The 144,179-nt window shown below is 48.0% G+C and overlaps 1 protein-coding gene across 2 annotated transcripts; it reads right to left on the bottom strand.

Moving 5' to 3' along the window:
* Positions 1-79,605: 79,605 nt before the first annotated feature.
* Positions 79,606-139,444, bottom strand: ICE1 (interactor of little elongation complex ELL subunit 1). 2 transcript variants are annotated; one of them, XM_043488600.1, is made up of 20 exons: positions 139,117-139,444; positions 128,015-128,073; positions 127,285-127,319; positions 123,911-123,929; positions 123,029-123,140; positions 121,068-121,144; positions 120,085-120,122; positions 118,036-118,118; positions 117,783-117,822; positions 117,649-117,705; positions 110,775-110,861; positions 108,306-108,679; positions 101,332-105,942; positions 99,976-100,144; positions 94,545-94,705; positions 91,561-91,751; positions 89,658-89,764; positions 83,185-83,283; positions 80,718-80,866; positions 79,606-79,901 (listed from the first exon to the last, which is right to left on the bottom strand). In XM_043488600.1, exons 1-20 carry the CDS (start codon positions 139,198-139,200, stop codon positions 79,887-79,889), a joined length of 6,567 nt encoding a protein of 2,188 aa, XP_043344535.1. In that variant the 5' UTR covers positions 139,201-139,444; the 3' UTR covers positions 79,606-79,886. The 2 variants fall into 2 exon arrangements, with proteins under 2 accessions (XP_043344535.1, XP_043344534.1); XM_043488599.1 differs by having other exon boundaries at positions 79,606-80,866.
* Between the last annotated feature and the right edge of the window lie 4,735 nt (positions 139,445-144,179).

Raw genomic sequence — 144,179 nt, 5'->3', positions numbered from 1 at the left:
TGCATCTCCCAGTCCTCCTTCTGACCTACCCAGCGGCCTGTCCTTACTCTTCACTTCTGACCACGCTTCATAACCTGGACATTCCTGGGTACTGGTGTCTGACAGTTCTCTGGTTTCCTCTCTGCTTCCCTGTTGTGAAATTCTTAGCCTCTGCTCTTTCTTCTTTCCTCCAAGAGTTCATTCATTCATTCATGTGGCTTCAACCATTAAGTCAAAACTTAAATCTGAATACCTTCCCTTGGAATCACTCCTAATCGTTAGTCCTCACCCCAAACTTTCACCTCCGGCGATGTTGCATAACTCAATAGGCTCTGAAAGTTGAACTTAGCACTTCCCCAACTACTTCTACCTCCAAATATTTCTACCTTCTGCTCTTTTTCAGTCTCCTAATTGTAAGAGTTACCTTAATAGCTCCCTCTCATTTTTTTCACCAAACAACTTTTGCATCTCTTATTTTTCTCTCCTACCTGCATTTTGTTTGGATTTTGCGCTGCCATAGCCATTCCTCACACACAGACTTTTGCAATCATATCCATCTCTATCCTCGTTCCCCTCCAGTTCACTTTTTTCTATTAGTACAAAATTCATCATCATAAAACCACACTTTGAACAAGTCACCCCCTGCTGGCAACCGCAATGACTATTCATTGCTTGTCAGATAATGTGTAACCCCTTAGCTTCACATGATATCACCAATGACTCTCCCAACCATTATATTATTTTCTTTTTATTATTCCTTTACTTTATTCCCTCAGTACATACTATGTGCCAGGCACAGGGCTATGTACTGGCCATTTATTGTTTCACTGAATTATCACAACAACCTGCTAAGGTTGATGCTAATATTCCTTTCTGCAGATGAGAAAAATGAGACACAGCAAAATAAAGAAATTGCAGCAGTCTCAAGCATTCAACCCCACAGCTGTGGTCTTAACCTCGTCATCTGTGTCATCAGCAGTTTTGTCCTTATGACTCTATGGACATGGCTAAATAAGGGTTTAATGGTTTAATATATCCAGATTCCCTGCAAACTCCTACTCCACATCATTTTTTTTTCTTTAATTTTTTTATTTTTTTTTAATTTTTTTATTAGTTGGAGGCTAATTACTTCACAACATTTCAGTGGGTTTTGTCATACATTGATATGAATCAGCCATAGATTTACACTTATTCCCCATCCCGATCCCCCTCCCATCTCCCTCTCCACCCGATTCCTCTGGGTCTTCCCAGTGCACCAGGCCGGAGCACTTGTCTCATGCATCCCACCTGGGCTGGTGATCTGTTTCACCATAGATAGTATACATGCTGTTCTTTTGAAATATCCCACCCTCACATTCTCCCACAAAGTTCAAAAGTCTGTTCTGTATTTCTGTGTCTCTTTTTCTGTTTTGCATATAGGGTTATCGTTATCACCTTTCTAAATTCCATATATATGTGTTAGTATGCTGTAATGTTCTTTTCTTTCTGGCTTACTTCACTCTGTATAATGGGCTCCAGCTTCATCCATCTCATTAGGACTGGTTCAAATGAATTCTTTTTAATGGCTGAGTAATATTCCATGGTGTATATGTACCACAGCTTCCTTATCCATTCATCTGCTGATGGGCATCTAGGTTGTTTCCATCTAGGAGCTGTTGGCAAGTGGTACAAGAGAGGTCTTGATGCTTCCAAGAACATGGCATGCCAGATGCCATGAGACTCACTTGCAAAGTTCAGATGTAGTTTCCGGAAATGCCTCTTTTGGTACCTTGATTAACAAGAAGTATTTAGTCATGCAGATGGAAGGGCAAAAAAGAAAAGTGAGTCAGATCTCAGAGATGGGAGCCCACACGGCACGTGCAAAGTAATAGACTGTTTAATTTGACCAGAGCATGAATTAAGCAAAAGGGTGAGATGGCAGAGAAAGGGGCAACCCATCCCACTAAATTAAGCTGTCCTCTGTGGTCAGCTTAGAGGAAAAACATTAGTATTTCTAAACTTTAGATCCCATTCAGACATTGCTTTGTCTTTAAATAAGGAAATACCCTTGAGCACCTTAAACACTGAAAACTGAACTTTGTTTAAAAACAAAAATGCTAATATGGCACTTCCTTTGTGCTCTATGAACCAGGGCCTTAGAACTTGAACTGTGATGCCAAGTGTCTTATTTCTTTTATTCATATCTTTCTATATTATTTGACTTCTCTTAACCACTAAGAAGTTACTGTCAAAGGACAAAAGCTACCCATTATATGGACAGGGGGCATCATGCAGACGGCGCTATGCCTCTAAGCCCCAGAAATGCCGCACTGCCCCCCCTGGGACTGCCGGACCACCACGCAGCCCTAAGCCAGTGGTGCCCCCCATGCACCGTGCGCATGTTCAGTAGAGCAGATTAGGGGCCTGCAGACCAGCTCCTGTCCTCGGTCCCTATGTTGTCCAACACACTTACTCTCCTGCTTTCAACCTGATTCCATCACTAGACACAAACAACAAAGAAAAACTTGAGCTATGTGTTTATAAATAAATACCTGAGTGGTATTCTTTCACCATAAATGGACTTTAGTTTCAATCCCAAACTCCTAATTTCAGAATCTGATGTTGAGTTAAATTAAATAGGTATTATTTTTAAGATCATTGTCTCATTGAAAATTAATATGTGCTTTACCATAGAAAATTTGGAAACCAGTGGCTCAGCTGGTAAGGAATCCACCTGCAGTGTGGGAGACCTGGGTTCGATCCCCAGGTTGGGAAGATCCCCCGGAGAAGGGAAAGGCTACCCACTTCAGCATTCTGGCCTGGAGAGTTCCATGGATTGTATAGTCCATGGGGTCGCAGTGTTGGACATGACTGAGCGACTTTCACTTTCTTTCATAGTAAACACACAGACTAAATTTAAAATCACGTCCATTTCCTATTAGAAGGAATGCTAGCAGTTTAAGTCTTCATATTATATGTATATGTATGTATATATATGTATGTGTATATGTATATATACGTATGTGTATATGTATATATATATGTATATATGTACATGTATGTGTACACGTATATATATGTATATGTGTGTATATGTATATGTATACATATGTATATATGTATGTGTATATGTATATATGTGTATATGTGTGTATATATGTATATGTATATATATGTATGTGTATATGTATATATATGTATATGTGTGTGTATATGTATATGTATATATATGTATGTGTATATGTATATATATGTATATGTGTATATGTATGTGTATATGTGTATATATGTATATGTATGTGTATATGTATATATGTATATGTATGTGTATATGTATATATATGTATATGTGTGTATATATGTATATATATGTATGTGTATATGTGTATATATGTATATATGTATATGCATGTGTATATGTATATATATGTATATATGTGTGTATATGTATATGTATATATATGTATGTGTATATGTATATATATGTATATGTGTATATGTATGTGTATATGTGTATATATGTATATATGTATATGTATGTGTATATGTATATATATGTATATATGTATATGTATGTGTATATGTATATATATGTATATGTGTGTATATATGTATATGTATATATATGTATGTGTATATGTGTATATATGTATATATGTATATGCATGTGTATATGTATATATATGTATATGTGTGTGTATATGTATATGTATATATATGTATGTGTATATGTATATATATGTATGTGTATGTGTATATATATGTATATGTGTATATATGTATATGTATATGTATATATGTATGTGTATGTGTATATGTATGCATATGTATATATGTATGTATACATATGTGTATATTTATATATGTATATGTATGTGTATATATGTATGTGCATGTGTATATGTATATATGTATGTGTATATGTGTATGTGTATATATATGTATGTGTATATGTATATATATGTATATGTATGTGTGTATGTATGTGTATGTGTATATGTATGTATATATGCTGTGCTACTAAGTCACTTCAGTTGTGTCCACTCTTTGCAACCCTATGAACTGTAGCCCACCAGGCTCCTCTGTCCATGGAATTCTCCAGGCAAGAATACTTGAGTAGGTTACCATACCCTTCTCCAGGGGATCTTCCCAACCCAGGGATCAAACCTGGGTCTCCTGCATTACAGGTGGATTCTTTACTATCTGAGCCACCAGGGGAAACCCCATATAAATATATACTATTAAGCTATATAATTATAGTTATATATATAACTATTATATATGAAGATGAAACAATAAAATGTTAGCAGTTGTTCTCTTTATATGTGTAATACATATAGCATAGCTTTGTCTGAAAATAGAATCATGTTTTGCTTATCAAATTACTCTTTTCACTTAAATTGTGAGCACTTTTAAATTCAGCAAAGAGTCAGCGTCCCTTTAATAACCCAGTCTGCAGTCACTCTGTGATGCTCTGTCTAACCAGTCATATCAATAGCAATGATGATGCAGGTCAAACATTGTTCTCAGCACTTCACATGCATCATTTCATCTAAAGCTCAAAGCAACAGTATCAAGTCACAAGTGGGTAAACTGAAGCACAGATGGCCACCGGCCCAGCATTATACAGATAATAAGCACTTGTTCAATCGCTCAGTCATGTCCAATCTTTTGCAACCCCATGGACTGAAGCACACCAGGCTTCCCTGTCTTTCACCATCTCCCAGAGTTTACTCAAACTCATGTGCATTGAGTCAGTGATGCCGTCCAACCATCTCATCCTCTGTCACCCTCTTCTCCTCCCGCCTTCAGTCTTTCCCAGCATCAGGGTCTTTCCTAATGAGTCAGCCCTTAGCATCAGGTGGCCTAAGGATTCAAGCTTCAGCATCAGTCCTTCCACTGAATATTCAGGGTGAATTTCCTTTAGGACTGACTGGTTTGATCTCCTCACTGTCCAAGGCACTCTCAAGAATCTTCTCCAGCACCAGAGTTTCACAGTATTGATTCTTTGACTATTCGATACTGTGACAGATCAGGATATGTGTATTTGGACTTTACCTTCAGTTACCGGCACAGAGCTCCTAAAGCCTTTGCCACTTCATGAGTGGTAGGAGCATCTTTTGTTCTGATGAGATGACCCTGGGTGAGCCCCAGATAGCTTCAGGATACAGGTTGGTCACCAGAAAGATGCAACTTTAGTTGGAAGCCTGACCGCCCCTCCCCTTACCTCTAGGGAGGAGAGAGGGGCTGGAGAGTGAGTTGATAATCAGTCTGCCTTCCTGACGAAACCTCCCCCCAAAATCACTAACTGGTGAGGTTCAGAGAGCTTCTGTGTTGGTGAATTCACATGTGCAGAGGTGCACCCCAACTCTGCACAGATAGAAACTCCTATCCTCAGGGACCTCGCCTAGTGTACCCCCTCATCTGGCTGTTCATTTGTATCTTCAGTTCTACCTTTATAATAAACTGATAGATAGGAGCAAAATCTTTCCCTGAGTTCTGTGAGCCTTTATGGCAAGTTACCAAACCTGAAAAGGGGGTTGGAGAATCCCGATTTACAGCCAGAATACAGATGACAAATTAGGACCTACGACTGCTGTGTGCACTGGGGAGCCTTGCAGGTCTGAGTCCTCCATTTGCGAGGTCTGTGCGAGCTCTGCCTACTTAGCGTCAGAATCACAGTAAATTGTAGGTTGCTGTCCACAGAGATCTGGAGAATTGCTTGGTGTGGAAAACCTATGCATTTGGCAGTTTTTGCTGTAAAAATCCTAAAATTATAGCTGTCTCCAATTTTTTACTAAAACTCATATAATGAGTATCTTTATGGCCAAATATTCATGCATATCTGTGATTATGTCTCTAGGATAATGTTTTTTGTATAAGGGTGATTGCCGTACTTAAGCACATGCTTATTTTAAAGACTTTGGCTGTGTGTGCGCCCCATCCTGTTTTTTAATTTTGTTGGCTGGTGGGGGAGATGTTTCTATTTCTGCTCTAATCCTATCATGCACCATAATAAACCCATTTTTCTTCCAATGCGAGGCTTCTCCCAGAGACACGAGGCTCCTTCTCTCCTTGGGCTTCTCAGGTGAACCAGGAGAACCTCAGCACTGCTGCGGACACCCTATGCACTGCGGCGTAGGGTGCTTCTGTGGGGCTGGGGTGCTGCGCCCCCTGAAATCTGAGCCTGGACCATCAGCAACACCACCCTGGGAGCCTCCACACCATCGAGGTCTGTCAACAGCTTTGCTTGAAGAGCCCTTTGCCCCAGAGCAGCTGCAGATTGCAGAAAGAAGTCTGGATCAATACATAAACTGACACTAAGTCTAATCTTATTCAGGTTCCAGCACAGAAGCACCTTTTCAATTTATAGTTCTGCTCAGCAGCTCTTTTCTCTCATTTCTCATTTACTAGAAGCTTCCCAGCATAATGTGCTCAGCACCGAGTTAAATCAATATCCACATTAACATGCTTTCAAAGGCAGAAGCCCACCAGCAGTGTTCTCACTTCACATGACTTTGCTCTCCACGCAGGCTCAGCACCGCCCTCGGGACGCCCCCGCCAGCACCGGCCAGTGTGATCCCCAGACAATATCCAGGTTAATTAACCTTTAGGTGAAGATGCCCACTCACTTCCTTCTTGCCCATTACATTCAGTCCGAAAGGCAGCAGGGAGCTGTGATGAATGCATTAATTAGGAAAATGATTGAATGCAGTTGCTTTTATTACCTTGGCTGTTAATCTTCTCTGCAAGATGCCTAAAAAGTCGTCCTCATCAGGGGAGCATCTATGCAGGGGAGAGGCAGCCGTTCAAAACCCTGGGTGCCCCCCCCGACTGTCCTGCTAAAAGATGAACTCGAGCTCCCATCAAGTAAATGCCACAAAAACCCAGCCAGGTGCCCAAAGGGAGTGTGCTCCCATCTTCCCCAAGCCGCCCAGCTGAGGGAGCTTTTAGAAGAAGGCAGTGCAGCAGGAAGGACCAACCGCATCTCAGAGGCTGGAACGCTCTGTGGCTGCCTAGCATCTCATGATGCTTGCATGAAGTGCCACGTGTGACTTGAATGGAAATTAATAACAATATTCAAGGCCAATCAGGTGGAGCAACATTTTGAAGAGGTGATTCACTGACACGCCCCTTTATCAAGGATGAAAGAAAGTGGAAGTGTTAGTCGCTTAGTGGTGTCCAACTCTTTGTGACCCCACGGACTGTAGCCCACCAGGCTCCTCTGTCCATGGAGTTCTCCAGGCAAGAATGCTGGAGTGCATTGCCATTCCCTTTTCCAGGGACTCTTCCTGACCCAGGGATCGAACCTGGGTCTCCAGCATGGTAGGCAGATTCTTTACCACTGAGCCACCAGGGAAGGCCATCAAGGATATGTGATCAGAACTCAAAGGGTGACTCCTTATATTTCTGACCCCAGATGGGTGCCTTGGAACCTGAATGGGTGTATTCATCTTGCTGAGTTAGGAACATTGTTGGGGGTCGAGTTAACCTGCACCCACTGGATAAATGTCCAAGGCACTTGTGCCCTCGCCTCTGATCCAGGCAACCCTAGTGAGTCCCAGGATGCTCTGTCTCCCTTTATTCCCCATTAAACCCCAACTCAGGCATCATTCACTGTTCTTTCATTCCAATATTCATTGACTCATTTGGCTGCACCAGGTCTGGGATCTTTGATCCTCTTTGCGGCATGAGGGATCTTTAGTTGCAGCAGGTGGGATCTGGCTCCCTGGTCAGGGATGGAACCTGGGCCCTCTGCATTGGGAGCTCAGAGTCTTAGTCACTGGACCACCAGGGAAGTCCCATCCACTCTTCCTGCTCACCCTGCCAAGCTCCCTGCTCACCCACGGGCATCATTCTCGTCTCTGCTGTGTCCTACTGACCTGCCTACGGATCACGCTGCTACACTCAGCCCAATAAATCTAAGTCCATCACATTCATGCCCACATCCTCACACTCTAGGAAGTCGCCTACCACACAGCGGGAGCTCGCGCATGTGTAGAGAATCTGATTTAGAAGCACGTATATGATATCTTCTGTAGAGATTTAAGGAGTGAAAACCAGGTATGCTACAGATCCAATGTGCAATGTTAACTAAAATGACTGGAGGCTCTCTGACCACCTGGTGTAGGACAGAGGAGAGAAAGCAGACGAGGAACCAAGACCTGCTGGACAGCAAAGGGGCAGGATGCTTCAGGGAGGGTCTTGAGCTCTAGCTCAATGCCAGCAAACTTCCTGAGATAATAACCCTCTCTCCTGCCCTCTGCAGGGCCCCTCAGCGCTCTGATTTTCTGTCCTAGCATTTGTGTGCCTTATTGAAAACACAACCAAAGCTCATTGAAAGTGAAATCTGTGAGTCCAGGATTTTGACATTTCCCATTTTCTATGAGGAAAACAGTCATCAAATTGCTACGACTTAAAATATTACCTACAGTCACTGAAAATCTCACTTCCCCAATCAGTTCTCAACCTTTGCCTTTGACAAAAGCATTATGAGCCCTTGTGTCTGTCTGACACCTCCCCACACTCAGGGCATCTGTCATGTGGGGCTGGGCTATGCCTAGGCTGAACAGTTAAAAGTGATTTTTCAGGAAATTCCACAAGGGAACTCCACTTCTCAAGACTGGCCATCCCTTTAACCTGACTGAGGAAGTTGCTGACATACTTAGCTCCTTTCAGAGGAACTTGCTATATCCTATTTGGAGAATAGCGCGAGGTCCCAGAGTCCTCCACCAGCTCCTTAAAACCTGAAGCTATTTCACTCCCAGGAAGCTCCAGGAAGCCAGGGACCACACTTTTACTCTTTTTTTTTCACACTTTTACTCTTAATGGGAATTAAAAGTGATGCCATTTCTCTCTCTGCCCAGGCCAGTCCAACCCTTACACTTGAGAGCAGGAAACTCCAGCCCCCAGAGCTGGCCTTGGCCTGTGATGGGTTGAGTCGTGTGCACATGCTCAGTCTCTCACTCGTGTCCGACTCTTTGAAGCCCCAGGGACTGTAGCTGCCAGGCTCCTCTGTCCCTGGGATTCTCCAGGCAAGAATCCTTGAGTGGGTTGTCATTTCCTCCTCCAGGAGACCTTCCCCACCCAGGGACTGAACCCACATCTCCTGGGTCTCATGCACTGCAGGTGGACTCTTTAACACTGAGCAAGGAAGCCCTGTGGGTTGAGTCGTGTTCCTACAAATTCACTGATGTCATCACACCAGAGTCTCAGAGTGTGATCTCACGGGGAGTAGAGTCCTCGTAGACGTGGTCAGAGTGTGACCTCATGGGGAATAGAGTCCTCATAGACGTAGTCAGAGTGTGACCTCACAGGGAATAGGACCCTCGTAGACGTGGTCAGAGTGTGACCTCACGGGGAATAGGACCCTCGTGGACGTGGTCAGAGTGTGACCTCACGGGGAATAGGACCCTCGTAGACGTGGTCAGAGTGTGACCTCACGGGGAATAGGACCCTCGAAGACGTGGTCAGAGTGTGACCTCACGGGGAATAGGGCCCTCGTAGACGTGGTCAGAGTGTGGCTTCATGGGGAATAGGGCCCTCGTAGACGTGGTCAGAGTGTGACCTCATGGGGAATAGAGTCCTCATAGACGTAGTCAGAGTGTGACCTCACAGGGAATAGGACCCTCGTTGACGTGGTCAGAGTGTGACCTCACGGGGAATAGGACCCTCGTAGACTTGGTCAGAGTGTGACCTCACGGGGAATAGGGCCCTCGTAGACTTGGTCAGAGTGTGACCTCATGGGGAATAGAGTCCTCATAGACGTAGTCAGAGTGTGACCTCACAGGGAATAGGACCCTCGTAGACGTGGTCAGAGTGTGACCTCACGGGGAATAGGGCCCTCGTAGACGTGGTCAGAGTGTGACCTCACGGGGAATAGGGCCCTCGTAGACGTGGTCAGAGTGTGGCCTCATGGGGAATAGGGCCCTCGTAGACGTGGTCAGAGTGTGACCTCATGGGGAATAGAGTCCTCATAGACGTAGTCAGAGTGACCTCATAGGGCCCTCGTAGACGTGGTCAGAGTGTGGCAGAATAGGGCCCTCGTAGACGTGGTCAGAGTGTGCCCTCACCTCATAGGTAGAGAGTACCTCACAGGGAATAGGGCCCTCGTAGACTTGGTCAGAGTGTGGCCTCACGGGGAATAGGGCCCTCGTAGACTTGGTCAGAGTGTGACCTCATGGGGAATAGAGTCCTCATAGACGTAGTCAGAGTGTGACCTCACAGGGAATAGGACCCTCGTTGACGTGGTCAGAGTGTGACCTCACGGGGAATAGGACCCTCGTGGACGTGGTCAGAGTGTGACCTCACGGGGAATAGGACCCTCGTAGACGTGGTCAGAGTGTGACCTCACGGGGAATAGGACCCTCGAAGACGTGGTCAGAGTGTGACCTCACGGGGAATAGGGCCCTCGTAGACGTGGTCAGAGTGTGGGGAATAGGCCCTTAGACGTGGTCAGAGTGTGACCTCACGGGGAATAGGGCCCTCGTAGACGTGGTCAGAGTGTGACCTCACGGGGAATAGGGCCCTCATAGACGTGGTCAGAGTGTGACCTCATGGGGAAGAGAGTCCTCATAGACGTAGTCAGAGTGTGACCTCACAGGGAATAGGACCCTCGTAGACGTGGTCAGAGTGTGACCTCACGGGGAATAGGGCCCTCGTAGACTTGGTCAGAGTGTGGCCTCACGGGGAATAGGGCCCTCGTAGACTTGGTCAGAGTGTGACCTCACGGGGAATAGGGCCCTCGTAGACTTGGTCAGAGTGTGACCTCACGGGGAATAGGGCCCTCATAGACGTGGTCAGAGTGTGGCCTCACGGGGAATAGGGCCCTCATAGACGTGGTCAGAGTGTGACCTCATGGGGAATAGAGTCCTTGTAGACGTGGTGAGTTAAATTTATAAGGCGTTGCAGTAGAGTAAGATAGGGCCCTTGATCCAGTATGACTGATGTCCTTATAAAAAGAGGGATTTGGGACATGGAGACTTTCACTCAGGGAGAGCACTGTGTGAACGCGAGGGCAGAGAGCAGGATGATGTTTCTACAGCCAAGAAACATCAAAGATTGTCAATAAGCCCCCAGAATCTCGGGAGGAACCTGGAGTAGATGCTCTGCAGGGCCTCAGGAGGAACCAGCCCTGCCAACACCTTGGTCGTGCACTTCCAGCCCCCAGACGGTGAGACAATACAGTTGTGTTGTCTAAGCTGCCCTTCCTGGATGCTTTGACCCAGCAGCTCCAGCCCTTCATGAGATCCCTAAGCCCCTAAGCCTGGCTTCTCCTCTCTGTCCTACATCCAGGTAGGCGTCCCCAAGATGGTAGGAAGCAGTCCTTCTGTGAGTTTGCTGGGTCACTGGGGCTGACTTGTGACCCTGTCCCGAAGCTGCCCTGCAGGTTTAGCCAGAAAGTGCAGTGAGGGCTCAGAGCAGGAACACGACATTCTCACGCCACCCCCTCCACAGAGACTGGGGACTGAACCCAGGGCAAGGGAGCAGGCTGGGCTGCGTCCTGGCTGTTACAGGCGGAGTGGCTGGTGGGGTGGGCCCTGGAGTCACTGGCCTCACCTGAACTAAGGCCCACCCTCCCAGCTCGTTCCACTCCACTGTGCCTGCAACTCCAAGGCCCATGAGCCCCTGAGACTCCCTTCTAGCCATGCTCAAGCTCCTCTCAGCTCTGGCTGGTGGAGACCTGGCGGCTCCCAGCCCTTTGGGCAGTTCAAGTGCCCAGGATAAGCAGCAGCTGGGGTCCCAATGCACCCACCACCCAGCGCCTGCCGAGTGTGAGGTGGGGCATTGCTACTGAAAAGGCCAGAGGTGAGCATGGCCACCTGGGCCCACCGTGGATCCCCACAGACACCAAGAGTGGCTTGGAGGATCTGTCATCAAGGAGAGCAGCAGGGACACCTCCCGGCCCCATCAGACCAGCCAGCTGAGCGGCGGCTACATCCAGTCCAGTCTCCCCTTTTTCCAAGACTGTCCACCGCCCAGTCCCGAAGCGGCCTTGTCTTTACTCCAGAACCACCTCACTGGCAACCAGAGACTGTCGGGATCGTGTTCTCTGTAAATCCATGTTGAGAGTCAGGTGGAAGCTCCGTGAGATGGAGCGTGAGAGTGTGAGGGAGAGGAGGAGCTGACGTCTGCTCTCCCTGCTGGGAGCTGTCCTCTGACGGCCCTGTGCAGCCAGCCTCCTGTTGCCTGGCCCACCAGGGCTCAAGGCCAGGGGCCAGGAGTGCTTCTGCCTTTGGTCTTCACGTTCCTGGCCCAAAATCTCCCTCCTCGGACATCCTCTCAGGAAATCTCTCCACCCAGGAATGGACCATGGTGGGAACATCCCTGGCCCCAGCTCCCACAGCTCTGAGCCAATGAAGGTATCTCAAAGGAGTGTTATTTCTGGACACACAGGAAATGGTCAGAGTCCACTTCAGCAGCCTTGGAGTGATCGTGTAGGTATCTATAGGATCTGGGAGGGAGCCCCCATGGGGCCATGGAGCTGTCATACCTGAGCTCAGAGAAATGGATGGAGACCTCTCAGCCCCTCTCCAGGGCACTGGCTTCACCCCCCTGCTATCTGGGCTCAGACACCCCCGTGAAGTCTCCCCACCTCAGCTGGAGGACAGGTGGGCTGCAAGGCATGGAAACAAATGAGCTCCCTTCCTCCGTCATCAGCGCCAATGTCACCGCCACGCTGCTCTGACGTCCCCACACCGAGTTAACCTTGACAGCAAACAGTCTGCCCATCAGCTACCCTCTCCGCATCCTGGCTCCTTCTGCATCCTGGCAGTCAGTCTGTCTGCAGCAGATGCGCCCGAAGCAAGCACCACTTCCTCCTGATGCTCACCCCATGCATCTCTGACATCCTAATGACTCTTAAATCTGCCTGACCATTTCCAGGGAAAGCATTCCACACTTTTTAATCACTTGCATAAACCAACCGATTCTGAGAGCTCGCCCCTGGAAAGGGGCGCCCGCGAGCTGTAAATTTAATTTGCTCTCACGTCTGCTGTCGTGACGGCAGGGCCCCCTGGGTTCAGAGACTGTCCGGGACTCATGTCCTGACGCCTCAGTTTTGTTGCGATTGTTTTTAATTAAAAGCGCTTCCACCAAAATGAATCACCATTCAGAATTCCAGCCGAGGAAGCCATTTTTTTTTTTTCCCCATTTAGCTAAAGTGAACCAAAGCACATTTGGGCAAGAAATGAGGAGGCTCAGAACAAATCCATTTCCAGAGCAGTCACTGTCTGATACTGTCAGTGTCTGTGCGCGGATCCCAGAATCCTGTGTGCGCTCTGGGTCTCTGACCAGCATTTCCAAAACTGTCCCAGAAAAAGAAAAAGGCTCTCAAAGCTCTAGGTACAAGTCCATTTCAGAGATCCAAACGCCCCCTAACGTTACACAGAACCACTTCTTTGCTTGGAGGTCACCTCTTTGATCCAAGCCTTTCCCTGCATTATTCTGCAGTTAGTTAACATCAAGGAGTCAGAAGGCGAGACCGTGGATGCAAATCGGGCAGCATGGCTTGTTCCTGAGCCCTCTCTGTTCCATCCCAGACAAACCGCAGGTGGGGTGATGCTACATGGCTACGGTCCATCAGGAGAGAAACAGGCTGTGTGGCTCCAGGGACACTAATGCCCAGCCCTCCCAACGCGGATTGTTGTTCAGTCACTCGATCGTGTCTGACTCTGCGACCCCATGGACTGCAGCCCGCCAGGCTTCCCTGTCCTTCACCATCTCCCAGAGTTTGCTCAAACTCATGTCGATTGAGTGGGTGATGCCATGTAACCATCTCATCCTCTGCTGCCCCCTTCTCACCCTCCCCTCAATCTTTCCCAGCATCAGAGTCTTTCCCAATGAGTCAGTTCTTCACATCAGGTGGCCAAAGGATGGAGCTTCAGCTTCAGCACCAGTCTTTCCAGTGTTCCCCACGGTAGATGCTCCAGGGGAAATCCAGGTGGAGGTGACTTTAGAGAGAGGATGAAAATGGAGGTGGGTGACAGAGGGGTGGACGGAGCAATGAGAAGAATCATGAAATCAAATCATCCCTGATATTAGAACTCTGCCACAAAAAGTAGTCCATGCAGCCATTTCATTCACCCAACAAAAACTGGGCTTTTGATGGGTGCTGGCAGAATGGGTCTCAGCAGAGACACAGAGGACTTGACACAGCGTCCACTCCTGCCCAGGTGTCGAGTGTGTATTTTTGTGTCCTGGACAGACTCTGTGAGTTGACTTTTTCTCCTAGAAGCCAATCAAAAGCAAGAAGAATAGCCCTGCGTGTCCCATGAGGGTGAACTTGAACCCTCCTCTAACTTGAGAGGCAGGAACCATGAATATCCTCTGGGGTCAGACAAGGAGCCTTGTCTCCTAGAGGGCTTTGTCCCCCAGGGACGCCACCTGTGACCCCTCAGTGACAAAACCTTTCTGACATCTCAGTCCCAGATCTTAAGCTTTCTGAGCATCAGTACAGAGTTTGCAAGGCAACCCCATGCCACAGGAGATGTTCTGAGCATCTGAGTTTAGTGGGGCTCTGCGGGTTTCCCAGGAACTTCCCCAGGTCCCAGGGCTACTGGATGCTGGCCATTTGGCACTGGATCCTGACTTCACCTGCCAATGCAAGAGCCAGTGGAGATTAGAGTTCGATCCCTGGGTGGGGAAGATCCCTTGGAGGTGGAAATGGCAACCCACTCCAGTATTCTTGCCTGAGAAATACCGTGGACAGAGGAGCCTGGTGGGCTACAGTCCATGGGGTCCCAAAGAGTCGGACATGACTGCGCACTCGCACCAGCACCTGATTCAGTTCTCTTAACTGCCCACCCCCCAACTGGGATTGCTCTTTTAAATCACAAGACCCAGACAGACATGGCCCAGATGCAGCCCAGCAATCACAACCGGAACTCAGGACAAGAAAGTAGGTCTCTCACCACCAGCTACAATGCTCAGGCCTCCGGGGCATGCTCGGGGCAACGGGAGGACACGCATGCTCTGAGGGATGCTCAGCTGCATCGCTGGCGGCTTGAGGCAACTCCAGCCCCTGACTCGGAGTCAGAGAGCCCTGGAGCCGGCACACAGCCCAGCTTGAAGGGGCCCCGGTGTTCTGTATGGTGAAAGGGGGTGATATTTTTCTCTCAGAACTCTGCTTCAAGGGTTAGTAAAGAGAAGTGCCTTCTGACTTTTAGAGGAGCATCCGATGCTCCCGCAGAGCCAGAATCCTGACAGAAAGCAGCAGCCCATCTCTGTTTACAGTTACAGCCCCTCACTCATGCTTCCTGCCCTGCAGGGGCCCTGGAGGCTCAAGGAGAGGTTGTGAGATGGCGGGAGCAGCAGCAGCTCTGGTTGGCCACGAGGCCTCCAGCAGAGGAAAGAGTTGGGATGGGTTTTGGAAGCATGGAGCCTGGCCGTGTGAGTGGAAAGTGAGAAGGCCTCACAGAGGCAGCTCTGGGTAGTAAAGTATGAGAGGATGGAGGAGGCAGGAAGTGACTGAAGGCTTTGAACCCACGCTGTCATGGATAAATGTGGGGTAGACTGGAAGCGTTGACACGGGCAGATCCAGAGGGCCCTGGAGACCCCGAGGGTTTTGTACTCTCTGAGGCTGTGGAGCAAGGCACATATGGGGGTGGCATTTTCTACATAATACACCCTTGCCACCCCCGTCCTCTTTACAGGGCATTGCTGATGAGGGGCTGAGGTGCTGAAGTGGGAGAAGCCAACAAGGTGGGGTGCCCCATGTGCAAGGGGCCAGGAGTCCATGGCGGGCATGCCCTTCAAGCGTGGCATTTACCTCCTCCTCACAGAAACTCCATAACAGGTGCTAGATTCCCACACAGAGATGAGGATGCAGACACTGATCGAAGTCAAGTAGTGTGCCAGGAAAGGCACAGGTAGCATACCAGGATTTGCGCTTGGGTCTGACTCTAAAAACCGTGTCTATCGATTACTTCATAGGGAAGTTGTAGGAATTACACACACACACACAAACACATAAATACAACTTGGTGATTGATTAACTGAGGAGCAAAGAAAGAAAATAAAAATGTATTAAGATGGAATAATCACTCAGTGTATAAAGCCCGGGAAAGTCAGGGTGGGCATTTATTTGGGGAGAAGGCCATGGCTTGGATAGTAAGCGCGTGGGCTTCATGACAGAAGAACAGCATTTATCCGAGATGGCCTGACCAGGATGAAGGTGAGGGCATGTCTCAGCAGCTTAGGAATAAATCACGTCAGGTCAGGGGTGCACTTTGGAGAGGAGGACACAGAGGTTAGGTTCACAGATCTGTGCATAACAGGTCCTCCAGGGTCAAGGTCACAGGGGAGTTTCTGAAAAGAGGACCTGGTGCATTGTATCAAATGTCTCAGAGTTCAGGAAGATTTTAAAAGAATGTCCTTAACTGATGATTTTTCCTCTTTCTGAGTAGAAAGAATTCATGACCACCCAAAGTATTTATCTTAAAACAGATTTGTGGACCACAGAGAAAATCAACAAAGCCAATGTGGGTTCCCAAAATTCTACCTGCAGATATTCCTCCTCCAGGAGTGAGTCTCAGCCCTGCCACCCCAAATTGCCTTCCTGAGTGTGGGCTGCACCTCCAAAGACAGAGGATGGACAGGGAGAAATCAGGCATGATGGGTCCCCTCCATGCCTTTGTCTTTGGGGAGGCCTCTGTTCCATAGACGATGCAGCAGTGGCCAGGTTTGGTGGGTGGGCTGAGGCCCCGTGGCTGTTTTGCGTGGAACCCCTTTATTACAGTAACTCATTGCTTCCCTCAACCCAAGGTCTCTGGATTACCTCCTTGGGCTGGGTGTCTCCAGGTGTCTGATTGACACACAGAACAACCCCAGTTTCACTGAGCTACGATCAACCCAACAAGTACCTTCCGATAAAAACATGGATGACCAGAAAGTGATGCTCGGCTCTGGAGCCTTTCTGATCCCTGAGACAGTGAAAGCAGGTACGTCTCGGCAGCATCCCCATTGTGCAAAGAAATCCCATCTCTTGATGGACCAGAACTTCATTTCACCTGAATCCTGCCAAGGTCCGCTGCGATGATATTAGGAAATGACAATAAATGTGCCCCTCACCTCCACTTCCATTCTGTCTCCAGCTTTTTAATTTGACTTACACTGAATTCAACTCTACAAATTCCAGGGATCCTTGAATAAATGGCTATAACACACTTAATCCACAACTGAGGTGAAGCCTTCCTTTCTGAGTGCTCCACATCATCCGAGCATCCTACATGTGGAGTCACAAACTGATCCCAGCCTGATTTCTCAGACCTCTGTTTCTCTCTGCATGGAAAAGGGGACTTGTGGGGTGGATATGTTTCCATCAGGTAGAGTGAGCTGGAGAAGAATCAGCGGACTTCTCAGGGTGGAGGTCTTGGGTGGGCGTGTTTGCCCGTGTCTATGTAGGAAATGACACCCTGAAGACACCCTTTCCGATGCCATTTCTTCACCAAAGAAGAGATCAAAGAAAGTGATGTTTTGAGTTCTTCCAGCTTCTCCACTTCTTTGGGGGTGCAGCAGAGTCCACAAGAGGCATGGCTGGAAACCAAATCTTTAGTCCAAGGGGTCCCGAAAAGGAAGGATCTGGAGAAAGCTGAGACAGAAGATGATGCTTCAGTAGGTTCCTTACCCACCACAGGATTCCTCTGGAAGCAGCAGCTTCTAAGGTTCTAAAACAGTTTGCTACTACACTGTCCATTTAAGGAAACTTTTCCTAGACTGGTCTGATCATGAAAGTCTCCTGGGAAAGTTTACAAATTCAGAATCCCAGGCTGTCTCATGAAAGATGCTGATTCAGTCTTTAGTCACCTTGAGAAGCCATGTGGTCACAAGAGGCTGGAAATTTAAGTCATGGCCCTCGTGTTTACAGGGACAGAGCTCAGACTAAAGATTCTGCTTTGGGTTATTTTCCATATTCTGCCTGATATCGAGTATATACTGTCAAACTTAAAAAATAGCCACAACCTGATGGTTGAGAGTTATGTTTTATTCGGTGGGAATTTTTAGGATCTCATGCCTGGGATGCCTAGGGTCACATCTAAGAGAACTGCTCCAAAGCGGCTGGGGGAGGAATCAGGTTATCTAGAAGTTTTGCAACAAGGGGCAGGTAGTCTGAACATCAAACGATTATTGTTGATTAAGGAAAACCAGATATTTCAAGTTATGGAATTTAGCGTTTTTCTGGGTAGGGGATGATGCAGGAGTCTGGGTTCACTGAAACCATTCCTTTAGTGTGCATCTCAGCTATCCTCAGCCAGTATCCCGAGTTTTTTTACATCCTGAGCTCCTCAGTGCCCAGTGTAGTGGGTGGTTGTAGCCTGATGGCTCTAAGATCGCAGATATCATTCTTCGTGGTTGCCCTGGGGGTCTGGAACCACCGATGACTGTGACATCTTCGTTTACTGATATGACAGGAAATACTCCACCTCTCAATACAAAGCAATAACGGAAAAGGCAGAATCACATCCCTTCCTGCCATTCTGTCTGTGTGAAGGACCCTGCCTGACGATGTACAGGCATCCCGGCGGGCTTGGGGGGATGTCCGCTGGGAAAGCAGGGGCTGAGAAAGCAGGGACGCACAAACAGCCAGAGCGGAGAGAAGAGGTGGACAAAAGCATAGAAGCATCAGAAAAGGGGCCCGTGGTCCCTGAAAGGGCTGTGGGGTCCCCTGCCTGCCCACCCACAGCACCACCCTGACCCACCACCTGCTGAAATTCTCAGGTCTTCTTTGTGAGGGATGGTCTAAGAGCATCGGTGACTCGGAAGCCTGTTGCCTAGCAATGGTTACCTAACTAGCTCCATCTCATCCTCCTCCTTCATTCAGATGTGACTATCCACTGCTCCTCTGCGCTGAGCCAGAAACTGGGGGAAAACTGTGAACAACTTGTCCGTTGAGCTTGAGCGCATGGAGCTTCTATTTCAACACAGGACCATTCATTGAGCAAAATACAGTATCTGTTTGAGCAAACCCCAGGAGATAGTGAAGGACAGGGAAGCTTGACGTCCTGCAGCCCATGGGGGTCACAAGAGTCGGACATGACTGAGCAACTGAACAACAACGATATATAACTAAGACCATAATGAAAGCTGAGAGGGTCAGTGTTCCAGGGGCCCTAACTAAGGAGACTTCAACATGCCAGCAAGGGCACTTCACTTGCGGTCCCGTTACTGAGACTCTGTGCTCCCAATGCAGCGGGCCCGGGTTTGATCCCTGGTCAGGGAACTAGATCCCACGTGCCGCAATGAAGAGTTCTCGTGTGGCAACTAAAAAGACTCCACACGCCACACCAAGATCAAAGATCCCAAGTGCCACAACTAAGACCCGGTGCAGCCAAATAAATTAATAATTTTTTTAAAAAAGAAATGAATTATTAAAATATCGCAGCATGAACCTGAGGATTGTGGTGGAGCCTTCCAGGCAAGGTAACCCCACTGGAAAGTCTTTATAGCCATTATTTTTTAAGATTTAGCACTAACTGCACATCCACACGAACTCTCATATGTGGTGGGGAGGATTGGTATAAGCCCTGTTTTACGGTTCACTTCCTTGTATCACACCAGCTCAGTTGCCCTTCCCTCATTAAGATCACCCCAGTGCCCCAACTTTGCAGGGCTGAGGGCTCCCAGCAAAACTTGTTGAAGAGACTACTTTTTCCCACAACGAATGGTCTCAGTTGCCTTAGTCGCTCAGCCATGTCTGACACTGGGCAGTCCTATTGACTGCAGCCTGCCAGGCTCCTCTTCATGGGGATTCTCCAGGTAAGAATACTGGAGTGGGTTGCCATGCCCTCCTCCAGGGGAATCTTCCCAACCCAGGGATTAAATCCCAGGTCTCCCGCCTTGCAGGCAGATTCTTTACCATCTGAACCCCCAGGGAAGCCCTGTTGAAAAACCAGTTGGACATAAATGTATGCATTTATTTCAAGATTCTCAAATCTATTCCATTGGTCTATATATCCATCTTTATGCCAGCACCATGACATTTTGATTACTGTATCTGCATATGTTGCTTTTTTAAACTTTAGTTTTACTTAAGAAACACAATAATTTCTGCAATACTAAATATTTTATATAACATCATAATGAGTCAACATTGTCATGTTTACACTGTCCATATTTTTTTATAATCAAGAACACCATAATAATGGTGTTCCCTGGTGGCTCAGTCAGTGAAGAATCTGCCTACAATGCAGGAGAAAGGAGTTCAAACCCTGGGTCAGGAAGATTCCCTGGAGAAGGGCATGCCAACCCACCTCAGTATTCTTGCCTGGAGAATCCCACGGACGGAGGAGCCTGGCGGGCTGCAGCCCATAGGGTCACAAAAAGTCGAACTTGACAGAAGTGACTGAGCATGCATACACACGTACCAGTAGCTTAACGAATGAAGTTGTTGTTTAGTCACTAAGTCCCGTCCCCCTCTTGCAACCTCATGGAATATAGCTGCCAGACTCCTCTGTCCATGGGATTTTTCTAGGCAAGAATACTGGAGTGGGTGCCATTCCCTTCTCCAGGGGATCTTCCCGACCCAGGGATCGAACCCAGGTCTCCTGCATTAGCAGGTGGATTCTTTACCACTGAGCCACCAGGGAAGCCCAACGAATGAAACAACCTACTATTAAACCCTCTAAACCTACTATTAAACCTACTAAAAAGAACTTATTTCTCAGAATAACATACTAGTAGTGGAATCCCTGGGTACAAAGATATGTGAAATTCCCAAACTTTGAGTAGTGATTACCAAATTCCAACTCAGTTTCTGTATTCCACTATCTTTTGGCCCCAAAGAGACCCAAAGGACAGGGACCTCATCTTCCATCTCCAACTTTGTTGAATATCAACTCTCCTTCATCTCAGTTTTAAAATTAATTTCAAATTTCAAAATTAGCACTCCCTTTTTCCTTTTTTGGTCCAGAGATTAAAAAGACAAGCTCCCTTGAAAAAGCCTGGAAACCCCATTCCTCGTGTGATGATCCAGCAAGAAATGACCTGATTGCCTCTTGCCTATTGACTCCACTGAATACAGCTGAGATGATGGTTGGCAACCTTTTGCTCAACTGAACAATCTCATCGCTCAGTTACAGCCTGAGAATAGAGATGATAGATTGGTAATGAACGGTCAAAACTATTCAGCACAAATACAATGACTCATCTCAACTGAATTATGCTGGTAAACAAGACCGTTCAAGACCACAGGGCAGGAAAGGCAGGACAGAGAGGATGAATGCCTCATTGCACACAGGAGCCTGCCCTGTCTCTCTACACTCCGAGAAAAAGCAATTCTGGAAATTCCCGCTCTGTGGCTTCACAGCATCAGAGTCGCATGGGCTGTGAAGTTTTACTGAGATGGAAACAGCTTCCTTTGCCAAAGAACTCAGATCCATGGTTGCTGACAAGCACGTGGAGAAAAAGAAAAGCAACTGGGACAGCGGCTGGGCAGCATGTGAAAGGCAGTCAAACGTCGCAGCTTTAAATATCTCTGATTCTGCGACACATACTGCAGCTCAGAGGATGCCAACAGCGTTTCCTCATCGAGGTCTTTTCACCGACCAGAAACACGTTAAAGTATTCTTTTTAAGCATTAAGGGACAAAAGAATAAACATGCCAGGAAGCTTCTTATGTAATAGAATCATGAACAACTCCAAAGAGGACATTAACCAAGGCTGGCTTGAGTATGGAGGCTAGAATTCCAGCGCACATGCCACCCCTCTCCAGCTCAACACCTGCTCAGACATCACTGATCAGGAAGCAAACGCCTCCTGAGTGAACCGGTGTTTCTCCACAGCGCTCCAGGAAGCCAGAGCCGCCATTCCGAGTGGGTACCGGAGTCCACTTGGCCACGTCAAGGCTAGACGCTGCCCTCTCTGGGCCACACAGGATCGAGTCTCTCCTTTTCTTCCTGTCTTTATCTCTTTCTGCTCATATCCGTTCCCTGTTATCTGTTCACTTACCAATAAGTTGTGTCCAACTTTGTGCAACCCTGTGGACCGTAGCCCACCAGGCTCCTCTGTCCATGGGATTTCCCAGGCAAGAATGCCGAAATGGGTTGCCGTTTCCTTCTCCAGGAGATCTTTCTGCACCAGGTGTTGAACCCATGTCTTCTGCATTGGCAGGCAGATTCTTTACCAGTGAGCCACCAGAGAAACCCGTCCATCCCCTAGAAAAGGAATACAGGAAAATGAGAGCAGAGATTAGGGCAGAGGTGGACAGCTTGGTATATTTTCTCGGTGTGATCATCCTGCCAGGTGTCCAGGTGGCTGTATCTGAAGGGAAGCTTTCCATCCAAAAGAAGGACCATCCATTTGAGTCACATGGACACTTTTGTATTCAAGCCATCAGTACGAGGGCCATCAGTCGGTACCAGGGACATTCCAGGGTTTCTGGAGTTTGCATTTATTTCCATACACCTTAAAGAATGTCACACAGAAGAGAAATAGGAAATAAGCAGAAATGTAAAAGACACCAGAAGCAAGAAAGATAATGAAAAGATGCTCAGTTCAGTTCAGTTCAGTCGCTCAGTCATGTCTGACTCTGTGACCCCATGAATCACAGCATGTCAGGCCTCCCTGTACATCACCAACTCCCGGAGTTTACCCAAACTCATGTCCATTGAGTGGGTGATGCCATCCAACCCTCTCATCCTCTGTCATCCCCTTCTCCTCCCACCTTCAATCTTTCCCAGCTTCAGGGTCTTTTCCAATGAGTCAGTTCTTCACATCAGGTGGCCAAAGCATTGGAGTTTCAGCTTCAGCATCAGTCCTTCCAGTGAATATTCAGGACTGATTTCCTGGACAGAGTAATAGGAGAAGTGGTCTGTAAAGAGCTCAGGGAACAAAGTAAATACAAAGAAATATAGATCGACTCTGCTTTGTACTTTTACTTCACGGAGCACTTTCACAGCCATCTCACATCCTCCCGTGATGCCTCAGAGCAGATAGCCTGCGTCCTCCAGGTCAGCTGAATCAGTGAGGAGGGAGCTACCTGTGGTCTGAGCAGAAGTCACAGAGCTAAGTGGAAGCTGGTCTCTGACTTCTGTCAGCTCATCAGCTAAAAACGCTAAAGTACAAGGAAACACCCAGATTGGAAGCAGAGCAGAAGGGAGTGGGTAGAATGGCTTGGAGGAGAGGCCATGTTTAAACGTGGAAGGAAGCAAAGTGGAAAGGATCTCTGGACAGAGGCGGGGAAAGAGAAGGTTGGGACAGGAGAGGTCTTCGTTCTGTAAGTGAATGACACAGCTACGCCATGGGTGTCAGGAAAATGGCAGCTGGGGGTTGGGAAGAGTTTAGAGTGAGCCGGTTTAAGTCTCAGAAGCCCAAACTCAGAAGGAACATGACAAACTCAACCAGTGATGATGAAACTTTCAAGGGACTCACGAAAAACCTAGCTTTACAGAGGAGAACCATGCTGACTCAACACGGAAAATGAGGCAGAGGTGACACATATCCAGGACTTTGATGACACTTTTTAATACTGTGGGTTAAAAGAGTTTGCTGGTATCCCGTGTTTATCCTCCAAAGACATTTTGAGTCCAGGACATGAAAGTTAATCCAAAGTGAAAGTGAAAGTCACTCAGTCGTGTCCGACTCCGAGGACTTCCCTAAAGAACCAACTGATTGGCCACAACCAACCACTTCTAGTATCTGTATTTTAGGGGTTTGCATTCACAAAACACGGCGATTCGTTTTCCTTGGAGAAATTTCAGAACAGAGTAGCTTTCAGTAGCCATTAATCTTTGTGACCTAATTCACTAGTCTCTTCAAAGAGGGCTGAAAACAGAAACAGCTTTCAAATGGGAGCTGTTGTAATGAGCAGTGACAGAGGGGCAATTTGGGAGCAATGATCCCCGAGTCTGTGATCAGCCATTCCATTAAAAAGTGTCCCCTGATAAGACGGTCCTTGGAACCTAAACAAACATACATCTGCCCTGGTTTGGCTTCCTCTCTCCAGATGACCCTTCCCTTTGCCTGTAATTTCCTGGATCCCTCTCTGTCCCTTCCTTCCCTCCAAGGAAAAGGCCTGGAGGTCTTAGGAATGATGAGTCTGTTTATTTGCTCTGACCCAGTGGTTCTCAAACAGAGCGAGCCTGCCTCCCCGGGAACATTTAGCAATGTCTGGAGACGCTTCTGATGCTCACAATGGCAGAGGCAGCGCAGTGCTATTTGCATCTAATGGGCAGAGGCCGGGACACAGCTGGACATTCTTCAGTACCCAGGCCCTCGGACAACAATCTGGGCCACAAAGCAGGCAGAGCAGAGGCTGAGAAACCATGACTCACTGAAAGACACAGAAAAAACCAGAGCCGTCCTCTGCCACCTCTGAGACAGGAGCTGGTTCACAGTCAAAGCCTGGGGTCTGCCTTCTCTCCCACAAATATTCGTGTGCAAACAGGGGTGTGTGTTGGTGATGCCCTGCTGCTGTCTTCATCTACTGATGAGGCACTGTCTTCATGTTCAAGGCTGTGATTACACAGGGCTGTGAAGCAGGGCAGGCTCCAGAATGTGTGAACAGTAGAGGGTGGGAGGTGGAGACGTTCTGCGGAGAGTTAACTGCAGCAGAGTCTCAAGTGTCCATTTTTCAGCGGGAACCCCAAAGGCTGGCATTCTTACCTACATCCTACATTCTAGAGGCCTAAAGTCTTGCAGGACATCACAGAACCTTCTGGAAGTCTTATCTAGTCCTGACTGTTGAAAAGGAAAATGAAGGCCACTCTTTGTAACTCCAGACACGAGGCTATAGAGAAAGTGGAGTCCAGTATGAATCTAGAATAAGAATGAGTGATGCATTTTTTTAAAAATCTGTGGCAAAAACAACAAAGAAAAAGATCTTTAAAAAAAACTTGCTTTTGCTTACCACATAGCCAAAAAGTGGAAACAACTCAAGAATTCATCAACTAACTGATGGATGGATAAGCTCAGTAAACCCATATAATTTGGCCATAAAAAGGAATGAAGTACTAACATATGCTCCAACATAGAAGAGTTTTGAAAATATTATGCTAAATGAAAGAAACCAGACACAAAAGGGCACATGTTATATATAATTTTACTTATGTGGGATGTCTAGAATAAGCAAATGCATTGAGGTAGAAATATCTTAGTGACTGCCGTTTGCAGTGATGAAAATATGGAACTAGGTAAGGGTGATGACTGCACAACACTTTGAATATACCGTAATGTTTACCTTTAAGTTGTTTAAACCTGAATTTCATATTATATGAATTTTATCACAATATCAAAAAATATTTTGAAGGACTTTCACTTGGGAAATCTGATGAAATGTATTCTTTTGAGTGGAAAGGAAGTTAAGTATGAAAAAACATTCAAAATCTATTGACTACAGAAAAATAAAGCCAAGCAAACAGCAAAAATTATCACTGCGCCAGGTGTCTGCGGATGGTAAATTAAATAGTGCGTTCCCGTGGGTGCTGGGCTGCATGACTCTGGGACAGGATAAATGAATACACGATGCTGAACATAAGTCATTCCCTGCTCATTAGCCAGGTGCATTGTTCTGCCATCCCCATATTTAATTGTTCCATGCAGTTTCATTTCTCTGTGACTCAGAGAGAGTTGAATGCAATTACAGTCAACACCAGCCTTTGGCACAAGCTTCCTGTCCATCAGGGCGCTGAGATCTTCCCTCCAAAGCAGAGCTCCACCACTGGCATCTATGCATCCCCAGCCCTGGAGTCAAACCTTGTCTCTGGATGGTCCTGGGGAGAAGACAGAGATGTCATCTGTGAAGTCTGCATAACACTTAGCAAAGAGAGCAAGATCTGGGATGAGAGACCAGCCGCTGAGTTCCCTAAACGGCAGTGTGCTTCCTACACAGGCTGAAATCACTCTGGGGACCCCTGAAGGTGTGCACAGACAGGACAGGAAGGAGAAAGGCGCAACCACTCTGAAAGGAGGAGATTCTCAACAAAAGAAGGTTGAAGTGGGCTGGGAGGAACTTCCCATGAGGGGTGGTGCAGCTCTGACCGTTGCTTCATTTATTTGATGCGAGCTTAGCTCTCACCCTCCTGTGATTGATTGACCCTGACCTTCACCCACACACTCCAGAATTTCCTTTCTTTTCTGACGTCACCAAGAAAGGCCGACTTCAGCCTTCCAGAATGTTCCAGCAACTTGTCAATCCCATGATCAAATTCATAGGGTCAGAGACACTGCAGGGCTGGAAGCGCCTAGCCCAAGGTACTCTTTGCAAAGGAGGACAGGTGCGTCCAGATGGTCAGACTTTGGACAATGTTGTTCCTGCTCATTTCTGTCCCTCATATTGCCTGTGGACATGCTCTTGGCCTTTGGCAGTGTTAAAAGATGAACTGAAGCATCTTAAAATTTTTGAGAGTTTGAGCAAAAATTGATTTGAATCAGGCAGCCTCCAATCGAGCAGAAAGGCAGGAGCTCTGAGGAGCTGTACAGAATGAGCCACTTTCATAGGTGGAAGGAATGGAAACAGAGATGTTATTCTGGGGAAAAAAGAAAGAGAAAGCAGGCGGGTTGTTGCCAAGTTACTTTCCTTGAGGGGATGTCAGGCTCCACCAGGCAGATTCCCTAACCAGCACTGATCAGGAGACTCCTGGTTTAAGCTTCCATTTCTGGGAGAGACAAAACTGTAATTAAATTGTCTCTGTTTGGGGCTTAGCTTAAGCAACTCCCTTTGGGGCCTGTTGTCTTGTTTTTAACAGCAGACTTGAATGTTTTCTTCCTTGATCTGTATCAGTGTTTAAAATCACCCTGGCCAACTTGAAGCTTTCCAACCATGAAGAAAAAACCAATTTCCATTTTAAGATTGTTTTAGGTGTTGAAATGGGTTTTGTTTTCAGTGTTCAAACAACAGCATAAGGCTTTAATAAATTGAAAACAAAAATAAACTGACTAATTTACAAAGTTCTGAAAACTATGAATTGCTTTCTAGGCTCCCGAGGTGTGGACCCCATACTTGTCTAGAGATACATGGAGGGGATACAGAGGGCCACCTACCCATCCTGGCTGTTCAGTGGTCATACGGTCACATAAACAAAGCTGTGGGCCTTCATTTTATTAAATGCCCAGGCCTCTGTGCTTGAGAGTGAGCCCTTGTCCTACACACGCCCTCTGCTGTCTGTCCACACCCACATGTCCACAGGAAACTTCTCCCCAAGTCTTGCTACTTCCTCCTTAGGAACCTCATCTATTTAGTTTTGTACATTGAATTGTTACTTTATATTGGGGTATAGTTGTTTTACAATGTCATGTTCCAGGTGGCACTAGTGGTAAAGAACCCGCCTGCCAATGCAGGAGACAGAGGAGACACAGGTTCGATCCCTAGGCCAGGAAGCTCCCCTGGAAGAGGGCATGCAAACCTACTCCAGTAATCTTGCCTGGAGAATCCCATGCACAGAGGAGCCTGAAGGGCTATAGTCCATGGAGTTGCAGAGAGCTGGACACGACTGTAGAGACTCAGCACACACAGTTGCTTTCTTTACTATGCTGTGTTAGTTTCAGGGGTACCATGAAATGGTTCATGTGTATGTATTTCAGATTATTTCCCATGTAGGTTATTGTAGAGCATTGAGCAGAGTCTCCTATGCTATACGGTATGTGCTTTTGGCTACCTGTTTTATGTATAATAGTGTGTGTATCTTAATCCCAAACTCCTAATTTGCCCCTCTCCCTACTCCCCTTTTGCTAACCGTAAGTTTGTATCTTTGTCTGTGGTTCTGTTTCTGTTTTGTAAGTAAGTTAGTTCATTTGTGTCATTCCTTAGGTCCCACGTTTCAGTGACATCATAATACTGCCTTTCTGTGTCTGCTTACTTCACTCAGTGTGATGGTATCTAGGCCCATCCACGTTGCTGCAAATGGCACCATTTCATTCTTTTTATGGCTGAGTACTATTACCTTGTGTATATGTACCGCGGCTTCTTTACCCATTCATCCGTCGATGCACGGATGAGATTGTATGTCCTGGCTATCGTGAATAGCTGCAGTAAACACCCACCTCTCTCCTGGCAGAGCTGGAGTCAGAGGATTTCCTCCAGGGAGAGGATAGTGCCCTCAAGGAGGCCCTTGCTGGAGGCATGGTCAGCCCACCAGGGCTCTCATCACACTCGAGTCTGTTGGGAGAGTGCATGCAAGGCAGACGCAGGAAGAGGACAGGGTTTGTGCATAGGCTGGGGCTGCCTAGGAATCCAAGGTTGCTGCTCTGCCTCGGGGAGGGAGAGCAGGAGGACCGCCAGGACTTGGGGTGAAACGGGGACACTCTGGGACCTTCCTATGTGGGAAGACTCCCTCAACATGTCTGCGTGTGTGTGATTCTCATGCATGACATATTTATATACGTATAAACACGTGCATATATAAATTAAAAGACACTTGCTCCTGGGACGAAATGCTATGACAAACCTAGACAACGTAATAAAAAGCAGAAACATCACTTTGCTGACAAAGGATCCTATAGCCAAAGCTATGGTTTTTCCAGTAGTCATGTATGGATGTGAGAGCTGGTCCATAAAGAAGGCTGAGCACTGAAGAGTTGATGCTTTTTTTGTTTGTTTGTTTTGAGTTGATGCTTTTGAACTGCGGTGCTGGAGAAGACTCTTGAGAGTCCCTTAGACTGCAAGGAGACCAAACCAGTCAATCTTAGAGGAAATCAACCCCTGAATATTGATTCAAAGGACTGATGCTGAAGCTGAAGCTCCAATACTTTGACCCCACAATGCAAAAAGCCAACTCATTAGGAAAGGCCTTGATGATGGGAAGGATTGAAGGCAGGAGGAAAAGGGGATGACAGAGAATGAGATGGTTGGATGGCATCACCGACTCGATAGACATGAGTTTGAGCAAGCTCTGGGAGACGGTGAAGGACAGGAAAGCCTGGCGTGCTGCAGTCCACAGGGTCGCCAAGAGTTGGACACGACTTAGCTACTGAACAACAGCAAACACATCCAAAGAGGGATGTGTATATAAAATGCATAGCGTGCCTTCACTAGTCAGCCAGGACTGTCAAGCAGAGAACCACAGGCGGGCAGAGGTGTGTTCTCTCACAGCCTGGAGGCCGAAAGTCCACAATCAAGGTGTCAGGGACGCTGGTTCCTATCTTCTGAGGTTTGGGAGGGAGGATCAGCTCAAGGCCGCTCCTCTGGCTTCTGGGGGTTTGCTGGACATCTTTGTTTTTTCCTGGCTTCTAGAGGCATCTTCCTGATCTCTGCTTTCATCTTCACATGGCCTTCTCCCTGGGGTGCCTGTCTGCATTCAAACAAGGACAGCAGTCATATTGGATTCCAGGCCCACTCACTCCATGGGGACCTTGCCTATGTGCATTAGGCGCTCAGTCATTTCCAACTCTTTGTGACCCCATGGATTGTAGCCTGTCTAGCTCCTCTGTCCATGGAATTCTCCAGGCAAGAATACTGGAGTGGGCAGCCATTCCCTTCTCCAAGAGATCTTCCTGACTACTTCAGGCAGATTCTTTATCATCTGAGCCACGAGGGAACCCCCAGGGGGATCTTATCTTCACTAAATACACCTGCAAGGACCCTTTTTCCAAACAAGCGCACATTCTGAGCTCTGTGGGTTAGGACAGAAGCTTATGAATTCAGAAGGGATGTAATTCAACCCCCTGACTATAGACACAAATGTGAGTGCAATACATACTCAGACATATTCAGCCCACATCCTGCCTACTTTCTTTCTAAAGAGCACATACTAATTCTCACTGGGGGTGCATTTCTCTTCTTGGCCCTGTGGGGTCTCTGTGCCAAGTGGTTACAGATACAAATGTCACAGCGATGACAAAGCTATGCAAATCCAGAACACACAGCTCACTCCTCGCTTTCTTCTTCACTGTCATACGTCTGTGAGTAACACTGCCTGCCTGACTCAACCACCAATCCTGGGGTTTCAGCCACCCCAACAATTCTTTGATTCCATGGTGATGGGGGGGTTAAGAGAGGCAACTTCCAGCATTGGGGGGGCCCAGACACACACTCTAACTCTATTATTAATTAATGTAAAGAGTCACATTCCAATATTGTGCCTTGATTTCTTCACCTATTTATGCATTGAATGGAATTCATTCATTCTGTTACACGCTCAAAAAGCTCTGATGCACTCACTACATGCCAGTTACTGGGCAAAACCCTGGACGACAGAGAAAGGAGAGGCAACCTGGGGGCATCAACCCTCCACGGTTCTCCGTCTTCCGGGTCCAGTAATTCTGAGCTGGTGAAGTGGGAACTATGGGTTTCAAACAGTCCCGTCGTTTGGTGGATGTGGCCACAGGCGTCCTGCAAGCTCTGTTGCTTTAAAGGCTGCAGATGTTTCTTTCTATGGTGGAACTGAGCTCCCAGGCACCTGGCAGAGAGACCGGGTTCATGGGTTGCCAAGAGGAAGAGCAGAAGGACGCGTGTGCCAGGCCTCTGGCCAGCTGGAGTCCAACGGCCACGCCTGTGCTGGTCTCCACTTGCTCCCCCATCACCAGACCCTCTGGGCTGCTTTGATGGGGCTTCCAGGTGGCCCGGCTTCCCCTCTGGGTACAGCCAGCGTGTGGCGCCAGCAGGGGAGTGGAGCGGGCAGAGGGAGAGGGCAAGCTGACTCTTCTCCACTCTCTGTTCTCGGCCACGTGTTCCGGCAGGGACTGCAGTCCTTCCTTCACAGCTCCTGCTCAGATTGGATAAAACCCCTTCCTCCCTTTTATTAAGGAAACATTCATTCAGCACACTGTTAGGCAGACTTTGCTCAGAGGCACTGTGGCAGTAGCAGTAGAAACTCCCCAGAGGGATTTTGCAGAAATGGGGGGTTTGGGGGGTGGGAGGGAGAGGTCAGGGTCAACTCTGAATATGATGAAAAAAAGTGGGAATTTATAGCCAAGGAGTTGTTGCTGTTGCTATTATTGAGTCGTGTCTGACTCTCGTGATGCTGCCAGGCTCCTTTGTCTGTGGGATTTTCCAGGCAAGAATACTGAAATGGCTTGCCATTTCCTTCTCCAGGAGATCTTCCCAACCCAGGGATAGAACCTGTGTCTCCTGCACTGTCAGGCCAATTCTTTACCACTGAGCCGTGGGGGAAATCCCATAGCCGTGGAGGGGTTCTAGCTAACCTGAGCTGATAGGATTCCTGCTGAAGGCAGGCTGGGGGCTCACTCATCGCTTTGGAGTGAGTGAGGAGCCTGATCAGACAGTGGGGTGAGCCATTCTGGATAAACCAACCTAGCAGAATTTCTACTAAACTTGTTCAGGTGGACACGAAGGTTCAAGGGTCAGGGTTCAGTTGGGAAAAGGGCTCTGAGAATTCTAACTAGAGCTTGATGAAAGAGAAACACTCTACCACACTGGTCCTCTGGGTCTGGGAGAGAAACAGTAATCTTCTTTTTCTGTTTCCTTCCTATAAGTCCACACTTGTGAGACCAGACCTTTCCTTAAGGTCTCCTGAACCATCCGAGTCTGATTTTTATCTTCTGTTAAGACCCCGGCAGACACAAGCCTTGAGTCTGGTCCAAGGCTGTGAGCGTCATCAAAATTCTTGCATCTCCCAACACGAGTTAAACTGTTTTGTTTCTGAGGTCACCCTTCGCCAGAGATCTCTCCAAGACCTCTGGACAAGACACAGATCCCACCTCAAACTGGGGCACATGAAAGGCACACGTTCCCCCTGCTCCTCAAGGCGCTTGCAAAGCCTCTCAAATGAGCAGCGTGTCCGCAGGAAGGCTGTGCCACTGTCGGTCCTGCCATGGAAACAAATCTGCACCTCGCGTCAGAGAGCCCCCGAGAACAAAGGCAGATTAAATTGGATCGTGAAGACAGCTGGAAAGGTGGTTCCCAGCCGGGGTGAGGGCTGCATGCGTTCTTCCTCTGATGAATGCTGATTGCTTTCAGAGACGGCCTCTGTTCTACACAGCGGTGCCCACATTCCCATTCCAAGCCTCTTTTTGTCTCTGAGAACAATGCAACATGAGCTCGCTGCAAGCAGTGACCCATCTTTTCCTGCTGAAAGGGCCCATCAGGAGACGCGCGTTAGGCAAATCTGAACTGGGAAAAATGTGAAGTTAGATGCTGGCTGGTTTTATCACACCCAGAAAGTAAAATAACATCTTTCTTCTATTAATCTCTTTCTTCATTGACTCCAACAGCTGAACCAGGTTAAGTACTTTTCATCCTGTGTGTTCAAAAGCCACCAAATGTGCCTGAAATTTCACTATAGTTGTTCAAAAGCCACCTAAGGTGCCACCTGTATTTCACAGCCTGATGTGAACCCTGAAGTTTGCTTTATTTAGGAGGAGCCGATGAGGATCCAGTGTTTTTTGTCTGTCTGGCTGTTCCAACGCCCCTTCCGTCCCGGACACTTATGTCCCCTGGGTGGCCTGCCTCATTTCGCTTCACTTTCTGTAACTCAGAGTCAGGGGTCTCCTTCTCATGATGGCAGCTGCCGTGGTTGCCAGACGAGAAGGCACTTAGCCCACACCTTCTCTCTATGTTGAGTGAGAAGTTATGCTGAGCATCTGAAGGACCAATCACCTTGAAAATAAGGACACTTGGAACCCTACGGAAGTTATTTTGTGTTCTAGAAGTCAAAAGCAAGGCTGAACAAGGTCTCTATCTACTAGAGGAAAAACACGTTTGTTCCAAGGAAGATTTAAGTGAATAAGAGCCTGACACTCTCAAGCCTACGCACGGTGTTGGCTGGATATTAAATATCTTTCGGTATTCTGGAGTTTACCCTGCATTCATGTGTATATAATGTGTATTCCCACAGTCAGGAGATGAAAGCATGGCAGCTCACTTCGACCGTCCTCAAGAATGGGGTGCTGGATCAGGGACCAGCTAATTGTGGCCCCTGAGCTAGATCCATCCCACCCACACCCCACCCCCGTTTTTGCAAACAAAGCTTTATTGGAACACAGCTACTTCCCTGGGTCTGTGTATGCTCTGTGGCTGCCCTCCCACTCCAGCAGTGGTGTTGAATGGTTGCAACAGTTGTATCTGAGCTTCAAGGAAGCTTCAAGGTGGGGACATGGGAGGGGCAGCCGGGGGGTCCACGCTGCGTTATGCTGACTTCACAGACCATTAACACGAAACACAGCTAAGGCGGTGGGACATCCAAGTGCCCTGAACACCTCAGAGCAAAGGGGCTGCAGTGCTGAGAAAGAGCTGTCTTTTTTTTTAACATAATCACAGCAGTGGCGAAGAGGTTGGTGAGAAAGGATATTAGCTTGGTGGGTAGATTTAATTACTTTCTCACACATTGCGTGCAAAATTCCTGTGAAACAGATCTCTCTAATATATGATGAGAATACTGCTCTACAGGCAAGTTCCAGCTCCACTGGAACCAGACTAATCCTTCCCAGTGAAAACCCCCGGAAGAGCTGAGAAAATATTGTTGAGATGTAGTTAAAGATGTCAGGAAATTAATACAGCAATAGAAAAAAATTACAGAACGAGGTTTTATGAAAAAAATCAAAGAGTGAGTCTGGTATCTGTGGCCATTTTACCCTCGATGCTCTTCTTTGGCTGAAAGGAGCTGCGGAGCGGATAGAGGCGGGCAGAACCTTTGCCAGCTGCCCAGCGTGGGGACGGAAGCCAGAACTCAGGGCGGCCCAGCAGGGAGGCGGGGCTGCTAAACTGAGTGCGAATGTTAGAGGGTAAACTGAGGAACAGGGAGGAACCAGAGTAGGTAGACCCTCGGAGATGAGCTGCAGTCAAGATCTGGGCCGTGCCCGTCCCTCAGAGAGACAAGGCAATCCCAGCTCTCTCACCCCCCTGGTCTAGTCACCTTCCAGAAGTAGACCAGCAGCCTGTGTAGGAGGCGAAAAATTATCTCTGAAAGTGAAAGTGTTAGCTGCTCAGTCATGTCAGACTCTCTGCAACCCCACGGACTGTAGCCCCCAGGCTCCTCTGTCCATGGAATTCTCCAGGCAAGAATATTAGAGTGGGCTGCCATTCCCTTCTTTCTCCAGGGGATCTTCCCGACCCAGGGATTGAACCCGTGTCTCCTGCATTGCTGGCAGTTTCTTTACCACTGAGCCACCAGGGAAGTCCTCTGACTTTTCAAATACAACACATGCACCCAGTGAAAAATGACCATTCATGGGGAGTAAAGAAAACATTATTTAAAACAAAGAGGAACAGTTGACTTACAAGAGATTCAGACACAGGCTTTAAAATAACAAGGATTAAGATGTTTAAGGGGAAAAAAAGGCTAGACAGAATTTTTCTAAAGAACTGGGAAAGATTTTGGTCCAGAATCTTGTAAAGAACTAGAAATTATTTTTAAAACCCAGCTGGGCATTCTAGAAGTAGAAAACCACAAAGATGCCATGGTAATGGATTTGACACAAAGTCACCGAAAGTTGAAGATAAAATTAGTAGACTGAAAGGTAGGCCAGAAAGAATCATCCAGACTTACAGTAGAAAGAACATAAGAGATGCAGGGGTGTGGGAATATAGTCTAAATCACCTACAACTGAAATCCCAGGAACACAAGAAAACAGTAAGGGGGCAGAAGAAATGACGGTGATTTTCCAAAACTAATGAAATACCTACAGCTACCTATTCTATAAGCTTTACAGACTTCAAACAGGATAAATGCAGAAACACCACACCTAGGCACAAAATAGAAAAATATTAAAAACAAAGAAAGCAGATAGAGGAAAGACAAATTACTTTCAAAGTGATGTCATAAGAGTTAAAAGATGCCTGCTCCTTGGAAGAAGAACAAGCGGCAAACCTAGACAACATATTAAAAAGCAGAGATATCACTTTGCCAACAAGGGTCCGTATAGTCAAAGTTATGAGTTTTCCAATAGTCATGTATGGATGTGAGAGTTGGACCATAAAGAAAGCTGAGCACTGAAGAATTGATGCTTTCAAACTGTGGTGCTGTAGAAGACTCTTGAGAGTCCCCTGGACAACAAGGAGATCAAATCAGTCAATCCTAGAGGAAATAAACCCTGAGTATTCACTGGAAGAACTGATGCTGAAGTTCCAATCCTTTGGCCACCTGATATGAAGAGTTAACTCATTGGAAAAGACCCTGATGCTGGGAAAGATTGAGGGCAGAAGGAGAAGAGAGTGACAGAGGATGAGATGGTTGGATGGCATCACCAACTCAATGGACATGAGTTTGAGCAAACTCTGGGAGATGGTGAAGGACAGGGAAGTCTGGTGTGTTGCAGTCCATGGGGTTGCAGAGTCAGACACTACCTAGTGGTTGAACAACAGCAAGAATTAAAGCTGACTGCTTGCTAGAAGTTATGAAATCCAGGAGGAAATAAAATTACATCTTCAAATAACAACAAAGCAAATACAAGAACTTAAGTTTCTTTTAATTCTAGAAAAGTGTATCTCAAAAATGAAATCGAAATGGAACCATCTAGATTAAAATGAAGAGAATATTCAACACAAGAACCACAATAGTGGAGATGCTAAGGGCAGTTCTTCAAGTGGAAGGAAGAGGACTCCAGATGAAAACCGAAAGAAGTGAGAGTGCAAGCTTAAACGTGTGAATAAATCTAAGCAGAATAGTCTGTACAAAACAGCAATAATGCAGAATGCAAACCAGTGACGATGATAACTCATCTGGTTTATTGTTGTTTAGTTGCCCAGTCATGTCCGACTCTTTGTGACCCCATAGACTGTAGCCCACCAGGTGCCTCTGCCCATGGAGTTCTCCAGGCAAGAACACTGGAGTGGGTTACATTTCCTTCTCCAGGGGGTTTTCCCAACCCAAGGATCAAACCCGTATCTCCTGGATTGGCAGGAGGATGTTTAACTGCTGAGCCACCAGGAAAGCCCAAACTCACATGGAAACAGGAGACCGCATAGAGTGAAGGCATTCTCAATTTCCTCCGTTGGGTAGAGATAAGTAAAAGGGCTGATTTCTATTAGTCTTTGTAAATCAAGACTGTCTGTTGCATTCCCTAGAGTAATTGCAGGCTTAAAAAGATTACACACCTATGAAGCTAATATGGGCAGGGAATAGAATGATTTATAAATATTTAACCAGTCCAATAAAAAAGACACTCTTAAGAAGAAAAACAAGAAAGGAAACCTTCTCTTCCAGACATCAAGACTTACTGTAAAGTGATCATAATTAAGACACACTGGTACTGACAGAAGGATACACAAATTTTTTTTAAAATAGAATGACTATCTTTCGAAAATTATTTCACATTGGCAGCTAAGTAGGTTCATTTGCTGGATAACAGAATGATACTAAGAGTCGGGGCAGGGAGGAATAATGGTCTTTTCAATAAATGAGTTCATTGGATGGAGACACATGAAAAACAGTGAATTTTAACCCCTGTCTGACACAATACAATAAAATCAATTCCAGGTGATTACAGTCATACCTGTGGAATACAAAATAATAAAGGTTCTGGAAAATAACACAGAAGAAAGTAGGAAAAAATAAAAACAAAAGAGTGATAAAAAGAGATGTTAACTTAAGAAAGTGCTTTCGTCAAAAAAGATACAACTAAGGGGATAATAACGAAACAGGAGGAAAGGGACCAGGGCATAACCTTTAAAAGAATGACATAGCCATGAGACATGACAAAAACTGGTTAGAACTAGCTAGGTCCAAGAATGGCAGAGGATTCAACTTCCAGGGGACCTTGAGCCTCATTGTGGCCTCATTGTAATATATTAGGTACTTGACATACCCATAGGTGCCCAGACAATTCTGAGACCAATCATAAAATGTCAAAAAGTGGGTGGTGGCCCAATTCCCAGAAATCTCTGTCCCTGCCCTCAAATAGTTGGAATAATCCTCCCACTCATCAGCCTATGAATTTACCCAGCCCATGAAAACTAACCACACCACATTTGAGGGCCCTTGCCTTCCGAGGTGGCCCACACTCTGTCTATGGAGTGTGTTTCCCTCTAAATAATTCTACTTCTTATCTTTCACTTTGTCTCTCACTGAATCATTTCTACAATGAGACATGAAAACCTGAGCTTCATGATGTCTTAAAATCAGATGTGTGATCTCAGTTAAAAGGCCATGAGTTTGAGTCCCATTCTGGGTTTTGGCTGGGTTTGAGTCTTCGCACGTGGGTTCAAGCTCCAATCTGAGTTGCATGGTTTCAGTTTCAATAAGGGTAGAGTACTATCTCCGTTGCTGTTGTTCACTCAGTCGTGTCCAACTCTTTGAGAGCCGGTGGACTGCAGGACGCCAGGCTTCCCTGTCCTTCACCATCTTCCAGAGTTCGCTCAAACTCATGTCCATTGAGTCATGATGCCATCCAGCCATCTCATCCTCTGTCGTCCCCTTCTCCTCCTGCTTCAATCTTTCCCAGCATCAAAGTTTTTCCCAGTGAGTTAGTTCTTCAGATCAGGTGGCCAAAGTATTGGAGCTTCAGTTTCAGCATCAGTCCTTCCAATGAATATTCAGGATTTATTTCCTTTAGGACTGACCGGTTTGATCTGTCAATCCTAAAGGAAGTATTATCACATAAGCTCCTCACTGTATTATATCACATATTCTATTTATAGCCTATCTAACTGCTAATGGCCTTCATCCTGCACTCCTAGAGGATAACAAGGAAAACTCCCACAGGAAGAAAAAACAGAGGAGATTTGAACAGCAGGCAATGTCACACACACAACAGCATACCGAAAGTGTTAATAAGCACATGAAAATGCATTTAATCTTATTAGACATCTACAAAAATATGTATTTTAATATTACAATGGAACACCATGATACACCCTCCAGAACAGACAAATTCATGGATTGACAGTAACAAGCATGTTGCTTGGAAATGCTTGCATCTTTTGAACAAATGCTTGTCCTGTGTCCCAGCCACGGTATTCTTTGGTTTGTATCCAAAGACAGGAATGATAAAACTTGTGCAGCCTTCTTCATAAAAGCCCCAAACTGGAAGTAACCATCAATAGCAAAACGTATAAATAAATGGTAGAATATTATACAGTGAAACTTCACAAAGCAATGAAAATGAGCAAATTACATCCACATACCACAACACAGCTGAATCTCGCAAATATAAGTTGAATGGACGGGAAAAGTAATAAAACAATTACACTATGTGATTCCACTTACATAAACTCAAAAACAGGCAAAACTGATCTAAGTTATCAAAGTCTCGTGGTGGTTGGTTGTGATCAAGAGGTAACTTGAATGGTGCTTTTGGATGCCTGGCAGTGTTCTGTATCTTGACCTGGATATTAATAACATATGGGTATTCAACTGGTAACAATTCATTGGCTGCACATCTGTGACTTTTACATTTTATGGACATGTGTTATCTTTTATTTAAAAGGGGGAATTGTGTGTTTTCAAATGTCAAACTTGAAAGCACAAGAACTTTAAAATTTGATAGCTGAAGCTGGCAATATGTTCCTTGGAAGCCTCTAACTTACCCTTTTGATCAGATGTTGATATGTGATTCAAAACAGGTTCTGTTTGCAGTTACCAGTGTTTGGTACTCTAAAAGACACAAAGGTTTATGCCATAAATAAACAGAACCTTGAGCATCTAATGAAAGCAAAAGAGAATATAGCTATTCTTTGGAAGTAGAAGGCAGGTCCACACCAGGGGAGCTTCTGAAAAAACAGGTCCTTTATTCAATCAGCCACTAGGACTAGCACGGAGCAGGACCCTGTGGGGCTCTTGGGCACAAAGGCTTTCTGTGTCCCCCATTTCTTGGTTGCAGGAAATAGGCTTCATTCAGCCTGCATGATCTTCCTTGAGTTTCAGTGCACAGGTTCAGACAGTTGCTAATTAGAGGAGGGAGGGCTGCAGAGACAAAGACACAACAGTTGAGTCCAAAGACACAGCAGTGTACCCTTCGGGTACGGTCCTGGGTCTCCCTCAAGGGACATGTGTGGTAATGTCTTCGAGCTGCTTTGCAGATACTGAAACCTCCACCAGATGAGAAGTTAACCGTGTGCTGCCCACAAACCTGTAGATCCCAGACCAGCTGGAACCTGAAGATTGATGCTGACGCCCACTTACCTCACCACCAACCAATCAGAAGAATGTCCATGAGCTGATCACACCCTCTGAGAACCACCACTATGAAACCTCCCACTACCCCCTCCAGGTGGGGACACAGTTTTGAGGGTATCAGACCACTGTGGCCCCCTGTGTCTGACAAAGCAGAATAGCTATTCTTCTCTACTTCACCCAAAACGCTGTCTCCAAGATTTAACTCAGTGTTGGGGTACAGAAGCCGGATTCAGCTGCAGGACCTTGTAGATTGCAGAACAGGTGTGTCTTATGGCCCAGAGGCCAGCATCTGGTAAGAGGATCCCAGGTCCTCATAAAACTGGACTCTTTATCTTGACCTCTGCTAGAGAAGGGTCATCTTGAACTATGGTATGAATATATATGAGAGGCAGAATTTATTTTCATGGGCTCCAAAATCACTGTGGATGGTGACTGCAGCCATTAAATTAAAAGTCACTTGCTCCTTGGAAGGAAACCTCCAATACTTTGGCCACCTGATGCTAAGAGCTGACTCACTGGAAAAGACTCTGACGCTGGGAAAGATTGAAGGTGGGAGGAGAAGGGGATGACAGAGGATGAGATGGGTGGATGGCATCACTGACTCGATGGACATTAAGTTTGAGCAAACTCTGCGAGAAGGACAGGGAAGCCTGGCATGCTGCAGTCCATGGGGTCACAAAGAGTTGAACACAACCTGGTGACTGAACAAATGTGAATATATTAATTTTTTTCATGAAGTAGACAAAAGAACACAAGATCTGAAATCAAAATACCTGCAGTTTAGACTCAATGCAGCCATTAAACTAAGTTTTTTTAGAAGATCTAGAAAGTAAAATATAGATTATTTTATTATTCTATAAAGTAAGCACGAAACATTACAACTCCAAGGCCTTTTTCATATAGATTTTAAATGAAGTGTAAATGGTTGTTTCATCGGAACTCCCATTGGTGTTGGGAGTGAATGAACCACAGAACTCAAATCTGATAAAGAATCAGGTGGGTCAAATGTCCCTCAGCAGTTGCTTCAGATGAGGCATTTCTGAGATCTAGAGTGATTGAGGGGTCTTCAGAGAGACCATGGGGAGTCCCAGTGCACCTTATAGCTCTAGGCTTCTCAGAGTAAGTATGTAAACCTGGTTTTGCTGGTCTATTCTGGAGAATAAATGCCCTGAGCTTGGACCTCTCTCTGTGGTCTGTCAGGAGAAGCTCTGTCCAATTCAGGCAACATTAAAATCATGATCAGCGATGATTCCTGCATCAGTCCACATCCTCACAATAACTCTGAGCGAGCCCGTCTAATCGTGGATGGCATAAGACACTGTGATATTCTGGTAAAGGCTAGTGTACTAAGCCCTTCTCATCCATCCTCAGCGTCCTCTTAACAGTTTTGTCTTCAGTCTCAGCCTCTGTACCTCACAGGATTAGTGACAGGGGCACATCCTGACTTCAATTCCACACGTGTAAGGATAGGTCCACATGAGGGCCCTTCCAAAACACACATCTTGGCTTTTCCAGGAGAATCATCCCAGACAAGAGGGGTAAGACTTCATTAAGGAGAATTTCCGAGCCAACCAAACCAGGCTAATAATAGGAACTCTACCCTAGAGCCTGAGGCTTAAGTTAGATTAATTTAGACGTAGGTGACTGAAACAGAGTATTCTGTATAAATGATAGGCATCACCACCAGCATCACTGACATCATTGTCCTCATCACCATCGATACCATCACCATTGTCATCAGCATCACTGTTACCATCACCACCATCATCATATTTCCCTCATCATCATCACCACCATCATCCCTACCATTGTCACTGCTGTCGTCCATCAGCGCCCCCATCATCTTCATCACCATCACCATCACTGTTACCATCACCACCATTATCACCATCACCACCATCATCATTATTGCCCTCATCATCACCACCATCATCCCTACCATTGTCACTGCTGTCGTCCATCAGCGCCCCCATCATCTTCATCACCATCACTGTCAGTGTTATCACTGCATCAGCACCATCTTCATCATTGTTATCAGCAGCAGCACCACCGTCATCACCATCATCTTTGCTATCATTGTCGTCAACAATAATACCATCATCCACACCATCAGCTTCATCCCGGAGCTGGTAGATTGCCTCTGCCTTCTTTGTGTCCCACCTCCCATGCTCCTCATGCTCCACTCCAGACCTGTGGATCTAAACGTCCCTGCCTGTGCCCATCACAGAAGCACTGGTAAAGTAGTGTGTTCTCCCTCTCTGACCACACGAAAATGGCAGGGATACATGTCAACAGCCAACTGTGCTCTGTGTGGGACAGAAACCAGGATGCATGGCTTTGAGCTCAATGGACACAGAGCACCAGGGCCCCGGTCCCAGGAGGCAGTGTGACTGGATGGCTGAAAATAAAGATATTAAGAAACTGGCTGCCTGTGATCTTGAAAGAGCAGGGACTTGTGGCCTCAAGGAGCCTTTCTGAGACTCTTCTGCCTTGATGTTCTGAATGAAGCTCATTGTGATGCATGCCTGTTCTGCTTATTTATAGCGATGAGATGAAACCCAGGTGAGTTATTTGGCAGCAGGGAATGCTGCTGCTTTTAATCAAAGCAACTAAAAAGACAATCTCTTTATTGAAAAGATGTATCCTCAAGGCCTTTTACAGATGGCAGATGTGTGCACCTTAATCTAACATTCCTTTGAAAAGAGAACTCTCCTGAAAAGCAATCTATATGTTCCTAATGTCATGATAAAACACTCGAATAGGCCTGTCTTTCTGCATCAGGAAAGAAAAGAAAGAAAAAGAATAATTTCTCTGTGACTCAGGAACCACTGCAAAACACAGGCCCTTGGAGTTGGCGATGCTGGTGTTCAAGAGTCAGAGCTGAACTCTCCAGAGTTTAAGACCACCCAGTCTGACACTGCTAAGAGGCAAATTTGATTTCACAATTTAGACATGAGAAGCCAAGACAATGAACAAAATGTGAGGGCACAAAAAGATGAATAGAGGAGCAGAGCCCAACCTGTCTGAGGAGGTGTAAGTGTCCATTTACTCAATGTCAGGAGACTTCACGCCACAATTAAAGGAGAAGTCGCATGCCAGCTGGTGTACTCCACGCAGCCACAATGGCGAGTCGAGGCAAGGCCTGAAGACCAGTCAGAGACACATCCACCTCTATGATTTCTTAGGGAGAAGCCTGAGAAGACAAACGCCCAGAGAACAGCTCCTTCCCAGGCTGGAGCGGACAGGATCCAGCACGACTTTTCACGCCAACCAGGCGAGAGAGATGATCTGTTTGGTGACATTACCAAAGAAAAACTCTTGTGTTCTTAAAATAATCAGATCGCATGATTTTATAGAAGACAGATAACATAGGCAAAACATACATTGTCTCTGGATTTCTAATAAGGTTTTTTCAGCCAACTATGTGAGGAAAAATAAAACATTTGCAAATTGCTCTTTTTTTTGTTTAAAACAAAGGGTTTTAAAACTCTTTCATTTAACAAGTTTTATAACTCTTTTTTTTTAACAAAGAGTTGTTTTGTTTAAAACTGGTTTGTGTGAGTGCAGACATAACTTTGCCATCTCTTTAATTGTTCTACTACTTTCAAATGACTCATGCCACAAAACCTATTACGATCTCAAGGAAGTATTCATGACAAAAAGAATAAGTCAGTCAGAGAAGAACACAGCTGAGGGGCATCAGAACTCGGGGCCTGAGCTTGAGAAGATAAATATTTATAAGGTATAGACTGGGTAGGAAAATGTCTCCCCAAGACCCCCATCTACCCTGAATCCCCTACTGTGACTTTATTTGAGAAAAGGGGGCTCTGCAGATACAGTGAGCTAAGAAGAAGTCATTCTGGATTAGGCTGGGTTCCAGCCCAATGACTACTGTCCTTGTCAACTAAAAAATCAGTCACAACCTGAAAGAAGAGTTATTTTATTTGGTAAGAATGTTAAGGACTCCGAGTCCTAGAGACAGCATCTCAGTAGCTCTGGGAAAACTGATCCAAAGAGTCAGGGAAGGAAGTCAGATTATATCTTGCAACAAAGGGGGCAGGCAGTCTGAACACCAAAGATTATTATTAAGTAGTAAGGAAAACCGTCAAAGGATGAGATGGTTGGATGGCATCACCAACTCAATGGACATGAGTTTCATCAAGCTCCGGGAGATGACAAGGACAAGGAAGCCTGACATGCTGCAGTCTGTGGGTCACAAAGAGTCAGACATGATTTGGCGACTGAACAACAAGGAAAACCAGAGATCAAGCTAAGGAATTTAGTGAAGATGCAAGACTCTAGCTTCACTGAATTCATTTCTTTCACACGCATCTCAGGATTGACTGGTTTGATCCCCTTGCAGTCCAAGGGACTCTCAAGAGCCTTCTCCATCACCACAGTTTGACAGCATCAATTCCTCAACTCTCAGCCTTCTTTATGGTGCCGCTCTCACATCCGTACATGACCACTGGAGAAACCATGGCTTTGACTAGACGGACCTCGCGAACCCAATGACCTGTATGAACAGGCAAAGCAATAAACTCTGTTTTCTACTCCACCCAAAACTCTGTCTCTGAGATTTAATTCTGTGTTTGTGTTCAGAGACTGGCTGTGGCCCCACACTGGGGTGCTCTTTTCGTCTAGGAAGGGCAGAAGCTCCTGGAGCAGATTAAGCACTGCTGGCCTGCAGCGATCCCTCCAAGGCAACAGAACTCCTCTAAGGAGTTCTGACAGATGCTATTTCCTTCCGTGCGCTCTGTCCATCCTCCGGGCGGGATGCATTCCTTTTACTCTTGAGCAGGCTTAGAGAAAAACACTCTCTTTCATCATCCAACCTGCATTTTCAAAGGCCTGGGACGCCTTTGAAACCTCAGTTGACACTGAGGGTTTTCAGCTGAGAGTCTGGAATTCCCTCCTGGTGTTTGAGGCTGCCCCAGTGTCCTCTGCTCTATGCATCCCCTTCCTCCCCAGCCCTCCTCAGGCTCTGCCTGAGCTTCACCGAGGGTCCTCCCACATACACAAGGCCTCCTTCATCCTCGCCCCTTCCACCGTGAATGTCCATCCTTTGCCTTTTCAGGAGGGTGTGTTGGCTTCCCAGGGCTGCAGTAATGGTGCTGCAGACTTTGCAGCTTAAATCAGCAGGATGGTCTTCCCTTGCAGCTCTGGAGGCCAGAAGTCTGAAACCAGGGGGGTCAGCTGGTCCCTGAAGGCTCAGGGGCAGAGTCCGATGCCTCCCCCTGGTTTCTGGAGTTGCCTACTGTGCCCAGCATCCCTTGGCTTGTAGCTGCATCCTGGTGACCTTTTCCTGTCACCACAGAGGCCTCCTGATTTGCCACTCCATCCCTGTCTCTCTCCTCTCATCAGGCAATGGGTTAGGGCCATCCTGCACCTATGTCTGGACCTCACTCTCCCTTCCACAGGTCCCCTATGACCTGAGCTCCCCACGGACCCCCAGGCCCTCCCTCCTTCTGGTCAGTCACTTGTCTGGGCATTACCTCCAGGGACCATCTCTCCAGACAGAGACCCGCTCACTGCCCACAACTGCTGGGCCTCCAGCGGCTCCTGCAGACTCTACAGAAAGCCCCTGAGTTTCTGAGCCCAGTTGGAAGTATTCTCCCAAACCTGGGCCCTTCCTCCTGGTCGTTTCTCCTACTTTGCTCAGCACCCCAAATTTACATCAGTGATACAGGACAGCTGGGGACCATGGCCCAGAGTGGCATTTTTATTTGGCACTTTTGCTTTTCATTTTTCTTCCCTTCTCACTAGGGGGAGAACACTAGAATTCTTTTTTCTGCCTTATCTCCTGGCTAACTGTTTATACTCTGCAGGGCCCAGTGGGGCTCCCGGACACAAGGGCTTTCTGTCTCCCCCATTTCTTTATTAGGAAACAGTCTTCATTTAGCCTCCATGGCCTTCCCTGGGTTCCAATGGACAGACTCAAGCAGTTGTTAATTAGGGAAGGGAAAGTCAAAGTGTTAGTTGCTCAGTCGTGTCCGACTGTGAACCCATGGACAGTAACCCACCAGGCTCCCTCTGTCCATGGGATTCTCCAGGCAAGAATACTGGAGTTTTCTCCAGGGGATCCCTTCTCAAAAATCCCTTCCTTGTCCTTCATTCCCTTCTCCAGGGGATCTTCCTGACCCAGGGATCAAACCTGGGTTTCCTGTATTGCAGGCAGATTCTTTACTGTCTGAGCCACCAGGGAAGCCCAATTAGGGAAGGGAGGGAAAGTGAAACCAGGGAGGAACAGTCCAGAGCACCCCTGGGGCAGGGTCTTATTTCCCTATCAATGGATACACACAACAACATCTTTGGGCTGTTTTGCAGATACACAAAACCCTTCCAGGTGCGAGATGTCAATGATTAATGATGACATGCTGCCCACAAGCAGGTAGACTCCAGACCAGTTAAACCTGAAGGCTGATGACGCTGACCCCTACTTACCTCACCACCAACCATCAGAAGAATGTTCACGAGCTGATCACGCCCTCGTTTACTGTTAATATAAAACTTATCACTATCTTCCCCAAGTGGGGACGCTTGGTATCGAGGGCATTAGCCCTCTGTGTTCCCCCCTTTGCCTGACATAGTAATAAAGCTCTCCTTTTCTACTTCACCCAAAACTCTGTCTCTGAGATTCGGTTCAGCAGTGGTGCGCAGTGAAGCTGAGCTTTCGGCATCAATTTCATCTTTCTAGACCAAGTGTAAGGCCAGTCTGCAGGAAGCCCTCTTAGCCCTTCCCCCAATACAAACTGGCAGGAGAGCTGTCTCTGGGCTCCCAGAACCCAGTGAGCACGGTCAGCTCTGAATGTCTGCCCGCCCACCCATCTCCCTCCCTCGTCTGGGGTGACTTGTGGTTCCCAGGTGGGCAGACGCAGCCCTTCACGGGGTGTGGGCACTGGGCAAGGCGAGCTGAAGGGCAGCCTGTTTCTCCTCGACCCCCAAACCCTGCCCCCAGGCCAGGGCTGTGCCCTCAGCCTCCTCCGCTTGATGCCAGGCTCAGCTCCTCCTGGGGGCCTCCACTGGTCTTCCAGATGAGGACTGCGGTTATCAGCTCCTTCACGACAGTGGAGAGAACCCAGACCTCCCTCGGCCCCTCAGAAGACACAAGTGCCCGTCTTCATCAGGGGGCCCACCTCCCGGGAGGTCAGAGTTCACCAGAGCCCTCAGCTTAAAGAGAAAGCACAGTGGGGCTTTAACAGGATCGGGCCACAGGCTACACAGACCCAGCTTTAGACTTCTGGGAGCAAATATGCATACCCATAAGCAAAAGTCAGTCGTCTAGAACGCTGACAGCCCCCCGGGACTCCTCTGGGTGACAGCGGTCCCAGACCCCACGTGTCCCCAGCCTGAGCCGGTGGGACCAGGGCAGGGCTGTTACGGCCAGAGTGGGAGCAGAGCTGGGTCAGCAGCCCGGGTCGGAGCCAAGCTGTGGGGACCTTTCCACGTGTTCCACATTCCTTCTTAGAGATCATCCACCTCTCAGTAAGGCATTGGCTGCCCAGGTGGCTCAGTGGTAAAGAATCCGTCGGCAAGTCTAGGAGAAGCAGGCGACATGGGTTGGATCCCTGGGTCAGGAAGATTCCCTGGAGAAGGACATGGCAACCCACTCCAGTATTCCTGCCTGGAGAATCCCATGGACAGAGGAGCCTGGTGGGCTACAGTCCATGGGGTGGCAAAGAGTCAGACATGACCGAGCATGTGCGCACACACACACACACACACACACACATTAAAACAAACACTTAATTATTAGCTTCAAGTGGTGGTGGGGCAGAATGAGGTGTTTCAAACTTAACCTAACCTGAAACTTAATAATGGGTTTTCAAGGAAAAAAAACAAAACCGTTAATTAAGAAAGTAAGATGACAGATGAGAGAAACGCAATCAAGCAAGTCACCCTTCAGAGCCTCTTTTATTACCGTGTCCTCTCCAGATGCAGCCTGGAGCAGAGCCGCTGATGGGTGTGAATGGAAGGCTTGCTCAGCGTTGACCAGCACACAGCCCCCCAGCCCCAGCCTGGTCACTCCCGGGACCCCACCCAGCAACCTGCTGGAAGGGCAGTCAGGTGAGGAAGGGCAGCTGGTTGTCAGAAGTGGAGGGGCGGGGAGGGGAGCCGCCCCGGATGAACGAACAGAGGTGTGTTCACAGGCGTGGGAGAGGGGCAAGCTCTGCGCCCAGGGAGTATTTCTGCTCACTCAGACACCACACTCCCTAAGACAGGTTTATCTCAGGGGCCGTCGGCCGTGCTGAGAAAGATCCTGAGGCTGAATCAAGGCCGAGGACAAAGCGCCGACTGTAAGCAGAGGTTCCAGCCAGAGTGCGGGGTGGGGCGAGCGGCCAGGCAGATGCTGTGTTTGCGCCCTCTCTCAGTACAGAGTGTGCGCAGTGACAGCTATCCCACACACCCCCCGCGTGTCAGGGAACATCAGCGTTTTCTCACTGGTTCCTGAAACAACCTCATGATGTAGGCAGGACAGGCAGCATCAACCCCATTTTTCAGGTGAGGGAGCAGCATTTTAGAAGGTAACAGGATCTGACACATCGCTCCCACTTTTATGCGATTTTCTCGCTGCTGCCAGGAAGACAGTCGAACACCTGGTGACCAGGTTAAAACGTGGGCGATGCAACAATATTTATAACATTGCTCTCGGGAAACACAATCAATGCTCCCTAAAGAATAGCAAGCTATCCTGTCCATTCGTGTTAAGACTTGAGACAAAACATAACTAGAGGGTGAAAATTATGAATGATCATGAATATGAACTTCTTTGCAAATGGAATAGTATTTGAACTTATATACAGATTTTTTTTTTCAGTAAATATGTATTACAGTACTACACAATCCATGGCTGGTTGAATTCACTGACGTAGAACTGTGTATACAAAGGGCCGACTGCAAAGTCATATGTGAATTTTTTTACTGCACTGGGGGCCGATGCCCCTAACCCCCGCATTATTCAAAGGTCAATTGTAGGGCTGATTTATGTTGACGTTTGACAGAAAAAGTCTGTAAAGCAATTACCCTTCAATTAAATAAATAAATAAAGGTCAGCTGTAGCTGATGCCCCAACATAAAAGGAAATGTAAAAGAGATTGAAAATCCTCACTGCTAATTTCTATGCATGCCCAAAAACAAGGCAGGAAAAGAACCGTTTAACTAAATTAAGGGCATATATTTGAGTCACATGCTAAATGCATAGAATATACTAGAATACAATCTAGTATGGGTTAGATTAACGTATGCATGCATATGTGCTAAGTCGCTTCAGTCGTGTCTGACTCTGAGATCCTATGGGCTTCAGCCCGCCAGGTTCCTCTGTCCATAAGATTCAGGCAAGAACACTGGAATGGGTGGCCATTCCCTCCTCCAGGTGATCTTCCCAACCTCGGGATCAAACCTACATCTCCTGTGGCTCCTAAATTGCAGGTGGATTCTTTACCACTGAGCCTCCAGGGAAGCCCATTAGATTAAGGTATAAATAACTAAAATCTAAGACAGGATATGATACTTGCCATTGGAGGGACACAAAGAAAATACAATGGGAGGTCACTGAGTCAGGAAATTTGGATGTAAACGTTCGGCATGATTACGGAAAGAATTTTTATAAGTATATAAAACTTACTTTCAAATTTAAGAAACCAAAAAAAGAGAATCTCTCTCTCAGTTTTAAGGATTAACTCTGACTCTCTGTGGTTTTCTTTTTCCTGGATGAGGAGGTGGGTATGAACAAGTCCAGTCTATAATGTATTCATGCCCATTTCCTGAAACCTTCCTAGGATTATATATAATGAGCATTTGATAATAAACCAATTTAGCTTGGGACTCATGGCGTGGATTTTAATTTCTGCTTATAAATTTTCAAAGGTTAGTAAAACAGCAAATAGAGCTTCTACAAATGAACACAGAAATCAAGAATTTGATGTAATTCCTTCCACCGTTAAATAGAACTGTTTTAAACTATCCAACGGGGACTACGGCCCGTCTTATTCCTTAACTCTCCTGGAAATGAGAGACCCTCTGCTTGTCTGGAGGCCGAACTAGTCCACTCCAGGCAGAGGTGAGGGTCTTCTGCGTTATTAATTCCTAAAGTCTCTGACCATGGACACTCTTAGGAGTGACATCTCCTCCATCTGCTATGCCTTGGTGCTCAGGTCCCTGTGGGCAAAAGGGAAAAGGTCACAACTTGTTTGACTTTCACCCCATCAAGGGACTGAGACTGTGTCCTTTCCTCTCAAGTCAGGGCAGGCTTGCGATGGCTTCGGCCAAGCAGTATGTGGAAGGGACCCTGTGTCTTCTGGAACAAGGTCTTAAAAGCCAAGCTGCTACCATATGGTCCCCCGAAGCCAGTCCCAGTGAGAAGCCCAGGCAGGGGGAGAAGCCACCTGTGGACACACCGCTCAACCGTCCCGGGGAGCCCATCCTTCAAGCCATCAGCCCAGGTAACATTTGTCTGGGTGAGGAAGCAACCAAACAGTTCCAACCCCCAGCCTCGGGCCAGCCCAGATGTTCAAGTCTTTCCGAATGCGACCCCAGGCCTCCTTTCTGTGCTCCATACAGTTTCCTGACCATTTGTGAACATAGGAACGATTGCTGTCTTACCCCCACAAAGCCTGGGGTCGTTTGTTCTGCAGCGTTCAGCCAGAACACGCCCACCATTACTTCTGCCCATGTCGCTCAAACTTGTCCTGAGTCCCACCTCTCAGTCTACTTCTATCCTGACTACAGGCTTCCCAGCTGGCTCAGGGGTAAAGAATCCCCCTGCCAATGCAGGAGACACAGTAAACGTGGGTTCGATTCCTGGGTCAGGGAGATCCCCTGGAGGAGGAAACGGCAACCCCCTCCAGTATTCTTGCCTGGAGAATCCCATGGAGCCTGGAGGGCTACAGTCTGTAGGGCTGCGAAGAGTCAGACATGACTGAGCACGCATGCAAATATATACATACACACAACCCGACTATGAGTTCTCTGCCAATCCCAATACAAACTTTCCATCTTAACACACACCCAACTTTACACTAATGTTATTCTCATCGTAATATTTTCTTGTATTTATTTCCAAAATGTATTTGTAAAACCATTTTACTATCATGGGATATTTCCATTCTTTTCCATTATAAATACGCCATCATAAACATCTTTGTATGTGATTTTATGCTTGAGTTTCAGGTTCGTTTTGAAGGGTAGATTTTCAGAAGTTCAATTACTGGGTTAAAGAGGATTAACGACTTTAGGCTCTGGAGACATACTGGCAAATTTATTTTCAGAGTTATAACAATTTAGGGTGACATCAATAATCTATGAGCATGCCTGTGCTGCTCTGCCCTCTCCAGTTAAATTAAGCTTTATAATTAAGAAAAAACACTAATTTGAAGCGTAAAATTCACGGTTTTGTTTATCTCACAAATTTATGTAGAGGTGGGATGACAAGGACAGCTAGAATCGTAGGTACATCACAGCACGAGATACAAAAACAGACAGAATCTGGTTTAGAAGAGAAAAAGCAAAAGGAAGGATTGTTGAGCCCAAGGTGGGGCAGAGAGAGAGAAAGATGGTACAAAAGGAGATGGAAGAAGGTAGCAGAAGGGACCCTCAGACCATGGCAAGGCCAGATGCATGAAGAAAGAGGAAACCACAAAGAAGGATAAATTCCAAGCAGCTGTGTGGGTCACTGTGCTGAGTAAAACTCTGAGGCTCTGTCAGAGCTCCCCGGGGTCAGGTAGCGGACAGGTCTCCACGGGGTTTTCAGCTGTGTCTGAGAATCAGACCAAGGTATTGGAGAGACCCAAATACAGAGTATTTCAGAGAATAAGAAAAAAAGTTTTGATCAGCAGTGTCGTTATGATAAAATGTCCACCTTGTTTACCACCCCACGGTTTCATCAGAGAGAAGCAAGAGGACAGAACACTAGCTTTAGATAAACAGCAATAGGAAAAATATTTTCAATATTCAAAATATTCCAAATGATATTTGGAATGGGAGTGCATTTGATTCAAATACCCTTACTGTTATTTTCTGAAACAACTAACAATCCATCATCTCTCAGTTAAATGTAGCTCTCCTTGAACTAAGAAATGAATAAGAAAATTCCAAAGTCTTTTCAGACGGTGTATTTTTTGAAATCCTGCTGTTTAACGGTCAGCTTGTTGCACTGTTTTATTTATTTCTTCCCAGATACCAAGGCTGGTGATAAAAACATCTGGTGTGGGTGAGCCTGTTTTTGGCAGCAGGATATTATGTAAATAAATATCTGCTTAAAAATGCATCACACAATTGCAACTGATATCATCAGCTACCCAGTTTTCTACAAACAATATGAGATAAACCACAATTAAGTCTTCTAAACAAGAAGAGAGTGACAGTTAAAACAGTCGGTTTCATTTAAACTCTGCTCTGGACTAGCATCAGGACCCGTGTAACTCTGCAGGCTGTTGGACTTGCAGAAAGAAACAGGCTTCCCCCAGACCACACTCAAGGGCTTGGCACACACACCTCACATGTGCAAGCAGATCAATATTTTATTTCCTGCTGAGCCAGGAAACAGGCAAACTAAACACTCTACTTCATAGTATAAGTGATATTTACACATCAGGTGTGATCACTTACATTTGTACACTGACCTGCAATATGCTAAGGTGATTCCCTTGTTATATCCCATTACATTATCATAGCAATTCTAACAAAAAGCTATTAGCATCCCCATGTTTTTTTCAAAAATAAATCCAACCACTTGCCTACATGTGGGGAGCTCAGTGCTGAGGGGAGAAGCTATACAATTGCCATTTGATGCAACTTAAAACCAATGTTTTCCTATTGTACCTGGACCTCAGACCCCACCACACCTGGGTGTTCAGACCCCACCACACCTGGACCTCAGACCCCCCACCTGGGCCCTCAGACCTCATCACACCTGGGCCCTCAGACCTCATCACACCTCGACCTCAGATCCCACACCTGGACCTCAGACCTCACCACACCTGACTCCCCAGACCCCACTGCACTTGGACCTCAGACCTCATCACACATGGGCCCTCAGACCACCCGCACACGCCGACCTCACCTCCCACCTCAGAGGGGGTCTGGGCCGAGCCTGAGGACCCCCAGGTGCCGGCTGCCCGGCCCTACCCTGCACCACTCGCTCTGCGTGACTCATCTCCAACTCTGCGTGACTGCACGGACTATGACCCGCCAGGCTCCTCTGTCCAGGAGACTCTCCAGGCGCGAATCCTGGAGTGGGCTGCCATTTCCCTCAAGCACGGTCCACAGTTACCAGGCGCTCCGCTCCCCCGTGAACTCTACCACCTGCGTTTCCAGGAGCGGACCTACCACAGGCCAGTGAAGAGCAGAAGGCCCCGTGTCTGCAGGGTCTCCGGGTCCGGGGGCCTCCTGGAACACCACTCTCTGGAGAAGCCCCCCGCCCCCGCTTACACCAGCACTCCACAGGAGCAGCAAGGCCCCTCTCTCATGCCCAGAGGCACTTGGCAGAGAGAACTGCTGTTTTCCAACCTGCTTTCCCTCCATGCGGCTGACACCCCCTCTCGGGAGACGAGGGTTTCTCCTGAGGGCCTTGGGAAAGCCCAGCAGGTGGCTTTTCTCATGCTTCGGGGCGTTGCTTGTAGGGCGGGGGCCCGGGGCGGCCCCCAGGGGACCAGTCTCTGCAGCTCAGTTAAGCTTCACAAACGAGGCTGGAGAATGGGATGCGGCAGGAAGGGGGCAGCCGGACCCAGGCCAGCGGGCAGTGTGGCTCCATCCTGGGGTCTTCGGCTGGGAGCGTGCGGCCTTCAGCGATGCTCCCGGTCAGCAGGGTCCGCAGGAGCAGACCCGAGACGAGGAACAGGGGCCTGTGATGGGACGGGGTGTGGGCGGGAAATGAATGGGGTGAGGTCCTAGCTGGAGGAGAAGCAGGAAGCCACGAGGCGGGCGTGCCTCCAGCCTGATCCCGAGGCCCCCGGGTGTGAGTTACCCCTCAGTGCAGCTCCAGCCCGGAGCCAGGAAGCTCCAGACCCGGAACCTGGCCACGTCTCCAGGGTCATGGTGATTCGGGGGAGGGTTGGCAGGACCTCACCTCTGGGCACTTCCTGTCTGTGCAGGTGAAGGAGGGGTCAAGGTCAGCAGCCCACAGACGAGCCACAGCTCTACTGGGGAGGTGGACGCAAAGGCAGGAGGGGCCTGAGAGCTTTGGAATCAAGCTCCAGCATCGCCCTCCACCGGTAACAGGAGTTTAATTGCTTAATACTTGGGCTTCCCTGGTCGCTCAGGTGGTAAGAATCCACCTGCAATGCAGGACACCTGGGTTCGATCCCTGGGCTGGGAAGATTCCCCTGGAGGAGGGCATGGCAACCCACTCCAGTACTCTTGCCTGGAGAATCCCATGGACAGAGGAGCCTGGAAGGCTAGAGTCCATGAGGTCACAAAGAGTCAGACATGACTGAGTGAACTGCACTCATAGGCAGGAGCAACCATGCACGTTTAACTCCATTGTCTCAGACCTCGGCGTGAGGGCACCCACTCCATCCTATTTCACAGGATGTAACCAACCAGCGCCCACGTTACACTTGTGTGTGTGCGTTAAGTCGCCTCAGTCATGCCCGACTCTGCAACCCTATGGACTATAGCGTGTGCTCTGCACTGGTTTGGCCCAGGAGCCCAGTCCAGCAAGCCCTGGTCCAGGCAGCGAGATCCTCGGTGGCTTGTTTCGTGTTTGAACCCCGGGTTCATGCCGGGTCAGTGCACCTGGGGAAATACGTGGCCAGGGTCCTGAGAGCCTCTCACCAACACGACTTTGTCAGCAGATTGAAACCAGACCTGCATTGTGTGTGCTTCTGTTTAAATATATGGTTGAGTTATTAACATTGAACTCAAGCCACCATCTCTGGAGCTCGTGTCTGAGTGAAGCTCAGCTAACACATGTATTTTCATAACCTCTTGTTCTTAGGATCCTGGGCAGCATTTCAGCATGATGCCTGAGGGAAATTTTAAACAGTAAAGTTATCAACCAGAAGCCTAAAAATGGGGAAAATGTGTCACTAAACAGACTGAAAAGGCCGCTTGTTTAGTGTGACAGCCGAGACCAGGAGGGAGAGTGCCTTTGTTCCCCCTCCGCTGGGACCGTGTGTGTCAGGAACTCATTCCCCACTGCCCTGGGTTACACAGATAAATGCATAAAAGCGCTGAGACTCTTCACCTGGGGCCACAGATAAATGCTAGCACATGGGTGAATGTACAAACACAGAATCTGCAGCTACTGAGGACAGGCTGTGTGTGACGTCGGTCACCAGGTCACCTTCACGACAAGAGATGTCGTATTGGAAAAGCTCCGTGACTGTCACGCTGACATCACCCATGAGAACGGACGCTGGTCCTACAGAACCGATGCTCTGACCCTGAACATCCGCAGGAAACACCTGTGCTTCTACCAGTCGCATGCCAGCTTCCACCCAGAGCAGGGCTGGTGGACGGCTGGTGCTGGCCAGGCCCTGCCCGCACCCTCTGCCGGCGTCGCTGGTGGGGATCCACAGGTCTGCAGACCAGAGGTTTATGACACGGTGCTCAGAGAAACAGCATATAAGTAGCTGTGTCATCCACAGAACTGGGATCCTAAAAGCCCTGCCCAGGCTGGCACCATGACCCGGGTCCATGCAATGCTTGTGAAGCCTGGTGCTGGCCCAGGGCCCAAGGAGGGAACCTCATAAACGTCAACACATTGAGTGACCAAGCCTGGGCCCCTGAAGCCTGGTGTCCTGGGTAAGTGACCGTGGTTCTAGGGTGATGTGACCGTGGGCAGGCTACTTAGCCTCCCTGTGCCTCAATTTCCTGACCTAAGGCACCCACCCCACAGGCAGAAAGGGAGAACCAGAGATCCCCCAGCCTCCAGGCGGTGCGTGGAACACAGGGAGGTGGGAGATGGGAGATGTTGTCTGTCACCTTTTGCTGTTACAGCCCAAGTGCTTCCTCTCTTCCCATTCTGTAAAATCCCGATTAAATGAACTGTGTCTGCCATTCCTGATCTCCATCTTGTTACATTTCACACTCGGAAACCAAACATGGAGCAGTTTGTTCAGTTACGGAACGCAAGCTGAGGAGATGCTGTCCACGACAATACGCGTGCACCCAGAGGACATTGCATTCAATGCACTAAGGCAGACACAGAAAAACAAATATCATGTGGCATCCCTGATATTGAGAACCTAAAGAGGTCAAATTCATGGAGACCGAGAGTAGGTAGCTGGCTGCCAGGGGCTGGGGGAAGCGAGAAATGGGGAGAAATTGATCAAAAGGTACAAAGTTTCAGTTATACAATGAATGAGTCCTAGTGATCCTCTGCATGGCATAGCTGGCTAGAGTTAGCACTACTGTACTATGTACTTAGAAATGTGCCGAGAGGATAGATCTTATGTTAAGTGCTTTTATCACACACAGACAAATTATATTAGGAAGGAGGAGGAGAAGGGTAAGAGGAGAAGAGCAGAGCAGACTTTGGGAGGTGATGGATATCTTTGCGCACAGATGACAGTGATGGTTCCATGGGTGTTTGTACACCCAAACTCATCAAGTTGTGTACACTAAATATGTACAGCTGTTTTCATGTCAATTTTTGTTGTTCAGTTGCTCAGTCGTGTCCGACTCCTCGTGACCCCATCTCTGTCCTCCACTATCTCCCAGAGCTTGCTCAAATTCATGTCGGTGATGCTATCCAGCCATCTCATCCTCTGCCTCCTCATTTTCCTTTTGCCTTCAGTCTTTCCCAGCATCTGGGACTCTGTGATGGGGTTAGTGTCCTTCAAAGAAGAGACCCCAGACCTCGCTTCCTGTCTCTCTCACTTTCTCTGCCACGTGAGGACACAGCAAGAAGACCACCATCTGCAAACCAGGAAGGAAGTGACCCTTGCCCAGTCTGCAGACACCCTGATCTCTGGGACTGGGAGAAATTAAGGTCTGTACCTAAGCTGCCCAGGCTGTGGTTGCAAAGGAGCAAACGACACAGGCAGCCTTGGGGCCTGTGTCCCGTACGGCACCGGCACGTAATCCTTTCCTCAGGCTCTGCCTTCTGGGAACACAGGGTTGCTTTTGAGTATTCAGATGGAGATTAAAAGATCTATCTTGCATGCTGTTGTGAGCACGAAATCAAACATGTGGAGAATGAAATCACACCCACCTGCCTAATCATTTATTGGGCATTAACCATCGACAGATATTGTCCTAAGACTCACAGTCACAACCTCTGGTCCTCAAACAACCTATGAGAGAAGCCCTGTGGACCCCTGTTACCCAGATGAGGAGAGGGCGACAGAGAGATTTGAAGAGGTTTATCCCAGGTCAACATTACAGTGAGGTCAGGAACTGTGGAGGACTTCGTACTTGGAGATCTGGCCTGGGGATGGCACCTCCTTACCCCCTCTGCATGGTAGTGACATTAGGAAGACAGACCAGCACAGGGAAGGGGTTTACAGATAACAGCTGCTCTTGCCCTTCATCTGTCTTTACAATCATCGTGTAACATAAGCTGTCATTATTTCACCATAGTTTTGTAACATGTGGTAACCCCCAAATGCATGTTTCCAGCTGTGGGGAGAATTATTCCTGTGACATCCCCTACAAGCGCTTGGACCACACTGGGAACTGAGGTTTGGAAGGAACAAAATGAATGGGCTATAGAGCATACACCATAACATTATTCTGCAAGATCCTTAAAAATGCATGAGCACCCATCCTGATAATCACTTATCCTTGGAAGTTGGTGGTTGTTTCTGAAACCCTTGCAGCATTTTGATTTGTGTTACAAAACTGAAAAGTTATTCAACTGTGTTGTATTGGGTTCTTTGTGATGGTGATTTTGCAAGCAACTTTCTGATCCCCACCGCCTCCGCAAAAAAGAAAAAAGAAAAACCAGATGAAAGTTGGCTTTGAGGATGGCACCACACTTGAGTTTGGAGCCCCTCACCTGTTTCCCATAAGGTTCATGTGCAGCAGAAGGACCGCACGAAGTGTGCAGTCCACCAACCACTTTCTTGTTCAGCATTAGAGGACGCTATCTTCACCAAAGAAAGCCAGTCATGGGGTGCGTCTTGCAGAAAATTTGGAACTGTTACTGGAGAAAGCGGTGCCCTACTCAGGTCCTGGGCCTCCCCCGGCACACACCTGGGGCACAATCCAGTTGATGCTTCAGGAGAGCAGCAGGTCCGGGAGGGAAGCAGGTGAGGGTCTCCAGGCCAGAGCTGGGGGGCCGAGTGCGGGGTCTGGGGCAGGGCAGGAGACAGCCTCCTCGGGGCAGGGAGAGAAGAAAGCGGCAGAGAGGACACACTTCAGCAGTGGATTGGGAATCTTAGTGCTTGTCCAAGAGACAGAGGGGGAAGGGACTCCCTGGGTGATAAAGCTGGATGGAGCACGCCCAGCAGGGCGTTTAGGACAGGTGAGCGGGGATGGGAGCTGGAAGGACGAGGCTGGAGATGCAATGGGCAAGTGACATAGCCTTCCCTGGGCCCCCCAGTCATCCAGAGTGACAGGTAAACCAGAGCAGGTGATGGAGGAGGCAGACAAATAACACATGCATGATCCAGGTCCAGAATGAGGCTGCGGGCTCCCTGAAGAGCAGCTCTGAGGCTGGGGTGTCAGCCCCACCGGGGGCCCATCTGTGCCTCTGAAGAGGCGGAGGGGGCACAGGGTGGGAGCATGGGCATCCCCGCCCAGCAGTCAGCAGGGTAGGTGGGAGTGGGGAGCGGACATCAGGGTCTGCAGGAAGGCCCTGATGAGGGCAGCCTCCTGCTCAAGCCCCCGCCTCAGGCTTCTGCTCTGCAGCCTGCATCCTCTCCCAGTTTGGAAGCCGTGGATGCAAGACAATCCCACCCCCTCTGATACATTGAGGATCTCAGGCTGCTGCTGAGACCCAAGGTGGGATCCTAGGGTCTGTACCACACACCACATAAGAGACAGAGGGTCCCGTGGTTTCAGACAACCACGTAACTACAGAAAGGGTTAGAGAAGGGACAGAGAAGCAGAAGGCTTAGTACACCCGAGGAAGTGGGGTGGGGGTGGGGCTGCCTCCTTCCAGGATTGTGTGGTCCTACGGGTGTGGTCCAGGAGGGGTGGACAAAGCCCCCTGCTCCCTTCACTCTGGGGTCCCAGTCACACTCAAGCAGTTAATCCCACAGTGACTCTGAGAAGCTGACCTTCACCCACTGCTGAGTTCACACTGGAGCCCTCAACAGCGTAACAGTCAGCAGAAAGAGGCACATTTTGATTAAAAAGCCCACAACCCCCTGGAGAACAGATTGTGGTTTAACAATTTCGCACCTGACCACTATTTTTCACGGGGGAAATAATGAACAGGCACATCAGGAAGAATTATCTGATGAGCACTCAGCGCCCTGTTCTAGGGAATCTGGATTCAGAAATATGAATGTCCTTGTCCCCAAACATGCCAGCTGGCAGACACCCCCATCCATCACTTCAGGAATGTTTCCTTCCAAATAAACGACCTTTCACCCTGGGCCACCTGCTTCCTCTGACTCAGGCTGTGGGGCTGGAGTGGAGGGAAATACAATCGGGGCTTAGTCTGGGTTCTCCAGAGACACACAGCGCAGGACACATTTGTCATGGAACGTGGTTCTGAGTCTCTGGAAGACCATGCTATGCTGATGGATGGACGATGGATGGAGAGATCAGTAGGATTATAAATATGATCTCTCTCTTTTTGTATGTTTATATATATATATATTTCTGGATATATAGATATATGTATAGATCTCTGTATCAAATATCTATATATGCAAGCATGCGTGCTAAGTTGCTTCACTCATGTCTGACTCCTTGCGAACCTTTGAATGTAACCCACCAGGCTCCTCTGTGCATGGGATTCACCTTGCAAGAATAGCGGAGTGGGTTCCCTTGCCGTCCTCCAGGGGCTCTTCCCAAACCAAGGATCGAACCCGTATCTCTTATGTCTCCTGCATTGGCAGGCAGGTTTTGTTTTTTTGTTTTTTTACCACTAGCGCCGCCTGAAGTGACTTAGCAGCAGCAGCAGGGCCGCCTGGGAAGCCCCATCCACACATATCTCTGTATAATCTGTGGGAATCCCTGGTGGCTCAGCGGTAAAGAATCTACCTGCAATGCAAGAGATGCAGGTTTGGTCCCTGGGTCAGGAAGATCCCCTGGAGAAGGAAATGGCAACCCACTCCAGTATCTTGCCTGGAGAATATCGGGGACAGAGGAGACTGACCGGTACAGTCCTTGGGGTTGCAAGAGTCAGACACACCTAGGCGACTAAACCACCACTGTATGTATCCATACCTCTCTGTGTATATTTGATCTTTGCTACTATTCTCTTCATTTCTTTTTCATTTATTCCTGCTCTGATATTTATGGTTCCTTTCCTTCTACTAAATTTGGGTGTTTTTTGTCACTGTTGCTTTTCATTGTTCTTTTTCTAATTGCTTTATGTATAAAGTTAGGTTGTTCATTTGAGAATTCTCTTGTTTCTTGAGGTGGGATTGTATTCCTGCAAACTTTTTTATTAGAACTGCTTTTGCTGTGTCCCATAGATTTGGGTCACCATGTTTTCACTGCCATTTGTTTCCAGGTTTTTTTTATTTCCTCTTTGATTTCTTCAGTGGTCTCTTGGTTATTTAGCCAAGAGAACGGCATTGCTTAGCCTTCATGTCTATGTATTTTTTAGTTTTTTTTTCCTTAATTGATTGATACCTAATCTCTTACTGTTGTGGTCAGAAAAGATGCTTGATATGGGTTCAATTCTCTTCATCTCTGGGTATAGATATAGCTATATAGAGACAAGGATTTATTTTAAGGAGCTGTCTCATGTGATTATGGGGCCAGGAAGTCTGAAGACCACGGAGCAGGCTGGGAGTTCAGGTAAGAGCTAACACTACAATCTCCAGGCTGAATCCCCCAGGGCCACCAGCTGGAACATAAGGAAGAGTTTCTAACACTGTCTTGAGGCAGAATTGCTTCTTGTTTGGGAAATTTCAGGCTTTGGTCTTGGGTTGGACTTTAGGTCTTTCAGACTTTCAGGTCTTGGGAACTTTGACTGATTGGCTGAGGCCTACCCACACTATTAGGTTTTGGATGAGGCCTACCCAGACTATTAAGTGTAATCACCGTAAAGTCAATTAATCACAGATGTTAATCACATCTAGAAAGGACCTTCACAGCAACACGAGGACTGATGCTTGATCAAAGAACAGGGCAGCAGAGCCGGGCCACACCGACACCAAAAGCTAACAGTCCCAGACGACATCAGTCTCCTTCTTCCTGGAACGTCCTTGGGATGAACAGTCATCTTTTCCCAGAGGCCAGCTGTGCTCTTGGATCTTGGACCTGGCTGTCCATGGGCCAGAGAGAACTGGGGTGACGGGAGATCACAGAGGGAGGAGCAGAAGGAGTTGGTTGCTCTGTGATGTTCTCAAGATCAGCTTTTGTCTCCCTCTAGAAATTTCCTTGTGAAGGCAAATTTAGGCACCAGGTCTGTTCTCTCTAGGCATGGCAAAATGCCCCAAATTCACACAGGTAAGATGTTTTTGAATATAATTTACACACATTGATGTGCTCAGGCATCAGGTGAACTATTCGACAAGGTTTCTATGAACATTATGAAGGCACAGAACACCTTCAGCAGCAGCCACACCCCCTTCTCAGCGCCCCTCCCACCCAGAAACCGTGGGCCTCTGTGGCTTATTCGTGACTGTTGTACCTATTGAATTACGTAATATGTATGTCTGTGTTTGGTTTCTCCCAGTCAGTCTATTACTCTGAGACATATCTATTGCTTGTCTATCAGTAATTGATTCCATTTTTTTTTTTGTATGAACAAGCACAGTTCAGTTCAGTTCAGTCACTCAATCGTGTCCGACTCTTTGCGACCCCATGAATCGCAGCACACCAGGCCTCCCTGTCCATCACCAACTCCCGGAGTTTACCCAAACTCATGTCCATCGAGTCGGTGATGCCATCCAGCCATCTCATCCTCTGTTGTCCCCTTCTCCTCCCGCCTTCAATCTTTCCCAGCATCAGGGTCTTTTCCAATCAGTCAGCTCCTCACATCAGTTGGCCAAAGTATTGAAGTTTCAGCTTCAACATCAGTCCTTCCAATGAACACTCAGGACTAATCTCCCATAGGATGGACTGGTTGCATCTCCTTGCAGTCCAAGGGACTCTCAAGAGTCTTCTCCAACACCACAGTTCAAAAATATCAATTCTTTGGTGCTTAGCTTTCTTTATAGTCCAACTCTCACATCCATACATGACTACTGGAAAAACCAGAGCTTTGACTAGACAGACCTTCATTGGCAAAGTAATGTTTCTGCTTTATAATATGCTGTCTAGGTTGGTCATAGTTTTTCTTCCAAGGAGTAAGCATCTTTTAATTTCACGGCTGAAGTCACCATCTCCAGTGATTTTGGAGCCCAAGGAAATAAATCCTCTCACTGTTTCCATTGTTTCCCCATCTATTTGCCATGGAGTGATGGGACCAGTTGCCATGATCTTAGTTTTCTGAATGCTGAGTTTTAAGCCAGCTTTTTCACTCTCCTCTTTCACTTTCATCAAGATGCTCTTCAGTTCCTCTTTGCTTTCTGCCATAAGGGTGGTGTCATCTGGGTATCTGAGGTTATTGATATTTCTCCTGGCAGTCTTGATTCCAGTTTGTGCTTCATTCAGCCTGGCATTTTGCATGATGTACCCTGCATATATGTTAAATAAGCAGGGTGACAGTATACAGCCTTGACTTACTCATTTCCCAATTTGGAACCAGTCCATTGTTCCATGTCCAATTCTAACTGTTGCTTCTTGACCTGCATACAGGTTTCTCAAGAGGCAGGTTAAGGTGGTCTGGTATTCCCATCTCTTTAAGAATTTTCCAGTTTGTTGTGATCCACAAAATCAAAGGCTTTGGTGTAATCAATAAAACAGAAGTAGATGTTTTTCTGGAACTCTCTTGCTTTTTCAATGATCCAATGGATGTTGTCATTTGACCTCTGGTTCCTCTGCCTTTCCTAAATCCAGCTTGAACATCTGGAAGTTCACGGTTCACATATTGTTGAAGCCTGGCTTGGAGAATTTTGAGCATTACCTTACTAGCATGTGAAATGAGTGCAATTGTGTGGTAGTCTGAACATCGTTTGGCATTGCCCTTCTTTGGGACTGGAATGAAAACTGACCTTTTCTAGTCCTGTGGCCACTGCTGAGTTTTCCAGATTTGCTGGCATATTGAGTGCAGCACTTTCACAGCATCATCTTTTAGGATCTGAAATGGCTCAACTGGAATTCCATCACCTCCACTAGCTTTGTTTGTAGAGATCCTTCCTATGGCCCACTTGACTTCATATTTCAGGATGTCTGGCTCTAGGTGAGTGATCACACCATCGTGATTATCTAGGTCATTAAGAACTTTTTTTGTATAGTTCTTCTATGTATTCTTGCCACCTCTTCTCATTATCTTCTGCTTCTGTTAGGTCCATACCGTTTCTGTCCTTTATTGTGCCCATCTTTGCATGAAATGTTCCCTTGGTATCTCTAATTTTCTTGAAGAGATCTCTAGTCTTTCCCATTCTACTGTTTTCCTCTATTTCTTTGCATTGATCGCTGAGGAAGGCTTTCTTACCACTCCTTGCTATTCTTTGGAACTCTGCATTCAAATGGGTATATCTTTCCTTTTCTCCTTTGCCTTTTGTTTCTCTTCTTTTCTCAGCTATTTGTAAGGCCTCCTCAGAAAGCCCTTTTGCGTTTTTGCATTTCTTTTTCTTGGGAATGATCTTGATAACTGCCTCCCGTACAGTGTCACGAACCTCCACCCATAGTTCTTCAGGCACTCTGTCTATCAGATATAATCCCTTGAATCTATTTCTCACTTCCACTGAATAATTCTAAGGGATATGATTTATGTCATACCTGAATGGTCTAGTGGTTTTCCCTACTTTCTTCAATTTAAGCCTATTTGGCTTATAGGAGTTTATGATCTGAGCCATAGTCAGCTCCTGGTCTTTTTGCTGACTATATAGAACTTCTCCATCTTTGGCTTCAAACAATATAATCAACTGATTTTGGTGTTGACCATCTGGTGATGTCCACGTGTAGAGTCTTCTCTTGTGTTGTTGGAAGAGGGTGTTTGCAATGACCAGTGCGTTCTCTTGGCAAAACTGTGCTAGGCTTTGTCCTGCTTCATTTTGAACAAGCACAGCTATCCATTAAAAGATGCTTTCTCCTGGGACAAAAAGCTATGATAAGCCTAGACAGCATATTAAAAAGCAGAGATATCACTTTGCTGACTAAGAACTGTATATTCAAACCTATGGTTTTTCCAGGAGTCATGTAGGGGTGTGAGTGTTGGACCATAAAGAAGGCTGAGTGCTGAAGAATCAAAGCTTTCAAACTTTAGTGCTGGAGAAGACTCTTGAGAATCTCTTGGACAGCAAGGATATCAGACCAGTTAATCCTAAAGGAAATTAATCCTGAATATTCATTGGAAGGAATATTGCTGAAGCTGAAACTCTAATACTTTGGCCACCTGATGCAAAGAGCCAATCCATTGGAAAAGACTCTGATGCATTTCCATCAGATGGAGGGCAAGAGGAGAAGGTGGCGACAGAGGATGCGATGGTTGGATGGCATCACCAACTCAATGGACATGAGTTTGAGAGAACTCCAGGAGATGGTGAAGGACAGTGGAGCCAGGCGTGCTGCAGTCCATGGGGTCACAGAGTTGGACACAACTGAACAACCGAACAATAGCAACAATTCATTGTGTTGATCAATAGTCAAGGTTTCACTATTATAGAAGTCTTATAAAGTGCTTTGCACAGACACACACACACATTTCTTTTGCACACACACCTAGGAGTGGAGTTACTGGGGCAGCTTCCCAGGTGCGGCTAGTATTATTCTTGCCTGAAGAATCCCATGGACAGAGAAGCCTCGTGGGCCACGGTCCACAGGGTCGCATACAGTCCACAGGGTCACAAAGAGTTGTGCATGACTGAGGCGACTTAGCACACACACACACAAAAGTAGATTTAACACTTTGCCAAAGTGGCTGTACTGTCTCACGCTCCTGCCAACAACGTGTGAGGTGCTGGCTTCCTCAGAGTTCCTTCAGATTTGCTATGGCCACCCTCCCGTGTTGTAGACTTTATAGCAGACCATGCAGTAACGTCTCATTGGACTTTTAGTATGCCCTTTCCTAGTAAATAATGAAGTTGAAGAGTTTTTCATGTGCTTATTGACAACTTCATATTTTCTTTCGTGAGGTGCCTGTATGCCTTTGCCTCTTAAAATTGAGCTGTCTTCTTGTTATTGATCTTCAGGAGCTCTTTGTAGGTGCTGGATAGGAATATTTTGTTTTATGAACACATCCTCACAGTCTGTGACTTGCTTGCTTATTATATCGACAGTGTTTTATGAGGAAGATTTCTTTTTTGTATTTGATGAAGTTTAACTTATTTTTCATTCCATGATCATGACTTTTGTCTCACAAGAAACCTTTTCTTACCCTAAGGTAACAAATATATTCTTCTATGATTTTTTGGCTTGTTTGTTTTAGGTTTTACATTTAGGTCTACAGTTTATTTCAAGTAGGTTATCATTTGAAGCGAATTAGTGACTGAGGTTTTTCTTTTTTTTTTTTTAATGGGCCTCACATAAGCATATTTTAGACCCTGCTTAAAGGTATTGATACATAGCAACAATAAAATCTTTCCTCAACTTAGCTATTAAAACAAGTTTTGACAACTTGCTTTAATACACCTGGGAGCATTAGGTGACCTCACAAAATACAACTCCTCTTCTTGCATTTTTAAACTCCTCTGCATGGGACCACTCTTACCAACCACGTTGGTTTATCACTCTCAGTCTCCTGCTGTCAGAAGAGCAGCCCTTCCCACCCCTCCTCTGTATAGCATAGCACATGTGCCCGTCTCCGGACGGTATCACCTCTCTTGATTGCTTCCTTTTACTATTGTTTTAAATTATGAAACTTGCTATTCATATATAAATGGATGTATATATATATATACAATTTCAAAACTACACACACTTTGATAAAATTGGCTCAGCTGGTAAAGAATCCACCTGCAATGTGGGAGACCTGGGTGTGATGCCTGGGTTGGGAAGATCCCCTGGAGAAGGGAATGGCTACCCACTCCTGTGTTCTGGCCTGGAGAATCCCATGTACTGTATAGTCCCTGAGATTGCAAAGAGTCAGACATGACTGAGTGACTTTCACAGCACACCAATCTCAAGATCTTTTAAATTTGTACAAATATGTACCTTTTCTGGTGCTCTTCATGGCTGCCTATAGATTCAAGGTTAAGTCTGATATAATTTTTCTTTAAACTGAAGAAATTGTTTTGGTATTTCTTGCAAAGAAGTTCTGATGGGGAGAAATTCTCTTAGGTCTCATCCCTAAAAATGATTTATTTTGCCTCCAATTCTTAAAGTTTATCTACTTATTTTGGGAAAATAGGTTCACATGAAACAGTAAGGAATACATAGAGATTCCACATATCCTTACTCAGTTTCCTCCAAGGATAATACCTCACACTACTGTAGCTCAATATCATAACCCAAGTTACTGGCACAGATGCAGTTCCGATCCACAGCATTCCATCCTACAAGGATCTCTAGTGTTGCTCCAGTTACTAAGGCCTCTCTCCTCTCTCCCTCCATCAGTGATCTTTGGTAACAACTAACCTGTCTCCCCTCTTTATAATTTTGACATTTCAAGATGAAATTATAGGATGGCACAGTTTGAGATTGCTGTGTGCTGTGAAAGTCACTCAGTCGTGTCCAACTCTTTGCGACCCCATGGACTATACAGCCCATGGAATTCTCCAGGCCAGAGTACTGGAGTGGGTAGCTGTTCCCTTCTCCAGGGGATCTTCCCATCCCAGGGATCAAACCCAGGTCTCCCACATTGCAGGTGGATTCTTTACCAACTGAGCTATCAGGGAAGCCTAATAAGTGAAAGTCACTCAGTTGTGTCCAACTCTTTGCAACCCTGTGGACTATACAGCCCATGGAATTCTCCAGGCCAGAACACTGGAGTGGGTAGCTCTGTTCCCTTCCCCAGGGGATCTTCCCAACCCAGGAATTGAACCCAGGTCTCCTGCCTTGCAGGCAGATTCTTTACCAGCTGAGCCATCAGAGATTGGTTTATCTTTATTTTTAAGGCTATTTTTGTAAGATATGGGCTTCTATATACATATGGACTATATATATATATATATATATATGGACTTGACATTTGTTTGTGTATGAGTAAGGGGTGTGTGTGTGCCTGCTTTATTTTTCCTGATTGGTGTTTTCTGAGCTCTTTGGATGTGTGGGTTGACATCATCCAACAATTTTATACCTTTTTCAGCAAATATTAAATATTTCTTCTTGTTCTCTTTTCTCTTTCTTGGGCTCCAATTATGGATATGCTGGACCAATTGATATTGTCCCATAAATTAAGATGCTCTTATTTATTCTGGGTTGTTTTGTTTTGTTTTTTTTATTTGTTTCTTTATTTCTTTTGTTTACCTATTGATTTGCTATTTTTTTTCTGAATTCACCTGTCCTCATGTTCACTCATTATTTCTTCTGCTGAACTATTATGCCATTAAAACCAATTTAATTTTTTGTTTCTTATAGTGTATTTCATTTCTAAAATTTCTGCTTGATTCACTTTTGTAGTTTGTGTTTGCTGAAATTCGCCATCTCCTCATCTATTCTGTACACTCTTCTGATAGATCATTTAGCTTGCTTCTAGTTATTTTAAAGCTCCTGTCAAATAATTTCAACATCTTGTCACCTACAGTTCTACTTCTATTAACTGTTTTCTTTCTTCTTCATGAGATGTTAGAACAGCGGAGTCTAAAGCAAATAACAGTTCCCTTCATAAAAGAGCTTTCTTTCTTGTGTCAGGTCACTGGCTTGGAGCGACTGAGTAAATTTGTTCTATAGTCAAGTTTGGTCTAAGCTTTTTGGCAAGTATCATTTGTTCCAGCTCAACACCAAGCTTCAGATGTGACGGTGGGCGCTGGGCTCAGGAGTTTACCTTCTAGGTGCTCTAGGTGTGAACACTATCAAGTTGATTCACGTTTTCCACACCATGTTAGCGCTGTCTCTATGGATCTCTCTGGTTTGCACATCGACTGACATCTTTGTACGTTGTTGGGTAATTCTCTTTGCTTTTCGGGCTTTTGGACACCTGTGAAGACCCCGCTCCCCCTAGAATACTTCAGAGGGACTCCTTTCAGGTCTCCTGCTTCACCTGCAGCTGCTGTCCATGGAAAATCTGATGTGTTTGGGGAGTGGGAGGTTCCGGGTCTCTTGCTTATGCACAGCCCTTGGCAGCTGGAAATCCAAGGTGCCTCTGGCTCACTCATCTCAGGTCTCCCCTCTTTTCGTAGCTGCATCCTCGGCTTTGACTGGCTCAGAGAGACTATGACTTTATGGCTTATGCATCCTGTTTGGGTTGAAAACAAGAGTCTCTCGTCATTTTCCACTTTCTAACCAAGCAGACGTCTTCCGTGTCTCTTACCTTCTCTCTATTTTCTCTCAGTTTTGTCTCTGAGTTGTTTCTTGTTATATTCAGAGCAATCTTATACCAATATCTCATCATTTGTAACGAGTCAGCTTCTATCCTGTCCCTTGGTTTTATATGATACTTGGACATATGCACGTGTGTATGTATTTGTATCTTCTTGTTTTCAGAAGTTTTAAAGTTTGTTAGTTCTTCAAATCTACTGTCTGATAAATTTTCATAATCTTCTTTTTCTTTTGTCATACTTTCACACTCCCCTTATTTTTTAAACATATTGAAGACAATTATTCTATGTATTCTAAACCTGGTAAATAAAACATATAAACTCCATAGATCTGACTTCAAACATAGTGGTTGTTTCTGGAAATTCTCATTCATGGAGTAGCTTTTTGTTTTTTGTTTTTTCTCATCTGTTTTAGTACTTTTGTGGAAGTGAGTATGAATTCATGCTCCTTGGAACTTTTATCTGTGGGGATTCTTCAAAGATGGGGTTTTAAGAAGACCTTTTCCAGGTGCTTTAGTGGAACTGAACTGGGAGCATGGTCAACTGATGTGTTGGAACTGGGGCCTCACAGAGGGTGCACATTCCAGCCCAGGCTCCCTTGAGGACAGGCCTGTGGGTAGAAACCCTCACATAAGACCCCGGGGAGTGTTAGCGGGGATGGGGTTGGGGCCCTGCTCACCTGTAGCTAGGATGGTGGGGCTTTCCTGTTCCCACCTGCTCCTTCTGCGGACGTTTCCTGGTCTTGACCTGAAGCCTCTGTGTTTATGGGGTGGGACTGTCAGGGACATCACACTGTTCTGGCCCCAGGACTCGGCTCCGCTGACCTTCCTCAGGGCCTGTAAACTTCAATCTCATTTGCCTCTGAGACCACTTTCCTCCCACCCATTCCCCGTTCCCATCCAGGCCAACGCCCAGTGATCCTTCCCACCATGGATTTCGGCTTCCTTGTCCGTTCTTACTCTCAGGAGATTCCTTTATTTTCTGTGGGCTCAACCGTGCACCCATTTCAAAACTCTGATGAGGTGGTTACACACTCTTCTGGGTATCCACCGTGCAGACCTTCCAAAGAGGGCAGCCTGCTCTTGCCTCAAGCCACTGGGCCATTCCAACTTTAAAAATATCATGTGAAAATGATTTTCATATTAGTCTTTATCTTGGTAACTGTAAATGTTGGCATGAGTATAGATATTACTAAGTTTAAAAGGTAAACTTTTACTACATTAAAAGTTTTACTACATGTTACCACATTTCATTACTACAAACTTACTGTTTTAAATTTCAAACAAGCTCATATGATTTAAAGAACAATGCTTAACAATTATTTCTAATTTTACATTAATTGTTGGGCAGAAATATATGCTTAAATGACTAGACATTGTCTGGTGTTAATTGTGCTTGCAGGTTTTTTGTAAATGGTTGAATAAGTCTGTGCAAGCTTAATTTAGAAGGGAAGCACATAATCAAAGCTGGAATTACAAAGAAATGGTGTGAGACTGTCTGGGGTAAAATGTATCTGATAAAGTGGAAGTAACTGTGACATTCTTAAAACGTTCTGTTTTCCATTTCTGCAGATAAGTAACCTCACATGTTGTTCAGTTGCTCAGTCCTATCTGACTCTTTGCGACTCCAAGGACTGCAGCACAGCTGACTCCTCTGTCCTCCACCATCTCCCAGAGCTTGCTCAAATTCATGTCCATCAAGTCGGTGATGCCATCCAACCATCTCATCCTCTGCTGCCCCCTTCTCCTTTTGCCTTCCATCTTTCCCAGCATCAGGGTCTTTTCCAGTGAGTCAGCTCTTCGCATCAGGTGGCCAAAGTATTGGAGCTTCAGTTTCAGCATCAGTCCTTCCAATGAATATATTAAGATCTAACAAACGAACTAACAAAGCAACAGGATCGCTACGGAATTACTGAGTGAAACGCGCTCTCAGCTAACGGAAGAGATGTCTCCACGGCTGAATGTCTCCTGAGCTCAGATCCTCTTCACCTGCGCGGACATTTGTGTTGCAGGAAGGGGGACCCCTTCTGGGGCCTGAGAGTGGACTCTAACTCTTGGGAATGAATTATCAGAGGAGACACATGAGCTGACAAAGCAAGACACTATCTGGAAGGGGCGCCAGGGAGGAGAGCAGCTGGGGAAGGGAACCCAGGAGGATGTCTCTGCCACGTGGCTCGCTATCTGGGGTTTTACGCTGATGGGATTCGTTTCTGGCTTGTCTCTGGCCAATCATTCCAACTCGGGGTCCTTCCTGGGGGGGCACGCATGGCTCAGCCAAGATGGACGCCAGCGAGGAGGATTCTGGAAGGTGGTAGGACGCATGGACCGGCAATCACTCTCTTCTTTTGATCTTCCCTGGATTCTTCCGGATGGTGGTAGCTCGTTAGTCCTGTTCCCCACCAGGACCTCCCCTTTAAGATAACTCACGCAAGAAGTTACTACGGTGCTTGGTCAGGATGGGCAATTTCAATCAGTGGTTCCGCTAGCATTCTTAGGGTCACTGGCTGTATTTTCTGTAGGGAAAAAAAAAGTTTTGCAACCTCACCGACATTTCCTGGGTAACTCTAAAATACCATCTATGGGATACCTGGCTTGTTTCATCATTGCTATCCTGCCTGAGACAGGAGACAAGGCCCAGGGGTGCAAGAAGCCACGTGAAGCCACAAAAGGGAGGCAGACATTCCCCACTCAGCCTCCACCCGAGGGACTCCGGGTCAGCAATCCCGGCCAAGCTGCCCTGTGGTTGGGGAACAGGGGAGGGTGGACTTGCCCAGGGCCCCCCTAAAACCTGGGGGCTGGAGTCTCCTTCCCAGGCCCCTCGGAAGCCCAGCCACCACCAGTGGACGCAGCCTTTGCCTCGTGGAAACGTCTTCCTTGCAAGACACCAGGAGCATGTGAAATACGCCTTGATGCCCTCTGGTTTCTCTTCTCTCCTAAACCTGTGTTTCTGTGTCTTGAGTGGATGCGTGGGTGGTTCTGGGCTCAAGACCAAGGTGTAGAGCGCCACCTGCTGGGAAGGTTAGGTGGCTGCAGACCCCAGCTTGAACTAAAGCAAGGGAACCAACCGATGAGGTCAATGTATTTTCCATCGAAAACTCTGGCATGAGATGAAAAAGAAAAATACCTATGTATCAACTCGAGCCGGGCACAAGGGTTTCATTATTTGAAGATTTTGTTCTCCCTCTCTTTTCTCGCCCCTTGGTCAGATTGTGGAATTTGAATGGAAAGGAACGCCCAGTAAGGAGAAAATGCAAAGCTCGACCTGTGAATAAGAAATCATGCATGATAACATGTCCCTTTTCTTAAGTTCATTGAAAGGGGGATATGCACACTGCTATGTTTAACGTGGATCACCAACAAGGACCTACCATAGAGCACGGGGAACTCTCTCAGTGTCGCGTGGCAGCCTGGATGGGAGGGAGTTTGGGGGACAATGGATGCAAGTGTAGGTGTGTCTGAGTCCCTCTGCTGTCCCCCTGAAACTATCACAACATTGCTAATCAGTGATGTTGCTATTTAGTCCCTCAGTTACGTCTGACTCTGCAACCCCATGGGCTGAGGCCCACCAGGCTCCTCTGTCCATGGGATTCTCCAGGCAAGGATACCAGAGTGGATTGCCATTTCCTTCTCCAGGGGATCTTCCTGACCCAGGGATCACACCTGTGTCTCCTGCATTGGCAGGTGGATTCTTTCCCACTGGCCATCAGGGAAGCCCTATTAACCAGCTATTGTTGTTTTTCAGTTACTAAATTGTATCCAACTCTTTTTGACCCCATGGACTGCTGCATGCCAGGTTCCTTTGTCCTTCAGTATTTCCTGGGGTTTGGTCAAATTCACGTCCATTGAGTCAGTGATGCTATCTAACCATTTCATCCTCTGCCTCCCCCTTCTCCTTTTGCCTTCAATCTTTCCCAGCACCAGGGTCTTTTCCAATGAATCAGCTCTTTGAAACAGGTTGACAAAGTATTGGAGCTACAGCTTCAGTATCAGTCCTTCCAGTGAGTATTCAGGGTTGATATCCTTTAGGATTGACTGGTTTGATCTCCTTGCAGTTCAAGAGACTTTCAAGAGTCCTCCAGCACCACAGTTCAAAAGCATCAATTCTTCAGCACTGTCTTCTTCATGGTCCAACTCCCATCCGTACGTGACTACTGCAAAAGCCATAGCTTTGACTGTACCTTTGTCGGCAAAGTACTGTCTCTGCTTTTTAACACACTGTCTAGGTTTGTCATAGCTTTACTTCCAAGGAGCAAGCATCCTTTAGTTTCGTGGCTGCAGTCACTGTCTGTAGTAATTTTGGAACCCAAGAAAAGAAAAAACTGTCACTGTTTCCACTTTTTCCCCTTTGATTTGCCATGAAGTGATGGGACCAGATGCCATGACACTCCACTACAAAATAAAAAAGTATTTAAGAATGTGATATTTAGCTAAAGAAAGCCAGAAAAAAAGGAAGTAAACCTACAGTTTCTGAAATTATATTATTTTTCATTTTACCTTAGTTTTTCCAATGCCAATATCTCTGTTTAGAAATTAAAGTCACGCACTGCAAAAGTGCATCCAAATCCAGAAAACTCATTTCCCTGTCACTAATCAAATAGGTTTATGAGCAGAAGACACATTAAAAATATTATTCTGGATGATCTGCCAAGATGGTAGGAGCTAAATTTCAGTCTCTTTAAAAATACAGAATAGGAAAGGTCAAGAGTGAGTGCTTTAAAAATTCTATTTTCTGCTCCACTGCTGATTTAATAGACAGATTTTCAATGTGCACGTCACGGCTGCTTTCCAGTTGCAAATATTCAGGGAGGAGGCTTGACCCTGCAGGCAGCCCTTCGGTTCAACCCGGGTTCCCCGAGTCTCCAGCAGGAAGAACAGCTATGACCTGACCAGCAGGAGGTGCGGTCCACACTTCATCAAGCGCTCAGGCAGGATTTGAAGGCAGGGCACGGTCCAGTGTGGTTTTCTCCCTCGGCTGATGACACAGCTCTAGAGCAGATACTATCACCCGGGAGCAGGCTGTCTCCACCGCAGAACCCAGTCCTGCTTGTCTAGATGTTTCCATAGTAACAAGACTCCGGAGGGAGCAGACACCCTACACGGGCAGGTTCTCTCTAATATCTGAGGGTGGTGGGAGACTAGATGTCCTGCTGGCCTTGGGATGACTGAGGGGAAGCATCTCAGTGATGGGCCCGAGATCCAGGCCCCTTGGATCTTCCTCTGCCTGGTCGGGAGTGAGAGCCGGCAGCTTGCTCCGCTTAACAGAACAAAATGCCTCTGTGTGAAAACTTTCTTTTTTTTCCCCCAAAGTTGAAGCAAAGGTTGAAAAACATACAGGGCTACGGGCCAGGAGACCCTTCTCCTGCAGAAGCACACACACTTACCATGGTTTCCTATGAAGGATGCTTCTGGGGGTCAGTCATGGATTGTCCACACTTGCTAGTGACTGTTGTTTTCTGTTGAAAAGGCCTGATCACGGGCAGGCGGCTGGCGGGCAGGCCGAGGTGGGGCTTTGCCCATTGCAAGTGGGGCAGGTCCCTGACCTCTGAGGGACAAATTGGGAGAGGTGCCCGGGGCGGGGCTGACTGCCCGTGTTGGGCCTTGTCTTGTCAGTTGCCCCCCACCCTCAGGCCCTCCAGAGTCCATGTGACTTCACAACTGGGGGAGCAGACGGGTGTAAATGGACAGACAGCATCTCAGCATCCCCAGGAACACAAGGTGACCTCACCATGGGCGCAGTGACTGCCTGTACGCCCTAACCCCGGAAACCTCACAGGGAAGTTTTCTATGAAGAACTGTCCCCAAACTTTAAATGGGATTGCTACTCCAAAATCACAAGGGTTACCTCCTTTCCTCCCTGGCGGCTCAGACGGTAAAGAATCTGCCTGCAGTGCAGGAGACCCAGGTTCCATCCCTGGGTCGGGAAGATCCCCTGGAGAAGGGAATGGCTACCCACTGCAGTACTCTTGCCTGGAGAATCCCATGGACGGAGGAGCCTGGTGGGCCGCAGTCCACGGGGTCGCAGAGTCAGACAGGACTGAGCGACTTCACTTTCACCTCCTTTCTGGTTTTGCTGCATTTTTATTAACGACGGTTCTAAGAATCTGTAACGACTGCTGTGGGCTTGGGCTTTAGGAACCATAAAGCAAACCCCACTGAGTTGGGAGCTGAGGTGTTCAGGCCGCCTGGGGTGACGGCTGGGTGGAGACTGGTCAACACTGGCCTGCCCCCCCCCCAGCCTCACCCCCACTGAGCTGCAGGCTCAGGGGAGTCGGTGGAGAGCAGGGCCCCGCGGAGGCCACCCAGGGCTCTGTTCCCCCCAGGGGGCCAGGGGCAGCAGCCCCAGGGCTCTGTTCCCTCCAGGGCCTTCCACCCTCCGGGACCACTTCCCCAGGTAAAGACAGAGCCAGCGCCTAGTTAGCTGCTAACTCCGAGGCCATCAGACGGAGCAGAGCACATCAGGGAATGTCCCTGGCGTCCCTAGTCCTCCACCGGAGCCAGGCCGGGGGTCTCTGGAAGGAAATCCAGAGCCTGCTCACCAGCTGCCTCGAACTGCAGGACCCGGGTGATGGGGTAAATAAACAGTGTCAGCTGTTTCAATGGTTAATTTACTGTAGGCACACAAAACTAGCAAGAAAAGATGAAAAATAAAATGAAACACACTGGATTACAATTTAAACTATCCAGGTGGACATTTAATAATACTAATTTACTTATAAAACCACGCCAATCAAGAGACGGCCTTCTGTGAATGCTGAGGGTATAGTGGGGTCAGAGTTCACTTCTTCAGCCACCGTTTTTTCCCTTTTCTTTTCGTTTTTGTCACCTGAACACTCACAGTTTAGGGTGAGATAGTCTCTGAGTAGCAATCAATGCCAATTTGTTAGGGAAAAAATATTTCTTTAGAAAAAATAATATTCTTAAAAATAACATAAAGAATGAAAAACGAGGGCTTCCCTGGTGGCTGAGGGGCGAAGAATCTGCCTGCAGGAGACACGGGTTCGATCCTCGGTCCAGGAGGAACCCACAGGCCAGGAAGCAGCTAAGCCCGTGTATCACAACTACTGAGCCTGTGCTCTGGGGCCCGGGAACCACAAGTACTGAAGTCCATGTGCCTAGAGCCTGCACTGCAACCCCCAACAAATGAACACAAAAAAACCCAGAGTTTTGAAAAAAAGAAAAATATGCAGGGTCTAGATTCCTCTCAAGCTGGAATCAAGATTGCCAAGAGAAATATCAACAACCTTAGATATGCAGATGATACCACTCAGTGGCAGAAAGTGAAGAGGAACTAAAGAGCCTCTTGATGAAGGTGAAAGAGGAGAGGGAAAAAGCTGGTGTAAAAGTCAACATTCAAAAAAGCGAAGATTATGGCATCCATTCCCATCACTTCAAGGCAAAGAGATGGGGAAAGTGTGGAAACAGTGTCAGAGTTCATTTTCTTGGGCTCCAAAATCAATGCTGATGGTCACTGCAGCCACGAAATTAAAAGACACTTGCTCCTTGGAAGAAAAGCTATGACAAACCTAGACAGTGTATTAAAAAGCAGACACATCACTTTGCCAACAAAGATCTGTATAATTATTATGGTCTTTCTAGCAGTCATGTACAGATGAGAGAGTTGGACCATAAAGTCAGCTGAGTGCTGAAGAATTGACGCTTTTGAACTGTGGTGTTGGAGAAGACTCTTGAGAGTCCCTTGGACTGCAAGGAAACCAAAACAGTCAATCCTAAAGGAAATCAACCCTGAATATTCACTGGAAGGACAGACGCTGAAGCTTCAATACCTTTGGCCACCTGATGCAAAAAGCTGACTCACTGGAAAAGACCCTGATGCTGGGAACGATTGAGGGCAGGAGGAGAAGGGGGCAACAGAGGATGAGATGGTTGGATGGCATCACTGACTCAATGGACATGGGTTTGAGCAAACTCCAGGAGAAGGTGAAGGACAGAAAAGCCTGGCGTGCTGCAGTCCATGGGGTCGCAAAGAGTCAGACACGACTTAGCAACTGCACAACAACAAAGACTCATCTCCCGATGGCAGAAGGTGGTCACCGTGCTCACCTCCTCTTCCTCCCAAGTCACCCCTGAAATGGATCACAAGGGGGACAGGCGGAGGCTGCCTGGAGAGCGGAGCTCTGACCTGAAGGCAGCGTGAACGGGGGAGCAGCGGTGACGCCCGGAGTCTGAGCTGTGGGTGTCCAGGGCAGGCTGGGCTCCTGGGCTGCGGGCCGCATGCCCCTCCCGAGGCCGGTGCACACTGGACAGCCCGGTCTGGTGCCCAGCGTGTCCCGGGCGAGGCTGTGCCCTCTGAGAACCGCTGGTCTGGGGACCAGCCGGCCAGGCGTCCCCTCTCCCATGCCCCAGGGCACAGCCCCCGGCAGGTGCGAGGTAGCATCAGCCTTCCCGGCTGGAGAGGCAGAGCCCCCCTGGGAGGGCTGGATCCAGGCACAGGCAGGGAGCCCTGGTCCTTAAGTCGGGCACAAAAGCCCAGAGTCCTTCGTAAAAACAAGAGGATGCTGCCATTTTCATAAAATGAACTGAAGCATCCCTTACCACCACCCTTACTGGTAATTCTGTCTCTGTCGACATCGTCAGCAGCACTTTCTCTGTGCTGAACAAACTTTGCCTAAAACTGAACTGAAGCATCCCTCACCCCCACTCTTCACTGGTCATTCTGTCTGTCTACATCGTTAGAACCCCGCTCCTGTGCTGAACACGCTGACTGCAACACCGTGACGGCTCTGTGATTCATGAAAACAATCCGAGCATGTGAGGGCAGAAACGTCATGCTATGAAAGTATGGCTTCCTTAAAACCCTCTTTAGAGGCAAGAAAAGGAACTTCCTGCTTGTTCCACGATCAAAACAAGCACGCTGAATTTCTCTGAGAAAGCGTCGGGCGAGTGAAGGAAATGCAAGCGGGAGGTGTTATTAGCTGGACGGCTCTTCCTTTCCAAAGTCCCCTGAATTCCTAGAGCGTTCCTCAGGGAGGCTTGTGCGGCATGGTTGGCCTTCATCAGGCAGGTTGACCAGATTCTGGGTCACGGCTCTCGGCACCATGGCTCCCCACGAGAGGACGTGCTCCTGGAGAGGAACGGGGCGCGCTCCGGGTGGACAGGGGGAGTTACCCACCGTCACACATGTCACCGGGCCGCATCACATGACCCTCCACCACAGCCACCACCAGCACCGCCCAGCTGGCATATTTTTGTCAAAGGATTTTTAGGGTCACTAGAAAATATCCAAGAAAGAATCTGACCAAACTGGCAAATATTTGCTTCTATTTTTTTTGGTGGTGATTGGATAAGGAGGGAATTACTATGATCTTGTTGTTATTCAATAAACAAGTCTTGTCTGACTCTTTGCGACCCCATGGACTGCAGCATACCAGGCCTCCCTGTCCATCACCAACTCCTGGAGTTTACTCAAACTCATGTCCATTGAGTCGGTGATGCCATCCAACCATCTCATCCTCTATCGTCCCCTTCTCCTCCTGCGCTCAATCTTTCCCAGCATCGGGGCTTTTCCAATGAGCCAGCTCTTTGCATCAGGCGGCCAAAGTATTGAAGCTTCAGCTTCAGCATCGGTCTGATGCTTTTGAATACCGTCTATTTTACAAGTTACCCTTTCCACACGTTTTCCCCACTTAACTCCCGGAGAGAAGGGCGCGGGCAGTAAAACCGCCTCCGTTCAAGGCCGCAGATGTGGAGAGACGTCTTCCCCAGAGCGGACCGCAGCCCTAGGAGCCCTCTGTCTGGGGCCCTGCGGTTCGCGGCGGGGCCGCAGCGCCCTCTAGTGGCACCATGCCGCTCCTTCCAGGCCAGGCACAGAGCCCCTTGCATGCTTCTACAGGAAATTTGTGAGTTACGCTGTCTCATCCCATGTGAAAAACCAAGGCGACCAAGCATTCCTGGGCGGGGGGATTACAGCCTCAGGCGTCACCTCCAGGCTGCTTCTGAGCTCCGAACGAAAAGCTGGAGCCTCCCTAGGAGTCCTGGGGCCAAGTCCAGTAAGAACGCTGGCCAGGCGTATGTGGGGTGGGATGGGGGGGGGGGGGGGGGGGGGGGGGGAGGGAGGTTCAAGAGGGAGGGGACATGTGTACCTATGGCTGATCCACTGGTTCATACGTCATTCATTCATGATGTATGGCAGAAACCATCACAGTATTGTAGAGTAACTGTCCTCTAATTAAAAATAAAAATTAAAAAAAAAAAGATCGCTGTCCCGCCCCTCGGGCTCCTGCACATGGCTCCAGGCACAGACTGCCGGGTGCCTGCTCCCGGCATGGGGTGGCAAGCACCCCTCCAGCCGAGAGCCCCACCCCACTCCAAGTTCAAATGTTTACCTGCATTTTTGCGTGCATCCATTTTTTTTTTTAAGTGATAAAACTCTATAGCCGTGTTCTGCCCAGGGACCAGAAACAATCAGTTTACCAAGTTTAAAACTGTTTCGCCCTCCAGGGGGATGCGGCACGAGGGGCCCGCTCAGGTGTGTGTGTTATCAGGAGTGACGCCAGCCTCCGGTGGGCAGAGGGGCAGCCACGTCAGCGCCACCTACCCCCCACCAGCTGAGAGCGCATGGGACTGTGATGGTCAGAACACGACCTGAGCCGTGGTGGTCCAGTCGTTCAGCCGCATCCGACTCTTTGTGACCCTGTGGACTATACAGCCCGCCAGGCTCCTCTGTCCATGGGACTCTCCAGGCAAGGATACTGGAGTGGGTAGCCTTTCCCTTTTCCATGGGATCTTCTTTAACCAGAGATGGAAGCTGAGTCTCCTGCATTGGCAGGCGGGTTCTTTACTGTGAAAGTTGCTCAGTCGTGTCCAACTCTTTGTGACCCTATTGACTACACAGTCCATGGAATTCTCCAGGCCGGAATACTGGAGTGGGTAGCCTTTCCCGCCTCCAGGGGATCTTCCCAACCCAGGTCTCCAGCATTGCAGACAGATTCTTTACCAGCTAAGCCACAAGGGGAGCCCAAGAATACTGGGGTAGGTAGCCTACCCCTTCTCCAGGGGATCTTCCCGATCCAGGAATTGAACCGGGGTCTCCTGCATTGCAGGCGGATTCTACCAACTAAGCCACCAGGGAAGCCCTCTTTACTGTGAGCCATATGACGAAGCATGTGACACCAGGCAAGTTTGCCCCCACACTGTGTCCCCAGACCTGCCCTCTCCCCCGTACCCCCTCTTACTCTGCAACCCTCCAGGCTCAGCACGTCCCCACAAGTGGCAGAATCCACCCACCCTGCCGCTCCTCCGGGACGGCAGACCTCATGGCCTCCAGCAGCTCAGGGCCGCTGCCTGCCCTCCCGCTCCCCTGACTTGGGCCAGAGCGCAGGTGCCAACGTGCTTCTCAGTCACCCCCTCCTGACCCGCCTGGCGTCTCCTCCTCCGCCCCCTCCCAGGCGTCTTCAAATCACAGGAGGCGCTGAGGGAGGGAAGGGACTTGTCCTAGGCAACCACTCGCTTAAACACCCTCGGAGCTCTGTCCCCCTTCTGACGTCTGCCTCAGCTCGTCCCAGCTCGACTCCTGCCTCTACAGGCTCCCAGCCACCTCCACGGGGATGTCTGCATCCCAGCACACACCCAGGATTCGTGGCTCCTATCACCAACCCAGAGCCCCTGTCCCCAACTCAAAACTGTGGGACCCCCAACTCCTTTCTGTCCCTCGCCAAACTCAGCACTGATTTCACCCCCAAGATCCATGTGACATCTGCCCCCCTCCCTGCTGGTGGTCTGCGCCCACCAGTGCCAACCCCCCGCCCCGTCACACCTGCTCAAACCTCCCTCAGAGTGTGACCGAGCCCAGGGCTGCCCAGATCCCAGGGAGGGGCGGGCACCCATGTTCCTGAACAATGGGCATCACATAGAGCACTGCTGACGCACGGCGGGCCCTGCCCCTCTCAGAGCCAGCACACCTGTCCACCAGGACCATCCCAGGGCCCCTCCTCTCAGGGCCTAACTCACCAGTGACCTCCTCGGGGGAACCCTCCTGGGCGGGCTACCCTGCTCCAAGCCCCCGTGTGCCTCTCACTGCAGGTAACCAAAGATGACACAGGTCTTTGAGAACCTGGCCGCTTTCTTCACCAGCTCCGCCCAGCCAGGCTCTGGCACAGACCACGCGCTCCGGAGACAGAGGGAGAAAGAAGGAACACACAGACAAAAAGCATCCAAAGGGCGAGCAGAGGTTTCTTTTTATAAATCTCCGTCTGTTATAATTCCTTTAAAAACAGGGGGAAGGAATAACAAAATAGTTGTCAGAGGTAATTTTTAAGGGGAGCATCTCTAGGTAAACGGAGACATCCAACACTGAGCACCAGGCAGCGCTGGCGCGGGGTCTCCCGTCCCCGAAAGCCTTGGAGGACGCGCAGCGGGCACATCCCAGCGTCCGTGCCCGCGTCCGCAGAGGAGGCTCCCGGGCGGCGGCTCCGTCTTTGGTCAGCACCCGGGGCTCACTTCATCTTTGGCTGGAGCAGAAGGCGGGCAAGGGTCACTGTACTCATCAGGACACTCATGTGCATGGCTTACTTTCACTTTTTATTATAAAAAAACACATACAAGAGTTTTAAGAAATGATGACTAGCGGACAAATCAGGACCAGGGCGAGTTATTAAACCCATTTTTCTCTGTACAAATACTAAAATTCCGAAAAGTGGAATATCATCAAATGTGAGACACATTGTTGGCTGTCCGTATATACAGGGCACACGGGGGGCCTGCCTGCGCTGGGCGGGGTGCAGACCCCGGGAGCCTGGACTCTCTCTCTCCTCCCGGGCCGAGCGGCGGGAGAGGCGCGCCCCGGTCTCTACCCTGAGCAGCGGCGGCCGCGCCTGCGGGGGGACGAGCGGCCCCTGCCGGCGAGGACGCTGGCAGAACCTTCGGCCTCCACTCCAGCCGCGCTTCCTCCAGGTCAGTCACTTGGGCACAAGGTCCAAAACTGGCTCAGGAACCAAATAATGGTTTTATATTAATTTCATTACAAAATGCCACTCAGTTTCAAAAAGCGACCAAAAAAAAAAAAAAAAAAAAAACCACTTTCTGCAGCAAAAAAGGGCTAGGTTCAAGTTTCTGTTGTTTGACCAAGACACAAACACTCCAGTCCGAACGTCCGTGCTCACCACAGCCGGAAGGGAGGCGAGCGCGGTTCGGGGCCCGCCCCGGTCTCTCGGCCTCGGCCCAGGGGGCGCCTCCTGGAGGCCGGCTGCCCGGCGGCCCCGAGACGCGTGAAGGCACTTCGGCGGCGCAGGCGCTCAGCCTCGCCCCTCCGCGCACAGCGCGCCCACCTCGTCCAGGGCACCGAGCACCGCGGCGGGGACGCTGCGCGCCGTCTCCCTGCGCCAGGCCTCCAGGATCTTGGAGATCTCTGCCGGGTTGCTGGGGCTCAGGTCGCACAGGGCGTACACAGCGGCCAGCTGGACCCCCCACGGGATATCTGAAAAGCATTTCCACAACTGTCATCACACGAGAAAAGCTCTGCTATTCACAATCTTAATGTTAATCTAGTGAATCACTATTCATATACTTTCTGTCAGCAATGAAAACTAATAATAAAAACAAAACCGACAATGAAAAAATAGCTCATTAAGTCCTTCTACAAAGGAAAAAACAAAACACAGCCCAGTCTCGACAGGCCCCTGGTGATGCCGGCACCCCGGGGACGGCGTGCGGAGCGGAGGGCGCACGGGGAGTGCCGGCCCTCCCGGACCACAGTCAAGCTCTCCAGCGGCAGTTCTGGAAGGACCACATCCCGCACTTAAGGTTCAAGAGAATGTGGATCCCAAAGCATCCGTCAAATAAACGACTCCATTAACCCACTGCAAGTATTTACACATGGACTTTGGAAAGGAAAAACATGAAATGAGAGCAAATGAGAATCTGCTTTTTAGTATGAAAGTGTTAAGTCACTCAGTCATGTCCAACTCTTCGCAACTCCATGGACTGTAGCACGCCAGGCTCCTCTGTCCCTGGGATTCTCTAGGCAAGAATACTGGAGTGGGTTGCCATTCTCTTCTCCAGGGCATCTTCCTGACCCAGGGATCAAACCTGGACCTCCTGCTTTGCCTGCACGCTCTTTACTGTCTGAATCACCAGCGAAGCCCAATATAGTACAACAAATACACTCTTACACGCGAGAGCACAGCGCATGATCACAGACATGGCATTTAACTGCAGACTAGAGCCAGGTTAGAGATTATGGTATGTACGAGCTCTCATCCAGCTCGAGTTTATTCAGGAGTTATTTAATTCAAGTTTAATTTAGTTCAATTTAGTCGCTAAGTCGTGTCTGACTCCTGTGACCCCATGGACTGTAGCCTGCCAGGCTCCTCTGTCCATGGGATTCTCCAGGCAAGAACACTGGAGTGGGTTGCCATTTCCTTCTCTAATTTTAGTTAAATTCACTTAAATTATTTAGTTTAAAAAATTTAGGAGTCATTTCTTTAAACCTTATTATTAACTATACACTGTTAGTGATGCAGCTCAACAAGGCAAACAAGTGTTTAAAAACGAACGTCTCAAACCCCACAGGCTCAGAAGGTGATGCTGTAGGTAGTGCTGCGCCAGCTTTAGAGTTACTTTCCCGTTTGGCTCCACGGTCATCAGAGACGGGAACACAAGACTAAAACAAAAAGCCTAACAAAGGAGTCACACGGGTGTAAACGCCACGGTGACGAGCAGGAGCGCGTGCGGAGCCGCGGCTCTGGCCTCGGGCCTAGCTGTGAGCTGGCCGCACCACCCAGCTCGGGGTCTCTCCTGGGGCGTCAGCTTCCTAAGCATAACACGGTCAGTGCCACCCGGGAGGGCCGTCCTGGGGCCCGATGCTGCACTGGGGGGGCAGGCCCGGGTGAGTCCCCATCGACCCTCCTCCTGCCAGGAAACGTCTGGGCTGGCGGCTCTGGGGACAGTCCATCAGCCACTCTCCAGCACCTCTAAGATGACAACACATCGTCCAGACGGGAAGGGAACACGGTCCAGACGGGAAGGGAACACGGTCCAGACGGGAAGGGAACACTGTCATGGGCATTATCTCAGCAGCTATGCTAAGACCAAAGAGAAAGAAGTTCTCAGTAGCTCAACCTGCCAAGCCTCACCCTGAAAGAGGGGGACAACCTAGAGGTTAAGCTCATCTGGGATGTAAACTGTGTAAACGCATTACCCCTTGATGGCGTAGCATTCAAATAAAAACGACAGACTCACGCTTCAAAGGGTCACTTTCTGAGTTTTAAGCTCTTCCCACTAAAGAATAAGACTATAAAATTACATGCTTTGCGGTATGCAAATTAAAGAACATGGGTAGCGTGAAGACTGGCTCAGAGGTTTCCAGTCTCCAAGTTCTCCCGGGTACTATGTATGGACACCAGGCGGCAGTGGAGCCGCTGCTTCACACGTGTGACCCCCCCTTGTCATCAGCACACACCTTCGGCCAGGCACGTGGGGGCAGCGGGGGTCACAGGGCGGCGTGAAGCCAGTGCCGACGGCTGCTGAGACAGAATGCCAGCACCAGGTCGGGAGAGTCCCTTCCTTCTTAGGGGTTTGCTGCCCAAGGGCATGAGTGGTGACCAGGCAAACTACAGGAAGCCCACACAGGTTCCAATGCCGGTGCTGAGAACACGGGCGGAGTGCGGCCTCGTCGAAATCACGCCCGAACGGCGGGAGACACGCAGAGTACGGCACACAGTTAAGAACGCAAGAGAGACTGGATGAGAGGAACGCAAATGATCTGAAAGTAAGTATGATAAACAGAAGCTGTACCTTCATCCTGGGCGTGCTGGATAAACATACCAATCACCGTACTGATGTTCTTCACTGCAGACGGGAACCCTTCCTTCAAACCCAATTGACCTAAACGACCTAGAGGGAAACAAATACAAAATGTAAACAACCTTGGGTTAAATGCTAACTTTTCCTAAGAGTTTAAAACCTACGTGTTCTTTTGTTCGACATTATGTGTGCTGAGCTTCAGGGTCTGAAACCGGGCTGCCGCTGCCGCTGTTTAGTCGCTCAGTCGTGTCTGACCCTTTGTGACCCCGTGGACTGCAGCCCGCCAGGCCCCTCTGTCCGTGGGCTTCTCCAGGCAAGGGTACTGGAGTGGGTTGCCATGCCCTTCTCCAGGGGATCTTCCCGACCCAGGGATGGAACCTGGCTCTCCTACATTGCAGGCAAGGTCTTTACCACTGAGCCCCCAGAAAGCCCAGTGTCAAAGAAGTACACCCAGAGTTACTTCCACAGGCTGTTAAAATACTCCTTTCATCAACTACAGATCTGTGTGAGACCGGATTCTCTCCAAATACCTCAACCAGAACAACGCACAGCCGAAAGGGAACGTAGAGCAGCCACGGGAAACCAGACAGTAAAGAGGCTTGCAACAAGATACGGTTCCATTCTATTTTTGTTTTGAAACAGCTGTTTTTCATTAAAAATGCCATTTACAATGACTAGTATCATTTAATTAATTTCAAATGAACAGCCAGGTTGTTTTAAAGTACGCGTTTTAATTTCTATTACGGTCAATGACACACAATACCTGGGCTGACAAAAGCTCTCTGGGAGTCTCACCAGGACAACGCTCCCCGCCGAGCGGCTGCTCACCTGGGGGCACCCACCTGCTCCAGAGCAGGACCCCCCCTCCCCAGGGCCAGGCCGCGTGGTCTGCCCCCCTTACTTGGGAGGGGGTCCCCGAGGCCCCTTCCCGCGCTCTTGTGACCATGCTACCCTGCACAGGCACCGCTGTGTCCACACACTTTCTCAGCCCACAGGCGGCCCACAGGTCTGTGCACGAACCAGCCCACCTGCCCTGCGGGTGGAGACACGCGGGGCGGGGCGCTACGGCAGCTTCATCACTTTGCATCCCCGGCCGGGGCTCGCTCAGTGCTGGCCACATGCACCCTGAACGCTGCGACAGACACAGCCCTCCAGGAAGTTCCTTCTACCAGGGACTCCCCGGATAATGCCTAACCCGGGAGGAAACCAGGAACATCTGGATCATCTCCCAGGCAGTCTTTCACTGAGGCTGAAAAGTAACGTAGTTCAGAGATGAGAAAGGTCAAGGCACTGTCACTCTTAAACACCTCCTTGCATTAGATCAACGTGCTAAGCGCCTGTCCGCAGCCCTGCCCTGGAGACCACCTCTGAGGAGCGTCCGGTGGGCAGTTCGCACAGCTGTGGGGCCCTGTGGCTGTGCTCCCAGCAAACACATGGGCTAGCCTGGTGGCTCAGTGGGGAAGAACCCGCCTGCCAATGCAGGAAACGCAGGCTCAACCCTTGGGTTGGGAAGATTTCCAGGAGAACAGAATGGCAACCCACTCCAGTATTCTGGGATTCCAGAAATCCCATGGACAGAGGTGCCTGGTAGGCTGCAGTCCATGGGGTCACAAAGAGTCTGACCCTACTGAGCGACTACATCATCACCACCAGGTAACACCTGACTGTATTATACTGGATCCTTTTCTTTCAATTAAAAATGCTTAATGAATTGGGTTTTAGAAGCTATCTACCAGAGTAAATCAGAGATACAATAAAAGGAACTCATGAGTCTGAGATATATGGTCTAGGACTTAACACTTATACATATGATGACTTGACAAAGACAATGGACAAATCTGTTAAAGAGATTTTCCGTGGGGGGAAGAAAAGTCCCTCCACAGAAGGAATGTGGGTGAGTCCAAGGCAGTTTGGCCACCATGAAATTCAAGTAAGAGACATGGAGGTGATCTCAGATCAAAGGCAACACTCTCCACACTCAGGGAGGCCTGGGGAGAGCTGAGGGTCATAGGGAACGTGGCCCGTCTACAGGGCAGGGCGCAGAGCTGCACAGGCACCCAGGGCTCTCTGTCACAGTTTTATACGCAGGTGTGTTAAGGAAAGGATGCATTCATTAAGACAATTCCACAGAAAAGCTGAACGACATGGCAAGACCCTGAACAGAAATCAAGCAGGCCTGGCTCCTGCAGCCTACGCACAACCCTGGCGGGAGGGACAGTGCCGGCCAGCTCGGGGCTCCGCTGACCCCGGCCGGGCCACCTCAGAACTCTCTGGGGGCAGCAAGTGCTATCACGTGGCTTTATACGCTTCTGCATCCAGCAGAGGCTGACTTCCGGCCCCGCTCTGCTCCCTTCTGACCCAGGGCCTCAGACGGGCTCACCTCTCCCCACACCCCAGCTCTGCCAGACTCTTCACTCCTCCAGAGCGATCCAAACACTCCACACGAGGCCCTGTGCTCCACCAGCGTTCAGGCAGGCTAATAATCAGGCGTGCCCACGGCGTGCGCCCACAGCGGTGTTCACACCCCAGCCCAGCACCAGACGGCCCTGGATCGCGCTGCTTTATCTCCCAAGGAGCAGAAACCCCACTGGGATTTACACATTTGGAGTTAAGAATACAGATGACTGCTGTCTTTTATGAACACATGCTGTGGGACTTCATTTATTATTATGAAGTCATACTGACCAACCTAATTATTCACTAAATTCTTTAGTAAATGTCAGCTTCAGAAACTTAAGATGCTTTTCCAACATTTTCTTCTTAGAAACGGCTCAAACTCCACCTGAGATGAGTACGCGGGAAGGACAGCCCCTGGCCCACCCTAGAGCTCGCGCAGGATCCCGCCCCGTCCTCAGACTGGGCCTCACCGGGACCCACCCCCAGCCCACCCTCCTAAGCAAGCCGCTAAGCAAGGCGGGGCGGGGGCGGTGGGGGGGGTGCCTTTCAGTGCCAACAGACACCGCGTGAAGCTCGCCGAGGCTCTCCTGGAACGACCCGGTGGCCCCCTGCCCTCTGCACACCAGCCTTTCCAGGCATGTAAGCTCCACCCGCCCTGGTCCTCCTGTGACCAGGCAGCGTTCGCTAGGTAGGCCAGTCTCTGCTATCTTCCAAAGGACACTTGCTTCCTAATTAGCCTTTCTTTGAACTACATTTAAGTAAATGTAGTTACATTATCGTTTTATTATACAGTACTGTTAACTACATATTAATTATACATTATTAATTACTCCTATGGGCTTCCCTGGTGCTCAGATGGTAAAGAATCCACCTGCAATGCAGGAGACCTGGGCTTGATCCCTGGGTCAGGCAGATCCCTTGGAGGAGGGCACTGCAAACCCACCCCAGTATTCCTGCCTGGAGAATCCCCATGGACAGAGGAGCTGGGCTGGCTACAGTCCATGGGGTCACAGAGTCAGACACGAATTATTCCTATGAGATATACAACTGTATTATATGTCACTCTTAATTATCTAAATATACACATATTACTCTAAATAATATATCATCAAATCTTACAAACTATTTTCTCAAAGTGTTAGTTGCTCAGTCGTGCCCAACTCTTTGTGACCCCAAGGACTATAGTCCGCCAGGCTCCTCTATGAATGGAATTCTCCAGGCACAGAGAATTCTCAAGAGGTACAAACCTTCCTTCTTGAATCCAGAAGAGAAGCCGCTGCTGAAACCAGGGTTTCCAGACACACTCATGCCATCCCCTGACAGCTAGAAATGCAGCTACGGGCCCTTCCGTGTCCTGGCGGCCCCGCCTGGGACACTGATCTTGGGGCGCAGGAGAGCCGTGCCCTACGAAGCCATCTCCACTCCCACACCGCCACGCTTTCTTGTTCTATACTTAACTCCAAGTATATGTTGGGTTATCTCCAGTGAAAATTAGTAGATGTCCACTTTGAAACCAGGCTGTTGTCAGGACTCAGCTTATATATTTATTTACAATGTTCCTATGTTAGCAGGTGAATGTGCATAGTGCATGTTAGCAGACAGAGTAACAAAATCAGTCAGAGGTATTATATTTCTTACTGTGATCTACTTATAAGACTGATTTACATGACTTAAAAATTCTTAAACCTCATTTCAAATGGTATTGTCTTTGAATTTTAATTAAATGCCAAAGATACAGAGGATGAGACACGTTAGACTCTTTTTGACCCCATGGACTGCAGCATGCCAGGCTTCCCTGTCCTTCACCATCTCCCAGAACTTGTTCAAACTCATGTCCATTGAACTGGTGATGCCATCCAGCCATTTCCTCCTCTGTCATCCCCTTCTCCTCCCGCCTTCAATCTTTCCCAGCATCAGGGTCTTTTCCAGTGAGTCAGTTCTTAGTATCAGGTGGCCAAAGTATTGGAGCTTCAGCTTCAGCATCAGTCCTTCCAAAGAATATTCAGGACTGATTTCCTTTAGGATGGACTGGTTGGATCTCCTTGCAGTCCAAGGGACTCTCAAGAGTCTTCTCCAACACCACAGTTCAAAAGCATCAATTCTTTACACTCAGCCTTCTTTATGGTCCAACTCTCACATCCATACATGACAACTGGGAAAATCATAGCTCTGACTAGATAGATCTTTGTCGGCAATGTAATGTCTCTGCTTTTTAATATGCTGTCTAGGTTGGTCATAGCTTTTCTTCCAAGGAGCAAGAGTCTTTTAATTTCATGGCTGCAATCCCATCTGCAGTGACTTTGGTGCCCAAGAAAATAAATCTGTCATTGTTTCCACTGTTTCTCCATCTATTTGCCATGAAGTGATGGGACTGGATGCCATGATCTTAGTTTTATTTAATATTTTAAGCCAGCTTTTTCCCTCTCCTCTTTCACCTTCATCAAGAGGCTCTTTAGCTCCTCTTCACTTTCTGCCATAGGTTGGTGTCATCTGCGTTATCTGAGGTTACTGATATTTCTCCCTGCAATCTTGATTCCAGCTTGTGCTTCCTCCAGCCGAGCATTTCTCATGATGTACTCTGCATATAAGTTAAATAAGCAGGGTGACAATATACAGCCTTGAAACATACTTCTTTCCCGATTTGGAACCAGTCCATTGTTCCATGTCCAGTTGTAACTGTTGCTTCTTGACCTGCATACAGATTTCTCAGGAGGCAGGTTAAGGCTGTTTGGTATTCCCATCTCTTTAAGAATTTTCCAGTTTGTTGTAATCCACACAGTCAAAGGCTTTAGCGTAGTCAATGAAGCAGTAGTAGATGTTTTTCTGGAATTCTCTTGCTTTTTCTATGATCCAATGGATGCTGGCAATTTGATCCCTGGTTCTTCTATCTTTTCTAAATCCAGCCTGACCATCAAGAAATTATCGATTCATGTACTGTTGAAGCCTAGCTTGGAGAATTTTGAGCATTATTCTGCTTGCGTGTGAAATGAGTGCAACTGTGTGGCAGTTTGTACATTCTTTTTGGCACTGCCTTTCTTTGGGATTGTAATGAAAACTGACCTTTTCCAGTCCTGTAGCCACTGGTGAGTTTCCCAAATTTCCTGGCATATTGAGTGCAGCACATTCACAGCATCATCTTTGAGGATTTGCAATAGCTCAGCTGGAGTTCCACCACCTCCACTAGCGTGTTCACAGTGATGTTTCCTAAGGCCCGCTGACGTCACACTCCAGGACGTCTGTGCAGTCGTGACAACTGCCTCCAATGGCCAAACGGGCCCTGACATGGCAATGGGCTGAACCCAGTTTTGTCTGCTCCCAGGAGATGAAGACATGGCAGAGAATCAGCTCATAGCAAAGACAGCCTTCTAATAATGAATAGGTTTCATCACTGATAGTGAAATAACACAGGGAATGGAGAGCAGGTTGTCAGAGATGTGGCAAAAAAGGAAAAAAATTAGTCAAAGTAAAAACTAAAGACTTGTAAGGTGCAAAGGGAGCAGCAGAACTAAAGGGTCACTGAGGTCCTTTTTAGACCTGAGATTAAAAACAATTTTGTTTCTTTAAAATATTTTTAAGCAATGATTTTAATTTCTGTATATTCAGTTTATATTGTAGAAACAAAACTAGTTCCAATTATGGAAGTACATAGCTATCCTTACTGAGCAAGTACAAAAAAAAAGGGGGGGGTGAAAGTAGGGAAGATAAACTTATTTTATAAATCAAATTAGACTATAACTTACAGCAATTTATGTATTCTGGTATGTATATGTAGATATGTGTATGTGTCTGTATATTAAAATTAGTATCTGAGAATCAAGAGTTCAATTATAAATAAAATGTGCTAACAAGAAAAATCCTGGCTGGCTGACAAAGTTGAATAAACGTTAACGCATAAAGAGCATATGAGTAAACAATGGAAACCAATCTGCTGCCACAGTGCCTGCTCTAACGGCTGCGAGGCCAGCGCTACAGTGAGGCTTCAGGCAGCATTTATCACTACTCCACACTGACTCTCCCACCAACACGCATCAATAACAGGAACAAGTTCAGTACAAGAGACAACTCACCGATGAGCCTCAGTACTGATGCGATGATGATATCAGGAGTGTAGGCGATGTTCGGATGTCCTTTTCTGTACTTTATCCACTTATCCATTACAGGCCACAGCTCCTTGCTGCAAAATAACAATGACAAATATAGACATGTATGTATGTGTATGAAAGTGTGCACGCCCACCATGGCTCAAACATCATGAACCTGTCTTAAAAATAGTGCATAAGTGACAATCAGTGAAGAAGAGGAAGATGTAGCATTTCTGGCTAACAACAGAACAAACACTGAAAATTCAGGATCTCAGTGCTCACAGTGGCTTTAAAAAGTCTGCAAACACCCGTGCTGGCATCTTTATTTTATTTAAACCCTTTTTACAAGACAAAGTACCCAGTATCGTCCCCAAGCTGCAGAACTGGAAGTAGCAGAGTCTGGATTCTCACGTGGACCATCTAGACATCAGGAACGCCTGTGTTCCAGATGCCTCATTTCCCAGGGAGAAGCAAGGACAGGCTGTTATTTCATAAAAAGAACTAAACCAGAGGGAATGAACCACACTTCACAGGGATTAAAGAAACTTTCTACTGACTAAAAACAGTGGCAATTCCTCTTTGCTTCTCTTTCCAAAAAGGTATTAACTTCTTACATAGTATTTATAACATTAGAAAAGTTTAATACAGACAAACAAAAGGAAAATGTAAATTAAAAGCACCCCAAATTACACAGTCAGATAACTATCATTCTTTTAATTTGGGGCTTTTCCTGCCACACACGTCTATGCCTGCATTTATGTAAAAAACACGGACAGAGTGACCAGAGGAATCAGGGTCTCAAGCAGCTTAGGCAGAGATCCTGCTGTTCGCCACTCTGTCCACTCCACTAGTGCGGGGACCCTGGACAGAGCACCTCCACTGGCACCGTCCATGGTGGTCTCACCTGTCACTGGGGAGAAGGGCCCTGCCCCCAGCTCCCAGGAACAGGGGACACAGGATAGCCACTCGCTTGTTACACAGCATGAAACAGACAGTCCTGGCACTTTCTTAGTAACAGACTACAGAACACTTTCATCTCCACACACACAAATCTATGTAGTACGGCTCTTAATTCTAAAGTAGCTGTACCTCATTATATAGACGTCCCAGAATTCAACTATCTATTGCTTAACATTTAGATGTATCATCTTTTCCCAGTGTTAAGGGAAAACATGAACAAGTTTCCACAGGATATCAAGATACATACTATCAATCCTTTGGGGACTCCTTTTCAATGTCATAAGCCCCTTTAAACCAGCCTTTCTCAGTCAGGGTTGTAAGAAAATTAAGGTTCTACTTAACCACAGACAATTATAAATACTTGACTATTTTTCCATTCTCCAAAGATGCTGCATAGTTGATACACAGAGAAGTTAGTTCACTACACAAAACAGATGCCTGAGCGTCTCAGACCCCGTCCTCTCCCGAAACCCCAGTGAGAAGAGCCGCCAGTGCAGAATCCTGAACGGCCCTGCTCCTGCGGCCTTCCCACAGTGTCCGCACGTTCAGACAGTGATCGCCGCATTCCATCCACACGTACTCGCTGAGCGCCTCGCTCGAGCAGGCACAGGTCTCCACATGCCGGGGAGGCCAGGGAACCAAAGGCCCCCCGCTCATGAGATTCATTTCCCATCGGGAAAGAGACAGTAATAAGTGAAGACAATGAAAACTAATGAAAGGTACTGTAAAAAAATAAAGTGGGGGGATGTCACAGCGACACTGGCATTTTACGAGCAGTTTTATTAACTCGCATCCAAATCAAAATGTGCGTTGTAAACGGTTCGGCTGCCTTAAAAGCAAAAATTATTCAAACCACAATTCGGCAATCGCTGAACGGACTACTTGACAATTTAAATAACCCAGCCTGAGTCAACAGAGCAGCCAGTACCTGATGATGTTGTCGTGCGTCCAAACCCACTTCTGGTGGCAGCACAGCAGGTCGATGGCGCATACATACTCCCAAGTGCTATCACTCAGATCTTCCCCAAACCTGGCACTGGGCTGAAATTCTGTTTTTGGACATAACTGTATGGTCAAAAGCAGCTTAGAAACCATGAAGCCAACATCTACAGGCGCATTCTAGCAAATAAAGGAAAAAAAAAAAAGGGAATTTAGAGTTTCAAATGTAAAGTATCTTCTATGGGTGATCTTAAAGCACATAATGAGCATCAGATCAATCATCACGTAACTTTAAAAGACACCCTTTGAAAGCTGGATTTTGAAGAGGGAACTGTGTTTATCTAGGCATAACAGCTGTCCTAAATGATTATACAATAGCAGCAGAGAGGCCAGATAAAAAGCTCCAGGCACAATGCAGAAGCCAGCCAGGCTAGAAAAGACTCCCCAATCCACGTAGGAATGCAAAGTTTCATTAACTCAAATCAGAGAACTAAAGTTACAAATAAAAAAATATTTAAAAAATTCTTTAATAAACTCATTCGGCCACCTTTCTGACCATATGTATCAACCTGCTTTTCCCAGAAATTCAAAAAACTGAAGGAGACTGTACTAGTCTTTCGTCTAGCTCCTTGTATAGCTGAGCACGCCGTCTGCGTGTTTTTCCACACTCTTGAGTGTAGAGAGTTCCAGAAGGCCTTCTCACAGCCGGCAGGGACCCAGCCATACCGCGGTTTGTCCTTTCACCTACTGAAAAGACACGTGGCTCACTTACGGCTTTAGGCTACAGTTAATAACGCTGCTCTGGGCATTCCTGCAGAAGCCTTTTTGTGGACATAAACTTGGATTCCCTTGGGTTCATACCCAGCAGTGGATTTATAATGTTCTTCTCTTTCTTCAGTTATTTTTTACTGGGTTTTGTGATTTAAACTGAACAAGAAGCTTTCAATCTCTGATGCCTGAAGAAGACTGGAATTAGCTGGTTCTTTAAAAATAAGATTTAATGTTCGGGTGACATCTATACGCCCTTCTTGTATACAAAGTTTTCAATCACCTTTTCAGCCTTTTGTAACTGAAAACTGGTTTACTGCAGCGTCCGACCCTGAAGCCAACTCTGACGTGTGTGTCTGCTGAGAGAGCAGCCGGGCCCAGAGCTGCCTGTGCAGCGCAGGGGGCAGTCTCCTCCTTCCCACCCTCGTCTCTACTCACGCCTCCTCTCGTCCTGAAAGCTTGAACATTCTTTGCTTTTCTCTTTTACAGTAATCTGAACTGTTTCATTAGCATTTTTTAAAGGCAGTGTTTTCTTTTTTTTCGTTTTCAACTTTATTACTGTTACCTTTTAAATCACATTCTTTCTTTCCTAAATTCCTTCTCAAATTTTTAATTTTCAAGATGGTTATTAAAGAACTTTGTTTCTGTGTTTAATACTGAAGACATTTAAACTATCGCAATGAGTGTGAGTCTTCCAAAAACGAGAGGTCTCTGGTAATGAAGGGTTGCTGATACTGCAATTTTACTTTGAGTTTCCATTTGTTCACAGATTGTCCAGGGACTGTGCATCTCAATCCCTGGGGAATTTTTATATAATTTTTAAACTATTTATGTCTAATTTTACTAAATCATTACCAGACAATTTTGAGTGTAGAATATTTACTTTTTAAAACTTAAAGTTCTTGTGTGGCCAAATTTACGACTGCTTTTGCAAATGTCACAGACGTGAAAAATACAGTCTTCATTCAACTTTACTTTTTGTATTGTTGATTTCTACTGTCTCTTTACTTATTTTTTAGTATCACATCTGTTGACTTCTGTAAAATAGAATATGGAAGTCTTAGACTATAAAGGTATTTTTCCCCCCAGGTATTTCTCTCTCTTTTTAACAGCTTTGAGTTTATATTTTTATTTGATATGATACAGATAAAATACACTTAACTAATTTCTCCCTTCTTCGTTAATCATGGCTTTTACCACCCTGTCCTATCTAGCTTCAGCCTGAATGGGCTGGAGGAGGAGACCCCAGTGCACACGCCGGAGGATTCAGCAGGGGAGGGAGCACCTGGTCGGCAGGTGACCATGGACGGAGGGCAGAATGCAGGCTGGATGCAGGAGGGCTCTGCTTGCGGCCAAGTGACTACAATCAGAGGGGCCCTCACACAACACACTCGGGACTGTCGGGGTGGGCTGACGGAGGGCTGACTACAGACCTGCTGTTTAATACTTCCCTAACTCTTTATCCACCAAGCCCTTTCCTTTTCGTTTTATAAGAAAATTAAAGTCTAACTGACATCAGAAAGAACTAAAAAGGAAAGCACAATGGCACATAAACATTGACTACAGGCAGGAGCCACAATTTTTTTTTTAAAAGGACAGTAATACAGTCCTAACAAAGAGCAGAACAAAGTGAAAATCAACCTGTCACTGACTTCAGTGCCTCACTATCAATTCAGAACCCAGAGATTCTCATTAGAGAAGATCTATGAAAAGAACACCAATCTACACATTATATTAGCACATCAGTCACTAAAGAAAATAAAGTAATAAAAGAAAGCACACAATACTCCAAAAAACTACAAATTCCATCAACTGAGAAGAGGAACACAGATTACACTCAGAAAAATCATCAAAGGAAGGAGTTGGGATCTCAATTTTCTCACCTAAGTACCACGTGTAGAAGCAGAGGTTTGCATCTTCTTGGGGCCCTTACTTATGTAAGCGTGGGTATGGATTTCACCAGCGGCAAATTAGTACGCAAAACAAACTCTGCCCAATAAACCAGGCACAGAGGTCCACACCTTCTCCCCAAGTGTCTCATGCATACTTAATGCACAAAATGCACAAGCTTAGACTAAAATGGTATTCTGAAGGATCTAACATGAAGAATAGCTCTAAAATGCTCATGAATCAACACAAAACCAAATAGAACATCTACATAAGGTCTATGTGTGTGGTATTGCACAAAATAAAAAGAAACCTCACCTTCTCCCAATTGAGGAAGGCGCGCAAGCAGTTCAGAACTTCTCCCTTGGCGCGCTGCCTGGCAACCAGCTGCATCGCCTTGTTGATCACGGACTGAGAGAGAAACACATCACGCCACATGTTTGCAATGAACAAGGTCAGCTTCTCAGACTCTGGGAAATCTATGAGAAAGAAAACAGGGTAACAAACCTTCAGGTCTGATTAAGTGAGTAAACTACAAAGCGAGAACATATTTAACCAATGCCCCCCCCACCCCGTGCCGCCCACACCTGAAGAGGCAGCCCTGTGAGGCCGCAGCCTTAGCCGCTTCCAATCCACTTCTGTCCCTCCCTCCCGGCCCTCCTGTCCTCTCCCCCAGCCTCCCGTCCTCTCCCTCAGCCTCCAGCCAACTTTTCCCTTCGGCAGTTTCTTTAATCAAATTTGAAACACAGCATGAGTATACGCCACTGTAGAGAAGAGCAATAGACTCTAAAACAAGCGGAGAAGGCAGACTGCCTGTCCCAAGAGCCCGCACCCAGAACCCTGCCACTAGATGAGCGTCCTGTCAGGCCACCCCCTTGACGATCACAGCCTCGCTGTGGCAAAGGTGCAGGGCCCAGGACGGACGGGTCACACTGCGGACCACAGACAGACCACGCTCCACTGGGGAGAGGAAGGCGGCCCGTCCCAGTATTCTCACCATCAGAGTCCCACAGCCAGCACGGAAAAGCAAAAAGACATGCCGCCGGAAGATGGCTGCCCTGGGTCGGAAGGTGTCCAATATGCTACTGGGGAAAAGTGAAGGGCCATTACTGATAGCTCCAGAAAGGATGAAGAGGCTGGGCTAGCAGAAACGGCACTCAGCTGTGGAAGTGTCTGGTGGTGAAAGGAAAGCTCAATGCTGTAAAGAACGATATTGCATAGGAACCTGGAGTGTTACGTCCATGAATCAAAGTAAATTGGACATGTTCAATAGGAGATGGCAAGACTGAACATGGACATCTTAGGAATCAGTGAACAAAAATGGACCAGAATGGGCAAATTCAACTCAGGTGACCATGATACCTACCACTGTGGGCAAGAATCCCTTAGAAGAAATGGAGTAGCTCTCAGAGCCAACAAGAGTCCGAAATGCAGTACTTAGGTGCAATCTCAAAAACTACAGAACGACCTCGGTTCATTTCTAAAGCAAACCATTCAACATCACAGTAATCCAAGTCTACGCCCCAACCACTAATGCCAAAGAAACTGAAGTTGAACGATTCTATGATGACCTACAAGACCTTCTAGAACTAACACCAAAGAAGATGTCCTTTCCATCATAGGGGACTGGAATGAAAAAGTAGGAAGTCAAGAGATACCTGGAGCAACAGGATAGTTTGGCCTTGGAGTACAGAATGAAGGAGCACAAACATTAAGAGAATTTTGCCAAGAGAAAGCACTGGTCAGAGAAAACACCCTCTTCCAACAACATAAGAGGTGACTCTACACATGGACATCACCAGATGGTCAATACCAAAATCAGATTGATTATACTGCAGCCGAAGATGGAGAAACTCTATATGGTCAGTAAAAACAAGACCTGAAGATGACTGTGGCTCAGATCATCAGCTCTATATTGCAAAATTCAGGCTCAAATTGAAGAGAGCAGGGAAAACCAGTAGGCCATTCAGGTATGATCTAAATCAAATCCTTTATGATTATACAGTGGAAGTGACAAACAGATGCAAGAGATGAGATCTGGTAGACAACACTGCCTGAAGAACTACAGAAGGCAGTTTGTAACACTGTACAGGAGGCGGTGACCAAAACCATCCCAAAGAAAAAGAAACGCAAGAAGGCAAAGGGGTTGTCTGAGGAAGCTTTACAAACAGCTGAGTAAAGAGGAGAAGAGAAAGGCAAAGGAGAAAAGGGAAAAATATACTCAACTGAATACAGAGCTCCAGAGAATAGCAAGGAGAGATAAGGAGGTCATCTTTAATGAACAATGCAAAGAAGCAAAGGAAAACAACAGAATGGGAAAGACTAGAGATCTTTTCAAGAAAATTAGAGATACCAACATTTCATGTAAGGATGGGCACGATAAAGAACAGAAACAGTAAGGACCTCACAGAAGCAAAAGAGATTAAGACAAGGTGGACAGAATACGCAGAAGAACTCTACAAAAAGATCTTAATGACCTGGATAACCATGATGGTGTGGTCACTGACCTAGAACCAGACATCCTGGAGCATGAAGTCAAGTGGGCCTTAGGAAGCATTACTACTAACAAAGCTAGTGGAGGTGATGGAATTCCAACTGAACTATTTCAAATCCTAAAAAATGATGTGTTGCACTCCATATGTCAGCCAATTTGGAAAACTCAGCAGTGGCCACAGAACTAGACAAGGTCAGCTTTCATTCCAATCCCAAAGAAGGGCAATGCCAAACAATGGTCAAACTACCACACAATTGTGCTCATTTAGCAGGCTAGCAAGATTACTCTCAAAATCCTTCAAGCTAGGCTTTACAACCAGTCTAAACAAGTGAATTCAAAAGGAAATCAGTCCTGAATATTCATTGGAAGGATTGATGCTGAAGCTGAAACTCCAATAATTTGGCCACCTGATGCAAAGAACTGACTCACTGGAAAAAGACCCTGATGCTGGGAAAGATTGAAGGCAGGAGGAGAAGGGGACAAGAGAGGATGAGACGGTTGGCTGGAATCACGGACTCGATGGACATGAGTTTGAGCAAGCTCAAGAGTTGGTGAGGGACAGGGAAGCCTGGCATGCTGCAGTTCATGAGGTGGGAAAGAGTCAGACATGACTGAGTGACTGAACTGAAGTGAACTGAATGGTGAACTTCCAGATGTACAAGCTGGGTTGAGAAAAGGCAGAGGAAACACAAATCAAATTGTCTACATTCACTGGATTTTAGAGAAACAGAATTCCAGAAAAACATCTACTTCTGCTTCACTGACTACACTAAAGCCATTGACTATGTGGATTCCAACAAACTGGAAAATTCTTAGAGAGATGGGAATATCAGTCCACTTTATCTGCCTCCTGAAAAATATGTTATGTGGGTCAAGAAGCAACAATTAGAACCTTACATGAACAATGGACTGGTTCACAATTGGGAAAGGGGTAGGAGAAGGCTGTATAGTGTCACCATGATTATTTAACCTCTATGTGGAGTACATCATGCAGAATGCCCGTCTGGATTAATCACAGTATGGAATCAACACTGCCAGGAGACATATCAACAACCTCAGATATGCATATGATACCACTTTAATGGCAGAAAGCAAAGAGGAACTAAAGAGCCTCTTGATGAGGGTGAAGAGGAGAGTGAAAAACTTGGCTTAAAACTCAACATTCAAAAAACTAACATCGTGGCATCTGGTCCCATCACTGATGGCAAATAGATGGGGAAACAGTGGAGACAGTGATAGACTTTATTTTCTTTAGCTCCAAAATCACTGCAGATGGTGACTACAGCCATGAAATTAAAAGACACCTGCTCCCTGGAAGGAAAGATATAACAAACCTAAACTGTATTAAAAAGCAAAGACATTACTTGGCCAACCAAGGTCAGTATAGTCAAAGCTATGTTTCTTCCAATAGTCATGTATGGATGTGAGAGCTGGACCATAAAGAAGGCTGAGCACCAAAAGAATTGATGCTTTCAAACTGTGGTGCTGGAGAAGACTCTTGAGAGTCCCCTGGACTGCAAGGAGATCCAACCAGTCCATCCTAAATGAAATCAGCCCTGAATATTCAATGGAAGGACTGATGTCCTTCCACTGACTGAAGGCCAATTCTTTGGCCATCTGATGTGAAGAAGTGACTCAATGGAAAAGCACCTGATGCTGGAAAAGACTGAAGGCAAAAGGAGAAGGGGGTGGCAGAGGATGAGGTGGTACTAGATAGCATCCCTGACTCAATGGACATGAATCTAAGCAAACTCTGGGCAATAGTCAAGGACAGGGAAGTCTGGTGTGCTGAAGCCCATGGGGTCCAAGAGTGTTGGACATGACCTAGCAACTGAGCAATGACGCTGATAAATTAATGTTTAATTTTATAGGAAACTAAGTGTTTTCAAGTGGTTACATCAGTCAATATAAGTATTTGTATCCCGTTCAGCATGAAACCACATCTCTCTCACTGTCTGTGTTCTGCTGTATCTAACACTGCGGCGTGTTCAGGAGAGGAACCGGAGCATACACTCTCTGTGCTGCTTTATCTGTTACTTGGGAAACGGCGCTTCTCCGGTCACACTTCCTCCCGTCCAAGGACATCACAGGCTGTTCCCTCTGCCTGGAATTCTCTCTCTTACTTCTGTCTTCACACCTAAGCTCAAAAGTCACTTTGACAGGGAAAGCATCCCAGGCCTAAGACTCTCTCAAAGCCACCTTCCACTGTCCCTCTCATCCATTCAAGAGACACTTGGTGGGAGCACACAGTGCATTTCTCCAGCAGAAGCTGTAACAGGGACAAGGGAAGCAAAACCGGCGCTCTGATGGATCTAGCGGAGAAGAGACAACAAAGGCAAGGAACAGCCTGAGCGTAACAGAGTGGAGAGAAACGGGCACAAAGGTCCGGAGGGGAGACCGCGCTGGGTGCGTCTGAGCAAGAAGCAGAGACCCAGGTGGGCCTGGCCGCCCCCGGGGCTCTCCTCCCTGCCGCCCCCCACCGATACACCCGCTGTGCGCTCCTGTCAGGTCACGGTCACGTGTGCGCACTGCCAAGGCCAGGTCTGGGCACCATCAAAGCCTTCACGCTTATGTACACCCTGTAACTATTTGCTAATAAGTGACTGAAAAAATAAAGAAAAACAAAGTGGGCAACAAACGCAGCAGCCTCACGCACAAGTCTATACGTGGCAGGTTCATCCTGATTCAAAGATCCCATAAACATCATGGTGACACAAGGTTATCAGCCTCTGCAATCTAGCTCAGACTCCGGTACAATATTCAGTTGCGTTTGTGTATTATGTTGCTATTTAAATGGTTCCCTGACAACCTGATGTTAAGAATGAGGCACGTCTGCCCCCATCAGCAGACTGAAGACACAGCGCTGAAAGGAAAGATTCGAAGGGCAGCACTCCTTCCCGTGTCTCCCTGAAACGTCTTGTGAGCCTATGAATTCACCGCAGTTTCCGCTCCTTCCAGCCAGGGACACAGCGCAGTTAGCTGCGTCACAACGATTCCTCCCTCCTGTGCCGACCACGTCTGAGTCCAAAGCAGCTGCACAAGGAGGAACACCAGGACGCAGTGGGGAGAGACCCTCCCACACACAGCAGGGATGTACGTGCTGACCGAGGCAAGCGTCAGTCACACAAATCCTCCCTGAAAACCAGAGCGATGCACGAAAGACACACAACAGCTCAGCTGGAAACCCAGACGCACATGTAAGCAGGTAAACAGCAAGCGCCCGTTTCGGAGGCGCGCGTCCCCACCCACGCGCACCTTCCTTGAGCAGGCCGTAGCAGAAGAGGCGCGCCCGCTCCAGGTCGCCCAGCTGCCGGCAGACCCCCACGTACACCCGGCAGAGTGCGTGGATGTAATTGTGCTCCACGGACATCTTCTGATTTTTCAGCTCTGAGAGGATACAGTGAAGCAAGCTCTCTGCTAAATGCTGAATTGGGGGATAAAAAACAAAAAGACGATGTACGTTGATATTTATTGTTAGCCTACTACAGAACAGTTACAAGTTACAAAGTCAAGTCTTTGGGAAAGCTGGGAAAATAAAAGCGGCACTGTCTCAGACAGAGGCCAGCTGCCATTGTGGTAACCCGCTCAGCAGGGAAGCTGGGAGGCTCTGCGGAGAAAGGGGCCCCCGGCAGGCAGACAGTAGTTCGGCCGAGGTCAGCAGGGCTAAGGGGCCCACGGCCCGGCCAACTCCTGATGCCCATCACTACCGCCACTCCAACAAGCTATCATGTTTTGGCTTTTACTAAAATAATCTGTGTGTATGAAATCCACTCTAACTCTACCGCCATTCTTGTTTTCTGAAATGCAATATACTCTACACACTTACCCTGTTTAGCTCTTAGAATACTGGGTAACAGTTTCCTTACTCAGGAAAAGGGGTACTAAGTAACCTGATACATTCAATCACGTGAAAATAAACATCCTTCCAAAGTTACCTGCACTGCTCTTCATGCTTTCTGAAATGAACAATAAACATGTATACCACTGTGATTCCAGGCCTATACTCACAGATAATCACTAATGTTAATCCAGGGACACTGGAAGTCACTCACCCACTATCAACATGAACATGGAAAAGATAATAACCTAGGAAAGTCCTAAGAAACCCAGTATGTAAACCTACACACTTCTCTCCCCACCTCCTCTTGAAACTAAGCATTTATTCCTATTTGACTGGTGACCTGTATTGAGTGTGGGGGGCAAGGGGGGGACCCACACACTAACTTTCTCTCAAAATTCTCAAATGTGTACGTAACAGTAATGACAGAAAGGCTCTATCACAGAGCAACTGATGCTCTGAAGACAACTATTTTGGGCCTTTAAACGTGCCAGCATCAATGGGAACTGTACAATTTAAGTCCTGACGGGCACCTTTTTTTCCCTTTAAAATTGTAACTTATCTAGTGAATACAGACCACCAAGTCCCCAGCGTCTGACCACTTCTCAGATGTACAAACTGCTGGCTAGAACTAAAGCACAGGTCCTGACTTACACGGGTGACTGTCCATCCCGGACAATAACCTTCTGTTCGGGGCCCCCCTCGCTGGCAGGAGGCAGCCTGTGTCGGGGGACGGGCAACCCCAACGCTTTCCGGGCGGAGAAGCCACCTACCTTTCTTGTGGTGCTGAACTCGTAGACAACTTCCTTCTCCTGGTCTCGCATGACTGGCTTTTTGGAGATGTTTCCCACATACACGTGACTCCGGATGACAGGTAACAGGTCAAAGGCCGCCTCCCTGATCTTTCTCAAGGCCTCCGCGATGGCTCTGTCAGGGGTCTCCGCGGTTTCTTCGGGGTTGGGGGGCGACTGCGAGGCTGGGAGAGGACGCCTGTCTTCCTCTGCGCTCGGGGCTGCAGCCTGGGGGGGGTCCCTCTGGGGGCTGCAGCCCACGCCCTTCGGGGTGGGCTCCGGCTCTGGGGACCCGCTGTCCAGGCGCAGCCTCTTGGCGCTCCGCGGAGTGCTTGCAGACAGCATCCTTTTCCCAGCTGGGTCCTGTGGAGGTCCCAGGCCTCCTGCCTTGTCCTGCTTGCCGTTGCCGCTGGAGCTGCCCCCTGCCTTCACGAAGGCGGTGGAGCTGGAAGCAATGGCTTGGAAGCCTGCAATGGCGCCCACGGGCCCCGGCAGGCCCTTACGGTCGGCCGGCGGGCCTCGTGTGAGCTGGATGTTCCCTTTGAGGATGTTGAGGGTGCGGGCCCGGGCGGACAGCTCCGGGTACATGGTGTCTAGGATCTTCACTGAGTTCTCCGGGGGCGCTGCCGCCGCAGGATGGGTGGCGGCCAGCGGGGGCAGGCGGCCAGGCACTGGGAGGGCGTGCTTTGGGGTCGCCGCACAGAACTGCAGGGGGGACGACAAGACCCTGTCCTCAGCCGGCGCGGACGACGGGGACGGGGAGGCGCACGGAGGAGAGCAGGGCCCTGGCTCTTCCGGAGGCGGGGACGTCACAGGCGGTGCCAGGGGCTCGGATGACGGGGACATCGGGCAGAGCGGGGACAGGGGCGAGGAGGGGCTGGAGCTGGAGATGAGGGGAGACGCTGGCCTGGACGTCCGTGGTGGCGTGGCGACCAGGGGCGCCAGCAGCGGGGGCAGCGGGGGCCCCACCTCCTGCCGGATCTTGCTCAGCGTGTCCACACAGCAGTCTGCGGGTGTGGATGTGTCGGCAGTGGCCAGGATGGTTTGCGTGTGACTTCTCTGGGGTTTTCCATGACCTCTTTCCCCTGAAAACGAAGGAGAGACTTCACGCTGAGTGGTTTCAGCTCCGCCCGAAGCTGGAGTCTTGACTGGCTTGTTGGACTGATCTCTGTTTGAAACCTTTGATCGATTCTTATTTTTGCCCAGTGGCTCCAGTTTCGAGTTATAATAAGTGTGATCAAATGGAGCAGTCTGCGACTCAAGGTTCTGATCATATATCTCAGAGCTGATCCTCACGCTGGGTTTAACGGGTCTGTTTCGCAAACGACTTTTATCAAAGTTACCAGTCTGCCCACTGCTTGAGATCTCCTGCTGGGTTCCAGCCGCACTGCGGCCACACGGGGGCTCCTGAAGAGGTGCGACAGCCTCTGGAGACCTCTCCACGGGAGGAACCGACAGGAAACCAGCTGCCAGCTCTTCCGGATCGGCGGAAAGGGGGGCGTCCTCCGGGGCGTCACATAGGATAACCTGGCCCACCTCTGGCATGAGCGCCACCCCATTGATGATGGTCCAGTTGTCCCCTTTCTCAATGACTAGGTTCTGATCCTTGTTGATGAGCACGTTGATGACCTCAGAGGTCACCGTGGAGATCTGACATTGAAGCCTCACCTCTCCTGGACCCGCTCCTGGGTCAGCGCTCGGGACCGAGGGCTCTGTGGGTTCTGACGGGACCTCCTCCCCACTGCCCACCGGCCCGACCGCATCCACGCGGCCCTCAGGCACACTCTGCATGTTTTCGCGGCCAGGTCCAGCACGTGCAGGGGACCCGCCCTGCATGTGCGGGCCGGCCGTCGGCAAGGGTGAGGTGGCGGTGGTCGTGTTCAGAGGCGGAAGCTGCTGCTGGAGATGCTCTGCCGTCGCGCTCTCAGGCCCTCTTAAGAGCAGCAGCCCCGCGGCCTCCTCTGCCCCGCTGTCCTCCTGGCTGGCCTGCAGCTCCTGCCCGAGCCTGGTGAGCACCTCGGACAGCGTCTCCATGGAGCAGCGAGGGAGCTGACCCCGCAAAGGACAGTCGTCCTCCTCCGACTCCACCCACTCTTCAGAGGTCTCCAGCGCTTCCTCTTCACAGATCTGACTTCCATACCCTTCTCCTGATGATCCACTGTGTTTCAATTCCTCATTCATTCCTCTATTCAGGGTTCCTTTGCTAGAACATTCTGAAACGGAGTCCGCTGAACTATAGTCTCTCAGCTGACAGCTTTCAAGAAACATGACGACCTCGGAGGTGGACAGTCTGTCCATCTCAGAGAGCGTGCTGATGTTGAAGTCCTGAAGAGCTGAGGTCAGGGAGCCCACCTCGACGGAAGGCCCGGCCTCTGCAGCCCCCACGGCCCACCCGGGGGCCCCGGGGGCGCCGCGCGGGCCCGGCTCGGAGGCGGGGTCGGGCTCGGTCTCCCCCTCGCTGCCGCTGGGCGCCTCGCTCTCCTCCACCTCAGTGTCGCCTCCGCCCGCCTCCCGGATGCCGCTGTAACAGCACGGGGCAGCACGCGGAAATGCAGTCTCGGCGGTGCCCAGGCCTTCAGGAGGCGCGCCGCCAGGACTCTCAGACTCCAGCTGCGGGCGTTCCTTCGGGCCACGCTGCACGGCAGGCTGGGCCTGTGAAAAGGCCAGAGACGCCCCAGGGCACCTGACTTCCTCTCCAGCAGGAAAACCTCTGGAGAGCGTCAGCTCCGGGGCTGGACGTCTGTTCACGTCCAGGCTGGCCGTGTGCACGTCTGGGGCTGGAAGGCCAGGGCTCCGCTTCTGAGCCTGTTGTTGCACCGCGGCGCCCGTCAGGGCCTCTCGGTTTGGGACCAGGATGTTCTCAGAAGAGAAAGAGAATTTACAGTCTGTAGGATGATGGGAATTTCCTACAGGGTAAGAACCGCTTGGAGCATCACTATCTAATCTCCTCCAGGAGGTGGGGGCTCCTGAGGCAGGGCTCCGGGCCCTGCTCTGTGCGGGGGCACCCCTCTCTCCGCCACGCTGCGCTCCACATGCCGTCCAGCTGGCCTGGGTGTCGCCGGCGTTCGCTGAGGCGGGCTCACTCCCAGCCGGCCCTGGGGGCTCCAGGCGGGCAGGCTGCGCGGGGCCAGGCCGCGCCTGCTTCGTGATCACGGACACCTGGTTGGGCAGCACGGATGCCGGGGCCCGGGGCGCAGCGGGACTGTGGTCCTCGCCGGCGAATGCGGACGCCGACCCGCTGCCCTCTGAGGACCTCGGGGTCTGCGGCGCGCCGTCGGGCTGTGAGGTCAGCCTCTCCTCACCGTCCCGCCGCAAGAGGTCACTGTGGTGCCAGGAAGCGCTTCTGCCAAAGTCTAAGCTGCTCCTGACCAAGCTGGACGGAGGCCTCGGTGATGCTGTGAAACCTGTCCCAGCGGGTGCGAGCTCTACCCTCAGCGCCTGCCTAGCAGCCAGCCCGCTGCCGGCGGCCCCCGGGAACGCTGACCGCGGGAGGAGCGCCAACCGCGGGGGAAACAGAGGCTGCGGGAGCGAGCGGGCACTGTTCAAGTCCTTCACAAAGGCCGCGCATCCCAGCGGGCCGCTCCTCTGACCAAAAGGACCAGACACCCCCAACACGGGGCTCAGAGCGGGGAAGCTGCTCTCCAGATGGCCCCCTCCCAAGGGGCACCCTGGGGACTCGGGGGGCACCTCCAGTGTGGTCACCGCGACAGCGGGCGCCGTCTGCTCTGAGCCAGGTGGGCGGGGAGGGCCAATGGCAGGGGGAATGGCGGGACCACCGCCACCCTCCAGCCCCGAGGGAGATGGGGGGCGGCCGCAGCGAGGGGAGGCGTCCGAGGCCAAGGAGCAAGACCACGCATCTCCCAGGCCGAGTCCCGCAGCTCCTGGGGCAGGGGGTGCTCCTGAAACGCACCTCTGCATGGCTCCTCTTTCCTTCTCCAAGGCTCTGGGCTGTCCCTGGAAATGACCAGAAGTTGACCGCCACCCCGATTCAGACGCAGTTCCATCATTAAGCGTCCACCTGGCCAGCTCTGACTTGGGTGATTCAAGCACTGGGGACAGCAGGGTCTTCCCATCAGGTGCCCTGGGCTCACTGAGCGGCCGCAGGCCCGGGGGAGGGGGAGGCGGGTCTGACCGACTGTAAGCCGTGCCCTCCTCGCGTGCCAGGCCGCCGAACAGCGTCTCGGCAGCCTCGCCGCCCGTGGCTCTGGGACGTGTCCACGTGCTGTGCGCCAACCTGGCCTTCTCCCCGACCTCTCTGTGTCTGCCCGGCTCGTCCACAACGCCCTTCTCTCTCCCAGCCCTGAGCTCAGAGGACACGGTCCAGAGCTGCTCCCGAGCGAAGACGAACGAGGCCGCGGGCTCCCACAGGGTTGCTGCGAAGGTCCCAAAGCCGAGCGTGGTCCCCGCGCTGAGGGCCGGGGCGGCCTCGCGGGCATGGGACCGCTCCTCCCAGGCTCCAGCTCCTTCCCTCTCTCCAGATGAGCCACAGCGGTCCTGGGCCTCAGGCGGATTGTCTTCTGACACAGGCTCAGGATTCCTATGTGGGGCCGAGTCATAATCGCTGGAGTCGGCACCCTCTCCAAAGAAGGGCTCCTTAAAAACAAAGGAATTGTATCCGTCAGTTAAATACAACTTCAACCAACTACACACAGTACCGATTAAATGCACTGGACACGGACAGGCTCTGGAGGCATCTGAGGAAGGCAGGCCACCCCGGGCGCTCCACGGGTGGGTGGGCGGGGGTTGGGGAGCCAGCGCCTTCCCCATCTCTCCTCAGAGAAGCCCCCCATGCTCCCCGCACGCACACCGCGTCCCCCCGAGAGGCATCCAGGCACTGTGCACTCGCAGCCGAGGGTTCGCTCTGTGCTGACTCTGAACCGTCCTCCTCCTCAACTCGCGAGGCCCACTGCCTGCAGCTGCCCCGCTGTCCTCTCTGCCCCCACTCGCCCCTCCCGCCCCCCCTCCAGGCCTGGCTCGCGCTCTGGGGGCCGCTCTGCAGGCCCGTCTGCCCACGCCTCTCACCGAGGCTGCACCCCAGCTGCAGTTATCCCTGGACTCTCAAGTTCCCCTCCATGTAGGAACCACTCCCCTTTCCTGTGGCCCATGACCTCCACATCTGCTCCAGAAGCCTTCCACGACCCCCGACCAGCCCCTCGTCTAGACCTGCCTCCGTCACCCAGCCCCAGAGAGCCAGCGCACCATCGCCCTGCCCTTGGTCCTGCACAGCAGACGGACTGATGATGAGTAACCAACCCTGACCCAAACGGGCTCCCGCCAGAAAAGCCCATCCTCCCGAGGGTGCCAGGGCACCCTCCTGTCCTGCTTCTCCTCTACTGCAGGCGTCGCGTCCAGCCTCTGTCCTCTTCCTTCCGGCCTCACCGGCACTCCACCAGGACGCAGCCCTCCCCTTCCCCACGCTGAGGGAGTGACGCCGCCGGCCCCAGGCCTCCGCTGCACACAGGCCGCTGCACCCAGCCTGCCCCGCTCCACGCCACAGACAGGACCCCAGGCTCACAGGCGCCCCGGGGGAGGCCCACCCACCCCTAACGTGGAGCACTTCCTCCGCTGCCTTCCCGCCCAGAGGCTCTTGTTCTCTGCGCTGTTTCCACACCAGTGACTGACCCCTCCTCTCGCAGCCACACTGCAAGTCTCACCAGGTTCGCTGCTCGCTCAGCCTGGAGACCTTTTCCAAACCAGTGCCTACCAGTTAACTCCAGTGCGGCTACTGGGTCCAGGGGTCAAGAACGCAGAACACTGCTGGATCCCAAGACTCCAGTCCACAGTCCTGCCTGTCCCCGGACTCCCCCACTCTCTCCCCATCCCCACTGCGACTCAACGGAAACTTTCACGTGGAACTTCACCTTTAGGGTCCACTTCTCTGGACCCATCAACAACTCCCCACTGCCGTCAGGAGAACACGTGAAGCCCTTAAGACACACACGGGCTTGGGCCCTGGTCTGGGTGAACACTCCCCGCGTCAGGTTGGCCCAAGTTCCACACCTCTGTGAACAGCACCTCCACCCGATGCCTCCTCCACGCCCGGCTGGACGCCAGCATCCGGGGGCCTCTCCCACCAGCCCTCCGCTGGCTGCCTGCCAGGGTGAGCGCCCAGCCCAGCCCCAGCAACGCAGACTCCACCACAGCCCCCTCATGGGCCACCCCCCAAGACCCAAGCAAGGGTGACCAGACTCGGTCACCTCTGGGCTCCTGGTGTCTAGCACCGTGTCCAGAATGTAACAGACTTGCATCACGGTTCCTAAATGAAGTGAGTCAAAGGAGCCATTTATCTCTTTCTTCCTTAAGCCAAAAAGTATACAAATCTGCTCTGTCAAGACTAACTTCCTCTATATAGAATTTGGTTCTGTCTTTTCCTAGTCTCCTAGTGAGTGTGTTGCCAAGTGAAGGTTGCTCAGTCATGTCCAACTCTTTGCGACCCCTATCACTTTCACAATTCAAACAATAAAAAGGAAAGAGAGAAAAAAAGATTAACTTCCTAAGAAATCACATAAACCACTCTGCAAATACACAGAGATGATGAATTCATTGCATGAAGGTGGAGAATGCATCAACCTAAGTTAACAGGTGTGCATGCCATACATGGACTTTTCGTCTCTCAAACACTTCGGGCCTACAAACACCTGTGTAACTCACTCATTCCATGCCTGTTACGTGTCCAAAACTAAAGGTAAGAGTAAGCAACCAAGACACAGTCCTCCACAGGAGACTTAAAATATGCTGCAGATGAAAACAGTAACAATGCACCCCCAGTACAAAACGAAGACCATGATGTGCGTGTGTGTGTGTGTGTGTGTGCACATGCGTGTGTGTGTGTGTGCGCGCGTGCATGTATAAGATACAGACCCCGGGGCTCCGCCCTGACACCATCTGGAACGCGCTCACATGTCAGGGTGGACAAGGTGGCCACCTGGCGAGGCCCATACAAAGTGCCCACTCACAGGTGCAAGCAGAGAAGGTGAACCGCCCAGACGAGGCGGCGACACGGGCGGCGGGGAGGGCACCGGGGACAGCAGGGGCGGGGGCCGCCTGAAGAAGTCGACCGCAGCCTGGAGGTCCTCGTCGAAACCAGGGCCCTGAGCCGCGCCCCTCCATGCCACAGCCTCAGGAACTGGATCCTCCCCAGAGAGGCCGCTGTCACGACCCGCTGCTCTGCCCACGTCCTCACAGGCAGAGAAGTCGCCCTCGATCTCCATGGACAGTTCTGCCAGGCACGTCTGCACAGCCGAGGTTCGGACGGGGCTGCCACCTGCTGCAGGGAGCACCCCATCTTCCCCGGACTCGATGGATCTGCGGTTTTCTTGGGCAGGCTTTCCTGCGGGGGACAAAAAAGTGAGTATCAAATTATTTACAGTTATCAATAAAAGAAAAAAAACCAAACACCTATTTTAACAGTTCAAAATGCTTGTATTAAATCCAAGTAGAAACATTTTTAAAAGTCAACGATCCCTGCCTAAAGAATATCCTATAAGACTTAAAACACATTCCACAAAAGTACGCTTCCCTCAACAAAAAGACGACTGGCGGGGGGAGGGGTGAGATGCCTTCGTCAGCAGGCAGCAGGGCGTGCCCGCCAAGGCTTCTGTCTGTGGCCACGGTGATGGGCCTCGATGACACACTCGTTCTCCTGGGGAGAAACAGCCTTCTCCAACAAGGCGACAGGAAACATTTCTTCTTCTAAAATCAACTTATACCAGGCTTACTCCATGTAGGGCTTCCCTTGTGGCTCAGCTGGTGAAGAATCCGCCTACAATGCAGGAGACCTGGGTTCGATCCCTGGCTTGGGAAGATCCCCTGGAGACGGGAAAGGCTACCCACTCCAGTGTTCTGGCCTGCAGAATCCCATGGACTCTATAGTTCATGGATTCCCAAAGAGTCGGACATGACAGAGTGACTTTCACCTTCACCCCATGAAAGGATCTGTACAACACTCTAAGGAACCTGATTGTGTCACAGAAATGCTCTGCACTGTCACGCAACAGAGAGGTACTATAAAAGGCCAGTTCTCCGTGGGTTTTGATCTTGGTAAGTTGCAGCAATGCTAACTGTAGGAAAAACACTGTGTCCTGGAAATTAACTGGAAACAACCACTTGTCATATTTGAAAGCTGTAAAAATATATGAAAGCTACAAACACACCTTTCATAGAAACCCTCAGGGCTCTGTGGAGCAGTGGCTGATTATAGGGCTGGGGAGGGGGAAGAAGCCGAGCCCGAGACAGCTTGCAGAACCAGATGTAAAGATGGACATGCCTAAGAGGCCCAGATGGTCCCAATGACTGCACCTGGGGCAACCTGAGCAATGAGAGGAATAATACAAGTACTGGGTTGTAACGCACAGGATAAAACAAGTGTCTGTGAGACCACATTGACAGAAATAAGTGAATGAATAAGTGGAGAAAAATGGCAGTTCTTTCTTACAGAAAAATTGCAATTAATACCTTCAGGAAAATGAGGGAATGACAAAAACCACTATTCAACAAAGTAGTAATCGTAGCCCACAAGCTGCATCAGCAAAGCTCACATCAGTGGGCCAGGGCTGCAGGGAAACAGTGGGCGCGTCATGTCGCAGCATCTCCCTCAGGGTGGCCACTGAGTGAAGAAGCAACAGCAATTTCACAGGAGGAACTGGGCCGACACCGCTGCCACAAGAGGTCAAGGTCAACAGCCCCCAGGACAAGGCAGACCACACGCTGTCTCCCCAGCACACACTAGAAGCTCTTGTGGAAAATACACAGCCTCACTCTAATACAAGAGAACATGCCACAACCCACAGGCTTTCTACCCAGCGATCTGTAGTCTCCAAAAGGGTCAGGAAACAAGGAAAGATCGGTAACTGTCAGACCAGGGGCAACTAAAGGCAGAAAGAAAAGGGAAAGCATCACTCAGTCATGTCCAGCTCTTTGCAACCCCAGGGACTGGGGCCCACCGCGCTCCTCTGTCCATGGAATTCTCCTGGCAAGAATTCTGGAGCAAGTAGCCAATCCCTTCTCCTGGGGATCTTCCTGACCCAGGGATCAAACCCAGGTCTCGAACATTGCAGATTCTTTACCATCTGAGCCACCAAGGAAGCCCAATGAAAGGAACCCAGGGAAGGTGACATGAGCAGGGAAACGGGGAAAGTCGGTCTCCATCTGCAACCAGCCACACACACTCCCTCTACGGGTCCTTCCCAGTTTCCATGGATGTTCCCTGATGAAGCAGCTATTATAAAATCCAAAGCCAGATGCATTCAGTGAGACCAGAAGTCACGATGGAAGGAACAGAGCTTTGTATGATTACAGATGCCCACCTTAGTTTATTACACTCTTTTGATGCGAGATTCTAGAGATTGAAAACTAAAGCGGTACAACGTCCACAGTAAACACTGCTGTTGATGCATGAAACGAAGCTCTGGAAGCTTCCCCCTCACCTGGGATGCATCTGCCGCCCTCACTGGGGAGTCTGTGTGTGGTGTTGATGCACAGCCAGAGCTCCTTCAGAAGCAGCTTTACCTTCCCTGTGGAAGAGAGTCAAGTGTTAGAGTCATGTCATTCAGCTCATTCGGCCCAAGGCCAAAACACACTCCTGGGAAACGGGGACTTATCAGGGAATGAGAGAACTAGGTAACTTAAACCACCTTCCCCTCCGTCGGCCACTGAACACAGTTCAGCCGGCTGCCGACACGGAGGCCTGTTGACTGAAGCCTGAACACAAGCCTGGGTTTTGTTTGGAGGATGTGGTGCACACAGGGCAGGACTCAGAAAACCCGACGTGCTTGTTGGTAAAGGTCGTCACCACCGTAATGCAGGCACAGGATAAATAAATCTCTGGTCTCTGCATTTTCCACAGACAGTGCCATGTGACTGGGGACTGCAGGGAGGAAGCCCAGCTAGAAGGACCAGTATGTATCACCGCTCCATGGATTCTACAAAGAAGAAACAGTATCCGCTAGGTTCCACGAGGTCATCAGAAAAGCCACCAGAGGTGACCAGGCGGTAATTAACTTAGCGGCTTCATGGGTCCTGGGAAATTCTTTAACGGCCTTAAAGGGAAATGAGAGGAGACAAACGTGGGTATAAACATACGGAGGGAGAGAGCGCGCCACCCACACGCCTAGACACGCAGAAGCAGCCTCCACATCTGCGAGGAGAGAGAGGGCTTTGGGGAAATTTTTTTCAAAGGGTCTGAATTCCTAAAGTGGTTAAGAATCACTGGCTCAAGTTGAAAGGCAAAGGACAATTGTAACTAAATGAAAGTCATATAACATTAAGAATATCACACTGTGGTTTTAAAGTGAATTTAACACTAAAAATACAAATTCCCCAAAATGTTCCAAGCAAAAAGCATTCATCAAAATATAAACATGAATAGTTTGTGTCAAATACACATAAAAAGACAAGCCACACTACTTAAAATTTAACTGAAAATAGTATTAAATACTTGTAATTTCAGGTCACCTCAAAATTCTGTTATAGCTCACTTGATGTTATTAAACAGAATCATTTCTTGAAAACACTGAAATCTATAATCTAGTTCTAGAGAGGCTAAAAAGATCAATAATAAAAATATCTCCAAGGAAAATTTTGGAACAGGACAGCCCTATTTAATGGCAAACTGCATCACTCTATAAATGAAGTCCATAGAAAGAGGACCAGGACAAATGGGGCAAACACAGAACTTGGAAAATTTGGGCATTTCCGACCTCTCCTGACCCAAATTAGCCAGTCACTGTGTGAGGTGCATCCATATTTAAGTTTCAAAATTCTATGATCAAGTTGTTTATCTACATTGTGATTAACCTACCCAAAAGCCTGCTTCAAAATACTGTGACCCCCCCCCCCTTGGCTTAAATGACCTGACCAGGATCCCTGCTTATTACAAATACCCAAAGCAGCAAATAAGGAACCTTAAAAAAAACAAAAACAGTTCCTTCTCTATTCTTAGAAGCTATTAACCAGAGCTGTGCCTATTCCAACTGAGCACTCCTTCATTACTTCCAGTCTGACACAAGAGCTACCCAAAACCAGCAAGCAGAAAACAGCCTTCACTGTGGCACTGGGACTTACTCGTGAAAACCCCATTTGGCTCAACCACACACCTTCCCCTGACCCTTTGATAACGTCTCCTTTATCAAATGCCAGGCACCTCTGAGGACGGCGTCTCTAGACCTGCCTGCTCCACAACTCGTCAGTGCCCACATGAACGGCACACGTCCTTGTAACTGTATTTCAGTATCTGTGCTGGCACGACTCTGGCTCAGGGCTCATTTATTATTATGGGGTCTATTCCTCCTGATAAGCCTTCCCCATCCAGTGACAGAGTATACATTTATAAATCCATGTGGGGAAAATTCCCATCTCTATGCCTTCACTGTTTGGATCCAGGAACACAGCATTTGTGTGCATGTTCAGCCATTTTAGAGCTGTCTTCACAAAGGCAGGCACGCGGCCTCCAGGTACTTCCCCACGCGTCTGACCGATCTGCGGCCATCTGAGAACGGACCGTTATCCCATCTGCTCTGACAGACTAGTGACGACCCACCGCGCGTCCTCACTGTACGCACCAGCGCTTGCCCAAGCTCCAACACTGCTATTTTCCTTTCCCCACACAGTCAGTCACCTCATTCAAAATGAGAACAGCCTGACCTCCTTACGAGCCCTGACCGCGCCTACGTGAGCCTGCTCAGGGTGCCCAGCGTGCAGAGAGGGGATGAAGAGCAGGCGGGCCGCGTTCTGACGGCAGCGCCTGTGCTCTCTGTGTTTCACCTCCCTCAAGCTCAGAATATTTTTTTCCTACTATTATCTTGTCTTTTGTTTTTCAAATGAGGAATGGATGCTGAATTGAGATGATCCTACCATGTCCCTCTTAACCAGTTGTGGTAGTCCTGAGATAAATCCTAAGTCATAATTTGTCCATATTCTAAATTACTAATAGATGTGAGTTCTTAAAATTTTAGTATTTTCACAGCTTTATTCCTAAGTTACAGAGCTCTGAGTCTTAAAGATATGTGTGCATATCTTCACATATATACTTTTGGTACACGGTTATGCTAGTCTAAAACAATGAGACAAGAAGCAGTCCATAGTTTTTAAGCCCTAAAGCAAAAATAATAATAAAGACATCAGGTTTTCACTGAAGACCTGCTCACCTGTGAGCTATCTAGATCTTCCATAGTATTAGATCTTTAACTTTTAATTTTCTATGGCTTATTTCTCTGTTCAGGATATTCCAACAAGTGGTCTATGTCAATCTGAGTGTGTTTGCCTACAAAACACTCCATTTTATAAACATGACAAAATCTGAAATTTATAAATTCAGAAATTCTCCAAATTGACAGGTTTCTCAGTCCTGGTACTACTAGGTTTTTCTGCCTTCCTTTCTTGATCAGCTTCGCCAAAGAGTGGTCAGCTTCGGCAGCGCTGCAGAGACCCAGCCACTCATTTTAGCGGTCCCAAAGTAACCGCTCTGTTTCCCGTTTCATTCACGCATGTTTCCATCCTCATCAATTCCTTCCTTCTATTTTCCTTGCGTTTCTGTTGTATTTTCCTACCTTCTTAAGTCATTCATTTTCTGGAATTCTTGCTTCATTTTCTGTAATTCCTGCGTCCTAACATCATTTACCAGGTGGCGCTAGCAGTAAAGAATTTACCTGCGAATGCAGGAGACTTAAAAAGGCTGTGGGTTCGATCCCTGTGTGGTGAAGATCCCCTGGAAAAGGGCACGGCAAGCCACTCCAGTACTCTTGCCTGGAGAATCCCACAGACAGAGGAGCCTGGCGAGCTACAGTCCCTGGGGTCGTAGAGGCAGACAGACTGAAGCAACGCAGCACACCAGGGCGCGTGTCAAGGATTCTTCCTCTGAGGCTGCCCTGTGTCTATCCTCACATATCCTCACCACATCGCTTAAGACCACAGATCACTCACTGAATACTGTCAATATCTCAAAGATTTTAATAAATGCTGCCTTATTTTTGTTTATTTCCAAAAGTTTAGTATTTTAGCTTTTATCTTTTCTGTTATCCAAGGGCAGTTTATTATGTGTATTCAGTTATCAGTTTTTCAGGAAGGACGAAGGAGAGATTTTTATTAATATCTTTTGAAATATCTATAACCTAATCTCAGATTGTAGCTTTTTATTCAATAAATAGTCAGCTTTTAGGTATTTTTGACAAGTAATCCAAAGAATCCCCAGGATGTGGTTTAAGAGTTAATGTAAATCATCCATCCTGCAATCATGATTCCCATTCCATCTCCCATTTTGTTTGCTTTTACTCTCTATTTCTAACAAGCACACTGAAGTCTCTTATGCAGACAGATTTGGTTCTTCCCCCTAGAATATCCAAGCGTTTCACCTAATGCAGTTTTATGCCTAAAGATCAAAAGAGCAGTATTTTCTTGATGAATTGCACTGCTGATCATTCTAGATAGTTCCTTTTAATCCAAGTAAATTCATTCCTAGGTGTGAATTATTCTTTTTCATTATAAGTCGTGTTCAATTCTCGCAACTCCATGGACTGTAGCCCACCAGGCTCTGTGTCCATGGGATTCTCCAGGCAAGAATATTGGAGTGTGTTGCCATTTCCTTCTCCAGGGGATCTTCCTGACCCAGGGATCGAACCCAGGCCCCCTGCATTGCAGGCAGATTCTTTACCAACTGAAATATGAGGGAAGCCCTTTGTGTTATATGACTGCTTTCAAATCAGAATTTGCTTCAACTGAAATTTCTACATCCATCCCCCTCTATTCAATCTTTCTGTGTCATTTTTTTTAAAATATATTTCCTTTGAACAAGTCAGGGATGGACACTGTACATAAACATCATGCTCTACAGTTGGCAGGCTTTTCTACTGTAACTATCACATCAAGGTCCTGATCTGGGAAATCGTCTATCATTTCCTGATCACACTCTCTCCGGAAAGAGTAGCTCTGTGTTCCGCTCTGAGAAGTCCTAGGTGACTATCACAACATCTGGCTCTATGCTCCAAAGTCTCAGATTTCCCCTAACACCTTTTATTTCCTTATCTTTTTACACCACACACTCAGAGATATCCACGATTAAATCCCTTGGCTCATCAAAGCAATCTTCTATTTGCCCACTCAGCAACCCAGCCTTTCCAGCGGGTTCACTCCTATGATCGTGTTTTTAGTATCAGAGAACTCTGCCTCAGATGTCACAGCAGCGGCCTCTGAGGACACGACTTCAGCTGGAGACGTCCTCTCCCTGTTCATGGCCGACCACTGCTCCCTCAGGGACTGCTCTCCTCGTGCCTGGGGTCTTTCTCTCCTGTCCCTGCTCCTCCTCAGGACAGGAGCACCTCTCACAGCCAGGGCACATCTCTTCAGCCTCCATCCACAGGGCTGTTCCTCTGGCAACAAACGCAGGTCCTCGTGTCATGAACCTACAGGACACGCCTTCATCAGGAGGGCAAGCAGAGCGGGAATGGTGAGGACCCCCATGGTGTACACATACCTCACTTTCTGCAAACAGGGGGAGCTCTCCTTCCAAGCGGCACCATTAACCCCGTGTTCTGACAGCCACAGCCGTCCCGGGTCCTGCCTTTCCTAACTCACCAGAAGACTAAACTCGGGCCGCGGCCTGCGGCCAGTCTGGGTCACAGCCCGCGACAGCGTGCAGCCTGACGGCGGCGGACCTCCCACCCGTCAGTCACGCTGCGCCTCCTCGCCCCCACACCACCCCCGCTCTGGGGACGCCAGGCTCCTGCAGTCAAAGCCTGCTTTTGGAGGGCTGCTACTTCCTCTGTGACTTGGGATTTCATCACCAATTGCCACCATCTGCTTTATACCTTCCTCAATAATTGTTAGCACTTTTTAACTATTCTTTTTTTTTTTATCTGCCATCTTTAGATAAGGAATGTGAAAGAAAGACAGGCCAACACAGGACTCAGGCAGTCTTTTCAAAAGTGAAGCCGGCCCAATGCTCCTTCTAACTCATAATGTCCTTCAGAAGTCCAGTATTAACAGAGGGAAGTGTTAAACACATACTTAAGCACTGGGAATTTAACCCATCAAGCTCCACAGCGAAATAATCAGCAGATTCCTAAAGACTTCATTTATTTGGAAAAAGTAAAATAAACAATATCCTTTCCCTCACAGAGAGGATATATCATTTAAAAAAAAAAAAAAAGATTTTACTAGTTCTAGTAAAACTAGTAAGTAGCTCTTTGATGAAAAATCAGAACATGAGACTAGCGAGCAACTACGGAAGGGGGTGAGGGTTCTATTTTAAACAGTAAGGCCTGATAACGGCTGACTCCTAAAACTGAGACGACCAAACTCAAGAGCTGGCTGTCAGCTGGTAAAGCCAAGCGCTGCCCAGCCCTCGCTTTCTCTCAGCAGCACCAGTACGCAAAAGTCTCCATATCTCGGAGCAGGAAGAGCCAAAGATACATGGAATCGTATATCAGTGATAGTGACAAACAGGGAATCAGGCCCCAGGCAGCTGAAACATGTCAACTGTTAGTCTAGCCTGAAGCCTTGAACTGTGGACTAAAAAAATAAAAAATTAAAGGAAGGAATAAAGGTAAAGGAGACTTCTGAAGAGACACTACATACCTGAACAAAACAATGTGTTTTTAATGATTTCCATTTGGAAAAAACATGGGTGACATGAAAATACCATTATTTACTTACCATTTTGAACTTATCTCTACCAAAAAAGTATGAGATAGCAGAGCAGAAATTCATAACTTTTTCTAAACTGAGAATGAAAGCACAAAGAAGGGAAGCAAACGGCCGAACGTCCTGCAACAGGTGGAAGTGGTGATGTGATCCCCGGGGTCCCCACTTCTCGTATCAGCCTCCAGCCATGCGGCAGCGGGTCCAGAGTGCAACGAGTGGGGCGCGGGGCACCCTGCTCCCGGAGGACCACCGCACCCTCCGTGGGACGTCCAGGCTTCCTCAGGTCTTCTGTCTGCCAAAAACACCCTGTGGGGCTCGGACTCCACGGTCTCCCTGCCTGCCTTTAACCACATCTATATAACTGGCACCTAAGAAACCAAGCATTAACTTGATAGACTGTAACCTAACGAGGAAACTCTACTTATTTATTGCAAAGTGTGCAAAGTATACCTCTCCCAGCCTTTTGACTCTTTCATTCACTGGATTATCTTATCAGACAGCAAGGTTACAGATCTAATGATGACAGGAAACAGGAGGTGGTTTCTTCTAACAAAAATCACTTACACGCCCTGGAATCCCTTACCCCATAGGTAAGAGTAACAAGCAGCCTCCCAAACCACTAAAAGAAATACACGGAGATTAAAACTAAATTCGTAATATACTCACTTTTATCAATGCTTCCGCAAGGATCACTTGAAATTTGTGTTCCAATATGTCTCAATTCTAAAATGTGGGGGAAAACAGTTAGAATAGTGTGTGTCAAAACAGCATTTTTAAGTAAGCATTAACTGAATACTCACCCCTTTCATTTCTCTGTTTAGAAAATTCGTCAAGTCTTTCCTGTGAAAACAGAACAGAAGCAGTGTTCACAGCGGATACAGGAGGGCAGCTGTTTAGGACGGGATGTACAGGGGCGGCCCAGGGGCGCCCCTCACGGCCCCCACGTCTCTGGGGGCCTCTGACTCTGCATGATGGGGACCCACGTGCTGAGAGAGGACACAAGCAGGCCGGAGAGAAGAGCTCAACACAGGCGGCACTGCTGTGACCTATTACCTGTGTCTTCTTAAATTCCTTTTCAAGTATTTTCTTTTCATTCCTTAGTTGCTTGAAGTCCTGAGTTTGCTTGACAGCAGCCTCTTTATTTAAAGAGTACATGAAGTAAAAGAGAAAAATAATTTACCAAATTTGTAAGTACCGTTGATGAAATACTCAAAAAACCTACGGAGAGCTTTTCTCAATTTTTCCCCAAATTTGAAACAGATTTTGTAAAGTCACCGTTCTTTCAGTATTCTGTCGGAGTCAGGAATAAAGGCAGAAACACTTTTGATTAAACTACTATCTACAAAAACGAAGAACTGTCATAGGCCTTAAGAAACCTTTCCAATCCCCAAACAAGCCAACCCAGACCCTTCAGTCAGGCAAAAGGCCACCACACAAGACCTACAGAGGAGAGGCTGTGGTGTGCTCACTCTTCAACAGCCAGCAACAACACTCCAGCGCCAGAGACTCGGAAGTGTGATTCTGCTGAGCAGTGGTTCAGGCCCTGCTCTTCAGCGGCAGGGACAGCCTTCCTGGCGTTTACTACACCGCTGTGCCTGCCTGCCCGGAGTTACCCTGCCTCAAGTCAACTCACCCCGAGTGCCATAACTTTATCACAGAAGTACTTCTAACATGTTTGTGCAGCTCCCCTGTGGACCGAGAGCAAATTCTTAACTCGAGTTTTAGGCTCTGAAGCACCGAAGGGTTCAACTATACTATGAAGAACCTGACCAGTCCTGACTGTATCTGAATATGTGCACATACAATTGCTATGAGAAGTAAAATCCTACAAACACCATAGAGACAGTCCCCTCCTGATTCCTCTAACAAACTTGTCTATTTTTTCACCTGATTTCTATGTCCTATCACTTACTAGAAACATGTTTCTGTCACATGGAAAATATATTTTTGATTCAAAAGAAGTTTGTTGTAATAGCTTCATACACTCTCACAGGCACTTTGGATCCCTTTAAAACACATCCTTAAATAGACACGTATCCCCACACACTAACAACAGAAGGTCATACTGGGAAGGAACACAGTGATGTTGTACTTACTGCCACAATGTGTTTGCAACAACCAAATCAGGGGAAAAGTTGTTACCAAAATATTTAGAGCTTAAGTCTGAAAAACTGGGCTCAATTTAGGCAAGTTAATAACTGGAAACATATTCAGCAACATCTATTCAAATTCTCAGTTCACACTCGAAATGAAAATAAACTATTCTCTGACGGACTCCCGGTTGCCAAGGGGGATGGAGAGAGAGGCAGTGGGAGTGTGGGGTTAGCAATGCCAAATGGTATATTACAGAATGGACACCAGCAAGGTCCTACCACACAGCACAGGGGACTAAACTCAATCTGCTGTGTGGACCATAATGGAAAAGAAGATAAAAAAGGATCTTCTTTTTAAAAGAATGTTTATATTATGTGAGTCACTATGCTGTGTGGCAGAGATTAACACAATGCTATAAATCAACTATACTTCAATAAAAAAAATAAAACCAACCGTTCTCTGAGGCAGAGCACTAGTGCTGTGAGAGCAGGGCCCATGCAGGGCCTCTGAGGCCGCAGAAGAGGGCAGCCCAGGCCCACGCCTGGCTGAGCGCAGAGGACCGGGGCCAGCGAGGGTCTGCAGCGCTCCGATGCAGGGAATCTCACAGAGATCTCTCCACCACGGGAGTCATGATCATCCAAATATTCTTTTGGAGTGTCCTTCCCCACTAACCACTGATTTCATCACCAAAAAAATGAGAAGGCCCCATGAGATTCAACTTTCAAAATTAAGTCCTTGACTGACTGCTGCTGCTTACACAGAACATGTGGGCCATGTTCTGGGTGAGCACGTCAAGGACCTGCACGTCCCAGGCCACGACTGTCCAGGAGCTGAGAGGAGCGCGGTACTCAGCTTCTTCCTAAGGGTGCCCTTCACGCACTCTCCCAGGGATAAGCCGTCAAAAACCAGGACTGGACCGCCTGACTGAGAACTACAGCCCTGCATAGACACCAATCACCTCTACGAGGATGATGACCTCCATTAGTGGGGTAACAGGGTGCCAATTACCTTCCAGCTTCTTCACTTTGGCTTCTAGTTTCTTCTTCCTGATAACACAATTGTACACATTAACATGGGTAGGAAAGTTATAACAGAAAAAGTATATTACAACTTCACAATTTGTGATACTTTTTTTTAAGTACTAAGATTTATGTAACAAACCGTTAGCCACGACAAGCCACGACAAGCATCACACACCAACCACTAAAAACACCAACTGTTCAAAAGGCAGAGCAAACCACAGAAACAACAGCATGCTGTTTTCATGCAGTCTGTGGAAAAGGGATTTAAAATTCTGTTTTTCAGGCAACGCCACGCCTGGGACTCTTAGATGAGCGTGGACACATAAGCCAAGCTGAGGTGTCCAGGTGGTGTCCTGACCAGGTGAGGCTACTTTAAGGAGCACGTCTGGTAGGAACAGTCATACCACCATTTTATAGGAGACAGTGGCTAGAAAACTACACTTTTTCAGTTTTAGGAAAGATTTCTGAGTCAGAGAAGGTAGGAAACCCTCTGAGAAAGTCTCCTGAGTTACTGTGAAATAACTTTATGTGTAGTTCACAAGTTTTGTAAATGATGTGAACATAGTATTAGACTTCAAAACAGTTAACTGACATTTTGGAAGAGCCCTTTGCTTTAATGGACCAAGACACCCATTCCACATAATACGTGTTAAAGGACTTGTACAAAAAAAGGAGACAACAATTATGTTTTCTTTGTGAAAACATAACACAGACACACACATACAGACAGACATAAAAACTGTTATGGAGTTCCTTCTTTGTGCAAGCGCTTAACATACGATGGGGTATTTTGTCCTATTAATCCTTCAACATAGAATTTCCAGACATGCGGAAACCAAGGTTGAGAGACTAATTAATTAATTATGGCCAATAAACCCAAAGACAGAGAGAAGACAACACTACTCATATAAACATTAGACAGCTTCAAGGCTGAACACCTTATTTTCACAGTAATTTTTAAATACGTACTGAGCATCAGTTTTTAAGCATTCTTCTTTCACACGAGCATATTCCCGATGAGTGTCCTGATACAACTTTAGAGAACTCTGGAAAAGAAATTTTATATATTGAAATTTTTAATATATTGAAATTTACATATTGATTGACATTCACCAATGTGAAAGTCACTGACCATCAGTGATAACTCATTTTGACCTTGATAAGCTAAATCATTATCATTTAATAGTATGAAATTAACCAAATGAATAAATATGTTTAGGCAGGAAACCAAAGTACAATTCATTGAACACATTAACAGATATAACCAAACTCTCAACAGAGGTAACATGATTAACAGTCTAGTCAAACAGAGCTATAAAATTTAAAATATGCTAATTTTAAGGTAAATCCAAATCTTCATAACATTGAAAAGTTAGTATTTTTGTCTCAACCAATTAGAATTCAACAACCCTAGAGCAATCTTTGAGCTTAATAAATGTAAATTACTATTACCACTGGGCTTCCCCAGGTGGCTCAGTGGTAAAGAATCCACCTGCCAATGCAGGAGATGCAGGTTCAATCCCTAGGTCAGGAAGATGCCCTGGAGTAGGAAATGACAACACACTCCAGTATTTTTGCCTGTAAAATCCCAGGGATAGAGGAACCTGGCAACAGTCTATGGGGTTGCAAAGAGTCAGATACAACTGAGCAACTAAACAACAACAACAATTATTACCACTGTGCAAAAATATCCATCATTACACTTACTGATAACTGGGGGGAATATGTTCACACCAATCAACAGGCATACCTACAGGCATCATGGAATGGGAAAGAAACATACTGAGCCTGATTACACAGTTCACCTATACACACAGTTCCTCAACTGCCAGAGCTCAGAGAGACAGTCTTTATGACCCCTGTTTACAGATAAGGGGCCTGAGGATTCAGAAGCTGAGGAATTCTTTGAAAGCCAAAGTGAAGGATTGACTGTTGAGGGTTTATTATTCAACTCTGACTCCAGTATTAACATTTCCTCTCAGGAATGGCTGATGACATTACTTTGTCATCAGAGACAGACAAAATTCAGCACAATTGTTTAACTTTCACCACACAGATAAATATATAATACTTTCTAAACAAACAGGAAAATCAATCACTGTTAAAGAGGTTTTCCTTATGGAATGACATGAAGACCGAGAGGCCAAGTGCTATCAGGTCAAGGAGACAGGAACCAGCGTGGCTACCACTTGTCTCATGCTAAACACCTAACTATCGGCTTCAGAGTTTTTAATCTGTAAAAGCCATAAACTGTCTTCTAGAGCTCCAGCAAGAGTAACACGAATTTTATATTAAAAAATAAGTTTACAGCACTTAAAATTGTTTTATTGCAGCTGGGTTTTGAAACGGAGAACCTTATTTTTCTAAGTTTAAGTCTGAACTTTGGCATGTTATTTTACACTTATATGCTGTGCTGAGTCGCTCAGTTGTATCCTATCCTTTGTGACCCCACGGACTGTAGCCGCCAGGCTCCTCTCTTCATGAGGATTCTCCAGGCAAGAATACTGGAGTGGATTGCCATGCCCTCCTCCAGGGGATCTTACCAAGCCAGGGATCAAACCCACGTCTTCCACATTGCAGGTAGATTGTTTACTGTCTGAGCCACCACAACGACAGAAAGAAAAACAGAAAAAGCAAGCAATGCAGGGCACAAAGTCATACAAGTTCACAGCTAAAAGGTTCTATAAATCTCTCAAAAAGCACAAGCACCTAATACAGCATTCCACTAATCACTAGTGATCACTGTTGAGGACTGAGGCATCAGTCAGCTAGTTCAATGTTCTCTAAGGACAGCAGAACACTTAAGAGTCCTGACTATCATTTCTCTCTCCTTTGTTAAGATATGTAACGTCCCCTTATCCCAATGATAGTAAATAAGCAGATCTTACTGTATTCAAGATAAACCTTTGTAGGAAAATTAGCTTAGGTACCTTTTTCTCTTCTAATTCGGCTTTTAAAAATCCCAGTTCTTCCTGACACTTCTGCAGAGGAGAAATTTTTTGAAGCATCTGCTCCACTTGGTGATGCAGAGTACTATTCTCTCTAAAAATGGACAATATATTATTAAAGTTATTATGAGAAGTACCTATGGTGAATTATTAAATGTATCTACTGGCGAGTTTCAAATTTTTTTTCTAAAAACAAAAAAGAAAATAAGAATCTCTTTTTAAATGCATTCTATTTATTTTGGTATTTTTAAATACGAAAATTACTTACATATCACTTTTTATTTCTTTGACATGACTCTATTTCTAATAAAAGTACAGCAAAAGCCATCTGAGAAGCAGACGCCAGAGGCTCTCAATGCCTGGAGAACGCAAGAGTACTGGGACTGTCTATCAGGTGCTGTGGCTCTTCCAATAATAAACATATCGCCACTGCTTTAAATTAAATGACAAGCAGCTTTGTGATTCATTTTATAACCACACTTTGCCTTCTTCTAATTGGTAAGTGTAATCAGTAGTGTTGCATAAACACTACTAAATTCTAAGTAAGGTTATTTTAAATCATTTAAAATATACACAGTAAACAACCACATTAAATTGTCCAATTCACAGAGACAATAACTGATAGCAATAAGCTTCATCTCAAGCCACACGGTCAGTAAAAGTAACTGAAAAACCAAACCCTAGGCCGTAATTTGAGACCTCAGTAAGAATTCATTTAGACAATAGGAAGGAAAATGTACATCTTTTATTATGAGCACTCAAAAAAGCCTACATAATGGGTCAATTCTATGTGGCACTTTTTTGTGTAGAAATCTAGTCCAGTAAATGTCTACCCTGAATCAACTGTGAAAACAGGTAGCTTACCTTCTTGCAAACTGCAGCTGTAAAACTTGTTAAAGAAAACTGTGAAAACTTCATCTACAGGTACCAGTCTGAAGATAAAACTCCCTTTAAAACTGTAATAATCTGTGTTCAATACACATACAGGTAAGATCATAATTCCTAGAATACAACATCCAAAGTTCCACCTATAACATACGACAAAAAGCTTTTTACTGAGCTACTCCTAATTTACAACATTACCGTAAGTCAAAATATATACTTCTCTAAATTAAAAGATTCTTGATTAATTGTATGATTAATATGAAATTCCAGACAAAAGCAAAGACAAAGGAATAAACAACTAATGAAAACGACTCTGAATCCCCACATGTCCTGCCTTTCCTTTCTCAGAGTCCAGAGCACAGTTACAGGAAACAAGAATTACATACTTACTAAAATCGTATACATATATGTATCTGTATGTTTAATGAACACAGGTGGCTCAGATGGTAAAGAATTAGCCTACAATGTGGGGGAGCTGAGAAAAGAAATACAGGGAGAACATAAAATCTAAAAACCTTTCACTTTTACAATCTGCACAATTTGATGACTTCATTTCCCATCACGCTGCCAGTAAAATATTACTGAAGACAGCAGTTTCATCTTTAAGTTTCATCTCCTGTAAAACCCTACTCTCATATCACAATATAGAAATACCTATAGGTCATAACATGTCTTTATCCTCCTCTATTAGAACATAAACTTCTAACCGAGTATATTTTACTCATCCTAAATTACTGCAGTCTTTGCAAGAAAGAAAAATTCACAAAAATTTCCGATGAAATAAAATATACCCTCTGTCCTATAGAAAGAGAAACTAATAAACAAGAAGACGGTCAGAATGACACAAAAGAGTACAGAAAGGAAACTAAGCAAGGTGAAAAGACGACCCTCAGAATGGGAGAAAATAACAGCAAATCAAACAACTGACAGAGAACTAATTTGCAAAATATACAAGCAGCTCATACAACTCAATACCAGAAAAACAAACAAGCCAATCAAAACATGGGAGAAAGACCTAAACAGATGTTTCTCCAAAGAAGACATACAGATGGCTAACAAACACATGAAAAGTTGCTCAACATAGCTCATTATCAGAGAAATGCAAGTCAAAACTACAATGAGATATCACCTCACACTGGTCAGAGTGGCCATCATCAAAAAGTCTACAAACGATAAATGCTGGAGAGGATATGGAGAAGAGGGAACACTCTTGCACTATTGGTGGGAATGTAAATTGATACAGCCACTATGGAAGATGGTATGGAGATTCCTTAAAAAACTAGGAATAAAAACTAGGTCATACGGTGATATGACCCAGCAATCCCACTCCTAGGCATATACCCTGAGGAAACCAAAACTGAAAGAGACACATGTATCCCATTGTTCACTGCAGCACTATTTACAATAGCTAGAGCATAGAAGCAACTTAGATGTCCATCGACAGATGAATGGATAAAGAAGCTGTGGAACACACACACAATGGAATATTACTCAGCCACAAAAAGGAACACATCTGAGTTCTAATGAGGTGGATAAACCTAGACCCTACTGTACAGCGTGAAGTATAGTCAGAAAGAGAAAGGTAAATACTGTATTCTAAAACATATATACGGAATCTAGAAAAACAGTACTGAAGAATTATTTACAGGGCAACAATGGAGAATCAGACATAGAAAATACTTATGGACATGGGGAGAGGGAGGAAAGGGTGAGATGTGTGGAGAGTAACACGGAAACTTACGTTACCACACGTAGAACAGACAGCCAGCGGGAATCTGCGGTGTGGCCCAGGAAACTCAAACAGGGGCTCCGTATCACCCGAGAGCGGTGGGGTGGGGGGGAGACGGGAGGGAGGTTCTAAAGGGCGGGGATGTATGTATACCTACGGCTGATTCACCTTAAAGGCATGACAGAAAACAGCAAAATTCTGTAAAGCAAGTATCCTTCAACAAAAAATAATTACAAAAAAAAAGAGCACAGAATCAAGTCGCGTAAGATGCCGTATTAAACCTACAGCACCGGCACCTCAGGCTGCAGAGTAAACCACCACATACTTGAGGCACAATGAATACACACTGTGAGCAAATGCAGGTGTGTTTATTTTTTTTTTTAATCTCTATTTACCTGTAGTTGAGGCTGAAGCAGATCACCCCATTATAGGGGGGAATTCAAGAATAAGTTTTATCAATTTTTAATAAACTATTCTAATAAATTTCATAAAGTTTAGGAAACTAGCTCAATAATTTCCCTGCTGGATGACATTTGTTATTACCTCAAAAAGTTCATACCATTTCTTCCAGAAAGGATACAAAGAGCACATATTTGCCTCAGACTGGAATTAACTGCCTCTTTCCCTATTTTGCTAATTAAAGGTGTTTATGGTTTCCACACAGCTTTCAAAACCAAAGATATTACTCTTTAAGTAACATAGATATATAGTTAAACAGACGGACAGTTTCAATAAATAAAACACAAGAGGAGATTTTCAGAGGCCTGTTGTTTTAAATGTAAAAATTCAGATACTAAAGAGATTGAAATGCTATGCCTTGATTTTATTACTCCAATGATACAAATCAGGTATGATGGTGCCAACACAAACCAGTAACTGATGATCACATGTGAGTTTAGGAATGCCAGAAACAAAACTGAAACCAGTCTCAGGTTAGTGCAAAACCTAAATCGTAGCACTTGCCCCAACACTGAAGCTGGAGCTGCAGGTCAGTGAATCCCTAACAATACCTATGTGTATTGTCATAGGAGAGACTTAAGTATTAGCACGCGATGTGGCAGAACAACTGGGCACACAGTTTCCCCCCTTTCAAGAAAATACAGAGGCCGATTTGCTCCAGATGGCTCCTGAACAAGTGGGGACTCAGAGCCCAGGAACTGTCCAGTGGATACAGAAGTCCACTATGCCTCGGCAGATATTTATTACTCTCTACAAACCACAAAGCTAAGGAACAAAAGTTACCCTTCCAACACTCTGATACTCCTATAGTACACTTCTTACAGAAACTCCCAAATCTCACAGCATCATCTCAGCTTCACATTACTCCTAAACCTAAAGAACACAGGGGCTGTCCTCAGTGCAAATGAGAAAGACCGACTCTTGATAAAGCTTACAAAACCTCAGAGAATCAGAATTAACGACAAAAACAAAACATTCTGTAACAAGGAGACGAGCAGCCTTGATTTAGCACGTGTCTAGAGGAGAAGACAGCTGCTCACTGCGCTTATTAGAGGCACTTCCTGCTTTGAATCTGTAAATACCACTTCCCAAAGGATAATCATGAAAATTCTCACATTTGTTTACATTCTTAAAAATTCAAAGGAAAAAGCCAGTAAAAGGATATCATCACATTTCTTCTGATATTCTGTTAACAAATTACTGCAACAAAGAAAAGAGTTATGTTACTTTTCAATCTGGAAAACATACTATGTTTCAAGCATATTTGAAAATGTACAAGGAACTCTCAGATCCTAGGTTTCCTACAACAAATTTATCTTTAATCTATTACACATGTGCATATGCAGATACAGCACCTTAAATTCCTTAAAGGCACTGCACATATTTGAGTTTTTAATTTAAAATTCCTTTGATCTAAATACTATCTTCGCCCAAAAATTCCTGTGATTTTTAAAGGATTAAAAAAACAATCTCACACTGTGACCATGAACCACCACAAGGAAATCTATCCAGTCCTAAAGCTATGAAGGCTTTCAAGAATATTTAAAGCTCTTAGAATTTTGAACATTTCCAGCCGAGCAGAAATGATGCCCTAGCTAGCCCCTGAGCTTTGCCGGAAAGGTCTGAGAGCACTGGGAATTCCCGGTGGTCCAGGGAGCTAAGACCCTGCAAGCCACACACTGTGGCCACACACCAGAGAAGCATGCACACCCGTAAGACCAGAGGGCCCCCAGAGGCCAGGCCAGGCCCGAGGAGCTCACCTTCCCCCCAGCAGCACGCAGGCCCCGGCGAGCAACCCCGGGTCTACCCTCAGCCCAGGGCGCTACCACCGCCACCTGCTCCAGCGTGTACGTCAGGTGCGTGGAGTTGGGCCAAACGCATGAAAACATACTCACTCTGTGTTAATGATTTTTTGCTTCAAGGTAATTAATGCGTCAACGTATTCATTCAAATTCTGGAAGAAAAAAAGCTGCAGTTAGCTATTTGCTTTTATAATATAAGCTTTTCTATAACATTTATGATAAAACATAAACAGATGGCTCACTATATTATACAAACACAGAAATATGTCTACGTTGTATATAACCCCCAGGGGTACTGTGTGTGACCCCGGGCCCCCGCTGCACCGCGCAGAAGAGCCTTCTCTGCCTGGATGACAGCACTCTGACGGCAAGATGCTCTGACTGTGCATGCTTTCTCACTGTGAGAGCTCAATAAGCAGTCCTTGTTTTAGTTCACTCACTACTATTAACCACCAGTCTACACTTCACTCTGCGTTATTTCCAAAAGGACTTAATCCAAAAAGACACGTAAATTCTTAAAAACACCTAACAATGAAAAATAACATGGCAAAGACAAATAGGAATATTAAAATAGGGCCAAAAGTCAGTGAAGTTTCTTTTTACAAGGATCTATTTTATACTTTAGGGACAGCTACAAATCTGGCTCTAAATTTTTGCTATCAATTTGATGGAAAAAAATTGACTGTTCAAAATGCTCCTAATACCCAAAATTGAACAGATTTTTTTTTAAGTGACTTTTTCCTTTAATGTCTCCTTTTTTCACTGATAAACATTTCAGTAATAAGAACTTATTTTTCATGTCATCCACAAAATGTCTTTTTCTGTCTAATATTATTTTGAGAATTACAGAACAATTTCCCTTCATACTAACATGTGCATTTTCTTTGCAGTCATACATGTAAGCATTTATTGAAATAAGAAATCTACACATTAAAACAGAAAGTATGTATCATCTTATAATCACACCACCTGTCAAAAGTCACTCTTGCTTTTTGTATATATCCTTTCAGAACTGTCAGTGTATATTTAAAACATGTTTGGATGTACTCAATTCACCAGTTCTCCACTGAAGACCAGGCTGGGTCCTTTTCAGTCTTCACCGTAGTGTTAACAATACGCTGGGCAATGTATTTCCTTGCCCGGTTTCCGGGGAGACACATCTGTCTCCAAATCCAAACAGGCGCCCTGCGTTAGTGACAGCTGGGAGCACGACCATCTCAGAGCCGTGCTTTTCATTTCTCTTTCTTCATGAGTGACCCTGAGAAACTGCCCTTACTTCCTCTGGCCATTCTCAGAAAAGATTTCAAAAGCTCTTAACAGGTAAAAACAGACACCCACCAGGATGGCTGAAATCAAAATGATAGATAATAACAAGCGCTGGTGAGCATGCAGAGAAGCTGGGACTCTCCTAACACTGCTGGTGGAACAGGAAATGTACAGCTGCTGTGGAAAATAATTTCACAGCTCCTCAAAATGCTGAACAGTTAACTATATGACTGAGCAATTCCACTCCAAGGTATACACCCAGAAGTGAAAACATATGTCCATGCCAAGTTTGTACACTCTTATTTAAAGTGCTTCCCAGGTGGCGCTAGGTATAAAGAACTTGCCTACTAATGCAGGAGATGCGGGTTTGATGGTTTGATCCCTGGATAGAGAACGTATCCTGGAGGAAGACATGGCAACCCCCTCTAGTATTCTTGCCTGGAGAATCCCATGGACAGAGAAGCCTGGCAGGTTACAGTCCATAGGGTCACAAGAGTCGGACACGACTAAAACAAGTTGGCATTTAAAGCAGCATTTATTCACACTAGCCAAAACGTAGAACTAAACTAAACATCAATTGATAAACAGATGAACCATCATCTGATGAAGGAAAAAATAAAATGTGGCACAGCCATACAGCATGAGTATCTGACAATGAGCAGAAATGAATGGCACACGCTACAGCATGGATGCACACCGAAAACCTGCTAAGTGAAAGAAGCAGTTACGAAAGGCCAACGTTGTATGCTTCATTCATGTGAACTGTCCATAACAGGCAAAGCCAGAAAGACAGAAAGTAGACTAGAGATCACCAGGGGCTTGGGGGCTGGGGAAGCGGGATGACTGTTAATGCTTAATGGGCTCTTGGAGAGGGCACAGGTGCAGGAAAAACGTGTTTAACAAGTGGTAACCGGGTTTCCATAACTGTGAATATACTAAAAACCACCTAACTGTACATATTAAAAGGATGAACCTCAGGGTATGTGAATTATACTTCAACAAAACTGTTACAGCTAAATTAAAAACAGGAAAGCAAAGTAAAAGACTCAAAAGATATGGTGGTAAAGCTGAAAAAAAATGTCCTCCAAACCTCTGCCCCCAAAAAGCAGAGACATGGGAAAGAATTCAGAAAAGTAAAAGCAATCAGTGTTTCAGTGCAAGAGGTCTCACTTGCCTGATAAAGAGTCTCAGGAAAGAATGGAAAAGATAGGGAGAACATTAAACGCTGAAATTCAAGAAGAAAAACCCAGAACTGCAGCCAGAGTTGCCAAACTAAAAGGGCCTAGCACGCGGATCCAAACTGGATCCAAAGCAGGAAACAGAAGCACAGAATTTCAGAGCCTGAGGCAAAATAAGGATCCTGTAAGAGTCATGAGAGAGAGAAAACCAAAGTGACACAAGTCACAAACAAAAACCTGGACTCAGAATATCTTCCGACTCCGACAATCATCCAGAGACCTGAGAAAGGAAGCCTTTAGCATGTTGGGGGAAAATGAATTCCAAGGTAAAATTCCGCACAAGCTATCAATCAATCACGATGGAAAACAGACATTCTAACACTTGGCAGTCTCCTCAAACTCACTCCCCAGACGCCCCTGCTCAGGGAGGCAGCCAAGGACATGAAGAGAGCCCACTCTAACCATGAAATTACAGAGAGGACGAGGCAGGCATGAAGCAGAGGCCCGGGGAGCCCAGCAGGGAGCTGCGCGCCGGCTGAGGCAGGCCCTAAGGCTCAGAGGGGGTTTTCCCCCAAGGATGAAATCACAGGAGACCCGGTGGGACGAAGGCATCAAGATGAGCTGTCTAACTGACAGAGAGCTACAAGGGAATGTGGCGTCATCACGCACTGAGATGGATTATTTTTTATAACCTCTTCCCACCCACCCCCAATTCTCTTTCAAGTTCTTTGCAAGTCAATCTCATCTTCCCAGCCTTGCTTCCAAGTGCCATTCTGTAATGTCCAGAACTGTGCCAGACACATTCCAGAAACCTCAGGCTCTCTGGAGAGACACAGCTAGGTTTAAATTCCTCTTCCACCACTTTCTAGAAGGGTGCATTGGGCAAACCAACTTAACTTTCCCTGCCTCAGTACTATTTCCAATTTTACAGACAAGGAGACTGAAACACTTTGTGTATGTGTTTGGGGGTGGTGCAGGTTATGTATCTGGCTTGCTATCAGGATTAAACAGAAGGAGTCATGTAAAGCGTTTACGTTCATCTCTGATGTATTAACATTTTCAAGATTAATCCACTGAATTAAGTAAGGATATAGCTATTAATCAGGAGAACCATTAGAAAACACACAGATAAGGAAAAATAACTGCAATTTACTCCACAGTTTGGCTCTGACAGTCATAATGATGTCAACTCTGAACAGTGACCTAAGGGTCATCGCGACTACACTGAGAGGATTGATTTTTTTCACGGGGGGGGGCGGGCGGCAGCCTGAAGGAGGGTACAGGGCAGAAAGACAGCTCAAGCCTCATCCTCCAAAGGCAGAAATGGAAAAATATGTCTGAAACTGAAAAACAAGAAGTAGCGATACACATCTATTATTTAACAATATGCAATGGTGCAAACAAAACTGGTGTCTCTTGAGAACACGGACAGGCGGGCTGGGGGCTTAACAAATTCGGTGTGTCTAGCTGTCTTTCTAAACCACGCTCACACAGAACTCTGACTTTAAAAACTTAAAACCACAAAACACAGCGCCACCCAGGGAAGGAGCACCCACACCGGGTGAGGACAGCGCCGTGGTGGCCACAGCGCCGCGGCCCCTAACTCCTCCTCTGGCCCGGCTGGCTGCTGTCGCTGCGGTGTCCTAATGGAACAGTCTTCGGTGCTTCTCCGACCCTGGTCGCGGTCAAGGCCTCTAGCTGACGCGTCTGGGACCGGGACCGTGACCGTGCTGCGGCGCGGAGGGCGCAGGCCCCGGCTGACCCGCTCGCTCGCGTGCGCACGCCGGGCCCTCCCCGGCTGCCCAGCCTCCAGGCAGGACGCGGTCCCGGGCCGCTCTCCCTCCCCGGGAGGTGAAGGCGGGGGTGTCCCGAAGACCGCTCTTCCTCCGCGGCCCTGCTCTCCTTCTGGAACCCCATTCCCGCTGTCTCTGTCCCGGCACAGCTTCCTCTCCTTCGGGGACTTCTGCCACGGCGGCCCCTGGAAACCTCACTTGCCCGCAGTCCCCTCGGCCGTCCTAACTGCCCCTGCGTTTCCTCTGCCTCCGAGCTCAGCCCCCAGAGCAGCCCCGTGCTCCACAGCCCCACAGCACGCGGTTCACGTCAGCCAGGCCACAGCCGCCGAGGAAAAGGGGAGAGAAGCAATCCTCCGATCCCCGCCTTCCCTCAGCACAGCGGCTGCGCACACAGCGCGGGGGCGGGCCCGGGCGGGAGGCGGGCAGAGCGGACCGCCCCGAGTGAGGGAAGCGGTCCTCCTAACGCGCCAAGTACAACACACAGACGCCCAGCAAAGACGCAAAGACCCAATGACAGCGGGCTAAGTAACCTGCCTGAGTCAGCCTGTGAGCACTGACGTTCTCGGGGCGGGAAGGTTCTCGCTGACTCTGGAGCCGTCCTTCCCGCCGTGGGAGGCCTGCCACTTCCGCGGTCACTCCTCACCCCGCGGCCAACATGATGCAGACCAGAGCCCACAGGAAGGCCTGAGGCTGCCGTCCTCAAAAAGGCCTGCTCGCAAGGGCGGCCTTGGCTGGCACCCAGGAATCAGGCTTTCTGGAGGGTTCCCGCCAAGCCTGGAACCTGTAAGAGTGGTACCCGGTGGCCCAACGGTGCGACAGGGCTGCTGCTGAAACCTGCTTTCCTCCCGGCAGCCGGCGCCTGGGCACGTAGGCAGGCGCGACCACGTGGCCAGCCCACAGCAGCCCCTGGGCTGGGAATCTCTAAGGAGCCACCCTGCAGGACAATACTTGACACCATCACAACACAGGGCTACAGGAACTCCAGTCAAGCACTCAGCTGGCTTCCTCCACGTGGCACCTCGCTAGCCTTCCCTGGGTCTGCTCTCAATGCAATAAACCACTAACCTAACCCTGGATCAGCCCTCCCTGGGGATCACCAAACCCGGGCGGTTGTGGGGATTGCTACTACAGGGTGACCACCAAAGCCTCTCCAGACCTGGCCAAGTGTTCCGCAGAGAATACAAGGCTGTACTGGAACTTCCCCACACACGAGAGAGAGACTAAAGGAAAAAGGCTGAAGAGACACAAAAACGACATACAAGACACCTCCCTGATGGGACCTCGCACCAGGAGGGGGAAGCTACACCTGGCCATATTGTAGGCCCGTCGGATGGGTCTACAGATACTGACCTGAGGGAAATCGTACCCACAGAGAGAGGCAAGAGGGAAGTGCGGCACGAAGGCTTCCAGCCCAATGGGAGAGCTGAGGCTCTGCTGGAAAGCGCTCAGATCTCGAGGAAGCACACGGAGTGTGGAGTGTGTCTGTGTGTGTGTGCAGGCCAACAAGGACCTTCACGCAAACATCTTGACCAGCTGTGAATGGGATGAACAGAGTATCAGCCTTCTCTGCACTGTTCTGGCGACTTTCCTGGCAGTTCTAAACTATTTCAAAATAAACTCTTTTTAAAAACCACAGATCTCTCTGATTGCTGTGCTGTGGGTGATTTGGTTACATGAACAGCTCAGATCCTCTCCGACGAGCCGTTTCCTCCTCCTGTCTGCGGCTGAATGGAGTCTGGTCGAGCTCCATGAGAGCTGAGCGTGTCCCCTGAGCGGTCAGCCAGGGCCCCGGGTGATGCCCCCTGGCACAGTGGGAAGGCCTACACGTCCACCTGCGCGCACCCGCCGGGACCGCTGAGTGGCTCTGGCTCTGGGGAGGGCAGGCTCCAGCCTCGCGGGCCTCTTCCTCCCAGTCCCTCTGCTCTGGGCTTGATCAGAGACTCCATTCCACTGCCAGTCTCTGCCCGTGACACCTCCTCTGCCCACACCACTCCCCTTCCGTCTCTTCCCTCTCGTTTATCACAAATGGTTCCTCTGGCCTAGAGCCACTTCCTCCGCAAAGCCTTCAGCTTCCCCTCCTGGATGCTCCCAGGGCGCCTACTCTGAATGGCCCCTAGAAAAGGACAGGTGACCTCTGACCAACACGGTCTGAACTGTGTGGGTTCCACCTTTTACTCAGATTTTCTCAGTAAGTACTCATTGCAAGACACGTACACTGTGGTTGCTGTTTGATTCATCTGTAACCTCAACCACAACACACGCTCCATGCCTTTTCTGTTCAGGGTCATTGTTCCAACACACACCACAGGATCACAAACATGGTGGCACTCGAAAACACTCAGCATGAATTTTAACTCCGTGGGCATTCGTGATAACTACTTACATGTCGCTGTGTCTAGGGGTAAGTATGTTTCAAGTTGCAAAGAATGGAAGTTGAAACCACTGGTGATTATCAATGGAAGTCCAACACAAATTTATATAAATAATTGGCTCAAACCTGCTCCAAGGACAGCCAGACACCATTTATTCTGAATCTATTCTAGTTACATAAGCTAAACAGTATGACTATGTGCTTCAAACTCTCATCTGGATTCTCCAGAGAGTTAAAATGTTTTACTCTACAATAACTAAAATTGGTTAAAAAAAAAAAAGCGGTGGGGGTGGAGAGGCCCTCTCCTTTACCAGAATAAAGGGGCTTATGCCAGCTTGACTTAAAACCTCTCAGCTTAAGATTTGTTTAACGGTACATAATTATCACCAGTGTGAGGATCCACACAGGTTTAGGATTTCCAAAGTTCGACAACCCATACGGACACTGGGTTCCAGATCAGTGATCAATCATTGTAACCAATAAGGATGAGAAAACAGATGAGGTGATGTGAGAGACTAGGGGAAAACGTGGTCAATCTATAAACTTCTAAATCAAGCAGCAAAAGCAATGTATCTCTGCACCCGCTAAAGAGAAAGACGACAGGGAATTCCCTGGCAGTCGAGTGGTTAAGACTCCAGGCTTTCACTGCTGAGGGCTCAGGGTCAATCCCTGGTCAGGGAACTAAGATCCTGCAAGCCAGAGGCATGGCCAGAATAAGAGAGAGAGAGAGGAGGGCCGGGAGGGGTGAGACGGGGAGGAGGACGTGCAGCCCACGCAGAGCACTGACCCATGGGGACAGAGTGCCGGCCTCCACGGGGCTCCGGACGGAGCCACGGCGCTGGCTCGGGGGCTCCTGCAGGCAGACACTCCTGATGTGCCCGGTAAACTTCTGCAAGCCCCAGGACCTCGGGGCGTCAGAGCTCACAGCAGGGTGTGCTCTCGACAGACCCCCTCTCTGAGACAACTGCAGCTGAGACACACACAGGCTGTGGTACTGCGCGATCCTGCAGAAGCCTTTCCGCGGGGCCAACCGTGGGCCTACTGACTGGCAAACACCTGTCCTCAGCCCTCCTGATTTCCCACACGCGACTTCTTTACCTCTGTCTGTCTGCTTCTCCTGGCTTCATGACTCCGTACCCGCCTTAGTGACCAGCAGACGTGGACAGAACACGCTCCTCCCCTCTCCCACCCCCACCTCTCCCCAAGTAAGATTCTCACAGTGAACTCAGAGCCCATCTGACCTGGCCACTTCGCTTTTCCCCAGAGGGGATTGTGGCACCTGGAGGCGCCTGGCTCCATAACCAGACGTGAACACAGCTGAAACCCCTCAGGGCTCCAGTCCACACTACCAGTGTCTGTCCCATCCCACAAACAAGGGTTCCCCTGAGCATAACCACACCCATCCCTCCGGTGCTACCCGTGGCTGTCTTTACGCTACACAGGCTGCGCTGAGTGTCAGTGAAGGAGACCACAACACCTAACTATTTATGATCCTGCCCCTTTTGGAAAAGGCCTGCAGACTCCTGTACGTAGAGACCGCACAGGACGACCCCTGCGGCTGCTGGCTGGCTTGAGAACCAACAGAAGAATGTGGCGTGGCAGAAAGGAGGGAAGTGCCCAGGAGGAGACTGCAACAGCCTCTGGGGCAGCGATCACAGGGGTTCACACGAGGGTGGAAGTGGTGGGGACGGGGAGAAACGGGGGGACCAGGAGGAGATGACAGTAAGCTGATGGAGTGGATGCAGGGTGAGAGAGAAAAGCGAGGAACCAAGGGGGACATCGAGTTTCTGGCCAAGCCACCAGGAGGATGCAGTTGCTACTCTGAACGAAGACCAGCTCTTTGAAGGAGAATTGGACCCACGACTGGACGGCGTTATTTACACTCATCGGCCTCCTACACAAAAGCCTCCTGTGACTCACTGTCCTTTCAGAAGAAAAGCCAACATCCTTACGACGGTCTCCAAGGGTGCCCACAGTCAGCCTCTCTTCTCTCTAACTTCATCAGATTCCACAGGTCATTGTGCCCCCCACCAAATCCATGCGCTGACATATAGTTAGCAACAGGACAGGCACCTGCAGGGTGGCTCTCTGCTGGGTGAACAGGTCGTAACGGCACAGCCTTCAGGCTGCAATCTGTGCTCTTAGGAAGGAGACCCCAGAGCACTGCCAAGTGAGGGCACAGCAGGAAGGAATCACGAACCAGGAATGCCGCTCTCATCAGAGAGCAGATCCGCCAGTCCCTGGATCCTGGACTACCCAGCCACTGTGACTGCGAGGAGTGAATCCCTGTCACTTATAAGTCACCCAGCCAAGGCGGCCCCAAACCAACCAAGACCCCAGCGCGCACTCCACCCCAGCTACCATGCCTCCACCACGTCTTCCCAAGCACATGGGCGACTCTGGCCACCACAGCTGACCTCTCTGCCATCTGGGGTGCTCCTCTCCAAAGACGTCTACAGAGCTTATCCTCACCCTCTCTGCCTAAAGACAACCTCCCTGAGGCCTCCAGGACTCCCTACTTAAATTCTACCAGACACTGGCCCTTTCCTCAGCCTTTTATTCCCCTCCCTCCTTTCTCTGCTCAATTTATTTCCAACACATTTGTTACCTTCTCACCTAACCTGTTGCCTGTCTCCTCCTCCGACCTCCTAACATAGAGGCTCTAAGAGATGAAGAATACTTGCCTTTTCACCCACTGCTGTAACTGCACTTCCTAAAACACAGCAGGGGATCAAAAAATATTTTCTGAGTGAATAAAGAGCCCAAAGAATAAATACAACTTACAAAAGATTCAAGAGAACTTCAATCATGGACCTGGGTTTTGAGGGAAAAGCAAAAGCACATTACGAATACCTCCATGAGACAACTCAGCTCAGACAGTGAGTTTTCCATTAGTTCCCCCTCTACTTCAGAGTGCCAGAGTAGGACTTTCTTCTCTCCCTCTCTGCTCCCAGCCCTTAAAATGTCTGGGATCAGCTCATAAATGATGCTGATAAAAAGACAAAACCCCAAACCCTCAGTTTCTCTGCCGGCCTCGGGGCCTACACTCCGTGGCTTCACAGAGCTCTGCCCCTGCACCAACTGAAGCTTCTCCAGCTCCTCAGACACCTCGCTCCTTTTCACCCCAAAATCCAATCACCTGTCAAACCTTCTACCTAGGAAGCTCCTCCCACACCTGTTCCAGTCTTGCTTCTCATCATTCACATGTCCGAATATCACCAGCTCAAGGACAACCTGCCCTCCAGGCAGCCCCAGTGGGGACAAAACCACCAGTCCAATTCCTCCTTTATTTCCCTAACACTTCAAACCTTCCTAAGTCTTACGCGCACACATACACCTGATCTACAAAATGCTTAGTTCACTACTTTATTCACCACTAGCTCCCCAGTGCCCAGAACACTTGGTAGAATAGGACAGATGGTAAAGAATCCACCTGCCAAATGCAGGAGACGCAAATTCGATCCCTGGGTTGGGAAGATTACCTGGAGAAGGAAATGGCAACCCCCTCCAGTATATTCCTGCCTGGAAAAAAAATCCCACGGACAGAGAGAGGAGCCTGGAGGACTATACATACAGCCCATGGAGTGGCAAAGAGTTGGAGGCGACAGAGCCACTGAGCACACAGGCGCACACGGTGGACAGCCCCACTTTACCACTGAAAAATACTGACGACAGCAGCAAAAAGAGAGACTCCTGACGTCAGAGGGCCGCGAGAAGTCCAGCTGGAGAGGAGCACTCCGCAGGACATGAGGCAGACGCTGGCAGCGGCTCCTCTTCTGCCGGGGGCGCGCACACTTCACGCCGCACTTCAGAGACCTGCAGTGCCCGCGTGCCTTCGGGGAACGAATGACCCTCCTGGCCAACCCGCAGGCCACATGAGCACCCGCCCCCACAAGCAAGAAATACGGAAGGACTGGCCTGCACAGTAAAAAAAAAAAAACAAAACAAAACCACCACCTTCTCCTGGAAGAGATTAGTTTCCCTTGGCATTCTGGCCACCACTCATCTCTCTCGGAGTCAGCCTTGGGGGAAACATCGGGATTGGAGAAGGGAACCCTGGAGGGCCCCCCACCCCTCCACTTGCGCTGCACCTAGGAAATGAATCCCGGATTCTAAGCCTGAAGAACGCAGCGGAAAGTCGCTAAGACGTGTCCAACTGTTGCAAGCCCAGGGACTGTAGCCTGCCAGGCTCCTGTGTCCATGGCATCCTCCAGGCCAGAATACTGTAATGGGTAGCCTTTCCCTTCTCCAGGGGATCTTCTCGACCCAGGGACCGAACCCAGATCTCCCGCAATGCAGGCGGATTCTTTACCAGCTGAGCCACCAGGGCAGTCCAAGATTACTGGAGTGGGTAGCCTTTCCCTCCTTCAGCGGATCTTCCCGACCCAGGAATCGAACCAGGGACTCTCTCCCCTGCATTGCAGGCGGATTCTTCACCAGCTGAACCACTAGGGAAGCCCTAGCCGTTCCCAATACTGTGAGGGGGAGGAGGGCTTCCGCCCTACCCCTGCCCCCACCCCCGCCCCGCGCCCCACAAGGCCCGGCCCAGCCCCTCCGCGCCCTCGGCCTGAGGGACAGACACCGCACCTGCTGCAGGGAGGCGCAGCCCTGACAGCGCGAGAGGTCCGCCGCCGTCCCCGGCGCCGCCGAGTGGGTCTCGCCCGGCATCATGGTGCCGCCGCCGGGCCCGCGGAGCCCGCGCGCCTCAGGGGCCGGCGGCCTCGGCCCCGTCCTGCCTCTGCTGACCCCGCCGGGGCCGCCCGGCCCTACCGGGCCGCTTCCCGCCGGGTCCGGGCGGGTCCATCCGTGCACCGAGGTCCCCGTGGAGCCTGGCGAACGGCTCTCCGAGCCAGAGCCACCTCAGGCGCTGGAGAGAGGGACGGTACACCCGGCGCGGCCCCCCGAGCGTGCGACACCGCCCAGCCAGGACCCCGCCCCGCCCCAGCTCGCCCCGCCCCCTCGCCGCGGTGCTGGGCTGCCCGCCGCGCCGCCTGAGGGAAAACGGGGAGCGGAGGCGCGCTGCGGCGGCGGGGGAACACGGCCCGAGGAAACGGCGCAGGGCAGAGAGGCGTCGGACGGGCCCCTTCTTCCGCTGTGTAGGGTTTAGTCTTCCTTTGCCGGCTTGCTGTGTAGTCGGCTTTCCATAGACACCTAAAACCGTCGCCGAGGGGGAGGTGACCTGAGGTGACGTCACTGCAGGCGACTCCCGGCCCTGAAGGACCCCGCACCCTGACGGGCCGGTGCACGAGTTTTAACTGGAGCGGCGCGCTCCGTCAGAGTGCGCCCGGGCCCAGGCGCAGACCGGGGGACTACATCTCCCGGCGGCCCCCGTGCGCCGGGCGGACCCCGAGCAGTTCTTCCGGCGGCCGCGGGCGTGCCTGAGGGGGTGGTTCGTCTCGTTCGTTGTTGTCATCGCCGCTGACCAGTCCTTCTTCCTAGACGTCTCTCTTCGCAGCTCACCCGCCTTCCGTGTCCACTTGCCGTCCGGGCCCGCGCTCCTCGGCCTCTTTTTTTCCCCCTGCCAAGCACAGCACCTGGCCGAATCCTGGGCGACCCCGCCTCCCGTCAGTGGCCGGCTACTACCAAATCTTTTTAAAATCTCTTGAAAAGGGAAAAAAAGAGAAAATCTTCACTTTACAGCAATTCCCGGATACGCTCAAGTCCTCATCCTCTTGTTTGAATCAAAGTTTTCTCGAATATCCGCTGCCACCAGAATCTTTTTGATAATCCCTGCTTGTTGCCATCGGTTACCTTGCTCGGAAGCCTCAGACGTCGCTTTTCGACGTCTGGTTAGGAAGTCCGAATTCTTAGCGTCCCATACAAGAACTGCATGCATTAAAGGAAGCGTCCCAGACCCTACCAGCTCCTTCCTAAATCTTCAGGATGGAAATTGCAACTGAACCCTGCCCCCCCCACCCCCCCACCTCGACCCCGGCCACTTCCAAGAAAGTAGTCTGTTTTCCTCTCCAAACACCGGCATCCCTGACCTTGCTTGTACACGCTCTGCGGTTGAAGCCGGCTGTGAAGTGCAGGGACAAGGTGTCCAGCAGTCGCCTAGATCGCCTGTCCTTGGCAGTGAAGACACGTCTGTACTCGTCCGAGAGGCTAGTGTGGGATGTGCAGAAAACAGGAGTAGGGTTAAAAGTGAAAGGAGAAGCGAGAAAGGGGAGAGGAGCCCCTGTGGTCCTGATGACTTTCCATGTCTGCCTTCCAACCTTGGCCAAACGAGTCTTAACAGTAACTTTTTACCTAAGGTTCCCCAAATGAGTGGTGTTTGTTTTATTTTTTTCCCCCCAGGGTTCGTTAGTCGGGGAGGCACCAGCTTATGCTCCAGCGTTGGCTCCCTCTGCACTGTCCACCCGCCCGCACGACATCCCTATCCTTGCTGGAACTGGGAACTCAACTGCCGCCATCCTGTCCCCTTCACCTGCCTGGACGCCCTTCCTCCCAGCTTGGCATTCTGTAATCCTACTGTCCTTCCAGGCCGCCCGTTTTATCTCCACGACCACAATATATGTGCCCTGTTTTGTCCCCTTGTTGTTTACTTACTGTGTCATATCCTAACTCCTTTGTGACTCCATGGACTGTAGCCCACCGGGCTCCTCTGTCCATGCGGTTTCCCAGGCAAGAATACTGGAGTGCGTTGTCGTTTCCTTCTCCAGGGGATCTTCCTGACCCAGGGATTGAAACTGTGTCTCCTGCATTGGCAAGCAGATTCTTTATCGCTGAGCCGTCAGGGAAGCCCCTTTTTGTCCCTTAGCACTTTTTTTTTTTAATTAATGCCACATTTTGTCTTGGATAATGGTGTTCTTTATGTCTTAGAGGTGAGTTTTCCTTTTAAATGCTGCCAAGTGCTGTACACAGTAGGTGCTTCATGAATGTCAGAGTGAGTCAGATTTGCTGCATCTAATTGAAAATGAAAAATAATGAGTACTTCCATTCAGAAGTGAAAGTGCATTTGTTCCATCTTCTGTCTTTCTCATAAGATAGTCAAAGGTGGGGGGGAAAACAAACAAAAAAAACCAAACAAAAAACCCCCAAAAAACAGCAGCAGTCTGTTTTGTATAATGTGTGGGCAAACTTTCCATAAATGACCACACAGTAAATATTTTAGGATTTTGGAAACATACAGGTCTTTACTGCGTATGTTATTTTTTTTATTTTTGAGCAACCATCTGCAGATGTAAAGATCATTCTTACCTGGCAGGCTGTGCAAAAACAAGTGTAGTTGTAGTTCATAATGGAAATTGGTGTTGGCCACTGGTTAGAGAATGCTGGAAATGACATTTTTCCTGTCCCATAAGAATGGCCACACCTACTGTGTTATACTTTAGCCACCTGATGTGAAGAGTCCACTCATTGGAAAAGACCCTAATGCTGGGAAAGATTGAAGGCGGGAGGAGAAGTGGACAGCAGAGGATGAGATGGTAGGATGGCATCACCAACTCAATAGACATGAGTTTGAGCAAACTCGGGGAGATAGTGAAGGACAGGGAAGCCTGGCGTGATGCAGTCCAGGGGTCTCAAAGAGTTGGACATGACTTAGCGACTGAGCAACAGCAGCATTGTGATGGACACAAACAAGCATGTGTCTGCGTTGCAGAAAACGAGGAGCAATGGCTTTGGAGCCACACACCCGGCTTTAAACTCTCAAGCAAGTGATCTGTTTGAGCTGCTATTTCCTTGCAGAGGAGTAGCTGTAATTTAAGGGTAAAATGAAAAGGACAGGGCCAAGCCCATAGGCTCTACAATACAGTGAAGAGGTATTCACAGTTTAATGATGGTGTTACCTAGTTTGGAAAATAGATATCTCCATCCAACCCACATTAAAAAAATAAAAAAAAAAAAAAAAGAAGAGGTTTGGTTTGGGTTTTTGTTTTTTTTTTTTTAGCAATTTTAAAATTTTGATCAAGCTTCCAAGGAAAATTGTTTTTCTGTCAGACTGTCCTAAGACCTGAAGTGATGTCTAGATTCTGGTTCTGATTTTGGGGACCCCTGTGCCTGGAGTCCAGGCAGCTGTTTAGAGAATCCAGCTATAATCTCAATTCTTGCCCCACACCCTCATCATTACCCCCCATATCCTTGGTAACTTCTCAAAGTTAATACCTTGAAGAATAACATAATTTAAAGGTTAATTAAGTTGATTGTTTAATTTATTAACATGATTCCACTGAAATGGCTAACAGGTTTTGTCTAGAAGTCAAGGCTTATATCAAGAACTCAAGTTCTTATATACAAGAACTCAAAATGGAAAGCTGTTTGTTCTTTGAATATTCTGCTATTTTGCTTCATGGAGAGCTATTCTTTTCACCTGCTGCATTTACCCATAAGCAAAATAAACTATGTTTCTTCTGTCTTTTAAAATTCTGAGAGGTGTGTTATGGAATAATGTGCAACTCTAGCAGTCTACAGTTCAGTGGTGTTATCTAATTAAGTTGTGTTAGTTTCTGCATCTGTGATGTAATGCTGACATAAGCCCACAAGATGTCTGTCTTTCCCTGTATGTGTTTTAGACCCAAATGGAATTTCCAGTCCTGTTTATGACTTACTCGCAATACTCTGGCCACCTGATGAAAAGAGCCAACTCATCAGAAAAGACCCTGATGCTGGGAAAGATTGAAGGCGGGAGGAGAAGGGGACGACAGAGGATGAGATGGTTGGACGGCATCAGCAACTCAATGGATATGAGTTGAGCAAACTCGGGGAGACGGTGAAGGACGGTAGCAGTTTTGCAGTCTATGGGGTTGTAGAGAGTCAAACATGACTGAATGATTGAACAACAGCAACAATCCCTTCTGGAACAATCCCTTCAGGGAGGGGAGGGATGTTTGAGTTTTCCTTGGGGGTCAGTGGTGGGGCTCTATGCCTTTGCTTCTCTTTTTAAACTATTTATGTATTTGGCAGCATTGGGTCTTAATTGCAGCACAGGATATCTTCGTTGCATCATGCAGGATCTTTTGTTGCAGGACAGAGATTCTTTAGTTTTGGTGTGCAGATTTACTTTGCTTTGCAGCACGTGGGGTCATAGCTTCCTGACCAGGGAACAAACCTGTGTCCCCTGCACTGTAAGGCAGATTCTTAACCTTTGGACTACCAGAGAAGTCCCAAAGCCCCAGCTCATTAATCAAAGGGTATTACCTGGAAGGTTGAGTTTACTCAGAAACCTGAAGAACCAGTTTTTGGAAGACACCCTGAGGCTGGGAAAGATTGAAGACAGGAGGAGGAGGGGACAGAGGACGAGATGGGATGGACAAGAGTTTGAGCAAGCTGTGGGAGTTGGTGAAGGACTGGGAGGCCTGGCGTGGTGCAGTCCATGGGGTCACAGAGTCGGACACAACTGAGCCACTGAACATCAACCTGGAAGACCGAGTTTACACAGAAACCTGAAGAACCGGTTTTTGCTTTAAAACAAGCGTGATTTGGAATAGAAGGCAAAACTGATACAGCTGATACAGATGAAGCTCACTTTAAAGGACTTCCCTGGTTGCTAAAGCCCTCTCCAGGGGAGGGTGAGGTATTTTGTGAACATCTGGCAGCTCTCTCTCCTGGTCACCTCGGACTCTTCCTGTGGTCTCCAGGATTTGCTTCCTGAAAGTTCCTACCCTGCAGACCCAGTAACTTCTGGCCCCTTCCAGCCCCAGCATCATCTA

Source organism: Cervus canadensis, chromosome 16, assembly GCF_019320065.1.
Source record: "Cervus canadensis isolate Bull #8, Minnesota chromosome 16, ASM1932006v1, whole genome shotgun sequence".
NCBI classification, from domain to species: domain Eukaryota; kingdom Metazoa; phylum Chordata; class Mammalia; order Artiodactyla; family Cervidae; genus Cervus; species Cervus canadensis.
Note: the sequence above shows the minus strand (reverse complement) of the source record. Positions and strands in the feature narration are given on the sequence as shown.

Coding starts and splice junctions, on each gene's coding strand:
- ICE1 (XM_043488599.1), bottom strand. CDS start 139,200: ATGATGCCGGGCGAGACCCACTCGGCGGCGCCGGGGACGGCGGCGGAC. Junction 100,145..101,331: donor AGTTCAGCACCACAAGAAAG/GTAGGTGGCTTC, acceptor CCCCCAATTCAG/CATTTAGCAGAGAGCTTGCT. Junction 91,752..94,544: donor CCTTCCTCAATTGGGAGAAG/GTGAGGTTTCTT, acceptor TTTATTTGCTAG/AATGCGCCTGTAGATGTTGG.